This window comes from Schistocerca gregaria, chromosome 2 (genome assembly GCF_023897955.1).
Source record: "Schistocerca gregaria isolate iqSchGreg1 chromosome 2, iqSchGreg1.2, whole genome shotgun sequence".
Classification (NCBI taxonomy): domain Eukaryota; kingdom Metazoa; phylum Arthropoda; class Insecta; order Orthoptera; family Acrididae; genus Schistocerca; species Schistocerca gregaria.
The window spans coordinates 1,054,410,479-1,054,538,899 of record NC_064921.1 but is presented as its reverse complement, the minus strand read 5'-3'; the positions used below and the strand labels follow the sequence as shown (position 1 = coordinate 1,054,538,899).

At 43.2% G+C, this 128,421-nt stretch overlaps 1 protein-coding gene across 1 annotated transcript; it reads right to left on the bottom strand.

Moving 5' to 3' along the window:
* Nucleotides 1-49,357: 49,357 nt before the first annotated feature.
* Nucleotides 49,358-117,199, bottom strand: LOC126335583 (cytochrome P450 9e2-like). The gene is made up of 8 exons (XM_049999015.1): nt 117,126-117,199; nt 109,139-109,532; nt 103,093-103,230; nt 97,291-97,499; nt 97,024-97,216; nt 65,011-65,232; nt 59,558-59,821; nt 49,358-51,909 (listed from the first exon to the last, which is right to left on the bottom strand). The coding sequence occupies exons 2-8, from the start codon at nt 109,530-109,532 to the stop codon at nt 51,737-51,739; spliced, it is 1,593 nt and encodes a 530-aa protein (XP_049854972.1). The 5' UTR covers nt 117,126-117,199; the 3' UTR covers nt 49,358-51,736.
* Between the last annotated feature and the right edge of the window lie 11,222 nt (nt 117,200-128,421).

The window sequence follows — 128,421 nt, the reverse complement described above, 5'->3', positions numbered from 1 at the left end:
GCGGTCGGCAACGCCTATATACGACAAGTGCCCGGCGCAGTTGTTAGATCGGCTACTGCTGCTACAGTGATATGGGACCCCTGATACGTCCAGATACGACTCTGACAATTGATGCGTACGTAAGCATCCTGTATGGTCAGCTGCATCCATTCATGTCTACTGAGCATTCGACGGACTTGGGCAATTCCAGCAGGACAATGCGACATACCACACGTCCATAATTACCACAGAGTGGTTCCACGAACACTCTTCTGAGTTTAAACATTTCCGCTGGTCACTAAACGTAGCGTGCTATTCAGAAGAGATCTCTACCCCTGGTACTCTTATGGATTTACGGACAGCGGTGCTGTGTTTCATGGTGTCAATTATTCCCTCCAACACTACTTCAGACATTACTGAGTGCATGCGACTTGATGTGGTGGCACATCTGCTGCTCTGCACGATATAAGGCAGATGTACCAGTTTCTTTTGCTCTTCGGTGTAAAATTCTTCACCCATTGTCAACTGTAATCTGCGTCTGTACCACTGCGGTAACACATATAGAACTCCTGTTAGTGAAATAGTTTCACCTGTTAATTACTGGGTCATAAAAAAGTTGTTCCATGACGATTGTAGCACTGTTTGACTGCCAGCTGGACATTAATCCTAACTGGAATCGAAAAGTTACGTAATATTTGTCTTGTAACCAATATTTACAGTGCTGTCGCTCTTCTTCCGCTGCTCACAAACGACTCTTCGCAAGAGCACAAAACTAATTAATTCATATCTACAGTGCTCACATTATGAAGATTTCTTGGAGATAGTTCTAAGGTAAGATAAGCAACAGGTCACAAAATGCTTGAATACTTTCAGTAGTAATATGTTTTCACTTGACTGGAACTGCTACGTCGTTCAGAAAATATGGAATACTTTTCCTCGTGCATATTTACACTGATTACGTCATCCATTCTCGTCTACTAGTTCAACAAAGTTGACGTTAATCATAGGCTACACTGTTGGCCAAACAAGAAGCAGCAGCTGGAACATTAGTATGCAAATTACCTACATTTTCCACACGGTGCGCTACCGTAGGCGCAACAGACTCAGCCTGTTCATTATATACAGGGGGTGGACAAAAGTATGGAGAACACCACAAACACAACACATTATCTTGTCTAATAGGGAGTAGGGAAACCGTTGGCATTCAAAACAGGTTCCATTCGTCGCGGAATGGATACATACAGGCCCTGTATGGATTTAAAGGCAATCGTACACCACTCCTCGTGGAAAACAGTGCCACGTTGAGGTAACGATGGGCAGCGATCATGCGCGCTTCTCCCCAAAGCAGACAACAAAATCTCAGTAGTATTGACACCAGCCGACTGACGGCCAGGGGAAGTGCTGCAGCTCACTGAACCGCTCCTGGGCGATGCGAGCTGTGTGAGTATAGGGGCCTGTGCCAACACTGGGGAACAATTTGCCGTGTGATGGACCTGACGAGATAAATCTGTCACACAGTCCTTGGCAGTGTCGCGGCCTTGCATAGTATCCACAGAGCTCCTGGAATACGACGATATGGCTGCCTGACCCCCGCCACGTTTCGTTCTTGGGACGTTAACTCGGCCAGAAATTGCCCAGCTCCCCTGCAGCTCCTAGCTTCTGCAGGTGCCTTTATGTTGTTTTTGATACCGAAAGTGTTTTCTAGTGCGGCAGCTGCAACGGCTTTTGGAGGGTGAGGGTTTTTCACTTTTCTAGTATTCGGGAGAAAGAAAACTGGCGTTCTACGGATCGGAGCGTGGAATGTCAGATCCCTTAATCGGGCAGGTAGGTTAGAAAATTTAAAAAGGGAAATGGATAGGTTAAAGTTAGATATAGTGGGAATTAGTGAAGTTCGGTGGCAGGAGGAACAAGACTTCTGGTCAGGTGACTACAGGGTTATAAACACAAAATCAAATAGGGGTAATGCAGGAGTAGGTTTAATAATGAATAGGAAAATAGGAATGCGGGTAAGCTACTACAAACAGCATAGTGAACGCATTATTGTGGCCAAGATAGATACGAAGCCCACACCTACTACAGTAGTACAAGTTTATATGCCAACTAGCTCTGCAGAGGATGAAGAAATTGAAGAAATGTACGATGAAATAAAAGAAATCATTCAGATAGTGAAGGGAGACGAAAATTTAATAGTAATGGGTGACTGGAATTCGAGTGTAGGAAAAGGGAGAGAAGGAAACATAGTAGGTGAATATGGATTGGGGCTAAGAAATGAAAGAGGAAGCCGCCTAGTAGAATTTTGCACAGAGCACAACTTAATCATAGCTAACACTTGGTTTAAGAATCATGAAAGAAGGTTGTATACGTGGAAGAACCCTGGAGATACAAAAAGGTATCAGATAGATTATATAATGGTAAGACAGAGATTTAGGAACCAGGTTTTAAGTTGTAAGACATTTCCAGGGGCAGATGTGGACTCTGACCACAATCTATTGGTTATGACCTGTAGAGTAAAACTGAAGAAACTGCAAAAATGTGGGAAATTAAGGAGATGGGACCTGGATAAACTGAAAGAACCAGAGGTTGTACAGAGTTTCAGAGAGAGCATAAGGGAACAATTGACAGGAATAGGGGAAAGAAATACAGTAGAAGAAGAATGGGTAGCTCTGAGGGATGTAGTAGTGAAGGCAGCAGAGGATAAAGTAGGTACAAAGACGAGGGCTGCTAGAAATCCTTGGGTAACAGAAGAAATATTGAATTTAATTGATGAAAGGAGAAAATATAAAAATGCAGTTAATGAAGCAGGCAAAAAGGAATACAAACGTCTCAAAAATGAGATCGACAGGAAGTGCAAAATGGCTAAACAGGGATGGCTAGAGGACAAATGTAAGGATGTAGAAGCTTATCTCACTAGGGGTAAGATAGATACTGCCTACAGGAAAATTAAAGAGACCTTTGGAGAGAAGAGAACCACGTGTATGAATATCAAGAGCTCAGATGGCAGCCCAGTTCTAAGCAAAGAAGGGAAGGCAGAAAGGTGGAAGGAGTATATAGAAGGTTTATACAAGGGCGATGTACTTGAGGACAATATTATGGAAATAGAAGAAGATGTAGATGAAGACGAAATGGGAGATACGATACTGCGTGAAGAGTTTGACAGAGCACTGAAAGACCTGAGTCGAAACAAGGCCCCCGGAGTAGACAACATTCCATTAGAACTACTTACGGCCTTGGGAGAGCCAGTCATGACAAAACTCTACCAGCTGGTGAGCAAGATGTATGAGACAGGCGAAATACCCTCAGACTTCAAGAAGAATATAATAATTCCAATCCCAAAGAAAGCAGGTGCTGACAGATGTGAAAATTACCGAACTATCAGTTTAATAAGCCACGGCTGCAAAATACTAACGCGTATTCTTTACAGACGAATGGAAAAACTGGTAGATGCAGACCTCGGGGAGGATCAGTTTGGATTCCGTCGAAATGTTGGAACACGTGAGGCAATACTGACCTTACGACTTATCTTAGAAGAAAGATTAAGAAAAGGCAAACCTACGTTTCTGGCATTTGTAGACTTAGAGAAAGCTTTTGACAATGTTGACTGGAATACTCTTTTTCAAATTCTAAAGGTGGCAGGGGTAAAATACAGGGAGCGAAAGGCTATTTATAATTTGTACAGAAACCAGATGGCAGTAATAAGAGTCGAGGGGCATGAAAGGGAAGCAGTGGTTGGGAAAGGAGTGAGACAGGGTTGTAGCCTCTCCCCGATGTTATTCAATCTGTATATTGAGCAAGCAGTAAAGGAAACAAAAGAAAAATTTGGAGTAGGTATTAAAATTCATGGAGACGAAGTAAAAACTTTGAGGTTCGCCGATGACATTGTAATTCTGTCAGAGACGGCAAAGGACTTGGAAGAGCAGTTGAACGGAATGGACAGTGTCTTGAAAGGAGGATATAAGATGAACATTAACAAAAGCAAAACGAGGATAATGGAATGTAGTCAAATTAAATCGGGTGATGCTGAGGGAATTAGATTAGGAAATGAGACACTTAAAGTAGTAAAGGAGTTTTGCTATTTAGGAAGTAAAATAACTGATGATGGTCGAAGTAGAGAGGATATAAAATGTAGACTGGCAATGGCAAGGAAAGCGTTTCTGAAGAAGAGAAATTTGTTAACATCGAATATAGATTTATGTATCAGGAAGTCGTTTCTGAAAGTATTTGTTTGGAGTGTAGCCATGTATGGAAGTGAAACATGGACGATAAATAGTTTGGACAAGAAGAGAATAGAAGCTTTCGAAATGTGGTGCTACAGAACAATGCTGAAGATAAGGTGGATAGATCACGTAACTAATGAGGAGGTATTGAATAGGATTGGGGAGAAGAGAAGTTTGTGGCACAACTTGACTAGAAGAAGGGATCGGTTGGTAGGACATGTTTTGAGGCACCAAGGGATCACAAATTTAGCATTGGAGGGCAGCGTGGAGGGTAAAAATCGTAGAGGGAGACCGAGAGATGAGTACACTAAGCAGATTCAGAAGGATGTAGGTTGCAGTAGGTACTGGGAGATGAAGCAGCTTGCACAGGATAGAGTAGCATGGAGAGCTGCATCAAACCAGTCTCAGGACTGAAGACAACAACAACAACAACAGTATTCGGGATAAATCTTCGATACGGTACCTGTTGAAAACACTTTCGCTGCCTTGGCTACGGAAGCACCGACTACCTGCCCGCTTCCGGACGCAGTGGGCTCCGCCATAGTACACTGCCAACGAGTGGAGATGCCGTTCGTGGTCACGTACAGCACCGGAACCAGCACGCTCGCTCGTGCATCATTTTTCGCTGTGTTACCACATTTTTGTACATCGACTGTATATGGAACACGCCGAGTACGGCCCATGTATTTTCGTAAAAACCTCAAACGCAAAGATTATTTCTTTTACTAGCTCTGATTCAATGAAAGGTATCTTCCAATATGCTACTCCAGGTGGGTGTAACATGAATGTTCGCAACGGAAAAAGATGATTTGACCCTGTCTGACTATCCCCCTGAAGCAGGTCTTAGGATCTCTTAATGCCCTTTGTAACATGTAAATTACATTGTAAAAATAAATGAATGATGAAGGCAACTAATACTACTAAATGGTAAACGTTTTTGTTCAATGTACATTTATTATAAATTAAAATAACCCTTTAAGTGCAATTGTCTATATTTCCTAACCAAATTTATTAATCAGTTATCAAACTCTGCCCCTTATTATGACTGCACTAACTAATGTCAATAGCGCGAAATGACTGACATCATCTACGCGCTAAACACTACAAGACTACTTTCAAAGATGATTTACGGTGGTGTGGAACCTCAGTGGAAATAAACTAACGTGATCACAGCTGTTTTGCTTTATAGCCCTAGTAAGCCGAAGCAATGTGCGATATCACCGTATGATCTGCGTCCGGTGGGATCGAAGTGATGGTTCTCGTACTCGTCTGCGAAGAAGGAAGAACTCCAGCCACAAATAAACTCAAACACTAGGACGGCAGAAGCCGGTCCTCTGGCTAATATACTGTAATACTGTCTTCTGCTCTCTGTGTTCTGCCGGCCGCGGTGGTCTCGCGGTTCTAGGCGCGCAGTCCGGAACCGTGCGACTGCTACGGTCGCAGGTTCGAATCCTGCCTCGGGCATGGATGAGTGTGATGTCCTTAGGTTAGATAGGTTTAAGTAGTTCTAAGTTCTAGGGGACTGATGACCACAGCAGTTGGTCCCATAGTGCTCAGAGCCATTTGAACCATTTGAACCATCTCTTGTGTTCTACAGACGAGAAACGCGAAATCCCAGTCACAAGGACGGAGTTCAGGTAACGTCTCTACGTAAGTATATGACAAAGGAGTGCTCCCAATTACTGAACGCTACGTGCTGAACGACGACTTCCAGCACAGAAATGAAGTCCAGAATCGTATAGGTTCGCAGCAGTACAGTGCCTGACTCTTCTAACTATAAACTCTCTGTACAGGATGGGCGTATAGGCAGGCGGTGAGCGTTATGCAATGATTAGGGTAATTTTTAGATAAAGGCCATTTATTGGCCAAAGCATGTTGAAAGCGGCTACATAGGCCTAGGGAGGTGAGGGTGAGCCAGAGTGTAGAGTTTAGCGAGACGTTCGCGATCTAACGAAAGTGGTTGTCCGCGAAACCTAAGTCCACAGTGCCGCAGCACCGGGAGAAGCGGGAGATGTTCAATGCTACAGGGCGCGCCTCCGACTCGCGGGTGAGCAAGAATACGAGAGGGCGGGCCCGGCGACGGGCGGCCGGGTACATTTGACGCACAACGCGGCTTCCTCCCCCCTGATTGGTCGCGATCGAGAAAACCGTGCGGGCGGGATGGAATTTTCCAGAGCGTCGCCTGCTAAGCGACGCCTGGGGCGGCGTTAGCTCGTCAGCATGTGAGGGATGCGCGTGGCCGAGGTGCCCTTTCCCGGTGCTGACTTCCTGTTGCTAGACCGTGGGATGAAAGAATTTACAGGCAGCTAACACTGCCGGCCGTGGCTTGGCCGTAATGGATAAATGAAGTTACCGCTTGAAAGCTAATACACTCCTGGAAATTGAAATACGAACACCGTGAATTCATTGTTCCAGGAAGGGGAAACTTTATTGACACATTCCTGGGGACAGATACATCACATGATCACACTGACAGAACCACAGGCACGTAGACACAGGCAACAGAGCATGTACAATGTCGGCACTAGTACAGTGTATATCCACCTTGCGCAGCAATGCACGCTGCTATTCCCCCTGGAGACGATCGTAGAGATGCTGGATGCAGTCCTGTGGAACGGCTTGCCATGCCATTTCCACCTGGCGCCTCAGTTGGACCAGCGTTCGTGCTGGACGTGCAGACCACGTGAGACGACGCTTCATCCAGTCCCAAACATGCTCAATGGGGGACAGATCCGGAGATCTTGCTGGCCAGGGTAGTTGACTTACACCTTCTAGTGCACGTTGGGTGGCACGGGATACATGCGGACGTGCATTGTCCTGTTGGAACAGCAAGTTCCCTTGCCGGTCTAGGAATGGTAGAACGATGGGTTCGATGACGGTTTGAATGTACCGTGCACTATTCAGTGTCCCTTCGACGATCACCAGAGTTGTACGGCCAGTGTAGGAGATCGCTCCCCACACCATGATGCCGGGTGTTGGCCCTGTGTGCCTCGGTCGTATGCAGTCCTGATTGTGGCGCTCACCTGCACGGCGCCAAACACGCATACGACCATCATTGGCACCAAGGCACAAGCGACTCTCATCGCTGAAGACGACACGTCTCCATTCGTCCCTCCATTCACGCCTGTCGCGACACCACTGGAGGCGGGCTGCACGATGTTGGGGCGTGAGCGGAAGACGGCCTAACGGTGTGCGGGACCGTAGCCCAGCTTCATGGAGACGGTTGCGAATGGTCCTCGCCGATACCCCAGGAGCAACAGTGTCCCTAATTTGCTGGGAAGTGGCGGTGCGGTCCCCTACGGCACTGCGTAGGATCCTACGGTCTTGGCGTGCATCCGTGCGTCGCTGCAGTCCGATCCCAGGTCGACGGGCACGTGCACCTTCCGCCGACCACTGGCGACAACATCGATGTACTGTGGAGACCTCACGCCCCACGTGTTGAGCAATTCGGCGGTACGTCCACCCGGCCTCCCGCATGCCCACTATACGCCCTCGCTCAAAGTCCGTCAGCTGCGCATACGGTTCACGTCCACGTTGTTGCGGCATGCTACCAGTGTTAAAGACTGCGATGGAGCTCCGTATGCCACGGCAAACTTTCTGACACTGACGGCGGCGGTGCACAAATGCTGCGCAGCTAGCGCCATTCGACGGCCAACACCGCGGTTCCTGGTGTGTCCGCTGTGCCATGCGTGTGATCATTGCTTGTACAGCCCTCTCGCAGTGTCCGGAGCAAGTATGGTGGGTCTGACACACCGGTGTCAATGTGTTCTTTTTTCCATTTCCAGGAGTGTATAATAAAGTAAAATCTCTCCACAGAGCAAAGACAGCAAATCCGTCTGTACCAACAAAGCTGATACCGGGCGACCGTCACACACTGGCGCTCACAATAGAAGACCTCGTCTCTCCACCGCTGGCTTCCCAGCGAGGCTCGGCTCCCTACCCTCGTAATTCCGAAAACGAATCATATTTCCAAAACCACGGAATATTCTCCCCGTCTAAAGATTCTTCCGAAAGCCGTCCAATCATATTTTAGTCTTTTGTAAGGTTTGCGAGGAAAAACCTATACTCTCACCTGTGTCCAAGATTTTCAGCGTTCTGAAGTATTATCCGGTTATCCTTCCGGCCTCTACTACAATAGCGGCCAGCTGTCACCATATTATGCCCCAGAGCTCAGGTGTCTCAACGTCCGTCTTGCTACTTCCTGTGTTTAAGCAGGACCAACACACCTGTGTGTGCCTTCCACCCAGAGCTTCAGTTCTGCCTGCCGTTTCATCTCCACTAGCGTTCCAACCTCTACTAGTATAGGTAATCATTCATTACTCCGCTTTTATAAAAAAAAGGACACTCCGTCACCTTTCATGCAATAAGCGTTAACAATTATTTACAAGGCAATACGTGACAATGTCAGTGTCCTTTATGTATTCATATATACGATGTACAACCTATCACATGATACCTAATTATGTTTGTAGATCATGGCAAAGTATGTGGATGAGTTCTTGTAAGGTGCGAAATTATAGCCACCTTACAATACCCGCACCTAACGAACTATTTTGTACTAGGATGGGGTAATTCTTATAGTATAATCTCATCCAGTACAAAATCATAGAACCATCGATTGTATGTACAAGCGAGCTAGTAAGAATACGAGGACAGAGGAACACTTGAATCATGATATGTATGTTCTTCTACAGTCATTCTGCATTCATTCATGGGTTTACTGCCGTTAATTTACTTATTACATGTTTATTACAATCTTTCTACACCTTATGTTTGGAACATTGTTCTGAGACATGACAATTGGAATATACAGTATCAAAAAAAAAACTAACATTACAAAATTTTTAGTCTCTTTCAAAAGAATGTCAGTTTCCATCTTTCTTTCGACCTAAGACCCACGATCTCTGTCATTCATCCATCCCTAAGACTTAGGTTGAGACAAGAAATATTAAATAAAGTATCCGAATCTTTTGAAAGTGGTCGTCCAATAAATTACATGTATTTCATTTAGCCATTACTTCACAAAACAAGCAGTTACCTCAATTATTCAAGAGGTTATCTGTTGGTCATTATACAATTATATAAAATTCTGTGAAACATCGTATGTAATTTGACTTAGTTATATTTATGCTCTTGACGTTTACATTTTAAAAAAAACATCATTTCAGAGTTCAGATCGACCACCAATTTTATCTAATGTGTTTGTTCACAGTGTGTAAAATATAATACATAAAAAACATTAAAAACCCATAACGTCATTAACAAAGAAAATGAAAACAATAATTTTACATGAATACATACACAAATAAAATCCTGGGAATACACAAATATATAAAAACAGTGAAGGTCATCACATCATTATCAAAAATAATGTCAAACAATACTTTTACATGAGTACATACACAAATATTTTCTTAAGACTAACCTTAAAAATAAGTACAAAATGCTTACACAGTGATATAAATCACAAACTATTAGTTTTTGGGTGCAACTGTTGAGTGTGCACTACATTAAACACTCTTTTTTTTTATCAAGAGTCACACACTGATTCAGGTTGTACAACACACTTTCATCTTCATTTGTGATTTGTGTATGGGGATGGAAGCTACAGGTTTTCTTTTTCTTTAAGTTGAGGTCACGAAGATTGTTTGAGATTGGACATGTTGCCTTTACAAGTCCGTCTTTGGACCCTTAGCCCATCGTTGATCCTGTCAGCTTACCAGCCTCTCGCAGAGCGCAGAGTTGATGATGTGGAAGGCTCCTCAGAATATGTAGCCAGGTAAGTGGGTGAATGTTTTGAAACAGCTAAGTTTCTTGTCGAATTTGCACACAGTATGGGGGAGGTACAGTCAGGCAGGATCTTTATAGGTCACCTAGAATTGTTAAGCGTTAGCTAAGAGAAGTGTAACTGTATCTAGTCTTCAGTTCTTCGTGTTTATTCTTTTAGTATGTTTGTGTTCCTACTCTTCTGTTCTTCATGTCGCTTGTTATAACTATTGTTTTTAGATAAGAATATCGGTAATTGTGGACAGGTAGGTTGTCTGTTTGGTGACATTTGTTTGGTTACATTATACATGCAACTTGAGTCGTGTGTGAGTCAGATTCCTCAGAAGGTGACTGACCGCTTCAGATTTTGATTTTTATCAGCCTGAGTTTGGCGGAGGACCGCAAAAGAAAAACAAACATAGTTGACAGTTCCGTACAACTATTAGCAGTTGTTGTAGGCTTAATTGACTGTATTGTGTGTGCAGTTGGTTTATCTCATCTCCATCATGTAGTACAACAGCGGAGATAAGTCACTAGTGGCCGTTTAAGCCCCAGCTCTGCTGCGCTGGCCTCGTTACCTGGTACACCACTGCCTACCGCCCGGGGGTCTCCAGGTACCTCATGAACAGCCCCCCCCCCCCCCACATCCGCACGCTGCTCGACACTGTCCCTTGCTTCCGGTCCATTCCTCACGTTGTTGCTTCAAGTGTGTCTCACAAAGCTTTTGTTTGTAAATCCTGTGCCCACTAATGCCCACAATCAGTTTCCAATTTATAACAAATACTATAAAATACATAATACAATATTATCGATATCTCTCTGTTATGAAATACCATTTTTTTATGCGTTCACTAGTGAGGTCATTTATCTTTACATTTGTTATTGTTTCAGTTGTACCATCAGCCAAGATGCTCACGTATTTACTATTATTATTATGATCGAAATATCACGTATAAAAGAACATTACTCAACCTGTGTACTTTACTTATCAAACATCTGTTGGCACCTGTATACCTATGAAAAATACTTGTTCGTTAGATGTCCGTACCACAGTAATATTATAATCATCACCAGACCCGATGTTATTACTTGTAAACTACATGTTGAACTATTTGTTACTACTTGTTAACTACTGGCTAGTAGGATGTTTATATAAGTCTAACTACCACACTATTTAAAGAAACTACTCTGTCGTTGGGTATCACAACATCGCCCGATCCCATGGGTCTTGGTTCCGTCGTGGATGTTGTGATGAATATCTGCGAACAATAAAGTGCACGTCTGCACACACAAACGTACACAAATGAATGATTAGGTGGGCCTCTTCTTCATTTGATGCTTACGGCGTACTTCCTGTGGACAGTCATACTACATAGCAAGTTTGGTGGAATTACTGATAGATTCTTTAATCACACATTCACGTACCTTTTCTCATGATTTTACTCAGTAATACCTTCTCTGTCACTGTCTTTTCTCCTGCAGCTGTTGCTATTACCTTTCTCTGGTGTTCTTCCTATTTCGTTACTAAAGTTAATTTCTTTTGACTAGTGGTACCTGCAAATATAAAGTACATTATAGAAATCGCTCCTCATCAGCAGAACTGCCATGTCCTTATGTATTACCCTCTGTTTATGTGCTTTGAACGTACAGCTTCGCATTTTCCTTTATTACATTTTACGTGTCTATCCCCTCATTTCACTTCCATTTCATGTCGCCCTAACACTCAAATAATATATCGGTGCGCTCATATGGAATTCCGCAGAACTGGCCACCATGTACGCAATTTGAACAGCATAAATAACACATTCCCATACAATTAATGGTGCGCTCTCACGTAGACACGTGGAGCTGGCCACCTATCGAACTCACGTTTTTCTGAATGGAGACAAAACATACATGGACGGCACTCCTGCGTGTCACTGCAAATCCTATTAGCAAGTCACTCATTTATGATCCCATTGCTAACATATAAAATCGACAGTCATTTCTACAATTTTCACTATTGACGTTCTGTGTTATTACGTTCCACATCAGTCGGTTAACAATTATTTCTTATCTATTCACACAAATTTACAACATTTTTGCAGTAGCCCACGTTTCTTAATTTTACTTGATTCCTTCATGAACGGATAGCACATCTTGAAATCTAAACACCTTCTAAAATTGTACACTCAGCTTGCTGTGCACATAGTTCAAATGGTACAAATGGCTCTGAGCACTATGGGACTTAACATCTGTGGTCATTAGTCCCCTAGAACTTAGAACTACTTAAACCTAACTAACCTAAGGCTAACACATCCATGCCCGAGGCAAGATTCGAACTTGCACATAGTTAAAGCCTACACAAAGAAACATACCCTAGTTTTGTTACCCACGACATCCTGCCCTTTTATGTACTGCAGTACCTCTTTTAACATGATAATATTATAGAAATTTTGATGCATCTGCAGATCCCTTCAGAGTCATACTCAACTTAATTGCTAACTATATACAATACAATACGTTTGCCAAACAAGCTCCCTTCAATTTTCCCTACTTATTCTATAAATGGCATGAGGTGGCTCACATTGTGGACTCCCAAAGATTTTCCAGATTTCACAGACTCAATTTGAACCGCATTTGCGTTCGCTAGTCTTCTTATTCGTACAGGGCCACTGTATCTCTTGAAGAACTTTTGACATAGCTTCATGTTTGTTGGACAGCCTATGAGACTTAACTAAGACCTTCTGTCCAGCTACAAATTCTATTTCGTGCGCCTTGTGGTCTGTGCTCTCCTTGCTCTTCTCTGCAGCTACCCGAATATTGGGCAAAGCCTTCTCCACCATGACTTAATGTTGTCGGCGCGTCCTTTGTGGAAAATCGATCAGTCCTCGAATGTTATCTGGAGGGTCCCTATTCTTCAGAAGCATCATAGGTGGCATCAGTGTAGTAGCCTAATGTGGGGGAGCTAGTTTATCACATCCTGAAAATCTTTAAGAAATACATCTCAGCTAACATGATTCTTTATGTAAAACTACATAAATTACCCAAATCTTTCATCGTTCTCTCTGCGGGGTTTGAACTCAGGTGAAATCTACTTATATATATGTGCTTCATTTTACACCTTCTTAGTGATGTTTTCCATACCTCAGATTTATATTTAGGTTCATTATCTGAGATAATACATCCTACAGTTCCCACTTGGTCTATGAAGTCTGTACACAAGGCTCTATTTACAGTTGGACCAGTCGCCCTTTTTAGTGGTGTTTACGTCACAGACTTGAATGTCAGCTCCAGTACTATCAATATATACTGATGGCTCCTCGATATCTTGGGTAATCGTCCCATTAAATCCGTCGCTGTCATACGCTTTAGCTTCTCAGGAATAATTGGGTATAAAGGAGCCTGGGTTGCAACAGTTTTGGATTTCGCATTTTGGCGGTTTTTACAGATGGCTAGTACCTTCCGTATGCGTTTCTCCATGTTTTTAAAGTATCAGACACTCCTCATTTTCATAAAACATTTCTGTGGACAGACATGTTCGTAACTTAGGTGTGTACACCATATACGCTTATTTATTATCCGGCCGGAGTGGCAGAGCGGGTCTAGGCGCTACAGTCTGGAACTGACCGACCGCTACGGTTGCAGGTTCGAATCCTGCCACGGGCACGGATGTGTGTGATGTCTTTAGGTTACTTAGGTTTAAGTAGTTCTAAGTTCTAGGGAACTGATGACCTCAGCAGTTAAGTCCCATAGTGCTCAGAGCAATTTGAACCATTTGAGCTTATTTATTATCTCATTTGATATCCACACCACCCGCAGCGAATCATTAACGTTTGCTCTGTAAGACAGAATCCTTTTTCTCAAGAGGTAGTGCTGTCTTATGCAGGCCTGCGTCCGATCCATTTTTCCTTTATTTTCACTAAATCTGGATCCTTGTCCTGCTCATTCTGGATATTCAGCATCGTTCCAATAACGAAGTTTTCAAATGCCACGGCTCTGAGGCAGAACGACGAAAAGTGCTCTTGCTCTGATGCTTCAGCCGTCTCTTCTTTTATACTAATAGGTGAGCGAGACGGGGCGTCAGCGATGACGTTTGTCGGACCGAGGTACGTAGGCAGTTGAAAACTGGTATTCCTGGAGCACAGCCACCCATCTCGCTAGTCTTCCATCCGGAAGATGGGCGGTTAGGAGAAATTCTAGGGCCCTACGGTCGGTATAGACTTTTGTTTTTCTACCGATGGATAGTATGTGAACTTTTTAAATCCCCATACTTTTGAAAGGGCTTCAAGTCAGATAACAGAGTAATTTCTGTCACTTTTGAATAGTACCCTGCTACCAAAGGTGACTGTTCTGTGTAATAATTTGCCATCTTGTTCAAACTCCTGAAACACCATAACTCCAAGACCGGTCTTGGCGCTATCAGTGGCCATACCAAATTTCTGTGATAAGTCAGGATGTGATAAAACAGGAGCAATGACGAGTGGCGCCTTCAAATTATTGAATTCTCGGTCTGCACACGTGACGTCCCTTCTCTCCTCCTTCACTCACCGGGAGGAGACGCGACTCGTTGCGACGTTCTTCCCCGTCGGTATGACGCACCTGTAACTCTCGTAAGAACACAACTCCTCTCGTGGTTTAGAAATATTCTGTTATCTGTCCGCAACAGTCTTCTCAGCTTGTGCGAACAGGTAAACTGCAGTCGTTTTTTTATTTTTTTTTATTTTTATGCCCCGGTAGTTCCGTGATGAAATAAAATCTTGGTTCTTGATTTCATCATTGCGGTCGTTTTTCACATCATACAGAGCGAGGATGAAATTTTGCTTTCTACTATTCCATTGCTATGCCGTTGCTACGTTATTATTAACAACGGTCCGACGGAACTCGAGATAACTTATGTTGGAGTAAATGTTTTTTTTTAATATGCCGTAATACTGGTTGAAACTAATCACTTTTCACTGTCCATTATTCATGTACTCACTTAGTCACTTAAAATGTTTAAAGAGTCAATCAACTTGCAATAACACACATTGTATTGTCCGTTTAATGAGTTAGGCGACACGTAAGCTTTATCTGTTGACTCAGATTTTATTTTTCTTTCTGTAATTAATTGTTTGTCCCTACGACACACGCACACCGATATATCATTCAAGATTAACTTCTGTAATCGTAACGCTGACGACAACTTTTGACTAGTCGCGGCACTTGTCTTTCTTCGTGCCTTCGTCTCGTTGTGTCCTACTCAAGACTACGAACTGTCTTCCTGTCTTTTGTCCATTGCTCTCAAGGTTTGTAACTGTTCATAAGCACGAAGGCTAAGTCCGATAAACCAATACCACTCAACTGAAGTCTAACACTCGTGTTACTATACCGTCGCGTTGAGAACGGTAAAGATAACTTTCATCAGTCGAATGACTGAGCAGTACTTCAGTCTCTACCTCACGAATTATCAACTTCTAAAACTGAAACAGTCTAATAGCGTTTGCGTCCAGGCAATTATCGCAAAAGTACTCTAGAGCGACTCAAGAGCAACTAACTAACTGAACATTTCCATTGTAGTCACATTGAATTTTCTTTTCGATGCCGCTACAACTCTCTTCCATGGTAAATGTTATCTTTGACTGAATTACTTTCTTGGATTTAACCTTCGTTCATATGATTTTGAATGTATTCTATAGATGTTCGATAAAGAATCTGTGATAATCCTTTCCTTTTATCTTCCCTTTTTGTATGCTATTCTCAGTATTTTAATGATTTTAATGATATAGGTGTCAATCAAAATATTACCAGTGTAAATTTTATCGTCAATAGTTGTCGTCACTGTCAAGATGACTCACTTCTCCACTTTAAGTTTCCACAAAGTTTGTTAATTGCGTTTTTCTGTCCTTGGGGCATTACAACAGTCATCCCACACTCCGGGTGTTCCTTTTCCTGTTAATTGGCAGAGTCGAGGACTAAGTAATGTTTCCACGTAGATAAACTTCTTATAACAATCTATTAATCCCAGAAACCCTCTCAGTTGTTTTCTGGTTGTAGGAGCGTTAAATTTTGCAATTGGTACCAACCTTTCTGGGTCGGGGCTAATTCTTTCTCCTGTTACCACGTGTCCCATAAAGCTAACCCTACTGCTCCCAAAACAAGGCTTCTCAATGTTTGCGGTTACCCATTCCTTTTCAAACTGCTTAACACTTCCTCTGAAAGTTTTTTATGTCTCTCCAAGGTATTTTCTACTATGTATATTTCGTCTACATACCACGTGGGCTTCCCTTTTAACTCTTCACTCAGTATTTTGCTAACAGCCCTGATAAATACAGCTGAAGATATATTCAATCCAAAAGGGAGCCTTTTGAATTGGAACAACTTTTCGAAGGCAATAAAGGCCGTGCATTTTCGGCATTCAGGATCTAGCTCTATCTGCGAAAAGCTCGATCGCAAATCAAGTGGGGAAAACACCGAAACCCCGTGAAATCTTTGAAGCAGCTCTTCAAGCCTTTCAGGGCGATCCGTCTCTGGCACAATAATGGAATTTATTTGCCTTGAGTCTAACACTAGTCTAATTACACCGTCCTCTTTGCGTAGTACGTTATTGTACTCAGATATCGCCGCCTCAATTATACCTTCGTCCTCCATTCTTCGTAGTTCACTTAGAACCCTTTCCCGGTATGACCAAGGGATGGAATAAGGGGGTACCCGAAATGGTATATGTTTCTATACCTCACGTTTATATTGATACCCCTTAATGCATCCGGTTTTGAGTACAAACATCTCTCCGTTATTTTTGAGTGCAAGCATCAACCCTTTTCTATCCTTAATATCTACACTCCTGGAAATTGAAATAAGAACACCGTGAATTCATTGTCCCAGGAAGGGGAAACTTTATTGACACATTCCTGGGGTCAGATACATCACATGATCACACTGACAGAACCACAGGCACATAGACACAGGCAACAGAGCATGTACAATGTCGGCACTAGTACAGTGTATATCCACCTTTCGCAGCAATGCAGGCTGCTATTCTCCCATGGAGACGATCGTAGAGATGCTGGATGTAGTCCTGTGGAACGGCTTGCCATGCCATTTCCACCTGGCGCCTCAGTTGGACCAGCGTTCGTGCTGGACGTGCAGACCGCGTGAGACGACGCTTCATCCAGTCCCAAACATGCTCAATGGGGGACAGATCCGGAGATCTTGCTGGCCAGGGTAGTTGACTTACACCTTCTAGAGCACGTTGGGTGGCACGGGATACATGCGGACGTGCATTGTCCTGTTGGAACAGCAAGTTCCCTTGCCGGTCTAGGAATGGTAGAACGATGGGTTCGATGGCGGTTTGGATGTATCGTGCACTATTCAGTGTCCCCTCGACGATCACCAGAGGTGTACGGCCAGTGTAGGAGATCGCTCTCCACACCATGATGCCGGGTGTTGGCCCTGTGTGCCTCGGTCGTATGCAGTCCTGATTGTGGCGCTCACCTGCACGGCGCCAAACACGCATACGACCATCATTGGCACCTAGGCAGAAGCGACTCTCATCGCTGAAGACGACACGTCTCCATTCGTCCCTCCATTCACGCCTGTCGCTACACCACTGGAGGCGGGCTGCACGATGTTGGGGCGTGAGCGGAAGACGGCCTAACGGTGTGCGGGACTGTAGCCCAGCTTCATGGAGACGGTTGCGAATGGTCCTCGCCGATACCCCAGGAGCAACAGTGTCCCTAATTTGCTGGGAAGTGGCGGTGCAGTCTCCTATGGCACTGCGTAGGATCCTACGGTCTTGGCGTGCATCCGTGAGTCGCTGCGGTCCGGTCCCAGGTCGACGGGCACGTGCACCTTCCGCCGACCACTGGCGACAACATCGATGTACTGTGGAGACCTCACGCCCCACTTGTTGAGCAATTCGGCGGTACGCCCACCCGGCCTCCCGCATGCCCACTATACGCCCTCGCTCAAAGTCCATCAACTGCACATACGGTTCACGTCCACGCTGTCGCTGGATGCTACCAGTGTTAAAGACTGCGATGGAGCTTCGTATGCCACGCCAAACTGGCTGACACTGACGGCGGCGGTGCACAAATGCTGCGCAGCTAGCGCCATTCGACGGCCAACACCGCGGTTCCTGGTGTGTCTGCTGTGCCGTGCGTGTGATGATTGGTTGTACAGCCCTCTCGCAGTGTCCGGAGCAAGTATGGTGGGTCAGACACACCGGTGTCAATGTGTCCTTTTTTCCATTTCCAGGAGTGTATGTTATCCAGTTTCTCGAGTTCCGAATCAATTATACTGTTAATTTCATTAATATGTCCACGTTCTGACTTGACCTCTGATCTATTCTCATTATCTTTTTTACACTCTTCCCTCTGAAGTGAATGTTGGGCGGTGAATTGTAGTTTTAAACAGCTCGCCGGAATTTGAGTTTTCATTGCCTTCTCATCAAATCTGATTTTTATTTTATTCTCTTTCCCTAACGTTAACTCCCCTATTCCTAGATCGATGATAGCTTTCTAGGCTGAAAGAAAATCTACGCCGATTATTATATCAGCTGTCAGTTTCGGTATTGTGAACAGATTTGCAGTCATATGGTGTCCTTGGCAATCAAAGTCTAGACGTGTTTGTTGCAATATTTCCATATCCTTTCCAACTAACGCATCTCGTACCTTTGTTTTTTGTACTGTGAGCATAGGTAGATTAACTGAATCCTTGCATTTAGCGAACAGTCTATCTGAAATAGCTGAAAGTTCGCTTCCACTATCTATTACAGCAGTATCCATAATTCCTCCAATTTGTACTTTTACCATCGGATAGATCTCCTGTTTGGTTAACGTTTCCTTTTCATCAAGTAATATCTCCCTCATGTCCTCATATTCTATAATATTTACATTATTACTTCCGAGACGGTTTATGGACACATTTTCTCTAGTGCCCGTCGTCTGGCCTAGTCATTGTTCATTTTCTATGTTATTTTGGCGTACTTTCCCAGGGTTAGGTGGTCTAATTCCAATTGATTGTTCCCGATTCCTGTTGTTGTTCATTGCACCCCATCCTTGGTGCCAGACCGTTGACGAGTTTCTCTATTGTCTCCCCATGATGAGCCATCATTTTGTGGCTCCCATTTGCGTTCATTTTGTGGCCTATATTCTCTGCCACAGTTCCTCCGCTGTCCATTATTCCCACTACGATCTCTCTGGTCCATGTTTTGGTGAGGCGCACGATTTACATTGTTTTGCCAATTATGGCCTCTATTATTCCCTCCGTTGTTCTCCCTTCTTTCACCTTGCACGTCTCTCTTCCTGCGTTTTTCTCGCGCCTGCTGCTCGTTGAAAGCGAACTCCAACTCTCTTAGGATACCTTTGAACCCTTCTACAGCACTTCCACATGGGCCGACGAGCGTTTGCTGGTAGTAAATTGGCAACTTCATGTAACATAATCTTATGATCTCAGCCGGTGTGCATGGGTCGTCCAAATACTGACTTTTCTTGGTTAAGTTTTCGAAATACTTCACTGGACTACGGAACACTGAACTCTCCAAGTCTGTGCTCATCTTTATTTCCTGCTTGATCCTATTCTGTATCTCCTTGGACCAGTATTTGTCAAGAAACTCTTCGTATGACGTGCACGTCTAGGCAATGCTCCGCTTCATTCCTGCTCTCCGTATTTGCGATCCAGTTGTGCCCTGTGTAGACGCGGGGCCCATATCTCTAGCGATATTTCGTTGCTCTGCAGATACACTTTCAGTATGTAGGTGACGAGCAACTCTTACATTCGAGCACATTCTATTATCGTCTGGGCTTGGACATGATCGTGTAGAGTTTGAACTGGCTCTTTCGGTTTCTGTTGTTTCCAAATCGCCTACTATTTCTTTTCTGAGAGGTGATTTTTGCCTTGGTTGCGACCTGACTTCCTGAAATAATTGCTTAATTTCGCTTTCTATGTTCTGTTTAAATTGGGAGAACTCCGCGGTCAATGCCTTATTTGGTGCAATTTTTGTCTTTTGCAGCTGCGTTATTACTACTTGTTTCACACGCCTCTAGAACTTCGTTAATGCGACTCTACCTTTTTTTGTCGTGTTTTCTGTCTTCTCCAGTGTTTCAATAGAAGTACGGTTTGCACCCCTCGCTAGTAATCATGCCTCGTTCGCGGTTCTTCTGACCTCCGCAACCTCTCGTTCTAGTTTTGTATCTGCCGTTTCTATATTGTTACACCTTGTGCTCTGTTGTGCTACTAATCGCTCTTTCGTTCTAGTTAACATGGACTGATAACAACTCCCTCTTAAGGGAGTATAATCTACACTACCCACATTTATAATGTAATGGGCACATAACATAAAACATCTACAACAAAGAAGCTAAACTAATGGCAACATCGTGATCCCTTCATACCATGTAACTGTTTACAAGTTCCTCAGCAGTTGCACACTTTCAGAACAGTAGGAGGCAATTCTTCTTCGATTTGCTGTAGTACAATTCCTCCCCCACCCCCCTTCCCTCCTCCCTCCATAGTAAGAGAGCACATTGAGTGCCCTCTGCAGCTTCTTCCTGAGCCTGCTTTTGTGAGCAGAGAAATTATCACTTTTAGGCGTTATAAATATTTAATCGATGTAATTTTATATCTCTTTTTTTACAAAAATATTTATTTGTTTTCTTTGATTTATTTCTTATTTTTATATATTATTAATTCCAGTTTCAGGAATTACTCACTCTGTAATTCCATTCGATAGACCATAAAATATTATTTTAATCAACATATCCTTCTCTTCAAATAAAGTAACTAAAAATTTTTAATGCACTTCTTACTAAAAATTGTTTGTCAAGAAATTCATTACTGTTATTTTTAGGATTCTTTATTTGCTTGTATCTTAGATTAATACTTCCATCTTCATAGAACTGAATATCCCAGCAAGTGATTTACTTATAATATCTGTTTGGCAAAACAATTTTGAAATCTTAATTGAGCACCATACAAATTTTTTTCACCGTATCTAGTATTCGAATATTCACATCCAGTAATGCTATACAAAACACTTACCTATAGCTCCCTAATTGCTTTAAACAACTTGTACTTGCTTGCATTTTTAGTTCCTTAGATAGAGTATCTGCGAAGTTTTTATTAAGATTAAAGAAATGTTACAGATGGATAACAGAGATAGCAAAAACAATGTAATTCAAGCTATCGAATTATTTGAGCCGTAAATATATTTTTAAAAGTGAACAGAACTAGTTAAATGAAAAAGACAAATATTTTCAACAAGAGGTTTTTCAAAAAAAGAATTATGTTGGTGTAAAAACAGAAATAGAAAAAATTCTCGTATTCAGCTGAAAAGACACTTAAAAGCATTAATATAGAAATTTAACAATAACCAAACAAAGTCTTCATACAAATAGAAAAATTGATATGATCATTATAATTTTATTAAAAATATTAGATAAAGAAGAAAGGGAGAATTACTTACATTTAGTAAAGGATGATATCGAGAAAAAATATTTTTCAGATTTGTTATTTGCTGACCCTGATTTTGAGATTCCCAGAAGTATGATAATAAGAAGAAAGCTTGATATGAAATAGATTTACATAAAAGGAGAATAAGAATCAGTTATTGCATTTATATAATTGTTTTAAAGAAATTCTTTATACAAATTTGTTTTATTTTTAGTATCCATATGGCACTGTATCATAATATTCTAGAACTATTCTTTTATCATACTGAAGTGAGAATTCTTTCTTAATTACATTGTTGATAAAAATTATGAGTTAACATCTCTGCTTATCTGGCTGTACACAAATCATATTTTTTCTTTCACTTCATTCTCAATTAGTGTTATAATACATTTGTAATCCAGCTTTACAATGTTCTTATAGTTTAAAGTAAATCTCTTTATCTTCATCACAGTGTTTTGCCAGTTTTCTCAAATCAGTAACTTTTAGGTCTAGTTGATTAACAATTTTTTAATCCAGTTGTTTCCTAGCTCATCAGTCCATTCTCCCAGCATACAATCTGTTTCCACAATTTTTCTACTGTCATCAATATATCCTATCTGTATCTATATGTATATGTATGTAACTGATTCTCCACACCTACCATGCCACCCAAGTGTTGCCTTTTATGTAATGATTGCTGCTATAAAAACATTTGTAGATGTTTCACTTCCAACATAATAATCTTTGAAGCTGCATGTCATGTGAACCATATTCCCATCACAGAGTTGATATCAATATTATCTAATTGATCATCCTAATGTATATCATAAAATTGTAAATCTATAACATACTGCATTTAACTTATATTCTGATGTTTCCCCTATTTCCCCCTAATGAATTCAGACATATATTAGAAATAGCTCGTTTTCTTGCATTTTCTTTCATCTTATAATCCAATTGAGTACTCTTTTCTTCTTTCACTCTATTGATGTATAACATCTTGGATTCAAAATGATGAGGACTGTTTCTTAACTTTATTTTCATCTTTTACATAATTTTTAAACATGTGTCTTTTATTTCTAAAAGGCCACACTTCATAAATATCTAAAATTTTATATCCTTTCTCCACAGTTTTTTTACTTTATCTGTTGCCCAAATTCCAATGAAACTTCTTTTGTGATTGTTCTTACTACATCTGTTTATTTTTTTTCTTCTGCGTATTTGACATACAAAGGAAATAACAGTTTTTCATGTTTATCTATCTGTATACATACTGACAAAATGGTATCATACATTCCTTATGGTGCTGATACTTTACAAATCCATACTACTTCCTTATATAGATTCTTTGTCTGCATACTTTTGTTGGGTGCAAGCATAACAATCACAACATTGTATGGTAGGATGGAGACTACACACATCGGTGTATTTTATTTTTGCCTTAACACCATCTCCTTCAGCTCCTAATTTTGTAGTATTTGTGTGACTGCCACAAAGAAACGTCACTTAGATTCAATGGTTCAACAATGTACAATAACTGTCTTAATTTCCTAAATTTTTATATGCTGCTGACTTAACCCAGTCACATTCCCAAATCTCCACTAAATTATATCCAGAATTTCTAGTCTCAATACTTCTTGTTAGAGTCTTTTGATATACATCACCCACTGTTACATTTCCCATCATTATTTTTTACAACTATGCCAAATCAGCAATGGCATTGATCAAAACCACCTACTCTCTCCCTCCAGCTATATATGCTTCACCACTATTAAGAGCATTTTTAATACTATCTTGACAGAAATTTTCTTTTTGTTCTTTATCCAATACAGCAATTCTTCCACAAGGAAAATAATTAAACCTGTATGTATATGCAAAAAAGCTCCAGCAATTTTTCACTAACAGAATGAATGTGTATTAGCTATTTCTAGGAACTGTTTTCTAGTGTAAAACAACATCTTGTCAATATACCTTCAGAAGAATTACAGTATTCATTAATTATTTTCCTCATATTGAGTGCTTAATTTTCTTTAACTTCTTGACTGTGCCATTTGAGAAATATTTCTCTTTTCATAGAATCAACACAACAATGCTTGACATATGGTATAGGTCCTACATACTTTTCATCTTCTGTGTTATTGACAGATGTGGAAATCAAACTTTATTCAATTCTTTCAAATCAAATGCTTTTGGGAACGTGCTAATTGGGTCTTGTACAAAATTAGTGCCATCATTAATTTTTAGTTCAAATTGCTTTATCTCCAATAACACTTGTTTACTTCCTGTATAGATGCTACATGGTTTTATTGTATTTTCAAAACAATTTGTCACAATTCTGACGTTTATCAGGTACACTCACTGACATTTGTCTGAAATTTATAAACAATATTACCATAAAATTGTGAACTGTTATTGAATAGGGAATATGTATATGAGTTTCTTATTGAGCTATATAATCAAACCACACATATCTCTCAGTGTAACTGAAAATAATTCCCACTGGGATTCGCTTTGCACATTTGAATTGTTTATCTGTAACTATATTTTCTTTCATTTCCAGCTTTGGAAAACGCAATAATCTTGCTATTCTTCATTAATATAACAATTACCTTCACTACAATTTTGCCATTCTTTCATAGAAATTTCCTCATTAAACTTACTGTTGCACCCTTTTACATCCTGTATCGAATGTAACATTGATTATTTTTAATATGTACTATCACTGACAGTTTATACATTTTTCAGACCCACATTTATGTCTTTAAGATGTCAAACAAATCCGTTTATGTTATTCATATTCAACAGACCTCCTGGTAATTGTTTACAAATTCTTCATTGTAACAATGTTTAACGCAGTTTTTCAATATATTGTTTCTACAGTATTGTGTTCTTCCCTCTTGCATAATATACTGACTTTTCTTTGTACTTCACAATATGTTCGTTCTTGTTGTTATATGACTCATTACATTTGTCGAAACAAGGCCCCGGAGTAGACAACATTCCATTAGAACTACTGACAACCTTGGGAAAGCCAGTCCTGACAAAACTGTACCATCTGGTGAGGAAGATGTATGAGACAGGCGATATACCCTCAGACTTCAAGAAGAATATAATAATTCCAATTCCAAAGAAAGCAGGTGTTGACAGATATGAAATTTACCGAACTATAAGTTTAATAAGTCACAGCTGCAAAATACTAACACGAATTCTTTACAGACAAATGGAAAAATTGATAGAAGCCGACCTCGGGCAAGATCAGTTTGGATTACATAGAAATGTTCGAACACGTGAGGCAATACTGACCCTATGACTTACCTTATAAGAAAGATTAAGGAAAGACAAACCTACGTTTCTAGCATTTGTAGACTTAGACAAAGTTTTTGACGATGTTGATTGGAATACTCTCTTTCAAGTTCCGAAGGTGGCAGGGGTAAAATACAGAGAGCGAAAGGCTATTTACAATTTGTACAGAAACCAGATGGCAGTTATAAGAGTCGAGGGGTATGAAAGGGAAGCAGTGGTTGGGAAGGGGGTGAGATAGGATTGTAGCCTCTCCCTGATGTTATTCAATCTGTATATTGAGCAAGCAATAAAGGAAACAAAAGAAAAGTTCGGAGTAGGTATTAAAATCCATGGAGAGCAAATAAAAACTTTGAGGTTCACCAATGACATTGTAATTCTGTCAGAGACAGCAAAGGACTTGGAAGAACAGTTGAACGGAATGGACAGTGTCTTGAAAGGAGGGTATAAGATGAACATCAACAATAGCAAAACGAGGATAATTGAATGTAGTCGAATTAAGTCGGGTGATGCTGAGGGAATTAGATTAGCAAAAGGAAACACTTAAAGTAGTAAAAGAGTTTTGCTATTTGGGGAGCAAAATAACTGATGACGGTCGAAGTAGAGAGGATATAAAATGTAGACTGACAATGGCAAGGAAAGCGTTTCTTAAGAAGAGAAATTTGTTAACATCAACTATTGATTTAAGTGTCAGGAAGTCGTTTCTCAAAATATTTGTATGGAGTGTAGCAATGTATGGAAGTGAAACGTGGAAGATAAATAGTTCAGACAAGAAGAGAATAGAAGCTTTCGAAATGTGGTGCTACAGAAGAATGCTGAAGATTAGATGGGTTGATCACATAACTAATGAGGAGGTATTGAGTATTGGGGAGAAGAAGAGATTGTGGCACAACTTGACTAGAAGAAGGGATCGGTTGGTAGGACATGTTCTGAGACATTGAGGGATCACCAATTTAGTATTGGTGGGGAGTGTGGAAGGTAAAAATCGTAGAGGGAGACCAAGAGATGAATACACTAAGCAGATTCAGAAGGATGTAGGTTGCAGTAGGTACTGGGAGGTGAAGAAGCTTGCACAGGATAGAGTAGCATTGCGAGCTGCATCAAACCAATCTCAGGACTGAAGACCACAACAACAACAACAACATTTGTTGCAGAAATATGATGCCCCTAAGAAAATTGACATACTTTATTTATATCAAAACAGTTTTGATTATTATACAGATATATTTAATTGCTTCCCCAGATCCTCTATATATAACTGAATTGAAATTCTCAGCACATACAACATTTATTTGGATATCTAGCAGCTGTTCAACATATTTCATATCATGAAGACTAAATCTTCCATTATATTCTCCTAACTGTTTACATAAGATACTGATTAACTTTTTTTATAATTTGTGTATATCTCCTTCAGTAATTTCCTTAATCTAACCTGTAGTTAATCCTCTACCCAAGATATTATTTCTGTGATGTCAGAGTAACTATTATTGTTCTAGGACAGCACAGATTACTCGTATCATTATTATTAATTCTTGTGGGCAACGGCCTTGCCGCAGTGGATACAACGGTTCCTGTGAGATCACCGAAGTTAAGCACTGTTGGGCGTGTCCGGCACTTGGATGGGTGACCATCCAGCCACCATGCACTGTTGCCATTTTTCGGGGTGCACTCATCCACGTGATGCAAGTTGAGGAGCTACTCGTCCAAATAGTAGTAGCTGCAGTCAAGAATACCATCATATCGACCGGGAGAGCGGTGTGCTAACCCCATGCCCCTCCTATCCGCATGCTCCTCTGAGGATGACACGGCGGTCGGATAGTCCCGGTAGGCCACTCATGGAAGACGGAGTGCTTTTTGTTAATTCTTGTATTACACCTGTTGGTCTTTTTGTGATCACTTAACTTAGTTATTTTCTTTCTTCTACTGCCCCTAGGAGTTGCTAACATCTGAATATTAAATGTTGTATCTGGTATATAAATAGCAAATGTAACAAAAATTTATGTTTCGACTTTTATATTTAAATTGTATTTTTTCTGAAATTAATTCTGTTTCTAGCCAATTCTACCACAGAACTGAGTGCCTTCATTACATAACCTGTTTTTTCATTAATGGTATCAAGGTTACAAATATTAGTATCATTAAATAGAATTTAGCAGTCACCTTACCATGCCATAAATTTTTCATTAAATCTTGATCTTATTTCTTTAATTTCAAACACTTTTATGCTTTATCCTCTTTCTTTTGCTCAAATAGTTTGCTACTGAAGGGAGATATTTAATTTGTTACCATTATTTCTCTTATTTGTGGTTAAGCTTTCTCAAAAATATTGTCCTCATTTAGTCTTCTGGAATAGTTCAGTATGAAATGCAGTTGCCTGAAACGAAATGGACTATTTCTAGGTTTCTTAATTTGTGAAGCCTCTAATGGCAAGATTTTTAGGCATAGCATTGAGCTTAATTACTTTCATTTAATTGACATTTGAAGCATGGTTATTAGAGATAGATAAATTATGTAATATAATTAAATTGAACTATCTTTTCTTAAGCTGCTCTAGTCAAATTATTTCTCTCTCAAACATCATATAGTTACTGACAGTTCCACCCCTTGCCCTCCATTTAATAGAGAAATATTTTTATTGTGAAAAATTAAAAGTTAAAAGAATATAGGATTAATTGAAGAAACTATACACAATTAAAAAAATAGCAAATGTAGTGATTACTTAAATTTCATTTTCTGTTGATTTTAGACATCTGGCTGACAGTAAATGTTTTTGAGATCTTATTTAGTTGTTTCTTTCCCACATTTAGATACCACTTTGCAGATTTTTATATCTTTTCATTGACAAATCTTTGATCTACTTGAAAGCTTGCCCCTCGATGTAGGACTGAAGTAAAAACAACAAAATAGTTTAGTTATTGACATTTAATACATTTTAGCACATTATTTTATTGTCACCATCGTCACGTTTTATCGAAAATCATTTCTTAGAATGTTCACCACTTGGAATTCATTTTAAATGATTCTTATAATATATAGATGTAATACATATTCCAAATACACAAAGCATTTTATTATACTTCTTTTATGGTATTTGATAACATTCTTCACATACATATGAAAGCTTATTCTCAGTATATTTACGTGAGTCAATTACAGTTTTGTTGATATGGTCTTCAGTCCAGAGACTTGTTTGATGCAGCTCTTTATGCTACTCTATCCTGTGCAAGCTTCTTCATCTCTCAATTCCCACTGCAGACTACACCCTTCTGAATCTGCTTAGTGTATTCATCTCTTCGTCTCCCTCTACGATTTGTACCCTCCACCCTGCCCTCCTGTGCTAAATTGGTGATCCCTTGATGCCTCAGAACATGTCCTATAAACCGATCCCTTCTTCTAGTCAAGTTGCGCCACAAACTTCAATCCTATTCAACACCTCCTCATTAGTTATGTGATCTACCCATTTAATCTTCAACATTTCGAAAACTTCTATTCTCTTCTTGTCCAAACCATTTATCGTCCATGTTTCACTTCCATACATGGCTACACTCCAAACAAATACTTTCAGAAACGACTTCCTGACGTTTAAATTCAGAAGGATGTAGGTTGCAGTAAGTACTGGGAGATGAAGAAGCTTGCACAGGATAGAGTAGCATGGAGAGCTGCATCAAAGGAGTCTCAGGACTGAAGACCACAACAACAACAACAATAGTCCTTAGTTTTATTCATATCTTTTAAATGATTAACTTGAATTTCGTTCATTCTTCTAAATGATCTATTAGACCTTCTTAGAGTTTCTTTACATTATTATTTCTTTAATATTCACAATGTTTTTGAATTGAACACAAAATTTTGTATGTTATCAATCTCCTGAAAAGTCTAGCTTCATCTTCTTGTTATTTAGAAATTAAAGAATATAAGTCTGGTTAATGATTTTTCACTCCCCTTTATCCCAAGGAATACTTGGGGATTAAATTGTGAAATATTTTTTATCTCCTACATCAACATGTTTTCTTATTCTGTAGTCACTATCTTTATGTTTCAGAATTTCATGAAAATCTTTAGCTTCCAACCATTGATTAATCTTTTAATAATTTACCCTTTAGATTGTTTGTGATTATATGGAAGCTTATTGTTGACAAACCAGCTACTGAAGCTGGACACAGTCTGGAGAATACTACAACAGTCGTTACCTTTAGGCTGTGACAGATCCACCATTGAGTCCATTTAATATATAACACTTCTTACTGAGAATATTTGCTTAATTTCATTAAAATTTACATGTAATAAATGAACTGCTGTTGCAAATTATCAGTTAACTTCTCTACATTGCAATTTTATACATTTTGGACTAGAGCACTTCTTTTTAATACAGACAGTTTTTATTAGGTAAAAATAAACTACGTGGTACACACAATAGCATCACAAACTGTGTTAGAACTGTTTATGTAAAATGTGAAAAAGTGTGCTATTAAATCATTTTAAGTGATAATTTGGACAAACTCACAATGTAATTTTATTAATTATGTACCAAAACAACAACAAGCAATATTAAAACATTAAATGTGGGGGAAAATGAAATTAAAATTATCTTTGTTGTGGTAAAACAGTTTATGATTTTGTAATTAAATCAAAGTTGTGTAAATTAAGAGATTTACAAAATGGTCAACCTATAATTATTGAACCTTACAAATTATATATAAATAGAATTTATCAGTATGCAATAGCTTCAGATAATTTGAAGTCATTTAATTTTGTTAGCAATATACTACTTTCATTTGCCTTCATTTGTTCATTATAAAAGACTTCAGTAAAGATGTGGAACAGCATTAGTAATAACATAGACATCAACATTTAAAAACATTTATCAATGTATGAATCAAGAAAGTATGTGTATGGAGTGTAGCGATGTATGGAGGTGAAACATGGGCAATAAATAGTTTAGACAAAAACAGAATAGAAGGTTTCAAAAGGTGGTGCTACAGAAGAATGCTGAAGGTTAGATGGGTAGATCACATAATTAATTAGGAGGTATTGAATAGAATTGGGGAGAAGAGACATTTGTGGCACAACCTGACTAGAAGAAGGGATTAGTTGGTAGTTTAGTATTGAAGGGGAGCGTAGAGGGTAAAAATCGTAGAGGGAGACCAAGAAATGGAAATACCAAGCAGATGCAAAAGTATGTAGGTTACAGTACGTACTGGCAGATGAAGAAACTTGCACAGGATAGAGTAGCATGGAGAGCTACATCAAACCAGTCTCAGGACTGAAGACCACAACAACAACAACAGAATTAGATCGTGTTATTCGTTAGGTGCAGAGACTACTATCATGGTTTTAATTTTAATATCTGTGACCAATATGGCGGTGACCATTACATTTGTTCCTTTATATTAAGGATACCATGGACACCACTTCTTTTATCGTTCATTAAATATGCTTTGTCACATTTCCCTTCCGCTTACTCTTCCACCCACTGTCTCATGTCCATTGCTGCTATGGCTGCTAGTTTAAATTTTTGTGTCTTAACTTGTCTGTACTGTCCTACTTTTCATGGTCGATTATAAACTGTTTTCTCTGCATCATTAATATCATAAAATTGTTAAGTATTTGGTTGTATCTTGTAAGTAACTTATGACACGCTTGTAGACATGAATATAAGGCTAAACATGATGTAGAAAGCCAGGTCTGGTTTATGAGGAGGCCTTAAACTTAACAGGCTAAATAAATTAATCAGTAAATGAAATAAGCAAATTAATATTTGTATCGATTCGTTAGCAGCTGTCTTCCATTGCCACTTACCGTTTTTCTCATTTGCCTTGTTCCTAGTTACCTGTCATCGTAATGATTTAATAGCTTTCCCTCAGGTTTTGCCTTACAGGACTAATTTGTCTCTTGTCTTTGTCTCTGATTTGTGTACCTTAACCTGCACAAACGTAAAACTGTATAGGGTATCTCAAGCAGTCCGTCATCCTTTTCCAAACACAATTATAACAGCTTCACCAAGCCTTACCTGGATCTGTACCCAAAAATGAAAAAAAAAGTCAAAATTCCAATATAACTGTCAAGTTTTAAGGATAGTTATAAAAGAAAAATTTTGCACATAGTTATTATTATTTTTCCTAGCCATTGTTACCATAAAGAAATTTCTTGTGTTGTTACGATTTCTTGATGGAATTTACACACATATAAAATATCCCACTATCATAAGAAGCTTTATGTATTAGATCTGTTATGGCTTAAAATGTACAAAGAGCTAACGGACAACTCTACTGTATCTCGTATTTTACAATTGACCACTTACAAAAAATTCTTGACACTTTGATCTTAAGAGTACTGGTTAGCATGTGGAGGATGTTGTTTGTTGTGTTCTTCAGTTCTGAGACTGGCTTGATGCAGCTATCCATGCTACTGTATCCTGTGCGAGCTTCTTCATCTCCACGTAACTACTACAGCCTACATCCTTCTAAATCTGCTTATTCTATTAATCTCTTGGTTTCCCTCTACGAATTTCACCCTCCACACTGCCCTCCAATACTAACTGGTGACCCCTTGATGCCTTAGAACAAGTCCTACCAAATGATCCCTTCTTCTAGTCAAGTTGTGCCACAAACTTTTCTTCTCCCCAATTCCATTCAATGCCTCCTCATTAGTTATGTGATCTACCCATCTAATCTTCAGCATTCTTCTGTATCATCACATTTCGAAAGCTTCTATTCTCTTCTTGTCCAAACTATTTATCGTCTATGTTTCACTTCCATACATGGCTACACTCCATACGAATACTTTCAGAAACGACTTCCTGACACTTAGATCTATACTCGATGTTAACAAATTTCTCTTCTTCAGAAATGCTTTCCTTGCCATTGCCAGTCTACATTTTATATCTTCTCTACTTCGACCATCACCAGTTATTTTGCTCCCCAAATATCAAAATTCCTTTACTACTTTAAATGTCTCATTTCTTAATCTAATTCCCTCAGCATCACCTGACTTAATTCGACTACATTCCATTATCCTCGTTTTGCTTTTTTTCTTGTTCATCTTATATCCTCCTTTCAAGACACTGTCAATTCCGTTCAACTGCTCTTCCAAGTCCTTTGCTGTCTCTGACAGAATTACAATGTCATCCGCGAACTTCAAAGTTTTTAGTTCTCCTCCATTTTAATACCTACTCCGAATTTTTGTTTTGTTTCCTTTACTGCTTGCTCTATATATAGATTGAATAATATCGGTGATATGCTACAATCCTGTCTCACTCCCTTCCCAACCACTGCTTCCCTTTCATGTCCCTCGACTCTTATAAATGCCATCTGGTTTCTGTAGAAATTGTAAATAGCCTTTCGCTCCCTGTATTTTACCCCTGCCACCCTCAGAATTTGGAAGAGAGTATTCCAGTCAACATTGTCAAAAGCTTTCTCTACGTCTACAAATGCTAGAAACATAGTTTTGTCTTTCCGTAATCTATTTTATAAGATACGTCGCAGGGTCAGTACTGCCTCACGTGTTCCAACATGTATACAGAATCCAAACTGATCTTCTCCGAGGTGCGCTTATACCAGATTTACCATTCGTCTGTAAAGAATGCACGTTAGAATTTTGCAGGCATGACTTATTAAACTGATAGCTCGGTTATGTTCACACCTGTCAACACCTGCTTTCTTTGGGGAATGGAATTATTACATTCTTCTTGAAGCCTGAGGATTTTTCGCCTGTCTCATACATCTTGCTCACCAGATGGTAGAGTTCTGTCAGGACTGGCTGTCCCAAGGCTGTCAGTAGTTCTAATGGAATTTTGTCTACTCCCCGGGCCTTGTTCCGACTCAGGTGTTTCAGTGGTGGATAGTGTTACTAAATCCTTCGTTCATAGATTAATGAACAATAATCTTTCTTTTGAGAGGAATTTGGCACTTGGGACCACAACGTAATGTCAGTCCAACGGGTTTCTAACGTTCACTGAAATCCCAGTTTTAAGACCAACGTAGTTCTTTTATGAATGTTAGAAGCGAGCATTTAGCGTTGGGTGGGATTATTTGCGTCCACCACAATAGACGTCATGCTTGGAGACTTATTGGAGTGACTTTTGTAGTAAGATCTCACACTGTCACAGGACCTTTAAGAGGCTCTATTGCAGATTATGATGTTCGAAAGATCGGGAGATGAACCGCCGGCCGGCAGTCTGCAGTTGCACGTCACTATGCAATCCCCATTATGCTATAAAGCAAGCCATCATGTTTCACTTCCTCTCCTCTCTTCTGCATTTCTCACTAAGTTAAACGTATCCAAAGTGGATATTGTAGAACAAAGTGACTGCAGTAATCTAATGTAAAAAATTAATATTTATTTGTTTGTTAGTTGGTCTTCTGAGTATGTACAATTCACCCAGTTACAATAAAACTTGGATGAACTGTGTTGTGTGCTGCCGAAGCTTTCTGAACTAGTACAAGTGTACTCCTGTCGCCAGTCTTAAGGTGGGGTGGGTTCTGGACGAGAACCAATTACATGTAAAAATATTCGGTAACGGCCGATTTTACTGTTGAATCTGTAGTTTTCGGGGACGCTTGGATCATTGGTGACAACCCCGATAGTGTTCCACCGCAAGAGAGGCGGGAGATTGGGGAGGGGGGGATACCTCTGTGACGCATGAGGCCATTTCTACCAAACTTCGCACAGCCATCACTTGCTACATGGAACTAATTACTGTGACAGACACTCCTAGCAGCCCCATGGCTGAGGGCAGAAGCAAGAAAGTGTGACAGTAGGATAACTCAGGAATACCTAGAAGCATTTTCATTCACCTTTTGTGTATATCTCTGTGACGCATGAGGCCATTTCTACCAAACTTCGCACAGACATCACTTGCTACATGGAACTAATTACTGTGACAGACACTCCTAGCAGCCCCATGGCTGAGGGCAGAAGCAAGAAAGTGTGACAGTAGGATAACTCAGGAATACCTAGAAGCATTTTCATTCACCTTTTGTGTATATCTCTGTGACGCATGAGGCCATTTCTACCAAACTTCGCACAGACATCACTTGCTACATGGAACTAATTACTGTGACAGACACTCCTAGCAGCCCCATGGCTGAGGGCAGAAGCAAGAAAGTGTGACAGTAGGATAACTCAGGAATACCTAGAAGCATTTTCATTCACCTTTTGTGTATATCTCTGTGACGCATGAGGCCATTTCTACCAAACTTCGCACAGCCATCACTTGCTACATGGAACTAATTACTGTGACAGACACTCCTAGCAGCCCCATGGCTGAGGGCAGAAGCAAGAAAGTGTGACAGTAGGATAACTCAGGAATACCTAGAAGCATTTTCATTCACCTTTTGTGTATATCTCTGTGACGCATGAGGCCATTTCTACCAAACTTCGCACAGACATCACTTGCTACATGGAACTAATTACTGTGACAGACACTCCTAGCAGCCCCATGGCTGAGGGCAGAAGCAAGAAAGTGTGACAGTAGGATAACTCAGGAATACCTAGAAGCATTTTCATTCACCTTTTGTGTATATCTCTGTGACGCATGAGGCCATTTCTACCAAACTTCGCACAGCCATCACTTGCTACATGGAACTAATTACTGTGACAGACACTCCTAGCAGCCCCATGGCTGAGGGCAGAAGCAAGAAAGTGTGACAGTAGGATAACTCAGGAATACCTAGAAGCATTTTCATTCACCTTTTGTGTATATCTCTGTGACGCATGAGGCCATTTCTACCAAACTTCGCACAGCCATCACTTGCTACATGGAACTAATTACTGTGACAGACACTCCTAGCAGCCCCATGGCTGAGGGCAGAAGCAAGAAAGTGTGACAGTAGGATAACTCAGGAATACCTAGAAGCATTTTCATTCACCTTTTGTGTATATCTCTGTGACGCATGAGGCCATTTCTACCAAACTTCGCACAGACATCACTTGCTACATGGAACTAATTACTGTGACAGACACTCCTAGCAGCCCCATGGCTGAGGGCAGAAGCAAGAAAGTGTGACAGTAGGATAACTCAGGAATACCTAGAAGCATTTTCATTCACCTTTTGTGTATATCTCTGTGACGCATGAGGCCATTTCTACCAAACTTCGCACAGCCATCACTTGCTACATGGAACTAATTACTGTGACAGACACTCCTAGCAGCCCCATGGCTGAGGGCAGAAGCAAGAAAGTGTGACAGTAGGATAACTCAGGAATACCTAGAAGCATTTTCATTCACCTTTTGTGTATATCTCTGTGACGCATGAGGCCATTTCTACCAAACTTCGCACAGCCATCACTTGCTACATGGAACTAATTACTGTGACAGACACTCCTAGCAGCCCCATGGCTGAGGGCAGAAGCAAGAAAGTGTGACAGTAGGATAACTCAGGAATACCTAGAAGCATTTTCATTCACCTTTTGTGTATATCTCTGTGACGCATGAGGCCATTTCTACCAAACTTCGCACAGACATCACTTGCTACATGGAACTAATTACTGTGACAGACACTCCTAGCAGCCCCATGGCTGAGGGCAGAAGCAAGAAAGTGTGACAGTAGGATAACTCAGGAATACCTAGAAGCATTTTCATTCACCTTTTGTGTATATCTCTGTGACGCATGAGGCCATTTCTACCAAACTTCGCACAGACATCACTTGCTACATGGAACTAATTACTGTGACAGACACTCCTAGCAGCCCCATGGCTGAGGGCAGAAGCAAGAAAGTGTGACAGTAGGATAACTCAGGAATACCTAGAAGCATTTTCATTCACCTTTTGTGTATATCTCTGTGACGCATGAGGCCATTTCTACCAAACTTCGCACAGACATCACTTGCTACATGGAACTAATTACTGTGACAGACACTCCTAGCAGCCCCATGGCTGAGGGCAGAAGCAAGAAAGTGTGACAGTAGGATAACTCAGGAATACCTAGAAGCATTTTCATTCACCTTTTGTGTATATCTCTGTGACGCATGAGGCCATTTCTACCAAACTTCGCACAGACATCACTTGCTACATGGAACTAATTACTGTGACAGACACTCCTAGCAGCCCCATGGCTGAGGGCAGAAGCAAGAAAGTGTGACAGTAGGATAACTCAGGAATACCTAGAAGCATTTTCATTCACCTTTTGTGTATATCTCTGTGACGCATGAGGCCATTTCTACCAAACTTCGCACAGACATCACTTGCTACATGGAACTAATTACTGTGACAGACACTCCTAGCAGCCCCATGGCTGAGGGCAGAAGCAAGAAAGTGTGACAGTAGGATAACTCAGGAATACCTAGAAGCATTTTCATTCACCTTTTGTGTATATCTCTGTGACGCATGAGGCCATTTCTACCAAACTTCGCACAGACATCACTTGCTACATGGAACTAATTACTGTGACAGACACTCCTAGCAGCCCCATGGCTGAGGGCAGAAGCAAGAAAGTGTGACAGTAGGATAACTCAGGAATACCTAGAAGCATTTTCATTCACCTTTTGTGTATATCTCTGTGACGCATGAGGCCATTTCTACCAAACTTCGCACAGACATCACTTGCTACATGGAACTAATTACTGTGACAGACACTCCTAGCAGCCCCATGGCTGAGGGCAGAAGCAAGAAAGTGTGACAGTAGGATAACTCAGGAATACCTAGAAGCATTTTCATTCACCTTTTGTGTATATCTCTGTGACGCATGAGGCCATTTCTACCAAACTTCGCACAGACATCACTTGCTACATGGAACTAATTACTGTGACAGACACTCCTAGCAGCCCCATGGCTGAGGGCAGAAGCAAGAAAGTGTGACAGTAGGATAACTCAGGAATACCTAGAAGCATTTTCATTCACCTTTTGTGTATATCTCTGTGACGCATGAGGCCATTTCTACCAAACTTCGCACAGACATCACTTGCTACATGGAACTAATTACTGTGACAGACACTCCTAGCAGCCCCATGGCTGAGGGCAGAAGCAAGAAAGTGTGACAGTAGGATAACTCAGGAATACCTAGAAGCATTTTCATTCACCTTTTGTGTATATCTCTGTGACGCATGAGGCCATTTCTACCAAACTTCGCACAGACATCACTTGCTACATGGAACTAATTACTGTGACAGACACTCCTAGCAGCCCCATGGCTGAGGGCAGAAGCAAGAAAGTGTGACAGTAGGATAACTCAGGAATACCTAGAAGCATTTTCATTCACCTTTTGTGTATATCTCTGTGACGCATGAGGCCATTTCTACCAAACTTCGCACAGCCATCACTTGCTACATGGAACTAATTACTGTGACAGACGCTCCAAGCAGCCCATGGCTGAGGGCAGAAGCAAGAAAGTGTGACAGTAGGATAACTCAGGAATACCTAGAAGCATTTTCATTCACCTTTTGTGTATATATGACTCACTATTTGCATAAAAATACTGTGGAGCAGGGGACCTCTGCGCCCCACAGGGATGGAGGTGGGGATTAGACTAACTACATTGAAAATGTCTGACATCAATCTGTTGGTATGTCTTTCCTGTACTGATATGTTAAAATTCACCTCAGTTGTGCAATGGAACCTGGCTCGCTAACAAATACCGATCCAATCAAGGCCACGTTTCTGGATAGGTCGTCAAAAGGAGAGACAAGATGTGCTGATTTCGCACATTGCAGTAATTCCAATCGACATACAATTTTATTTCAGCCGAATGCAGTTTCCCGTTTGCATTGCATTCTCTGTAGTCATCAAAAGGCACAAATTAAACCGCTTCAAGTGTGTGGATTATATCTGGAAAATACATGACTTTCTCATGATCAGTTATATGTTGCATGCTCACGAGTGGAAGAGCAAAAAAATTTGTTTTGCAGAAGACTCTCATTAGGGGCACTCTCATTCCCTCTCACATCACCCTATGTGATTCACCAGTTAATACTTTAAAGCGAGTCTGTTCAAACATGTAATTCCCAATTATACATGATTGTGAATTATTGTGTCACATGGCGTTGGGCATACATCATTTGAGTATACATTAGATCAACCATCTGCCATCGTAGGTGTTATCTTTGGGTTTGGACTATGTGTAAGAAGCCTTAAACGATGAGTAAATATTAGTATTTGTCTAATAATAATAATAAGAGGAAGAAGAAGAAAGAGTAGTTTGCAGAAGAAGAAAAATGAGAGTCAGTTCACACATTAATTACATTGAATTTTGCCTATCGTTCTGCAAGCACTGGTCAATGGGAACAGGCAGCCCGTGGCCATAGTCACATCCATAGACTATCGTAAGACTTAAGCAAAATCGTACCACCTGCTCTTGATGAATACCATAGAAGTCATATGGAGTAAATTTCGCAAAAAACATTTTTTGTTGGTACTGCATTTCGGAACACAGACGTGTTAGTTACAACAAGAGATGAACGTAACAGTAAACGTCGGGAATCACTAATAGTAGTTAGCCCCAAAGCATCTGAACAGTATATGACTGTGGAGGTCATAAATGTGGTAAGTCTCTTCGATATGGCAGCAGCTGAACTGTGAAGTCTCTGATATTGCAAATTCATAAACTATTGAAGCTCTCTCTTCAACATCTGAACTGTTAAACAAAGTCTCATGGTATTTGTGTTTGAAGGAATAAAACATATTATAACTCGTAAAATAAGTATTTTATAGAATGAGATTATCACTCTGTAGCGGAATGTGCGGTGATATGGAACTTCCTGGCAGATTAAAACTGTGTGCTGGACCAAGACTCGAATCGGGGACCTTTGCCTTTCGTGGGCAAGTGCTCTATCATCGTTTCTTTTCCGTTGTTGGTCGTTGTGATTGGTCGTTGCGGACGTCACATGACATCCGGTCAAGTTCGTTTGTTGATCCTTCCACTCAGTTTTTTATTACAGAGGCCAACCAGCTCTCTGACCGAACACGCTGAGCTACGGTGCCTGCAATACTTTCCAAGTAACCGTTTTTTGTACACTTTAAATGAAGCACATATTTCACACAAATTGATTTGAACACTAAGACCTGGGAATGCCACGTGTAAACTCCTCTTGCTTGGAATATCGCTTTAGGGGAGTATTGTTGAGTGGTACTTACGTAAATAAATTAGTGAAATCAAAGTGAAGTAGAAATTAGAAAATAAATGAAAAACTTGGTTTAGTTAGAGAGTTACATACTGGCAAACAGCGGGCAGAACAGCAGAGCAGAAGAGACAATGACCGTGAAGTCAGCAAGTTCCACATAAGCGGGCGCTATCGATTCAGCCGTCAGGGCATCGCCCGACCGGCCCACGTGTTTCTCAGTTGTCGCATGTGAGCAAAGGCCCTCGCCTACATTCCAAGAGCCAATGACCGACGTTAAGCAGATTCTTCGAGAAGCTTTTCAACGTTGCAGAAGAGGGAATGACCGTGAAATCGTTCACCTCCAATAAACTGAAGTGAATAAATACGCGAGACGCAGTGGGCCCGACAGACGAGAGACGAAGGAAGAAGGGAAGAGTAGCAGTAGTTTTCAGTCAGTTTCGGCGCTGAAGACCGTCATGCAAGAAGAGACTACAGGATGCACACACGCACCAAGTCCGCCGCTGTAATGGAATAGCAGGACGGGAAGGAGACGGCCTCACATCAGCAGTCACCTGTGAGCTGGGATGAAGATGTGACAACCGAAGACTGGCAATCGGGAGTCCGTTGTTCGAGTCCGGGACACTGGTCTTCCCGCACCGCGCTGCTCCGCTGGCCGACGCACAACACACGCGGCCGCTTAGAGAAGAGAAACGCTGGGACGCCACATCCAAGGTAACACCGTCCGATGCTCGACTTCGCTCGTAATAATTAAACGGACAGCTCGCGCTGCGCGTCTCCAGTCAGCTGGGCGAGACGGCGACACGAGATACTCTCTGCCACGCGTAACCAGACGCCGCCGCAGCAGAAGGCTTCGCAAACGACACAGCTGCCGTTCTCCGAGCCAGAACATCGAGTAAGAAAACAGTTGTACGAAACTTGCAATAAAAGTTATCTTATGTGAAAATGCTGTTTCATTCTACCTCATACGCGAGCCAAGGAAGAACCCACCCTGCCCACATGTCGTTAAGAGAGAAAAATTAATTTATTTAGTATTTTCACCCTGACATAATGCTTTAGAATCAAATGCCCTTTGCAGTATGGCTCATCCTGACAATTGACTAGCATCAAAAGAGAAAACCCAGTTACATTTAGTACCAGAACTGTTACAGTATTGCTAGCAGACTTACGTATAGCACACATACACACGCCTATACACACACTTAACTCCTCCTCAGAAACTCCATGTTATGATAGAAAGATCATCGGAGGCTGGCTTAACATACCAATCTCTTCAGGGCGAGTCTTATTGCACTGTACAAGAGTAGCATGTTAGGGACACATGGACACAAAATATACACTCTTTGTTGGTTTCTGAGAGATTACCTTCATCAATCACCCTTAAACATGTTGCCAGTGCATGCACTGTTGGTGCAAAACATACTGCTGTATCAAGGGAATGGACTGTACACGGCCGTCATACAGTCCTCGACGTATTTCAGTTTTCTGGATAGTTAAACCTTATCCATGTCGCTGAAAAGCACCCTTGCACCCCGCCAGACATTCTTTATTTCTCCTGTAACTTCAGTCTACGTCAGTTGCTAAACGCTTCAATCCGCTAGCTACTGACTGAACCTCGATGCGTGGTGCAGCAGCTGGATATACCTGTGGATGGAGCACAAAGACTTCAAACAGTTCCGTGTCCGGCTCTGATGTATCAGGAGTTGCATCAGCGATAGCGGTATAGTGGCTAACTTGAAGCGTTCTTTAACGTTGTAAAGTATGGAAGTAGTCGATGGAAGAGTTAGACTTGCTGGAATGGTTTTCTGAACGTGGCATGTACTGTAAGGGAGGAAGGTAGTGTATCAATTCCAGAGCGCATGACCAAAGATATAGAACGGAATCAGAGATATCCTGCCAGGACCACAACAGTTATGTGTAGCTCAGCCGGAAGTGTAGCGGTAAGACGCAAAATTAATTCTCTTGGTTTTGTGGTTGACAGGAGAGCCAACACCGTGTTACTAGAGGAGGCCGAAAGGCACGCGATTTAGCTCACGCAGGCTGGAGTGAGGTCTGGAACAGGACAAGGAAATTAGAATTTAGAAAAATGGACGTAGCTGGTGGAGTACTTAACTTTAATCCATTAACGATGAACGTCGCTCTTGACGGTACACAGTTCACAATATCAATAGTAACTGATAATGGCGCCTTGCTAAGTCGTAGGAAATGACGTAGCTGAAGGCTGTGCTAAACTATCTTCTCGGCAAATGAGAACGTAAGTAGGCAGTGAACCATCGCTAGCAAAGTCGGCTGTACAACTGGGGCGAGTGCTAGGAAGTCTCTCTAGATCTGCCGTGTGGCGGCGCAAGGTCTGCAATCACTGATAGTGGCGACACGCGGGTCCGACTTATACTACCGGACTGCGACCGATTTAAAGGCTACCATCTAGCAAGTGTGGTGTCTGGCGGTGACACCACATTAGGTGCAGGTTCCATTGACTTCAGTACACAGCTAGCCAATTTCCCCGCACATTCAACAACTTTCTGTATGTAAGATGTCTGCACATTGATATCCTATGGAGACATCCCATGTTATGTGTGCAACTTAAGACACGGTGTGAGGTAGGATCCCTTAGTCAAATGCGAAATTCTGTTATGTGATTGCTGTTTTGTGGTTGGGTAACTTCATTTGATTCTCCAAAGTGTTTTTTCAGTGGTATGGAGATAGATTTGATATGGAAATTCTCTGATGTACTCAGATGAAAATATTTATTATTTTGATAGTAAATTTGATGATTTAAACGCAATATTCGGTTTTGATGGTACAATATTCATGATGCTTTTAACGTAAAAATCAGTGTTGATGGTTCAACATTCATTTTAAAAGCACAAAACGATACCTAGCGTTGGACTTGACATTTACTTAGCAAAAAACTTTTCGTTGAGTTCGGTACTGTACTCACCGTTTTGAACGCAGAGTTGAGTGTTGCAGGTACAATATGCGTAATATTCGTTGATTTCTGCATAAAACCGGAGTGAAAATTCAGTTATTTGTTGTTTAGTCTAATTTTCTTGTTAGAAAGTGTTGCATTGTGGTAGAAAAAGAAACTGTTGCCTGGTTCATTGCTTCACTTTCCGAGAACATTCATTGTAATAAACAATAACAAGCTATTATATCACTGCATTTTCTCAACTTTTATCAGCCCCCCTAGATACTATGCACTCAAAGATAATTGCAAAGAGGTGTAGGACGTCTGAGCATGTTAGTTGTCGATGCGGAGGATCCTGTATACGACCGAGCACACGTCCCGCCTCCGCATGGATGCATCTCTGCTGTGGTAGTGACGCATGGTATCTCCACGTGGTGTCCCGTTAGGCCTCTGGTTGCCCTCTCAAGGTGTAGCGTTCGTATTCCTCCAGGTAGTGCCTTGGAGTAGCACCGCCAGCCACCATGACGTCGTCCGTCGTAACGTTCCGCATGCACACAGCATACGGCGTGTGAGCAGATGGACTGAGGCTGTTCACACATATGATAAGTGTGTCGTAAGCATATTAGTTGAAATGTAGTGCCCCCACGCAAGGAAACGACGGACAAACGAAATCATCAAGGGCTGCCTACAGGGCACACTGTGTGGCCCAGTTTCACAATATGTGTGACACACCAGAGGCTCCAGATGATCTGCGAGTAACACTGGCTGTCAAGTTGAGAGAAAGTACTCAAAACGCTTAACGATAAGAGCACACATAACAGTTTATACGTTGCTAAAAGGAAAACGAGTAGCCCTGCAGCCTTAATAATCGGCCAGGCATCAAGTCAAAAGTTTACAGAATAAGCTTAGACGAGAATTTGAAATTTAATGAGCACATTTAATGAATCTTTTGCCAAAGATACGTTAGAACCATAAAAATACTCATCGTTTTTGTGTGTTGTGGGGTGGGAGTACGGCCTCACAGAACCAGAAAGCTAAAGGCTGCACATGCCCTTGGGCAGGCACCAAAGGGTACACTCGTGCACCTCAATGGCGTGAAACGAACTACGCTGACTGAAGTATTTGTGGTCAAATCAGACATACGACCTTTAGATCTAGCAGTGGGAGTGCGAGAAAATGTGGAACGTTATTAAGACATATTGGCAGAGTCACATCAAAGAAGAAAATGAGTATATCTATATAGAATGACATGAAATGTGAGAGCAGAAACAATGTAAAGGGAAGACCAGCAATGTCATACTTTTCACCTGCGAACGAAGTAATACGCTACCTGACGATACATGGGCCGTAACCCACTTACTAAGAGTACACAACTCGCCATATTAACCTGTGATTGTGAAGAACGCAGGACCACTCACTACGCCATCTGCGAGTGTTCCAGTAGACAAGTGTTAATGGGAAGGTGTAGACCGCATTTGATAATAATCTGCAGCACAACTGGGCATGAGAAGACACGGTGGTACAATCCAAACTCGATGATGGGCAGAATATCAGGCTACGAACAGCTGGCTGGTACTGCCGAGAGACAAATTGCAGAGAGCCCTACATCGTGACAATGAGACGCATCACGACGAACTTCAGCTTCATTCTGGTACGGGCGAAGAGATAAGCCTCAGTGAGAACAGGAAGAACTTCTGTTGCCCTGATACCTCTCCCCTGCTCTTAATCTCTGCAAGCTACGGAAGGAGAAAGGCGAATAGAAGTGCCACTGCAAAGCAATCGCTGTGATTCTTGAACTGTAGCCGAGCGTACCACGGCCAACAGTCCAGAACAAATGAGAAAAATAAAAAAGTAAACACATTCTAAAATTCTACAAAATACACTTTGAAGTCACCATCTGTCAGAAGCGTGAACAAACATCTGTTGCAGCACGGGCCGTTGCGAGATGTGCAGGGAGAGAGTTGCTGACGTTCTGGAAGTTCCAGACAGGTTTATGGAGCCATCATGACTCCAGTGCGATGGCCAGCTGAGCTAGGTTCCTGCGTCTAACATTACACGCTGAAGACCCAAAGAAACTCCAAATGCACAGACCCCACACCATTACAGAGCCTCCACCACCATGAACAGTCCCCTGGTGACATGCACGGTCCATGGATTCATGAGGTTGTCTCCATGCTCTTACACGTCCATCAGTTCGATACAAATTCAAACGAGACACGTCCGACCAGGACACATGTTTCCAGTCATCAACAGTCCAACGTCGGTGTTGACGGGCTCAGGCGAGGCGTAAAGCTTTGTGTTTTGCAGCCTTCGGCTCCGAAAGCCCATATCGATAATGTTACGTTGTATGGTTCTCACGCTGACACTTGATGATGGTTCAGCATTGAAATATGCAGAATTTTTTGCGGAAGTGTTTCACTTCTTCAACGAGTCTCTTGAGTCGTCGTCGTCCCGTTCTTGCAGGATCTTTTTCCGGCGACAGCGATGTCGGAGATTTGATGTTTTACCGTAATCCTGACTTTCAAGATACACTCGTGAAATGATCGTACGGGAAAATCCCCACTTCATCGGCACCTCGGAGATGCTACCTCAAATCGCTCGTGCGCCGACTATAAGACCACGTTCAAACTCACTTAACTCTTGATAACCTGCCATTGTAGCAGCAGTAACCGCGCCAGACACTTCTTGTCTTATAGGCGTTGCCGACCGCAGCGCCATATTCTGCCTCTTTACGAATCTCTGTATTTGAATACGCATGCCTACACCAGTTTCTTTGGCGCTTCAGTATACCAGTCTTGATGTATCTAAACTGGCATTAGGTCTGTTAACCAAGAGTACATTTGTTAAAATCCTCTTTGTACGCACATAATCGTATAGCCTTGCAAATCTATTTAGAAAATACGATGTAGACGTCGTGGCCTTTTCGTCGACAAAGTAGAGCATCAGTACATCCATAATGAAATATCTAATACTCTGAATCCGGTGTTTACAGAAAAGAGTGCGTCGAATATGAAGCTTCGCTCGTGGGGCTGACTGGTAGAAAATTTCGAACCAGTTTTAGTGAACATTCGCTTAACAAGTATGAGAAAATTAATCAGGATTCGGGATTTGCAGAACACGTAAAGTCTAGTGGGCACCGCTCACCGACGTTGAGCAGTTTATACGTACTCCATACGGCCAGCAAATGGAAAAGGCTAAATCTTGTAATCTTGTAGGGGATATTGTAAGGGATCCGTGATCCCACAAACATAGATGCTAGTGTCCGACGCCCAGGTCGATAGCAGACAGGAGTCGATTGTTGAGCACTGCAGGAGGCAGTGCGACGAGTGTTGACTGGAGTAGCGCTGGAGTGTGTCGAGTGACTAGTAGCCCCGGGAAAGACGGGCAAGAATGGTGGCCGAGTGAGTTGTGAACGTGAATGTTCACCGGAGCCTGACGAGTGAGCGCGTGCCCCTGATCGTCGAGGGGTGGACGCTCACTAATACCGATTCACGAGTGATGCGAAACAGAAAGTGGCAAGTGCCGGATTACGTGTTTCGCGTCAACCGCGTCGGCCTGCAACAACCGTGTATTGCAGTGAGGATCGTTGTGAATGTTAACCAGCAGCACTGCGTGTGATGAAGCACAGAAAATCAACAACCAATAAAAAGATATAACTGTGATTAGACGTGTAAGGCGAAGGTAGCAACTGCCTCAGCTTTTGTGTGTTAGTAGGAAATATATATATATATATATATATATATATATATATATATATATATATATATATATATATATATATATATATATATCAGTCTGTACATCGCAACCTTTGTGATCTTTAATACTCCACTATTCAATCTCAGAACAGCCGCACTCGGTTGAAATACCCCCAAAACCAGCAGAAAAAACCGATAGCCTTTCATCCATTAAGAACACGGTCATATAATCATAATAATTAACTGTTTGGCGTCTGCGATAAATTACACAAAACCCAATAAGGAAATTTAAACGGGGGAGTTTCAATATCAAAATTGTGAAACACTCTGGTACAGAGAAATATATTTTATGAAGGATCAACTGGTTAACAGAAACTAGTCTTATTATGATATTATCGCACCCGCTATTTCAGCCCAGCCTAGCTTTTATTGTGTGTGTGACGATACCTTATTTATTTCTTACCTTTTAACTGGTTTTAAGGGTCTGACTGATGTCTTAGCGTCATTTTAAGTTTTACTGCACGACAGGATTAAAAAAATTACCGTCACGTAATGTCATCAGATGATCAAAACTAATTGCAAAATGATTTAGAGAGGGTACACGTGTGGTGCGAAAATTGTCAAGTACCTCTAAATAATGAAAAGTGTGAAGTCATCCAAATGACCACTAAAACGAATAAGCCACATCTCAGCTACACGATAACTCACACAAATCTGGTAACACAGCTTAATAATTAGCGATTACAGCTACGAATAACTTTAGCTGGAATGATCACATAGACAGTGTCGTGGGGAAAGCAAACCACAAACTTCGATTTAGTGGCAGAACACTTAGAAAATCTGAGAGGTTTACTAAAGAAACTGCTTACACTACGCTTGTCCGCCCTCTTTTGGATTATTGCAGTGGGGTCCGCATTAGATAGAATTGATGAAAGACATCGACAAAGTTCGAAGAACATTAGCTCGTTTCGTATCATCGTGAAATAGTGGTGAACTGGCTGTAATTAGCCTAAAGCAATTTAATACGATGTTGAAGAGAGCAGCGTTCACAGCTGGAAACATACATAACTTTATATTTAAATAAAAGTCAACAACCGTATTAGGTCAGTAAAGTAGCTTCTTAAAACAAGTAAGAAATTTAACAGCTTGTCGAATGTTTACGAGGAAATGAGATCTCACTTGGTATCGGCAAAGGATCTTTCAAACAGTTAAGAAACTAAGCAATTTGTCCAACGTTAACAGGTATATGAAGTCAGCCAAACTGCATACATATACTCAATACATCAATATTTACAAAATTTTTCAGTTGGATTTTAAATATAATATCGAAAACAATTGCAGCATATTTGGTAACAATTAACAGTAGCGTCACAGGCGTACGTCACGTCTGTTGGTGACGTAAGTTTAGGACTAGGAGAGCTTATACAAACATACAAATACAAATATACAAATCAAATTCAGCTCCGCGCCAGGAGGGTAAACCGACGAGCAGGGTGGGCGGTGTGGTCTCGCCACCCGCAGGTGTTCCCGTGCAACGTGGACCCACAACAGACTGAGAACTAACCTTAGGAAACTGGTAACAGTGCACTGCCTTACACAGGGCAACATCTATTTCATTATATCACCCATTTAAGAGCCAATAATAATTAAATAAAAATCAAACGTCTACCAATCACCGAATATGGTGATAAGCAACACAGCACTTAACAACTGGGTAGCACTCTGATTACAGGAATGAGAAAACCAATATGATTTATGTGCCCCCAGAATTAATTGGTAGACCTTTACTTGCACTAATTTAAAGCACGAACAGTCATTAAACATCATTTTAAAATGGAACAAAATTCAAACCCGCTGACTTCCGACATGTTTTGCAGGAAGACACTAAACATTAATAACGTATGGGACAGTTCTTACTAATGTAAATTCCACTATTTCAAATAGCTAAGCAATGAAATCTGAGATGTCTAACCTGGTTTACTAGGCTGTCCGCAACAACTGAAGTGGAGAAGTACATTCTTATTTTAGGAGAATTTTCCACTGAAAATCTCATGGAGGGTCAACTAAAAACCTCACCAAAATATTTTACAAATACTTAACTAAAATGTTCACAGTGAAAAGACACTCTGATTAAATTAGACTTACCCCAATTCAACGTCTTACAAATGCTTAATTGAAATGATTACAATGAAAAGGCACTATGATTAAATTAGACTAACTCCACTGACATGTCTTGCAAACCCTTAACTAAAACGATTATAGTGAAAAGGTACTCTTATTAAGTGAAACTTCACGGTATTTAAAAGGAAGAACCACACACAGTTGAGCCCTCAACATGCTCGACGATAAGCCACTCGAAACATGACGAATTTAAACAGGCAGTTCAACTCCACTAGCTCTGTAACACAGACTACGCATCTTTCACGCACTTCACAAACAGCTGCGATTGAAGTCTGTAATGAAACACAGTAGTTGCTTCCATTAAGGTAAACTTCAGTTTTTTCAGGGCGAACATCCAGAAATAACAAACTAGCCGCAGCCCTACAACTTTAACAAAACAAGTCCCAGAAGCTACAGAAAGAGTCCCACCAAAATACTTGAATCGACAGCGAAGTGGCACTCAGTATCCCCATGCGCTCGGCACAGGCCAATTTCCAGAGTGCCATCGCCACCACAGCCAACCCGGAACACCGTCTTCGCAGGATGAGGTCTGTGCTCGGCAAAAGCCGTTTACTATCGCTTCTCCACAGCAGAGGTAAACAGGCCTTGCGCCCTGCAGGAACTCCTTCTAGATCGGAGCGCAAATTCCAGCTGTCAACTTTCATGCCGGTCAAAGCCACGGAACCACCAGAGATCGTGCTCGATTGATTAGTGCCAACCGATACAGCTCAAGTAGAGAGAGCCACGATATAAAACACGAATTGGTGTCGCAGTCATTACAACAAAGGCGTTTTCGCTGAGGCAGGACCTTCTTATAAAACTGCAATCGCCAACTTTCTCGCAAAAATGATAAAATATTTTGTTATGGGTGACCTCCATAGGCGGAAATGATCGTCATAATTAACCACGAGAAAGATTTAAGTGTTAGTTTACCTTTGCGCTTTTCGACAGTGGAACTGTACAGAAGTAACTTAAAGTTGGTTCAGTGAACCATCTGCCAGACACTCAGTTAGGAATTGCTAAGTAAACATGTAGGTGTAGATGTAGACAAAAGCTACTAAAGCTATCCCAATAAGCTCAAAATAGTCCTGGCACAGTTAAATAAAGGATTCTTATAGATTTACATTGATACGGTACTACAGCCAACTGAGCAGTAATTTATAATAGGCACGTGACTAACCCTCCGTTGAGGATCCAAAAAACCGATAACTAGTGTCACACGAAACAAAAAAAAGAAATTGCGGTATGTAATTAATATTTTCGGTTATAATTCTCCTTGGAAAATTATATTAATCGCACCAAAAACAATATTTACCATACAAGTTTTCAGAAAGAACGCAATCAGTCGCCATTTATGATGTTGCAGTTTTTGTTATACGCGCCACTTTTACACGACTCCCCGACCCCTCCTCCAACGCTACGAGTAACGAGAAAAAAGGTGCACCACCTGAAGACGAGTCGCTACACGATTCGAAACCGGTCACGTTGTAACAAAAACTGAACCATCACGGAACGTGACTAGTTGGAGATATTTCTAAAACGTTTATTCATCACAGTCACACTTTTCCACATCCATGACGAATTAAAGTTTTATAATTACCATACACAAAATTAGTTCTCTGTAAGTTGAAAAACACAGCTGACATTTTGAAACCGTTCCAGATACTTCCATGTCTAATTTAAAGCACTGAGTAAACGCATCAGGGGTCCACAGGCTAGGAAAGTAGGTGGCCACGTCCTTTATGATGCTTGATCATAGCTCATTGCATACACGACAAAAGCCGTAAACTATGCTCGTTAAGGAATCTTCCTTTGAGTTCTGTTTGAGCACAGGAACTCTGGAAGTGCTCATATTGTTGTGTTAAGATGCAGGGAGAGAAATAACCAGTCAGAGATGTGATGGGCATGGCATAAGCAGACACTTGTTTATTACGAACAAAATATACTTTATTGATAAACAGCAGAGCATATGTTATACAACGGAAAATACAAATGCTTAGCAATAGTTATTAGCATACGCGGAAATGCAATTGGCCTGTAAAAACTATTTCGAACTAAACTTTATCTCCTTTCTCATTCTGTATACGAAGATACTGCAGCAAGAAAGGCAGTCCTAAACCATTACGAATAGCACTTTTAATTTCTTTTTGTTATCTGCCTGATTTGATCTTGTTTACCACTACCACTTTATTTAAAAAATGTTAGAGGCAACACGTTGCGGGCGTTGTAAAGGACTTGCTTGGCTTATGTTGTTATATGTTGCAGCTAATGCTACTGATTGTTGTCGTTCTGGAACATTAATGAAGTCTGTATGTCAATTTTTTCCGTAGTTTTTCTTTTGTGTTTCAACGTTGCTTGCATTGGATTATAATGATTCTATATACACAAATGCAACGTAAACTATTATGTAGAATTAATATTGTTATTTATAATGTAATGTTGTTCCCATGTATTAATTAATTTCGTTGCAATTCGAGAAGCTCCGGCCCGCTTGAAATATTAATATCTTGGCGGGTGCTGCAAAGAGGCAGCTGAGGAGCGGTTGTGAGTGACAGTGTTTTACAACAGTACGTGTGAGATGGGCTGGCGTCATGTCAGGTGGTGGATTGTGTATTTATGTCAGCGACTCGGTCCCAAACAGTTCTGAAAAATAAACGTCCGGGCTGCACGTCAGGGCCAGCCGTCCACTATTATGTTCTTAATACCGAATTTACTCAGTCGGCCTGTCCCGTCCTGAAACACAAAAGTTGTCTATGGAGTATTTCGGCGGGACAGCGAAGAAGGAGACAACGTAGCATCGACGCCACAGATCCGACAGAAGTCGTCTCAGGCAGGAAGCAGCTGTATGCTCATCTCTGTAATCATACTGCCGATTGTCAACCGACATTACATTACTGCTAGTCGTCAGTATTAATTCTCATCAGTTAACATTATTGTACTGCATTAGTAAATTCAAGTCCGTTTCCAGTTTAGCGTTCAACAGTTCTTGTCCAATAGCACCTCAGATTCAACTTACCGGTACGTTCTCTGTTGTAAAAGGCAATTTCAAATGTCAGAATTTTACCTAGTTGGCTCATAAAGAAGTGTGTTAACATAACTGTTATGCCTAAGCGTTTACAATTACGACTATTCTGTAATGCTGACATTAGCTTTATTGCAATCTGGGATCATTTATTTGTTTGTTTGTTACTCTATCAGTAATTAAAATTTTTCACCAAGGATATTCCGAAATCTATCAGATCTAAATTGCCAGCATTAATAAGTCAATACCCATCAAATTATTTACTTTGATGAAAGGACATTTCGGTATAACAAACTGGCCTGCCTACATAGATTTTCAGAGTTGATTATTGTTACAGCAGCTCTTGCTAAATAGTAGTTTATCTGTTTTTGTGTGCCACTAACATGTATTTATATTGTATGAGATTGAAACGTGTATGTGTTCCATATCTGGTATCTCAGCCAATCACTCTTAGAGACAGTCCTAGACCTAACACACGATTAGAAATATTAGGCTAGTTCAGGACAGAAGCAGTTTGCTTAAGAGTTGGTTTACATGAACAGGTATGTGACGTTTTAAGCACAACATTTCACGAGGTGTTTTGGTGAACGTCTTAGTACAGAAACGTTACGTGTTATGTGCAAGAAGGCTCTTTGAAATCTTACACGTTAACTGACAAGGTGGGGGAAGGTATTAGCTGAGTATTTGCTTGTAGGACATTGTGGATATCGTTATAGAACACACAGCCGAGGGAGAGTGCGGGCAACTTTTCATAGACTGTGTTAACCGAAAAGCAGTACCAAGGAGAAGTTAGGACCGTTTTAGTGTGATGGACGATGTATTTGGGTACAGTCTGTCAATACTGAACGCCAGGAATAATGAATAGTAACTCTTTAAAATGTGTCTTAATAATGCAACATAATGCCTGTAACAGAGAGAAAGAATCCGAGAGTATTTGACTACAAGATTATTGGCGAACTTATTGTAGACGGTACATTGTTTAAATATTTGGGAGTAGTTCTAAGAAGCGATATGATGCGGAACAACGAAAACGTAAAATCTGTTATGCGTTAGGTGAGTGGAAGACTTAGATGTCTTTGCCTTGTTGCCTAACGGTCGGTTATCAAGTATATCGATCCCGAGCGGGTTTGGCGCGTTCTGCAGCTTGCTGCAGATGCAAGCGGATTACATTATCTTTCGACGTGATGGATTTGCCCAGTGACAGACTCAACAGAGGCGCCTACGACTCGGCAGAGCAGCTCTGTCTCCTACAGAGCCGCCCTGCGTCGCATGCCGAGCCAGGCGCCCCCCTGGATAGAGAGAGTGATGCTGCTGGGCTGGATCTTGACCGGCACCGGCGTCTTTTCGACCACCTGGAGGCTGAACCTGGACAGCAGGTGCACCAGCACCACCTTCGCTTCCATCAGCGCAAACCTCTGGCCTGAAACAAGAGAACTCTGAGATAAACACAACACATGATCATGTTAATGGCTTCTTCCTTCGTGCAAGGAAAGCTCCCCCCATCGCACCTCCCTCAGATTTAGTGGTAAGAGGTCCCAGCGGACAACCCGTCAGAAACTGAAGAAAGTGTACTGGACTCTGGAAAAAAAAAGCAAAATAGAAGCTGTGAACGATCGAAGAGCAAGAAGTGCAATATAGAGCAATCTGGTAGCGAAATAGCGTCGTTGTTAAGTGGCTGCGGTGTTGGACTGCAACGCGCTATAGCCGTGTTTAAACCTCCCTTGTGCCAATTTGCTTGTTCCCTTTATTCAAATTTGTGACCGTGACGTCAGTATGCAAGGGCGAGGTGTAAGGTAGCGACCTATAACGATAGTTGACTATGCCCAACTACACTATTAGCAGCCGAAAGGCTTTTGAACGGGAACCGCAAACGTTTGATTACAAGGCTGCAAGTCAACCGAGTCCTACACCGGAAAACACGTCTGCTGTGTCAAAAAACGAATGAAATGATCGGGTGGCCAAGAGATTCGGGTTCGGCGACAAAGTGCAGGTCTTACTTCGGTCGGCGCCACATTTGGCGACTTGCGTGCCGATGATAACACGTCACCCACTCCACGAGCGGAGAAAATCTCCAACCCGGCCGGGAATCGAATCCGGCCCAGCTCCGTGGAAAGCAAGCACGTAACGACTTTTTTTTAATTTTTCATTTTGTTCAATATAGTTCGTTGCGTTTGGTGTGTGTGGACGTCATATGGCGTCCGCTCACGTTGATCGTTATTTCCTTTGCTCAGTTTCTTTTATTACAGAGGAAAATCGGCCCTCTGACCGAACACGCTGAGCTAAGCAGGCTGACTGGTGTGTCACGTGCGACACTGGTGGCAGTACGTTTCTCACGTGACAGGAATCTCTTGCCGACGCACCTACTTTGTACGACTGGTACGTGAATGAGATACGCAACATAGGTGTTCGTATGAATGTGAATGTGACCCGTCCCAAGGAAATGACTCAAACATAATAGTTTGCCACATAAGTTGCAACAAATGAACGCTACAGTTTTACAATCGCACATTTTGTCTGTGCTCTGTCAAAACGTATTTATTCAACGTTTTTGAAGCTCCGTTCCGTTTTCAAAGTCTTGACTCTTGAGTTCCTTCATTCACATTTCACACCCGTTTATTTGTTGCTTTCACTTCTGTGAGACGTCTATGTGGTGTGCTCTCATTTTTCACAACATTTACTTGCAACGGTAACGTATTCTTACCATATGACTCACATTCTGTATAACCAGTGTATAGTATGACACGGCCGAGACGACAGCAAGAGAATAAACATTTCAACGAGCTGACGGACAGTTCACAATATTGTGAAAAAAAAGGCACTAGGCAGCTCTGGACACAGCTCGCCCGCACAGTAGTACAACATCATAAACATGATGATCACTTAGCCATGACACCATTGCTGATTCATGCTTCTATAGAACTTCTCGTTCTTGAACCGTTCATTGTTTCTATTTTGCTTTTTCTTCCACAGTTCAATGCACCTTCTTTCTGTTTTTATGCTTGATCTGTGTTCAGTATTTGACGGGCTGTCCACTGGAACATCTTACCACTAAGCCTGAGAGGGGAGCGATGGCGAGTGTCCCTTGGTAGTAGAACCATTTCATACTCCAGAATTAAAAGCAAACAACTTGCGTATTTTTACACTGATGTTTGAAGGTTACTAAAAGGTTTTCGATTTATTAGTTCATCACCGGGTAAGGATTTAAACTTTGCATTATATGGTAGTTAAGAACTGTTCGAAATATTTGATCATGACATGCATGAAACGTGGAATCAGTAAATCATCCATTGCGTGCCACACTTTTACAATAATTTGTAGCTTTATCTTACTATACTGAACATATGCATAGAGCAAGGGGGTGGGTGCTCATAAATTACAACGTGAATACAGACCATTATAGGAAACACAATTTTCAAGATAAATGTGAGATGGTCTTTACTTTCTAACGCAACTTACAAACCGTACAAAGTTAGAATTCTTTTTTCGCTAGGGAGACACAGGCTGAAACGTATTATACACGATGGTGGTAACCTAACGCCTGTACAATTTAAAGAATGAACGATGCCAAAATGGTATAAGATGAATATTTACTGAATCAAAGGACACTGCTTGTATGGAGATAGCATGCAGAAAGTCGAGACGTTATTGTAGAACGAAAGAGTACAAGATGAATCCATGTTCCAGTTCAAACGTTATACAAAAATTTACAGAATGTATGAAAACAAAATTCCAGTGATGGGGGTCTCAGCATTCCAGTAGGAGGAATAGTATAGTACTACCACAAAATTAAACTAAGAATGGTATGTGTGTGCGGCCAGATAGCTGGTTCACGTGAACGCTGTGAGAGAGGAAGTTCTCATCTGCAACTGCTCATTTAGAACCTGGTCAGACTTTTGCGACCAGTGTTCATCGACATCAAGTCTAAGTTTTCTTTCTTTGTTTGCTACACACAGTAAGGAAAATAGTTCCTTACTAGTTAACACTTAACAAACCATTATAAAAATGTTACTGGTGAAAGTGATATACAGCAGTATACACCGTGTTATAAGCGAATGAACACGCTCGGTAACAGTACAGACTTCAAACATCCTGCAGACTTCTACACATGTGTGCTAAGTTTGACAAAACTACAATCATCTGGCTAATGTTGCCTAAGTAGCCTACAAAAAAGACATCACCCATGGCAACTGTGGATTCTTTTATTGGTTATAAATGGACGCAAGGATAATGAGTTCGTCGCCAGCGTTGTAAATGTCTAATATACAGGGTGTTACAAAAAGCCACGGCCAAACTTTCAGGAAACATTCCTCACATACAAAGAAAGAAAATATGTTATGTGGACATGTGTCCGGAAACACTTACTTTCCATGTTAGAGCTCATTTTATTACTTCTCTTCAAATCACATTAATCATGGAATGGAAACACACAGCAACAGAAGGTACCAGAGTGACTTCAAACACTTTGTTACAGGAAGTGTTCAAAATGTCCTCCGTTAGCGAGGATACATGCATCCACCCTCCGTCGCATGGAATCCCTGATGTGCCGATGCAGCCCTGGAGAATGGCGTATTGTATCACAGCCGTTCACAATACGAGCACGAAGAGTCTCTACATTTGGTACCGGGGTTGCGTAGGCAAGAGTTTTCAAATGCCCCCATAAATGAAAGTCAAAGGGGTTGAGGTCAGGCGAGCGTGGAGGCCATGGAATTGGTCCGCCTCTACTAATCCATCGGTCACCGAATCTGTTGTTGAGGAGCGTACGAGCACTTCGACTGAAATGTGCAGGAGCGGCATCGTGCGTGAACCACATGTTGTGTCGTACTTGTAAAGGCACATGTTCTAGCAGCACAGGTAGAGTATCCCGTATGAAACCATGATAACGTGTTCCATAGAGCGTAGGTGGAAGAACATGGGGCCCAATCAAGACATCACCAAAAATGCCTGCCCAAACGTTCACAGAAAATCTGTGTTGATGACGTGATTGCACAATTGCGTGCGGATTCTCGTCAGCTCACACATGTTGATTGTGAAAATTTACAATTTGATCACGTTGGAATGAAGCCTCATCCGTAAAGAGAATTGACACAGTGTTGGATGAACCATTCGCGAAGTGTACCCGTGGAGGCCAATCAGTTGCTGATAGTGCCTGCACACGCTGTACATGGTGCGGAAACAACTGGTTCTCCCGTAGCACTCTCCATACATGACGTGGTCAACGTTACCTTGTACAGCAGCAACTTCTCTGACGCTGACATTAGGGTTATCGTCAACTGCACGAAGAATTGCCTCGTCCATTGCAGGTGTCCTCGTCGTTCTAGGTCTTCCCCAGTCGCGAGTCATAGGCTGGAATCTTCCGCGCTCCCTAAGTCGCCGATGAATTGCTTCGAACGTCTTCCTGTCGGGACACCTTCGTTCTAGAAATCTGCCTCGATACAAACGTACCGCGCCACGGCTATTGCCCCGTGCTAATCCATACATCAAATGGGCATCTGCCAACTCCGCATTTGTAAACATTGCACTGACTGCAAAACCACGTTGGTGATGAACACTAACCTGTTGATGCTACGTAATGATGTGGTTGATGCTAGTACTGTAGAGCAATGAGTCGCATGTCAACACAAGCACCGAAGTCAACATTACCTTCCTTCAATTGGGCCAACTGGCGGTGAATCGAGGAAGTACAGTACATACTGACGAAACTAAAATGAGCTCTAAAATGGAAATTAAGCGTTTCCGGAGACATGTCCATATAACGTCTTTTCTTTATTTGTGTGTGAGGAATGTTTCCTGAAAGTTTGGCCGTACCTTTTTGTAACACCCTGTTTATTCTATCTACATAAATTCCCTGAAAAATCAATGTCTATAAGTAAACCTAACAATAACCATGCATGAAGAAACACGTTCGTCAAACGTTAAACCGGTTGGCATACAATCTCTTCGTCACTGGGTGTGCTAAGATAGGAAGCGGTATTTAGATGGTAGGGTTAGCCGTTACGTCAAGTTTTAGCAATGTGTCAGTTGATATGAAGTATTATTTCTATGTTAGTTATTCAAATAAGAATCTAATTCCTATTTATATTTCTCTGTTTCATACGCATGATATACTCTTGAAGTCGAAGTCAAAATTACTGCGTAAATTACGCACAGAGGAAATTATATATTTATTTACAGCCACTGTACGAATGGAAATAGGGAAGCCACCAGCAATGGGGCTACGAAAACAAAAGTGTACTTTCGTTTGATAATTGTTCACCATGTAATTTATATATCTCTTATATTGTTAATATTTGCGGTAATCTTCCACAGTTACTTCATAAGTGCTGTTTATGTTGCAGATAGGAGTAACAATTACTTGGCATAAAATATTGCCGAAAATCGTGAGAGTTGTCGCGAATGTAAACTATCCTAAGCGACAGAATATCCTCCATCCTATGTAGTCTCTGTCCATTGGGGCTATAAACGCCGAAAAGATGTTTATAACGGTCAATGGCGATAGTAAATCATCTCTTGATCGAAAATCAGTGTTACAGAATGATATTAACATCTTTGCTCAAGTATACATCAGAAATGGGGATAGGTATTGCGGTGCGTTTTGGAGCATAATGTTGACACACACCTAAAGGTTTAGTGGCCTTATAACAGAGTCCAACATGAGAGCCATCTGTGGCACGGATGATACACTGTGTGATCACAAGTATCCGGACACCTGGCCGAAAATGACTTACAAGTTCGCGGCGCCCTCCATCGGTAATGCTGGAATTCAGTATGGTGTTGGTCCACCCTTAGCCTTGATGAGAGCTTCCGCTCTAGCAGGCAAACATTCCAATCAGGTGCTGAAAGCTTTCTTGGGGAATGGGAGCCCATTCTTTACTGAGTGTTACACTAAGGAGAGGCCTGGCACGAAGTAGGCGCTCCAAAACATCCAAAAGATGTTCTATAGGGTTCAAGTCAGGACTCTGTGCAGGTCAGTCCATTACAGGGATGTTATTGTTGTGCAACCACCCCACGACAGGCCGTGCATTATAAAGAGGTGCTCGATCGTGTTGAAAGATGCAATCGCCATCCTGGAATTGCTCTTCAACAGTGGGAAGCAAGTAGATACTTAAAACACCAATGCAGGCCCGTGCTGTGATAGTGCCACGCAAAACAACAATGGGGGCAAGACCCCTCCTTGAAAAACACGATCACACCATAGCACCACCGCCTCCGAAGTTTAGTGTTTGCACTACACACGCTGGCAGATGTCGTTCACCGGACATTCGCCGTACCCACACGCTGCCATCGGATCGCCACATTGTGTACCGTGATTCGACACTCCACACGTTTTTCCACTGCTCGCTCGTCCAATGTCTACGCTCGTTACACCAAGCGAGGTATTTACCGGTGTGATGTGTGGCTTATGAGCAGCCGCTCGACCATGAAATCCATGTTTCCTTACCTCACGCCTAACTGTCATGGTACCTGCAGGGGATGCTGATGCAGTTTCGAACTCCTGTGTGATGGTCTGGATAGATGTCTGCCTATTACACATTACGACCCTCTTCAACTGTCGGCGGACTCTGTCAGCCAACAGACGAGGTCGTCCTGTACACTTTCGTGCTGTACGTGTCTCTTCACGTTTACATTTCACTATCACAACGGAAACAGTGGATCTTGGGACGTTTAGTAGTGTGGAAATCTCGCGTACAGACGTATGACACAAATGACACGCAAACACCTGACAACGTCCGAAGTTCGTGAGTTCCGCGGAGAGCCAGATTTTGCTCTGTCACTATATCTAATGACTGCTGAGTTGGTTGGTATGAAGTACTTGGCAGTAGGTGGCAGCACAATGCACCTAATACGAAAAACGTATGTTTTTGGGAGTGTCCGGACACTTTCGATAACATTGTGTATCTAACCGATGCAAGTTTGCAGCTCCAGGAGGTGATGCTCTGCGATCTGGTAGACAGCATCCGTCACAAAACCATAAAGAAAAAAATCTAATGGCGTTGTGACTGAAGACCTCGGGAGCCAGGAGACGAGCCCTCCTCTGCCAAACCAGGGACATGGAAATGTGTCGTAAAGCCTTCCTAACGATCGAGGCCCAGCGAGAAGGGATACCATCCAGCTGCAGCACGGAATCAAGTTGCAGTTCTTTGACCTGTGAAAATTTAAACAGTTCGAACATGTTTAGTCGCGGTTACTGATGCCCCTGCAAAGAAAAACGGTCCCATCACACGACTGTGAAGCAGATCACACCACAGATTTACCTTTGGACTGTCACGCACTATTTTCACACAAAGTGTGATTTCAGAGTCCCATAACTTGAAATTGTGTCAGCTGACCATCGCAGACGCATGAAAGCAGGCTTCTTCCGAGAACATAACCTTTCTGAAATAATGTGGGTCATCATCGATGCGACTCTGACTCCCAGTTTCGAACCCTTCGCTCTTTGGCCTGCCATTATGTTGACGCGCAAACAGCAGCTGCAACTTGTAGGCATGAAGATTCAGTCTCTTGTGCAGCGCACCGTGGCTGGTGGTAGTTACAACTGTCGAGATGATTGACGGACTGGTGTGGATGGGCTCCGGATAAATGCCTGTTGCTCCCGCGACACATATGCTTGACTCGTCCTCGGCACGCCCAAAACTCATTCTGAGCATAACACTTCCGGCTTCCTTGAGCCTTGCGTGCCACTGTCTGATGGCCGGAAGCGATGCTACCGTGCTTCTATAACGTGTCCGGAAGTTCTGCTGAGCATGCGGGTTAGACTTAGTCTGTCAATTATTCCGCACACTCTACCATCTGACGGGGAGTGACCATTTTGGTCAATATCTATGCTGAAAAAATAAAAAACTAACAAAATTTTTGGTGCGTGTGAACATCGTGCCCCAAACCGCACCTTCAGGCCTCTACTTCTCCTTCCCTTGGCCAAATTCAGAGACGAAATCTTCAGCGTCGACATGATTTGCACCGGCTACTGCTGTCATGTTACATCGTCGCGGCAATGCGGCTTCGCCTTCGGCCATGACAGCGGGTAACACGATAAATATATTAAAAAAGTAAGTATACTGTAGATTCCTTACCAATACAGATACGAGGTCCAGACCCGAACGGAAAGTAAGTGAATGGCTTGATGAGATGCTTGTTCTCTGGACTGAACCTCTCCGGGTCGAAACGCTCAGGCTCCGGAAAGTACTTGGGGTCGCGGTGGATGGCGTGCACGGGCACCCAGACGACGTCGCCAGGGTGCAACCAGACGCCAGGAGCACCGTCTGCGGCTGGGAGCTGGTAGGAGCGCACGCACACGCGGTCCAGGGCTGTGCCGGGCACGTACATCCGCAGTGTTTCTGTGGACGTAAGATCAACTCTGTTAATTACATGACACAGAACTGAAAGTACGAAGGAAGCAAAGGTAAATTTCTTGGTAAATCAACGTAACGCAAAGAGATGGAAGGAATTTTTGGGTTAGACGTCTTGTCGATTTCATTGCTAATACACCGTCGGAAAGAAATAATTAGTACACCTGGAAAGACGATGACGATTTTCATCTGGTGACTCCCTATGCACCTAGAGGATAGGAGATATACTGATAATGGTTTAAATCTCGTACGCCAACAGATGCCGCAGTGGAATAGCTACCAGACCGCCATGTGTGACTATCCTTTAATAGGGAGTGCTCACAGTCAGAACCTCAGTGTTGGGGAAAATGTTTGAAGCAAGCCAGCCGTGACAGACGCACTCACCCTCCCTAGAGCCAAATGAACGAGTTTGAAAGGAGTAAAATAGAGACCTTCCGAGTGGCGAGATGGTCATTTCGGAAAATTGCCACACGAATTGTACTTGCTACGTCAGTTGTGCAACGATGTTGGTATCAGCAGTAACGTGAACATTGTCACACCCGTAGACGAGGTTCTAGATGCCCACGCAGTACAGACGCGCACCAGAATCGTATTATTGTAAGGGCAGCAGTGACAGATCGTACGGCCACCACAGCATAGTGAAGAGGAGTTGTGATCCGAGACGTGCCAACACAAGCTGTTGTGAACCGGTTATTAGCAGTGCAGCTACGGCCACGCACGTCTCTAGCCCGTCTCGCAGCAGTATCACAGCATCGACGGACACTGCTCGACTAGTGCCGTCAGCGGATCCCTTGGAAGGGCGCGACACGATCTTCAGCGATGGTAGGAGAATCCGCCTGCTCTTGAATGACGGTCGTTTGGCGAACGGTGTAGAACTGGTGAGCACTCTCTCGTGCAGCGCACTCTTCCAAGACATGCTGGTTTCTTCCCAGGCATTAAGGTCACGGTTGCGATAAGCTATAACTCTCGTTGACCTTGGGTGTTTCTGGAGCGGACGCTAACCTGCTCCCGGGATGTGCGGAATGTTGTTAGACTCGCTTTTTTGCTTTTCTTGTGACAGGAAGGTGATGAGTTGTTGCAAAAGTGTTCTGCCCGTCCACACACTGCCCGTGAAACTCGAAGTGCTCTGCAGGACGTGCAGCGACTTCCTTGGCCAGGACGGTCTCCGGACTTTTCTCTGCTCGAGCACGTGTGGGACATGAAGGGACGAGAAATGACTGGTACCACTCGGCAACCTGAAGCTCTTACAGAACTGCGTGAGCAGGCTGAGCAGGGGTGCCATAACGTGTTCCAGGGAAGCATTCGACTGGATGCCAGTCAGCTCCTGCATTGTCGCCTGTCAACCTGGGTCGATGCCCGGTACCGCAGAACTGCTTGTGCCATTCATCTGTAAACGTAATCATTTCATGTACTCCATACACACTGCTGCAACAATAAATTGTGAGAAAATGGAAAGCTCCAAAGGGTGTATAATTTTCTTCTAGCAGTGCAGAAGGACAGCAGCAACTTAGGCTGAGGTCAGGATAGGAGAAGACCCAAGTTGTGTAAGAATCGTCACCGAAAGGTGTTTCAGTGCTTCACGGAAAACACGGGTGCCTAAATGAGGACGGCGTCACTCTCACTAAAGTGGGATCGTGTCACTTAACATTATCGACACATATTTGTAACTGAAATGAATTTCCTAAATTGATCTGGTTTTCTCGATAAAGCTTTCTATATTGCTTACTATAGTTCTTTGTTCTCAAATACGTCTATGAAGCCCCGCTTACGAATAGCTTTTATTGCAATTGCTACTAAATTTTGTTTTATAAATTCTAAGTTTTCTTCTGATGATGACAGTAGCGGACCTTGGTTGTACATAGCTATGTATGTATGTTAGGCGAGCTGGATGACATTATTCACAATAGTTACTAGCCTACAATACATTCACGAAATACCCAATCTCTTGTGGTGTATGAGGAAATTTATCCACAGCGAGTAATCTTCTTTTGTTTTAAACCTTAGACAGAGCCCGTACTTGTTATACGGTTTTTTTGTTGTTATATTTGACTGAATGATGTTTGAAGGCATATTAAACGTACCTTGAAATGGACAAAGCGGGGTGGCGCACTGACTGAGACGCTGGACTTGTATTCGAGAGGAGAAGGGTTGAAATCCTTTCCCAGCCAGCCCCATGTAGCTGCCGCAAACATCGCCTATACGGTTTCGGGCGAAAGCTGGAGTTTAGATTTAAACTTTGTTTGCTCTGTTGCTCTGTGATTGCTCATGATACTTAAAATTAGGTGTTTAGTTCTGTTATATTTTTAAAAAAATGTTCAAGATTTTTTGTGTAGTCACTCATTTTTTGTGTAGTTAAAATGTAGAAAACTTTGACTAGGTGACTTCATTCAAAATTTAATTTGAAGTGTAGATTCACAAAACTGGTTTGTGATTACCGCATAGATAAACAGAAGATTGCGTAAGCTAATTACTAGACTTTCGTGTATCTTTGCTTGTTCTCTTAAGGTGTTCACGGAAGTTCCCAAATTGGTGTCCAGAATTATTTGTGGTCCGTTGGAGCCATTGGTGAACGTGAGAACTAAACTGACTCTAAACACTGCCCAACGGTACCGACCGGCCGCCATGTCATCTTCGTACCACGGGCGTCCCTGGATGTGGACGGGCACGTGGCCAGCACACCGCTCACACAGCCGTAGGCCAGTTTACGAGACCTCACAAGGGCCGAGTGCGGCCCGGGCGCCGACACCGCTCGGCAGAGCGGAAGGTCTCACGTCCCGGGCCTAGCCCAGCCCAGCCCGACAGCGCCTCACTTTGGTGATCTGCCGGCTGCCGGGGTCACCACTGCGGCGAGGCGAAGCGCAAGAAAGAACTGTACGGTCAAAGTGACTACCAACCAGACTGCGCTCGAAATCGGAAGACTTGCACCCATACAAGAATTACACTACTTTTTTCATCGCTTTAGTGTGCGTAAGTGGATAAGCTGAGTGAAACAAGTGCAACAAACTTTAGATGGCAGAAGAATCTCAACGTAGCTGTAGAAGCACTTAAATGAAATTTGCTGCATAAACAGCTCTGAGTATACGGAAGGCGGCAACAGTAACTGACTGGATAAGACGTATGCGGGGAAACCGGGAAAATAACAGTTTGAACGAATTAATAGTATTCAGTAAAGACCTGTTTTTTAGCTGCTGTTCAAGAGGAGGAGGAGGCGTGCAGCGGTGAGGAAGAAACTGAATCTGTCTACATATACCTAGGTCTTTTGCAAGTGAAGAGATTCAGTATGCACTGAAGAACACAAAGAACAGTAAAAGTCCTGACCTGGATAGAATAACATCTGGAATAATAAACATGGGTCATACTGCAGCATCTGACCACATTAAAGTACTATACAAGACACACAAGACAAAAATAATGCTCTTTCAGAAACTCCTCAAGCTGTTTTTAGGAAGGGCTTTTCGCTAATAGATCATTTGCAGATAGTGATACTTATAACAGAGAAATTTAACTAACTTCTCCGTCGGTGCTCGTCAGATCACGAAAATAACATTAAAAATGAAACGCTTTCCTGATTTCAAAATAACAGACACATCAACAATGTAGCATAACAGTATGTTTACACATTTTATTGATATTATAAAGGAATTCACTTGTCTGTACCATAAAAATGTACTTGAAGCCTCAACAGATGTACGTATACTTCATACACTGCGGTAACAAAGTCGTGGGATACGGCCTAATGTCGTGTCGGTCCACCTGTTGTCCGGCTTAGTGGAATAACTCGACGTGGCATAGACTCAACAAGCCGTTGGAACTACCGTTCCACGGGTCTGTGCCGCTTTTGAAGCCTACCATCAGCTGTTACAAACTCAAATTGGGACTCATATGACCAGCCCACACTTTTCCAGACGTCTAATGTCCAACCGATGTCGACAGGCGATGTCGTGCTCCAAGCAAAGGCACTCTCGTCGCTCGTCTGCTGCCACAGCACATTAACGACAAATTTTCCGCGCTGCCCTAGCGGATACGTTCATCCTACGCCCCACACTGATTTGTGCAGCTGTTTCACGCAGTGCTACTTGTCTGTTAGCACTGACAACTCCGCGCAAACCCCGCTGCTCTCGGTCGTTAGGTGAAGGCCGTCGGCCACTGTGTTGTCTGTGGTGAGAAGTGACGTCTCAAATTTGGTTTTCTGGGCACACTATGGATCTCGGAATATTGTATTCCCTTTACGACTTCCGAAATAGAATATATAATGCGGCCAGCTCCAACTAACATTCCGCGTTCAAGGTATGTTAATCACCCGTCATGCGGCCAGAATCACGTCGGAGATCTTTTCACATCAATCATCTGAGCACAAATGATACTCCCGCCAACCCAGTGCCGTTTTATAACTTGTCTACGCGATACTAACGCCATCTGCATATGTGGATGTTGCTATGCCGTCACTTACGTCTTTCCAGTGAATTGGTGTAACAAGTATATGTATTGCAGCGCCACAGCGCAGTTCGAATAGAACCAACTAGGCAAGAGAATTAACACTGAGAGAGGAGTCAAACGCAGCGTATGACTTCACTGAAGTTATTCATAACACTTTTGGAGCAGGTTAGTGCCACGCTTTAGAGGGCGTACTGAAGCTTGTGATTTTATATAAGACACGAACTGCATTTTTGTTGAAAGAAAAAGACTATTGTGACATATGGCACACAAACCTCGGGCTTAACACACAAACAGCAACAAATCAGAGTGACACACAATGGAACGCTAAAAAGGTAGATTCAGGACGTAAATTCATGCAAAATATAAAATCGGTATGAAAGATTCCTTGACCTGAACCAAACAGATAAAATGAAATGGAGAGGTCAATCAATCAGGATGACAAATGCAACAAATAACAACAGTATGGATTCCTATAGAAGGATAAGGGAGGAGGAGAGGAAAGAGAGGAAGATGGCCAGATGGGCTGAACACCTATGGGGACCCAATTTACCACACAGGAGAGACCAATGGTGGGGATTCGGAGAGGCTTTTTTGCAACAGTGGGCCGCTAATGATTACGAAGAGAAGTAATAACAATTAGATAGTATCGACGGATGTGAAATTCTTTGTTTTCTGGAAAGTGTTAAGCAGAGTACTTCTGGCAAAAGCTTGCATTTATCCAAGAACATGAGAGCACGCACCAGCGAGCACCATGTCGAGGTACTGGCAGCCCAGGACCTGCTCGTAGCTGGGCTGCCCTGCGCTCTTCTGCATCAGCTCGTCCACCTCCCTCTGCAGCCGCTTCTGCACGTCCTCGTGCGTGGCCAGCAGGTAGCTGCAGAACGTCAACAGAGTGGCTACTGACTCGAAGCCGGCGAAGAAGAAGAGTATCACCTGTGCGGCCACGTCCTCATCGCTGAGACCTGCGTCAGGGAAGAATGTTTTTTTATACCATTCAGAAATAAAGGCCAGCCCCTCAAAGCGTCGCTGCTCTCCGAGCCTCCGTAGCAATCTTATAAATACATTCAAAATTACGCACTCTGGCAAAAACACATTAAATATGGGACGAAGTGGTACTCAGTTCAATAGCAAACCATTGATGCTCCACAAACCTTTAACGCGGCAAATGCCTGAATTGGTCCCAAATTCATATTCATACAGGTTGTTGTTGTTGTTGTGGTCTACAGTCCTGAGTCTCGTTTGATGCAGCTCTCCATGCTACTCTACCCTGTGCAAGCTTCTTCATCTCCCAGAACCCACTGCAACCCACATCCTTCTGAATCTGCTTAGTGTAGTCATCTCTTGGTCTCCCTCTGCGATTTTTACCCTCTACGCTGCCCTCCAATGCTAAATTGGTGATCCCTTGATGCCTCAGAACATGTCCTACCTACCGATCCCTTCTTCTGGTTAAGTTGTGCCACAAACTTCTCTTCTCCCCAATCCTATTCAATACTTCCTCATTAATTATGTGATCTACCCATCTAATCTTCAGCATTCTTCTGTAGCACCACATTTCGAAAGCTTCTATTCTCTTCTTGTCCAAACTATTTATCGTCCATGTTTCACTTCCATACATGGCTACACTCCATACAAATACTTTAAGAAATGACCTCCTGACACTTAAAACTATACTCGATGTTAACAAATTTCTCTTCTTCCGAAACACTTTCCCTGACATTGCCAGTCTACGTTTTATATCCTCTCTACTTCGACCATCATCAGTTATTTTGCTCCCTAAATAGCAAAACTCCTTTACTACTTTAAGTGTCTCATTTCCTAATCTAATTCCCTCTGCATCGCCAGACTTAATTCGACTACATTCCATTATCCTCGTTTTGCTTTTGTTGATGTTCATCTTATATCTTCCTTTCAAGACATTACCCATTCCGTTCAACTACTCTTCCAGGTCCTTTGCTGTCTCTGACAGAATTACAATGACATCGGCGAACCTCAAAGTTTTTATCTCTTATCCATGGATTTTAATACCTACTCCAAATTTTTCTTTTGTTTCCTTTACGGCTTGCTCAATATACAGATTGAATATCATCGTGGAGAGGCTACAACCCTGTCTCACTCCCTTCCCAGCCACTGCTTCCCTTTCATGTCCCTCGACTCTTATAACTGCCATCTGGTTTCTATACAAATTCCAAATAGCCTTTCGCTCCCTGTATTTTACCCCTGCCACCTTCAGAATTTGAAAGAGACTATTCCAGTAACGTTGTCAAAAGCTTTCTCTAAGTCTACAAATGCTAGAAACGTAGGTTTGCCCTTCCTTAATCTAGCTTCTAAGATAAGTCGTTAGGTCAGTATTGCCTCACGTGTTCCAACATTTCTACGGAATCCAAACTGATCTTCCCCCAGGTCGGCTCCTACTAGCTTTTCCATTCGTCTGTAAAGAATTCGCTTAGTATTTTGCAGCTGTGGCTTATAAAACTGATAGTTCGGTAATTTTCACATCTGTCAACACCTGCTTTCTTTGGGATTGGAATTATTATATTCTTCTTGAAGTCTGAGGGTATTTCGCCTGTCTCATACATCTTGCTCACCAGATGGTAGAGTTTCGTCAGGACTGGCTCTCCCAAGGCCGTCAGTAGTTCCAATGGAATGTTGTCTACTCCGGGGGCCTTGTTTCGACGCATGTCTTACAGTGTTCTGTCAAACTCTACACGCAGTATCGTATCTCCCATTTCGTCTTCATCAACATCCTCTTCCATTTCCATAATATTTTCCTCAAGTACATCGCCCTTATATAGACCCTCTATATACTCCTTCCACCTTTCTGCTTTCCCTTCTTTGCTTAGAACTGGGTTTCCACCCGAGCTCTTCATGTTCATACAAGTGGTTCTCTTATCTCCAAAGGTCTCTTTAATTTTCCTGTAGGCAGTATCTATCTTACCCCTAGTGAGATAAGCCTCTACATCCTCACATTTGTCCTCTAGCCATCCCTGCTTAGCCATTTTGCACTTCCTGTCGATCTCATTTTTGAGACGTTTGTGTTCCTTTCTGCCAGCTTCATGTACTGCATTTTTATATTTTCTCCTTTCATCAATTAAATTCAATATTTCTTCTGTTACCCAAGGATTTCTACTAGTCCTCGTCTTTTTACCTACTTGATCCTCTGCTGCCTTCAACACTTCATCCCTCAAAGCTACCCTTTCTTCTTCAACTGTATTTCTTTCCCCCATTCATGTCAATTGTTCCCTTATGCTCTCCCTGAAACTCTGGACAACCACTGGTTCCTTCAGTTTATCCAGGCCCCATCTCCTTAAATTCCCACCTTTTTGTAGTTTCTTCAGTTTTAATCTACAGTTCATAACAAATAGATTGTGGTCAGAGTTCTCATCTGCCCCTGGAAATGTCTTACAATTTTAAACCTGGTTCCTAAATCTCTGTCATACCATTATATAATCTATCTGATACCTTTAGTATCTCCAGGCTTCTTCCATGTATAGAATCTTCTTTTATGATTCTTGAACCAGGTTTTAGCTATGATTAGGTTGTGCTCTGTGCAAAATTCTACCAGGCGGCTTCTTCTTTCGTTTCTTACCCCCAATCCATATTCACCCACTACGTTTCCTTCTCTCCCTTTTCCTACTACCGAATTCCAGTCACCCATGACTACTAAATTTTCATCGCCCTTCACTATCTGAATAGTTTATTTTATTTGATCATACATTTCTTCAATTTCTTCGTAATCTGCAGAGCTAGTTGGCATATAAACTTGTACTCCCGTAGTAGGTGTGGGCTTCGTATCTATCTTTGGCACAAAATGCGTTCACTATGCTGTTTGTAATAGCTTACGCGCATTCCTATTTTCTTATTCATTATTAAACCTACTCCTGCATTACCCCTATTTGATTTTGTGTTTATAACCCTGTAGTCACCTGACCAGAAGTCTTCTTCCTCCTGGCACCGAACTTCACTAATTCCCACTACATCTAACTTTAACCTATCCATTTCCCGTTTTAAATTTTCTAACCTACCTGCCCGATTGAGGGATCTGACATTCAACGCTCCGATCCGCAGAACGCCAGTTTTCTTTCTCCTGATAACGACATCCTCTTGAGTAGTCCCCCCTGGAGATCCGAATGGGGGACTGTTTTACCTCCGGAATATTTTACCCAAGAGGACGCCATCATCATTTAATCATACAGTAAAGCTGCATGCCCTCGGTTAAAATTACGGCCGTAGTTTCCCCTTGCTTTCAACCGTTCGCAGTACCAGCACAGCAAGGCTGTTTTGGTTATTGTTACAAGGCCAGATCAGTCAATCATCCAGACTGTTGCCCCTGCAACTACTGAAAAGGCTGCTGCCCCTCTTCAGGAACTACACGTTTGTCTAACCTGTCAACAGATACCCCTCCGTTGTGGTTGCACCTACGGTACGGCTATCTGTATCGGTGAGGCACGCAAGCCTCCCCACCAACGGCAAGGTCCATGGTTCATTGAGGGGGATTCTTACAGGTACCGACGGTAAATGCAAAATTGTGAACTTCGGTCGCCGATGGCTGAAAGTGTGTTGCAGCTGAGAAATTTCCCCGGCCAGCTGCCAATGACGGTAGGAAGGGATCCGAGACACCAGGATGTAAAGCCTCAGCGACCTTCATTCCGCCTAATCAGCTGGGCAGTAGTTGTGCCTCGGAGACAGGCGCGTGAACAGTGTAATGCGCATATGTCAGCGCTTGAGAGAGCACTTGAAACTGGCCTCATCAGCGGATCGATCGACAGACTAAAAGCCGAAATACTAAATGTCTTTTACCAGAGCTGTTCACAGAGGAAGACTGCACTGTACTTCCTTATCTAGATTCTCGCACAGATGACAAAATGGTAGATACCGAAAGAGATGACAGAGGGATAGAAAAACAATTAAAATCGCTAGAAAGAGGAAAGAGCGCTGGACCTGATGGGATACCAGTTGGATTTTACACAGAGTACGCGAAGGAACTTGCCCCCCTTCTTGTAGCGGTGTACCGTAGGTCTCTAGAAGAGCGTAGAATTCCAAAGGATTGGAAAACGGCACAGGTCATACCCGTTTTCAAGGAGGTACGTCGAACAGATGTGCAGCGCTATAGACCTGTATCTCTAACGTCCATAAGTTGTAGAATTTTGGAACACGTATTATGTTCGAGTATAATAACTTTTCTGGAGGCTAGAAATCTACTTTATAGGAATCAGCATGCTTTTGGAAAAAGACAATCGTGTGAAACCCAGCTCGTGCTATTCGTCCACGAGACTCAGACGGCCACAGACACAGGTAGATGCCGTGTTTCTTAACTTTCGCAAGGCGTTCGATACAGTTCCCCACAGCCGTTTAATGAACAAAGTAAGAGCATACGGACTATCAGACCAATTGTGTGATTGGATTGAAGAGTTCCTAAATGGCAGAACGCAGCATGTCATTCTCAATGGAGAGAAGTCTTCCGAAGTAAGAGTGATATCAAGTGTGCCGCAGGGAAGTGACGTAGGACCGTAGGTATTCACAATATGCATAAATGACCTTGTGGATTACATCGGAAGTTGACTGAGGCTTTTTACGGATGATGCTGTGGTATATCGAGAGGTTGTAACATTGGAAAATTGTACTGAAATGAAGGAGGATCTGCAACGAATTGACGCATGGTGCAGGGAATGATAAATTGAATCTCAATGTAGACAAGTGTAATGTGCTGCGAATACATAGAAAGAAAGATCGCTTATCATTTAGCTACAATATAGCAGGTGAGCAACTGGAAGCAGTTAATTCCATAAATTATCTGGGAGTACGCATTAGGAGTGATTTAAAATGGAATGATCATATAAACTTGATCGTCGGTAAAGCAGATGCCAGATTGAGATTCATTGGAAGAATCCTAAGGAAATGCAATCCGAAAACAAAGGAAGAAGGTTACAGTACGCTTGTTCGCCCACTGCTTGAATACTGCTCAGCAGTGTGGGATCCGTACACATAGGGTTGATAGAAGAGATAGAGAAGATCCAACTGAGAGCAGCGCCCTTCGTTACAGGATCATTTAGTAATCGCGAAAGCGTTATGGAGATGATAGATAAACTCCAGTGGAAGACTTTGCACGAGAGACGCTCAGTAGCTCGGTACGGGCTTTTGTTGAAGTTTTGAGAACATACCTTCACGGAGGAGTCAAACAGTATATTGCTCCCTCTTACGTATATCTCGCGAACAGACCATGAGGATAAAATCAGAGAGATTAGAGCCCACACAGAGGCATACCGACTATCTTTCTTTCCACGAACAATACGAGACTGGAATAGAAGGGAGAACTGACAGAAGTACTCAAAGTACCCTCCGCCAGACACCGTCGGGTGGCTTGCGGAGTATGGATGTAGATGTAGATGTAGATTTCAGTAAGAGCGATTCCGCTGGCTGGATACTGGCAGGAATGGGTGCACCGTTGCCGAACACGACGTCAAGAAGGAAGCGGTCGGCCTAGAGAGACGACAGGACGAGAGGACAGAGCAACGTCGAAGAAGCACTCAGAGCCCCGGACTCGTCACTATCCTAGATCCGACGTGCGACTGGTGCTTGGGTGACCGCGAGGACCTCCAGTGGGCGGCTCACAGGAGGGGGCTGACGCCACGGCGCCCCTTGCGCCGGCACCGTTGACCTCTGTACACCGGTGAGCCCCCTTTCCAGCGGTGTCACGCATCCGGCCTGTAGTTTCATTGACTGCCGGAGAATCGTCTTCAGTGCTGAGTCCCGGTCCGAACTGAGCCCCCAATGACCAGAGATGACGTGCCTGGACCAGCTCCGGGCATCAGCGGGAGACGGAGGTGACTGTCGCCCTGCAAATGTTCCGACAGCAGGGGGTGGTGGTCTGGGACCACACTTCTTTTCACTCCAGGACTGCTCTCGTCGTCAGTCGCGGCGCACTTGCGGCACTGCGATACGTCGACGGTACTGTACGCTCCGTTTTGTTGCCCCTCATGTCAAGCCATCGTGCATTTGCTTTTCAGGAAGACAACACCCATTCGCACACCGCGAGAGTTTCTGCTGTTTGTCTTCGTGCCCTGCTTTGGGCAGCAAGATTGGCGGATCTCTTCCCAATTCGGGATGCTTGGATCGTTACCGGCAGCGCCCTCCCGCCAGCTTACGATTTTGACGATCTAACTTGCTTATTGGACAGAATTTGACACGCTATCTCTCAGGAGGACATCCAACATCAGTCAAAGAATTCAAAGCCTAATAACTGCTTGGATAAGGGCCACAGGTGGAGCAACGCGTTCTTAACTTGATGAATTTTAAAGCTCTTTCTCCTACATAAATCATCTAATTTTTCCGAAATAGTTCTTATTTCTTTATCTGTACATGTGCATCATATCTACCGATTTGCGTCATTCGGATAAGTCCTTCGTGATGAGCCTTTTTTTGCCTTCCAAGTTATATAAAAAAATCTTAGATTCACCGCTTTTCAAAGATGAGCGACATTTATTGCTATACACAACCTTCATTATTTCTCTACTATGATATAAAAATTTTCGCACAATTGCTGAAAACTGTAAGCTGTACACGTTTGTATCTGCCGTATGGCACTGGAGATTACATAAGTAACTGGCTTACAACTAAAACCTCTCCAAAGTGGAAGATATCTGGATGTAATGAGGTATTTGTGAGATCCTAGACAGATTACGCTCTTCTAACAGTATTTTATCCAAGATCGCGATTGGTAAACGTGAGGTCATTTTCTTTTTCGAGAACGATCCTCGCTGAGATGCTCATAATTATAGGTGTATATCACTGATGTGTTGTTGTGAAATATACTGTGTGCTCGCGCACTGTAACCTTTCTAAAGATCGAAGGCCTCATCTACAAAAATCAACATGGGTTCCATACAGAGAGATATTGCGAAACACAGCTCTTTCTGCACTTCCCTGAAATTCAGAGAGCTGCATACAAACGCCTTCAGATTCATGCTGTCTCCCTTGACTTCCGGATAGCATTCGACACTGTTCAGCACTATCGATTAGTGAACAAAACACGAGCACATGCGTAATCGAAGAAGATTTTTGACCTAGCAAGTAGAACTCAAAACAGATGAAAATATTTACAAATTTGGTAATCTGATTCCATTCGACCTACTACTGACTATTCGATCGACTGGTAAAACATTAAGAATTGACAAAAAATGCATTAGCAAATTGTACATAACAAATAACGTGAGAAAAGTGTATGCGAACTTTTGTGGTAAATTCTCGCGATCGAACAAAAAGAAGCTCGTGAAAATGTTTGAACTGTCACTTTGAGTAGGTGAAATGTGCTCACAGTTGCCCAAACGAACAGCCATAGTATACACGAGGGAATGGCGACAGTGAAAATTTGTTCCGTATCGGGATTCGAACTCGGATTCCCCACTTTACGCGAGCGCTCGTATTATGCGCTTTGGACCCAATCTTCCACAGTTCCTCGATCTTGCTTCACTACCTGTACTCAAAACGTTATGTAATTTCCGTGCAGGGCAGTACATTTTAAATCGAAAGTAGCTGCCTGGTGTCGGCGGATAAATGCAATACTATAGTGCCTGTGTTGTTAAGGAGAACGATGCCACGTTACTTCTTACATGAATGCGTCCGAAGGAGCACAGCATCGTTCTTCTTAACAACACAGGCACTGCTATTCGTACTTTGAATACCACTGAAAATGACTCTAATTTATTGGAAAGATTAATAAGATGTGACGAATGTTGGTGTATCACTTGTGATGCAGTAACTAAGCGCCATTTCATGTACTGGGATCGTCCAGCTTCACCGAGAACAAAAAAACTCGAATTACCAAACCAAGATTCAATCATGGAATTGTGTATCATCACTTGGTTCCTGAAGGTCACAGTATTAATCAATATAACTATCTTGAGATTCCTTCTCAACTCCATGAGCAAATAAGAAAAAAAAGACCCAAACTGTTGAAGAACAACTCACATGTTCTGCATCAAGATGCGCACTGGCTCTAACAGGTCTCTAGTGGGGTAAAGCATTCCGGTGTTAACGGACCCACCTTATTCGCCTGACCAAGCAACACGTGGCTTTTATACAGGAGTAGTAGTAGCTTTACCTATCCGTACATCTATTTTTACAAGGCAATAGGACATGTCAAAGTATTAACGAGTTTAGACGAATTTAGAATTAGCTAATGCGTATACACATACATTTACAGATTTCTAGTTAGACGCAATCATTAGATTTACTCATAGTATACAATACTTTTTTACAAATAACTTATTAAATAATGTAATGCCACACTGTTCACTCATATCTCACTATCAGTCACTGCACGCACTATACACAGCTCGTTTCATAACACTTCACTCACTACACACACACACACACACACACACACACACACACACACACTGCTGATCTCTGGCCCATTTACGCTACCGCAACTTTCCATTTGCTATCCTGAAGAACTGAGTCAGCATTCGTCTATAATGAGTGAGATGTTGAGCTCAGAAAGAGGAAGAGGTGTTAGTATTTGCTTTGCATAGCTTGGGGGTAAGTTTTTCTAGAAAAGGTAAAGAAACTTAGTCTGAAGATTTTATATGGAATATTGGATGTTGTATAATCATTATTATTTATCTCTATAACATGTTTTTTCACCAAACCCCTGCCCTGTTTTATCTAAGTAATGCTTCAATGTATAAAATGTATTGCATAATAGATACTTTTTAGCTGCCTTTTTAAATAAGTGTATTTTTGCAATTTCTTTAATCTCTTTTGGTAATTTATTGTACAGTATTATTTATTGGTAGAAATGCTGTTTTGAGTGTCATGTTTATTTTTTAATGCTAAACGTAAGTTGAGTCTAGCTCTTGTTCCATGGTCATGGACAGAGCTGTTTGTGCAGTAATTATCGATGATATTTTTGATGCGTACAGCTGGCTGGTAAATGTATTCAGACGGAGCAGCAGTTAAAGTCTCCAGTGTTCTGGACAGACCCTTACAACGCACTCGACTACTATTCTCATGGCTCTTTTCTGGAGTTTGAAAACTGTGTCCACATTTTACGCATTAGTTCCCCAAAAAAGAATGCCGTAGCTAAGAACTGATTGTACATATGAATAGTGTGTAAATAAAAGACACTGCATGTTACACACTGATGATGGGGTTCTAAGGGCACAACATGCTGATCACATTCTGTTTGCATGTACCTTTGTGTGTTCACACCACTTCAACTGAGAATCGATATTCGTTCCTAGAAATTTTGCATTTCTTACACCGTCTATGGAGGTGCCATTTACATTTAATTTAACGTTGTCATTTTCCATCTTCAAACTGAAATTCATAGTATTAGTTTTCTTCATGTTCAATGTCACTTTATTGCTTATCGACCAATCGTCAACTTCCTTGAGAGCTTCATTTCCTCTCTCTGTAGGGATTTCTCTTGTTTCCTCAGTGACTATAATACTGCTGTCATCAGCGAAGAGAATATTATCACCATGAGTAACACAACTGGGAAAGTCATTGATGTATATCAGGAATAGTTTTGGTCCTAATATGCTATCTCGCGGAACCCCTATATTAATGAATGTTGCTTATGATAAGTGTTTTACTAAATGTTTAGATCTATTTGAAGTATGTGTTATCTCCAATATTTGTAGCCTATCTGCTACGTATGATCGAAACCAGTCATTAGTTACCCCTCTTATTTCTAATGCTTCTATTCATTTAATAGAATCTTGTGGTCGACTGTTTCAGAGACCTCAGAAAGATCCAAAAATATGTCTCTGACACACTCATCTTTGTTGGTTCAAATGGCTCTGAGCACTATGGGACTCAACTGCTGTGGTCATTAGTCCCCTAGAACTTAGAACTACTTAAACCTAACTAACCTAAAGACATCACACACATCCATGCCCGAGGCAGGATTCGAACCTGCGACCGTAGCAGTCGCGCGGTTCCGGACTGCGCGCCTAGAACCGCGAGACCACCGCGGCCGGCTCACTCATCTTTGTCTAGAGCATCAAGTACAGCTTTTGTGAATTCTACTACGGCTAACTCCGTATTTTTGCCACTTCGGAAACCAAACTCTGATTTGGTTAAAAGATTTAATTTATTTAGGTTATCCATTAATCTGTCTTTCTAGGCTTAACAATACTACACAGCAGATAAAGTATAAAAATATCACAGACATATTATACAAAATTAACGAACGAAAATGAAAAAACTTGTCAGTGGAGAGACTCGATTCCACATCAGTACAAAACTATAATATAAAGCTAATGCTATGCCCCTACCATCTTTCTTTCTTTTCTTTTTCTTTTTATTTATTTATTTATTTTTTAACGGCTTTATTCGTACAACGGTGGCGTTCTATGGGTAAAGAAAGTAACTAAACATAAAAAAAATTAAGATATAAACATAATGCAAAGACTGCACTTCGTGTGGAATCAGGGTTGGTGTAACAACAGAAGGGAAGCCGGCAGTCAGCATGCCGACTCGCTACCATATCCAGAGCGGCTACAGACACCTTCGGGTGCGCACAGAGAAGGCTGGTTCGTCGTGCACCAGTGCCGTTACAGGCAGAACATCATGCGCGCTCTGTTAGCTCTGTAGTCTTTCTCATACGACGTTAGAGGAACTATCCACCTAAAAAGTTTTATTTTTACTTTACCTACAACTTTACATGTCTGTTTCGTGGTGAAATGCCCATCGTCTCGCTAATGGTCATACTTATTATGATTATTGGGTTTAAGTATGACGCTTCGCTGAATTCGAAAACGTTTGCAATGAAAAATATGGGTCGCTATGATATGGCATTTGGTGCATATTGCACCGTATTGGTAAATAATGGCACACGATGAGGAGAGTATTTTTCCATATGGTTAAGATACGGAACTTCCCTATCTACATCTATATAGCCGAAGCTATAGTTTTTATTTTATTTTATTTTCAATCTAGTGCTGTAGTTTTTTTAAAAGGTCATTGACAGCTGGTGAAAACAGAATTTGCTGCTATGAAAATAAACGGACAAGATCTTCTTGCATGCTACAGCAAATGGCACAATGAGTTTTTCCGTAAGGTATTGACCTCTCTGATTGCCAATTGTTTATTTAACAAGACACTCCATTTCAAGATTATGCCACAGAAGCTATTACAAGGCACGACTGTCCATATGATTCTGTATTATGGCAAAAGAAGCAAAATTAAACCTTCCAATAAGAGAGAGGTAGCCGTTACTCGTAACTGATGATTCTTTTCAAATGAGAAAAGCTTAACAATGATGACAAAGACAACTTGTCAGTCCTGTTGCAATTCTGGCAATAGAAACTTACGAAAACGGATTTCTCCTCGTCCTTCATGTGAGAAATAGGGAAACAATTCGCAGCAAATAGAGTACCCCATCTTTTTTTTAAGTTCCTATCCCCATTCAGATTGAAGTGGTGATGTTCTTCACCTTAATAGTCTTTTGATGTGTTAGAGGTGGATTACATAAATTTGTAATCTATTTTAACCTTAAGGAATAGTCTCAACCGATTATTAAAGTAATGATTATCATATTTTTGTAACCTAGTTATCCACAGTTACAGAGGCACCAGATTTGTCATTTCTAATTGAACAATGCTGCATTTTTACTTGAGAGAAGAGCTGACCAAATAAAACTCTTTCGTCGCTCTGAAGCTGTGATCACATTGACGACTTGCAAAACCTAGTCAGTTATTCGTCAAGGTCAATCTCTCTCATGTAGTAAAAAAAATTCACTCCCTCACTCCGCACAGAGACAGGAATGGATAGATGGTACCCTGTTTGCTGTGCTTTTTCATATGTGAAATATAACTGAAGTGCAGAAAGAAAATCCTTTGGTAGGTTTCATTCCCAGCTGTTCGTTCTTAAATATAAACTGCGTTGCAAGATTTCCCTGAAACTGTAACAGAATTGGTGATTTGTTTTCATCTGAGTTCTTCAACTTTTTTATTCAGATACGTATCATCAGTGCCGAGTTTTAAGTAATGCATACATTTATCTTACAGCTACGTTAAATTTTGCTTTTTTGCCGAAAGGCAACATAAACTGCACAAACTAACCTTGTTATTGCGAAATTTTGCTAACCAAGTAATAGGCAACCAAGGAGTTCAATACCTTACGGAAAACTTCATTGCGTCTATTTGCTTCAACATAGGAGAAGAAATTGCGTTTATTTTCATAATAGCAAATTAACTTTTCACTGCCTATCAATGACTTTTTAAAAATTATCGTACTGAATTGAAAAAAAACTAAATAAAATCTGTTGCTTCGGCTATACCGGCGTATATAAGAATGTTCCGTAAGTTAACTATGACACAAAATACTCTTCTCGTTGTGTGCTATCAGTCACCAAAATCTAGTTTCGATATGTCGAACGGTTTCGAAGATGTAAGGGATGCTATCAACATTCCACCCACGCAAGCGTTCTGCGGAAGTGAACGTGCTACATAAATTGCGTTTTCTCGAGACTGGACACAAATACAGACCTTCTGCGACGTCTAAAGAAAAATTAAATGTCTTAGCTACATTTCAGTTGCAGCAACATATGGTGTAATATGCACCAAACGCAAAATCGTAGCTCCCTGTATTTTTCATTGCAAGCCTTCTGAATTTTGCGCAATGTCGTACTTAGGTGTGAATATCACTTTCATTATGACCATTATCCAATTTTGACATATAAAGCTATATTGTACAGTGAAAATCAATTTTTAACGATTATTTTCTGAAAAGCAATTGCGAAAGATTGCAGACCGTGCGCCTCGATTCTCTCATCAGAGGGTCGTCAGCCGTGACGCCAAAAGCAGGTAAGGAAGGTCTCGCTCATTGCGGCTCGCCGCCAGCCGGCTGCCACGGACTGCTGCCTCGGCAGGTAACAGGGCGGGTACTTTGGGCGCTGGATCATGCAGCCTCGCACTGGGCCCCCCTGAGCAGGGAACCCGCCTTCCTTCTGCGGGCACCCTTAGGCACGACACCAGCCGCTACCATCGGGCAATACGGCCGTAGACTCCTCCAACCCACCTTCGAGGTCGGGTACGTCTTCACAATGAAGGTGTCCAGATGGTTCTGTCACTTGTTCCGGTCCGTTTCCAAAAATGAACGTGCATGTAAAGTTAACTTCCCGTACCTGGCACATGTCAACTGTGTGGAGGACCCAAGAAGACACTATGCGGATAATTAGCAGAGTATCGGAGGTAGCGCAGGTGGTGTTAGAGACGAGTGAATCGTTCCCATAAGAAGCACCAAAAATGGATAAAGTGTTTGTCACCATCCTAGTGAAGATACCGTATGGTCAAATCCTTGATCCAAATCACTGCATTCTTCTTAGTACATGGATTAAATGCATATCTGGGATAAGAAGGGATGTCGTAGTCACTGATGTTACAGTCATTCACTGAATGAGGGCCAACATCAGATGTATCAACCTCCACCCACCACGTCAGACCCACATTCCAGACAGTGTTCATCCATGTAGCTAGATGGCCAGGGGACCAATGGAAAATCTGCCATACGTATGGAATGGAATCTGGCGATTCATATATTTGTCGTTGATCACCACATACTGGGCATCTCTGTCATGCATCGAGAAAAGCGCTGTGCACTGAACGCCAGGCCACCGACTGGTAACTAAGGGTAGATGGCTTTTGGTTGGATTTTGCGGATGGCCTCACATCATCCTGCAGTAAACATCGTGGACCGTCTCCAGCCGCTCACTTGGCAAGTCAGCTTCGACAAAACTGAATTCCACAAAAAACTCCTTACGGTGAGACAGTGTTGGGGAAATACGCGCCGCTGCAACTCGTGGTTCGTGAGAGCTGGGGGTCAGTTCTTCAATCAGAGTTCCCGAGAAGCTGCATTGCTGGCGAGTCTACATCTCCATCAACATGATGGCATCTAAAGCAGCTGCTCCAGCCCGCACATTGACCATTCTGAGACCTCCCTATGTGGTACGGAGAGTGAGTGTACCTTATTGCACTTTGATGATCATTCCCACACTGATGAAGTAACCAACGTGTGTGATGTTGTCTTCAGTATCGGTATCCGGCACCTGATAGACGTCTACTTAGGTCACGTGCTAGAGCACATTCAAAGATTGCAGCAAGTTGCTACGGACATCCATAGATATGATTTGTAAGAGACAAGTACGGTGTGCTGTCCGTCGACAGTCATGTGTAAAGACAATGCCCAAGCGTGTAATCATGTTCTGAAGTGGGTGTGGGGCCAAGCTCCCTTCTGGGAGGCCGCTGCCGATGGCCATTTCCCCAGACTGCTACATTTTCAAGTGGCTTCTGGCTGTGGCACGGTTCTGGCCAATCCAATGCAGTGATCTTTGGTCTTTGTCTGGTACATGCACTAAAAACACCACATCGTCCGCATATGCATGGCAGACAAAGGTAAGATCTCTCAACGAAAACACTAGCAGTCGGCATCACAGTCCCACTTGTTAGGTCGGTCACTGCTGCTACAATGGCAGGTTATCAAGATACAAGTGAGTTTGAACGTGGTGGTATAGTCGGCGCACGTGCGATGGGGCACAGCATCTCCGAGGTCGCGATGAAGTGGGATTTTCCCCTACGACCATTTCATGAGTGTGCTATGAATATCAAGAATCCGGTAAAACATCAAATCTCCGACATCGCTGCGGCCGGAAAAAGATCCTGCAAGAATGACTGAAGAGAATCGTTCAGTGTGACAGAAGTGCAAACCTTCCTCAAACTGCTGCAGATTTCAATGCTGGGCCATCAACAAGTGTCAGCGTGCGAATCATTCAACGAAACAACATCGATGTGGGCTTTCGGAGCCGAAGGCCCACTCGTGTACCCTTGATTACTGCATGACACAAAGCTTTACGCCTCGACTCGGCCCGTCAAGAGAGACATTGGACCATTGACGACTGGAAACATGTTGCCTGGTAGGAAGAGTCTCGTGTCAGATTGTATCGAGCGGATGGACGTGTACGGGTATGAAGACCACCCCCTGAATCCATGGGCCCTGCATGTCAGCAGCGGACTGCCCAAGGTGGAGGAGGCTCTGCAATGGTGTGGGGTGTGTGCAGTTGGAGTGATATGAGACCCCTGATGCCTCTAGATACGACTCTTACAGATGACTCGTACGTAAGCGTCCTGTCTGATTACCGGCATCCATTCACGTCCATTGTGTATTCCGTGGGACTTGGACAATTCCAGCAGGATAATGCGACATCCTACACGTCTAGAATTGCTACATAATGGCTCCAGGAATATTGTTTTGAGTTAAAACACTTCCGCTGGCCACCAGACTCCCCAGACATGAGCATTATTGAGCATATTTGAGTTGCCTTGCTACGTGCTATTCAGAAGAGATCTCCTTCCACTCGTACTCTTACATATTTACCGACAGCCCTGCAGGATTCATGGCGTCGGTTCCCTCCAACGCTACTTCAGACATTAGTCGAGTCCATCCCACGTCATGTTGCGGCACTTCTGCATCCCGGCGGGAGTCCTATACGATATGTGGCTTGTGTACCCGTTTCATAGGCTCTTCAGTGTATAATAACGTACCAATATGAGAAATCGAAAAAATGGCTACAGGTCAGCGTGGCAGAATACATCAGATTAAAGAGATATAAGACAAAAATACAACCAAAACTGTGTGATTCTTGAGTTTCTCCCGGCGTATTTAATAATCAAAATATCCACGGGTGTACTGCCGGTCTATAGTGTCCAACGGACACAATATTTCGGCGATCAAACATGTCGCCATCATCAAGTGAACTGACGGACTGAGCTCCTGTGAACGCGCCGGCACGGAGATCCGTACGCTATGGCTGCTCAGGGGGAACTGGGTTCGGTCGCGTCGGCGGCCGATTTAAATACCCTCCGCCCGCGGCGCGCTCCCTCCGCCGTCCGCGCCCCGCGCCACGGTAGCGCGGTGGAACAGATTGCGACGGCGTCTGAGATGACGTCGGTGTGATGGCTCTGTCCGCCGTGGTCGTCACAACTATGCGTTTGCTCGATTTACTCTTCATTAACCCAATCGCCAGCCTTGCTAAGATTGTAGCCACAGTCACGGTTTATGAGTTCGTCATTGGTGCGAATTTCGATGGCCTCTCTAACAACGCTGTCCCAGTATCTCGACGTCTGTACCAGAATCCTCGTGCGCTCATGTTCCATAGCGTGATTTTCCGACAAACAATGTTCAGCGACCGCCGACTTGCTCGGATACATCAGTCGAGTGTGCCTCTGGTGTTCACGGCATCGATCCTCGGAGGTACGCATCGTCTGACCAATACACGACTTGCCACATTGACACAGAATCTGGTATACGCCGGCCTTCCTCAAACCGAAGTCATTTTTCTCGCTCCCCACCAGTGCACGAGTTTTATTCGGAGGACGAAACACAGTTCCGACCCGGTGTTTCTTCAGAATGCGGGCGATTTTCCCCGAGAGTGCGCCTGTGTACGGAATAAATGCAGTGCCTACCTCCTCCCTCGTGACTTCATCCATCTCAACTGGTTGTGATGCAGTGGTTGGGCCACAACAAGACGAGGGTTCTTCTCAAGGACGCAGATTGACCGGAGGGTGACGCTAAGAAATTGTTACCCCAAGGTCCGGTACCGCCTAGACTACATGGACTCCCTCCCGAAGGTTCACATAGAGGGGGTACCTTTACGCTCCATTGTCAGTGACATCAGGGCACCTACATATTTGTTGGCCAAATACCTGACGGGAATATTAAGTCCTTATGTGGGTAAATGCCCTCATCACATCCGTAATTCCGTGGATTTTGTTAAACGCCTTGATAGCTTCAGGTTGGATGAGTCAGATATCATGGTGAGTTTTGACGTCGTTTCCTTGTTTACGAGGGTACCCCTGCGAGAGTCGCTAGAGTTGATTGGTCAGAGGTTTGACGAGAATACCACTGAACTTTTTAGGCATGTCTTGACTTCCACGTATTTTCTTTTTAATGGAGAATACAACGAACAAACGGAAGGAGTCGCCATGGGTGGCCCACTCTCACCGGTGGTAGCGAATTTGTACATGGAGAACTTCGAGGAGGAAGCCCTGTCGTCATCCGAATGGAAACCTACTTGCTTTTTCCGTTACGTGGACGACACGTTCGTCATCTGGTCACATGGTATGGATAAACTCCTTGACTTCCTTACACATCTAAACTCCATACACCCCAACATCAAATTCACTATGGAGACTGAAACGGTGGGTAAATTACCTTCCCTTGACGTCTTGGTCAGGAGAAGGGCTGACGGCACCCTAGGTCATGGGGTGTATCGAAAGAAAACACACACTGATCTGTATTTGCACGCAGGCAGCTGCCACCATCCTTCACAGAGGAATGGCCGCTATCGACAGGGGATCGCAAGTTGATTCCGTATTTCTAGATTTCCGGAAAGCTTTTGACACCGTTCCTCACAAGCGACTTCTAATCAAGCTGCGGAGCTATAGGGTATCGTCTCAGTTGTGCGACTGGATTCGTGATTTCCTGTCAGGAAGGTCGCAGTTCGTAGTAATAGACGGCAAATCATCGAGTAAAACTGAAGTGATATCAGGTGTCCCCCAGGGAAGCGTCCTGGGACCTCTACTGTTCCTGATATATATAAGTGACCTGGGTGACAATCTGAGCAGTTCTCTTAGACTGTTCGCAGATGATGCTGTAATTTACCGTCTAGTAAGGTCATCCGAAGACCAGTATCAGTTGCAAAGCGATTTAGAAAAGATTGCTGTATGGTGTGTCAGGTGGCAGTTGACGCTAAATAACGAAAAGTGTGAGATGATCCACATGAGTTCCAAAAGAAATCCGTTAGAATTCGATTAGTCGATAAATAGTACAATTCTCAAGGCTGTCAATTCAACTAAGTACCTGGGTGTTAAAATTACGAACAACTTCAGTTGGAAGGACCACATAGATAATATTGACGGGAAGGCGAGCCAAAGGTTGCGTTTCATTGGCAGGACACTAAGAAGATGCAACAAGTCGACTAAAGAGACAGCTCACACTACACTCGTTCGACCTCTGTTAGAATATTGCTGCGCGGTGTGGGATCCTTACCAGGTGGGACTGACGGAGGACATCGAAAGGGTGCAAAAAAGGGCAGCTCGTTTTGTATTATCGCGTTATAGGGGAGAGAGTGTGGCAGATATGATACACGAGTTGGGATGGAAGTCATTACAGCATAGACGTTTCTCGTCGCGGCGAGACCTTTTTACGAAATTTCAGTCACCAACATTCTCTTCCCAATGCGAAAATATTTTGTTGAGCCCAACCTACATAGGTAGGAATTATCATCAAAATAAAATAAGAGAAATCAGAGCTCGAAGAGAAAGGTTTAGGTGTTCGTTTTTCCCGCTCGCTGTTCGGGAGTGGAATAGTAGAGAGATAGTATGATTGTGGTTCGATGAACCCTCTGCCAAGCACTTAAATGTGAATTGCAGAGTAGTCATGTAGATGTAGATGTAAATGGGGTACTTAAAACTCTAGTACATAGGGCGCGCACTATCTCTGACACAGAGAGTCTACCCCAGGAATTGGAACATCTGAGAACTGTTGTTGTTGTGGTCTTCAGTCCTGAAACTGGTTTGATGCAGCTTTCCATGCTACTCTATCCTGTGCAAGCTTCTTCATCTCCCAGTACCTACTGCAACCTACATCCTTCTGAATCTGCTTAGTGTAGTCATCTCTTGGTCTCCCTCTGCGATTTTTACCCTCTACGCTGCCCTCCAATACTAAATTGGTGATCCCTTGATGCCTCAGAATATGTCCTACCAACCGATCCCTTCTTCTGGTCAAGTTCTGCCACAAACTTCTCTTCTCCCCAATCCGATTCAATACTTCCTCATTAGTTATGTGATCTATCCATCTAATCTTCAGCATTCTTCTGTAGCACCACATTTCGAAAGCTTCTATTCTCTTCTTGTCCAAACTATTTATCGTCCATGATTCACTTCCATACATGGCTACACTCCAAACAAATACTTTCAGAAATGACTTCCTGGCACTTAAATCTATACTCGATGTTAACAAAATTCTCTTCTTCAGAAACGCTTTTCTTGCCATTGCCAGTCTACATTTTATATCCTCTCTACTTCGACCATCATCAGTTATTTTGCTCCCCAAATAGCAAAACTCCTTTACTACTTTAAGTGTCTCACTTCCTAATCTAATTCCCTCAGCATCACCCGACTTAATTCGACTACATTCCATTATCCTCGTTTTGCTTTTGTTGATGGTCATCTTATATCCTCCTTTCAAGACACTATCCATTCCATTCAACTGCTCCTCCAAGTCCTTTGCTGTCTCTGACGGAATTACGATGTCATCGGCGAACCTCAAAATTTTTATTTCTTCTCCATGGACTTTAATACCTACTCCAAATTTTTCTTTTGTTTCCTTCACTGTTTGCTCAATATACAGATTGAATAACATCGGGGATAAACTACAGCCCTGTCTCACTCCCTTCCCCACCACTGCTACCCTTTCATGTCCCTCGACTCTTAAAACTGTCATCTGGTTTCTGTACAAATTGTAAATAGCCTTTTGCTCCCTGTATTTTACCCCTGCCACCTGCAGAATTTTAAAGAGAGTATTCCAGATGTATTTTCACATCTGTCAACACCTGCATCTTTGGGATTGGAATTATTATATTCTTCTGGAAGTCTGAGGGTATTTCGCCTGTCTCATACATCTTGCTCACCAGATGGTAGAGTTTTGTCAGGACTGGCTCTCCCAAGGCCGTCAGTAGTTCCAATGGAATGTTGTCTACTCCAGGGGCCTTGTTTCGACTCAGGTCTTTCAGTGCTCTGTCAAACTCTTCACGCAGTATCGTATCTCCCATTTCATCTTCATCTACCTCCTCTTCCATTTCCATAATATTGTCCTCAAGTACATCACCCTTGTATAGACCCTCTATATACTCCTTCCACCTTTCTGCTTTCCCTTCTTTGGTTAGAACTGGGTTTCCATCTGAGCTCTTAATATTCATACAAGTGGTCCTCTTTTCTCCAAAGGTCTCTTTAATTTTCCTGTAGGCAGTATCTATCTTACCCCTAGTGAGATAAGCCTCTACATCCTTACATTTGTTCTCTAGCCATCCCTGCTTAGCCATTTTGCACTTCCTGTCGATGTCATTTTTGAGACGTTTGTATTCCTGTTTGCCTGCTTCATTTGCTGCATTTTTATATTTTCTCCTTTCATCAGTTAAATTCAATATTTCTTCTGTTACCCAAGGATTTCTACTAGTCCAAGTCTTTTTACCTACTTGATCCTCTGCTGCCTTCACTACTTCATCCCTCAAAGTTACCCATTCTTCTTCTATTGTATTTCTTTCCCCCATTCCTGTCATTTGCTCCCTTATGCTCTCCTTGAAACTCCGTACAACCTCTGGTTCTTTTAGTTTATCCAGGTCCCATCTCCTTAAATTCCCACCTTTTTGCAGTTTCTTCAGTTTTAATCTATAGCTCATAACCAACAGATTGTGGTCAGAGTCCACATCTGCCCCTGGAAATGTCTTACAATTTAAAACCTGGTTCCTAAATCTCTGTCTTACCATTATATAATCTATCTGATACCTTTTAGTATCTCCAGGGTTCTTCCATGTATACAGCCTTCTTTTATGATTCTTGAACCAAGTGTTACCTATGATTAAGTTGTGCTCTGTGCAAAATTCTACCAGGCAGCTTCCTCTTTCATTTCTTTGCCCCAGTCCATATTCACCTACTACGTTTCCGTCTCTCCCTTTTCCTACTACCGAATTCCAGTCACCCATGACTATTAAATTTACGCCACCCTTCACTATCTGAATAATTTCTTTTATTTGATCATACATTTCTTCAATTTCTTCGTAATCTGCAGAGCTAGTTGGCATATAAACTTGTACTCCCGTAGTAGGTGTGGGCTTCGTATCTATCTTGGCCACAATAATGCGTTCACTATGTTGTTTGTAGTAGCTTACCCGCATTCCTATTTTCCTATTCATTATTAAACCTACTCCTGCATTACCCCTATTTGATTTTGTGTTTATAACCCTGTAGTCACCTGACCAGAAGTCTTGTTCCTCCTGCCACCGAACTTCACTAATTCCCACTGTATCTAACTTTAACCTATCCATTTCCCTTTTTAAATTTTCTATCCTACCTGCCCGATTAAGTGATCTGACATTCCACGCTCCGATCCGTAGAACGCCAGTTTTCTTTCTCCTGATAACGACATCCTCTTGAGTAGTCCCCGCCCGGAGATCCGAATGGGGGACTATTTTACCTCCGGAATATTTTACCCAAGAGGATGCCATCATCATTTAATCATACAGTAAAGCTTCATGCCCTCGGGAAAAATTACGGCTGTAGTTTCCCCTTGCTTTCAGCCGTTCGCAGTTCCAGCACAGCAAGGCTGTTTTGGTTATTGTTACAAGGCCAGATCAGTCAGTCATCCAGACTGTTGCCCCTGCAACTACTGAAAAGGCCGCTGCCCTTCTTCAGGAACCACACGTTTGTCTGGCCTCTCAACAGATACCCCTCCGTTGTGGTTGCACCTACGGTACGGCTATCTGTATCGCTGAGGCACGCAAGCCTCCCCACCAGCGGCAAGGTCCATGGTTCATGGGGGGGTGGGGGGAGGGGGGTACTCAGAGTGGCAGATCCAACGTGCTCTCCGCCCAACCACTGCATCACAACCAGTTGAGATGGATGAAGTCACGAGGGAGGAGGTAGGCACTGCATTTATTCCGTACACAGGCGCACTCTCGGGGAAAATCGCCCGCATTCTGAAGAAACACCGGGTCGGAACTGTGTTTCGTCCTCCGAATAAAACTCGTGCACTGGTGGGGAGCGAGAAAAATGACTTCGGTTTGAGGAAGGCCGGCGTATACCAGATTCTGTGTCAATGTGGCAAGTCGTGTATTGGTCAGACGATGCGTACCTCCGAGGATCGATGCCGTGAACACCAGAGGCACACTCGACTGATGTATCCGAGCAAGTCGGCGGTCGCTGAACATTGTTTGTCGGAAAATCACGCTATGGAACATGAGCGCACGAGGATTCTGGTACAGACGTCGAGATACTGGGACAGCGTTGTTAGAGAGGCCATCGAAATTCGCACCAATGACGAACTCATAAACCGTGACTGTGGCTACAATCTTAGCAAGGCTGGCGATTGGGTTAATGAAGAGTAAATCGAGCAAACGCATAGTTGTGACGACCACGGCGGACAGAGCCATCACACCGACGTCATCTCAGACGCCGTCGCAATCTGTTCCACCGCGCTACCGTGGCGCGGGGCGCGGACGGCGGAGGGAGCGCGCCGCGGGCGGAGGGTATTTAAATCGGCCGCCGACGCGACCGAACCCAGTTCCCCCTGAGCAGCCATAGCGTACGGATCTCCGTGCCGGCGCGTTCACAGGAGCTCAGTCCGTCAGTTCACCTTATGATGGCGACATGTTTGATCGCCGAAATATTGTGCCCGTTGGACACTATCGACCGGCAGTACACCCGTGGTTATTTTGATTAACTATAACTGTACTTACGGACGATTTATTACAATATATCTAAAAATTAAACACTAACACAACAAGAGGTGAGGCATGGCGCGAGAATGATGGCAACTGTTGGGAGCGGTACTCATGTATAGAGTCGTCTTAAAGAGCAAAAACATGTTAGTATAAGACGCTTAGTTAGGATTAAAGTGATAAACGCAACCGGAATAGTGATGTACAGGTATAAGATGGTTGTATGTTGTATGTTAACCGGGGACCCAGAAGCGACGGAGAGGCTCCGTCCCCGCCGCAGCCGCAGTGGTCCACAACCCCACGACGACTACCGCAGTCCACTTCACCCCTCCGCCGCCCCACAGCGAACCCAAGGTTATTATGCGATTAGGCCCGGCGGTGGACCCCCCAGGGAACGTCTCGCACCAGACGAGTGTAGCCCCTATGTTTGCGTGCTAGAGTAATGGTGGTGTACACGTGAGTGGAAACTATTTTGCGCAGCAATCGCCGGCATAGTGTAGCTCAGGCGGAATAAGGGGAACCAGCCTGCATTCGCCGAGGCAGATGGAAAACCGCCTAAAAACCATCCACAGACCGGCCGGCTCACCGGACCTCGACACAAGTCCGCCGGGCGGATTCGTGCCGGGGACCAGGCGCTCCTTCCCACTCCGGAAAGCCGTGCGTTAGACCGGTCGGCCAACTGGGCGGGCACGTATAAGATAGGACTCGGCATCCACACAGTACCGGACGTAATAAAAATTTGCGACAAGGTAAAACGAGCCACGAATTTGGACTAAGGAAAGCGAGTGAAGAAATTAAGCCCATGTGCAGTGTATGGGAGCCCTGTAGTTGGAGTACAATAGGATTAATGCGATGACTGAGTTGTTGAAACGAAATGAAGTGAACTGTTTTAGATACACGAGAGTGTTACCTTTTTATGTCACTGAATATAGTACTGCAAAAAAATTAGTTTTCTCAGCAAATGCGTAAAAGTCAACGTGACAGAAAGTATGACAGTAAAAAGATAAAAAATAAAAATGCAACGAAATCAGGGAGTACTGATAGGACGTTAAAAAATATCAAAAAATTGGGCGCTAAGACGACGACAGGTGAGGGTGGCAAGAAGAAGGAGGCCACCGATGCCTGGCCTCGTCTTCAGCAGTCAAAACAAGATCTTAGCATGAAAAGCTTAGTCAGAATAAAACTGTTATAGACAGCAGGAGTAGCAGGGTAGATGCACGAAACAGAACGATGCGACAACCGTTATAAGAGTAAGTAAGAAGTAAAAGTGGCTCTAAATTAAAACTAAGCTAAGTTGAGCTATAGTTTGCATAAAATCGCTGTGAGACAAAAGGGCCATTGGATGTATCTGAACACATTGAGGTGTATTGACCACAATTTTATTGTTCCAATACGCCTAACGCATTTCTACTCTAAGTGACAACATTAAATATTTTCGTTTGAGAATGGCGTAGTGTCGAAATGAGTCAGACGTATTGGAATAACAAAAGTACAGTCAGCCATTTCAAAATGTCCATACAGCTCAGTGTGTGATCTGCCCTAAAGAGTTTAGTACCTGCTATTATACTTGTGGTCTTCGTTCATACTGTACTACTGAACAAGTCCAGAGAGATTTGTTCTCGCTTTTGCGCTTGTGGTCTGTGTTTCTCGTACCACTATACTGTACGGTGGGAGTCATCCACTGCTGCACAGAATGCACGCTGTGGGTGCATTTCATTTTTAAAGTGTTGCTGTTGAGTGTAGTGGACTGAACGCTTGCGGAATACGCTGTCACGATGGTATTGTATGGCGAATCTCGGCGCAGCGGGACTGCACCTCGTCAGTTCTGTGTAGACCGTCTTCCCTAGCGCCACTCCCTGCTTGCTACAGTGTACGAGCGCGTTTCCGAGGGAATACACTCATCATCAATAGAGACGACTGTTCTCTTCGACGGCGGCGCCGCACTCCGAATTTGAAGAGTCTGTACTCCGTGCAGTGGAAGAGAACGCAGCGACAGCATGGCTGGCAGTCTAATGTGGTTCACAAAAGCGTCTGGCGCGTTGTGCATGAGTACCACCCCTTCCCCAACGCAGCCAAGAGATTTTGCGTCATAAAGTCGGTTCTTGCTCCATCGTGTGGACAGTTCCCACTTCCCACGGCGGATCCTTTTCAAAGATGAAACCAAGTTCACCGGTCAAGATCTTCTCGGCTCCTACAACATTCCTGTGTGGGTTGATGGAAAAGCGTATGCTGTGCGCCACCAGGGATTTCAGGAGCGATATGGCGTGAAGATTTGGACAGGGAGCCATACCTCCTTCCACCACATCTCAGGGGTGCCTCGTACTTACGATTGCTGTACGGCGTACTGCTTAGGCTCTTGGACAATGTTCCTCTGCATTGGAGTCAAAACATGTGGTTTCAGTACGATGGCACGCCATCTCATTTCTCACATGTGGCTCGAGATGTTCGAGATCACAACCTGTGGGGTCGCATGAGGTCCTGTATTTACGACAGCCCTGTGGCATCCGAGGAAGATGAACTGGCGCGGTTGTTGCTGCGGCAGATGATGGAGGACCAAGGATTGGCGATCGTGTGTGCCGGAACATGTTACAGAGGTACCGTATGTGTGCTGACGTTGGTGGCCGGCACATGTAACCCTACTTGTAGGTGAACCCAAACGAAATGCAGCAGGAGTCATCGATCAAAAGTGTGTTGTGGCATTTTGTGTTTCGTAACCTTCTTGGTCCCCACTGCAAGTCCTCGATGTAATGGGAGTTTAATTACAGCCTATGTGAAAATATCCCTTCCCTCCTGGTTTGTGTGACACATCTCTGCGGCAATGCAGCAAAAATTAACAAACCAGCTACTCTGCAGAAGCAACGAGGACGAATATCGGCATCTGCCTGACATGATTTAGAGAAGCAAGGAAAAACTCTTACAAATTTCAGTCACATTACTTTACTGGTGGGTCACTTCGCCTGGATCTTACAAGAAAACGCGAGCCAAAGGTGTCGAAGAGTGCGTTTCAGAATTCGTTGAACAGAAGTTCAAGTAGTATGGGAATCAGGCAGTAGCAGTAATCTGGAACATAGTGGATGGTTCAGCCCTCAGAATAATATGTACTCCTTATCTACTAAGACAGTCATAAAAGATAAAAATGTCACATATATATGCAGATTGAAGCGACGAATGAAAATTTGCACAAGACCCAGTATTCGAACCTGTTCCTTCCGCTCGCGAGGCAGATGCGCTACACGGACTAATCTAGCACGCCTCCCTCCTCACACTAAACTACCACTCGCCCCTCAGCCTGCTTGGTATCCCCGTAAACTCGAACAGCACTGCACTGGACTACAGAGTCTCTCCAACCGTATTGGAAAGGCACCTCAGCAACGAACGAAACGGGGGAGCCTGAGGCATGAATGGGACAAAGGCGTGCTGAGTTACCCCGTGTAAGTGTACACAGCCACTGTGCCAGACCGGCGTATTGGTTAGTGCTCCCGCCTAGTGAGCAGAGCAGGAGACGCAGGTTCGAAAACTGCCCTCGGTGTAAATTTTCATTTGTCCTTTCAGTCTGCTTATAAGCATCGTAGATGTTTGAGACTTGAAAAGGTGGTTAGAACCATATAATTTCATTTGAAAATATTGTATGGTTCCTCTAATGCTATTTTTGTTTTATATAAATTGTTCAAAGCTTTAGTCATTTGTATAGGGTGTAAACGGTATCAGCTGCCAAAAAAATTCTATTAGGAAAACACAAGTAACTATTGATTTAAAACGTCTGCTAACATGTTTGCACATTTCCTTTGGCTATCTCAGAAAAAAAAGCAGATTACCGGGGGACAATGTTTTTGGACCAGTAGACATTGGGCAGTGTGCGCGGATTAGACGTGACCTATGTAAAAATTATGCACAATAGACTGGGAGAAATCTTTAAATAAGATCTAAACAATATTGGGTGCCTGCCCCACCCCCTTCCCCCAACACAGGTGCAAATATGTAAGCAGTCGGTCCGTGTTATTTACCGCTGTGCGTACTGACTTTGGCCTGCGTGACTGAGTCATTGTAACACGCCAATCGGGGACTGTCTTCCGTTACCTGCGCAGACGTTACTGCAACTTTGTTAAACGTTAGAATGGGAGGGGAGTCTACTATCGCTGAACTACGCGATACTCATTTAATTTACGGGAAGGCAAACGGTGTTGATAGAGCAGCTGTACGAATTTTTCGAGAACGCTTCCCACAACGAAGACTTCCTGCACGAACGACATTTGTTCCTGTTCATCAAAGAATTATATCATAGTTCTCTACTTCTACTCGATTATTTTGCTGTTCATTGGTAATAAAATATAGTAGCTTTCTTTAACTTTTTACATTTAATTCTGTATGCGAAACATATTGTTTGTTCTGATATGTTTTCGTTTCATTATTAAATAAATCATGACAGAATACGACTTACGAATACGTATTTAATTTGCATAGGTTGAGAGGTGCTGTCTCTTTCCGAAGGCAGAGACCCACAACATCGAGAATGTACAATGGAAGCTGAGGAACAAATTCTGGTCCGCATCAACGAAACTCTCACTCAGAATACTAAAGGCGTCACCCGCCGCGTGGGTGTGTCGTTCATCACACTCTGAGGCAGAAGCCAGCGTCCGCGGTCCCACCACGTTCAACGCGTACAAACGTTGGAAGGGCAACATCTCACACCGCGACGAGAACTGTAAGGGTGGTTTTTGGTAAAAAGTGCGCAGCATGATTTTATAAGCAAAATACTCGTCACAGATGAAACGTGTTTCCAATCGCGAGAGAATAACTGACTTTCATAACATGCACACTTTGAGTCTACACAATCCGCGCCAAGTAGCACCAAAAAATTTTCAGCGCTCTTTTCCGTAGATGTGTGGGAGGGTGTATTGGATGATTACATTATTGGTCCTTACGTTTTACTTGCCCAGTTGACTGGTAACAGTTACCGAACCTCTCTAAAGGAAACACTGCTACCAATCTGATTAGAAGATGTTCCGTTAGCCGTGCGTAATAATACCTGGTTCCTCCAAAATAGTGCTACGAAGATTTTGTAATAGACGCTTTCCAGGACGATGAATAGAACGTTTTGATCCACGTCGATCGCAAGCGCGCCTTCCTGATTTCAATCCGCTGGATTTTTACTTTTGAGGCCATATAAAGGAACTTGTTTACCCTCAGCAGGTAATTTGGAAGAACTTACCCAAAAGTTTTTCGATGCTGCTAATACAAAAATGGCAAATGTGGACGTGTGTACGAGTGCGACGAAACTGGGTTCCACATAATGAAGCGTGCATCGAAGCGAATGTTGGGCATTTTGAACACTTATTGTAGTATGGGTGTAAGAGGAAACAAAGTAATGTGAGTTTGATTTTCGTTACGGTACTATTGTAATAAAGCACTCCGTCTTCACTCCACAAGTGGCCTACCGGGACCATCCGACCGCCGTGTCATCCTCAGTGAGGACGGTACTAATGTGCAAAAAGAAAATAATCTGAATTCAATTTTCGTTACGCTAATGTTGTAACAAGAGGGCACAGTTCGTTATATTTAATGCACTACGAATTACGTGGTAATTGGTTTATTTTGTTCCACGAGAAACACGTTTTATTCAATTTAGCCTTTTTTTTCTGCCACGACAACCCAAATGACTGTTTACATTGCTTGTTTCGGTAGCACTTGATCACCGCGACGCGGTGCTGTAAACGTCGAATCTTTGCGCTTTTGCGGATCGTCCGTTACCTTCCTCTGGCCTACGCATCGATCGCGGTAACACATAAGCAAGGTCGTGCATTGTCAGTTGACACCGTAAACAGAAATGCGTGTGCTGTCACTTCTACAAATACCTGTCTTTTACGAATACAACAATAGAGAACACTTGTAAGTAGGCTGTTCAGGTTTCATATTGGTAACGCCACGTAGCGCTCTGTATGAAAATCACTGGCTGTGTTCTGTGCATTCTGTGGCTGGTTTGCATTGTTGTGAGAATATTCGTCATTGTAGTGTTGGGCAGTTGGCTGTTAACAGCATGTAGCGTTGCGGAGTTGGAGGTGAGCCGTCAGCAGTGGTGGATGTGGAGAGAGAAATGGTGGAGTTTTGAGTGCGGATGATCTGGACGTGTGTCCATCAGAGACAGTACCTTTGTAAGACTGGATGTCATCAACTGCTATATATTATGAGTTTTGAACACTGTTAAGGTAAATACATTGTTTGTTCTCTATCAAAATCTTTCATTTGCTACCTTTGCCTATCAGTAGTTAGTGCCTTCAGTAGGTTCAATCTTTTACTTATCTGGCAGTAGTGGTGCTCGCTGTATTGCAGTAGTCCGAGTAACGAAGATTTTTGTGAGGTAACTGATTTTTGAAAGGTATAGTTTAATGTTAGTCAGGGCCATCCTTTTGTAAGGGTTATTGAAATTCAGATTGCGTTGCTCTAAAAATATTGTGTCTCAGTTTAGTGTTGATCAGAATAGCTAAAGAGCGAAATGTCTGAGTACGTTCAGTTCTGCTCAGCTGTTTGAAAATCAAATAATGTGAGAGGTTTATCAGCACAGTAATTCACAATTTTTTCTAAGGAGACGTTTCATACATTATACAACGTTATTGTATTACACCTTTTTTGTCAACCACACTGAGATATACCGTGTGTATAATCTTGACAGCCTTTACCGTTTACACCCTGTATATGGACGTAAAATGTCTACGAGATATGAATGGAAGCGATGTAGACTAAATATGTTCTTTTTTGTATGACACGTGTCATGACTAAAAAGTTTCAGAAAATAAATTCGTTTTAATGTCTTGGATATGTCATCAACGGAACACATTTAAAGCATTTATTTGGAATGGACAGAAAACATAAACAGTATTCTACATCACTCCTCCTTTGAATGTAGATACGTGTTACACTGACGAACATGAAAATCGCTACGTTCATCGAAAGCTCTCTCTAAAAATAATTGTACCGCAGATACTTTTCACTCCAGCGACAATAACGGGACCACAACGATGACCGTCCACACTGCTAGGAAGGCCGAAACAGATGGAGATGGAGAATGACATTTCTGCGTCTGAAGGCCGTTCGAAGCGTCAACAGGTGTGAGAGGTCGCATAGAGCTTCGTAAAGCCACTGCAGCCAGGACACTTAACGTGTATGTAGACAAAGGAGGCCGCAGTAACGTAAGTTGGAAGGTGGAGCAATCCGTTGGTTGTATGTCCTACTGGACGAGTATCGTTCACAGCAGTCGACAGAGTCTGGTGTTTCTTACGGTCACTGGGGCGGTTCTGAAGCCCACTGCTTGCTGCTGCCCACCAGCGCCGTGCACTGTGCAGCATTATAATGCACGCCTCCACACATGCAGGCGCATTTATGAGGCTCAACGGTGGATAGAGAGAATTCCTTAAGGGCGTTAAATGTCCAGAATTTATAAGTCGTTTGTTCCACTGTCAGTCGTGACTCGGGCTAGAACTATCCACTCACGTTTCTGCGTCAAGTGTACCTAAGGAGTGCAGTGTAAAACTGTGACATGGACTGTCTTATCGAATTGTGGCCAGCATCTCCGTTAACGGGCGGGGATGCTACAACTCACTGAATTTGTACATTGAGATCTGTGTTTACGTTACACAGTATTACAACTATCAAGTTCTTTCCATTAATTATATTTTCCTTCGGTGTGACACACGGTCATGACGGGTAGCGTAAGTATCTCCCAATGAATGTAACGTCTTCCACGCCCATTAGCGTGTTTGGTGAAAGGAAAACCTCATTAAAATGGTTACTAATAAGAAGACGGGAAATTAATAGACTACTGGCCATTCAAATTGCTACACCAGGAAGATGAAGTGCTTCAGACGCGAAATTTAACCGACAAGAAGAAGATGCTGTGATATGCAAATGATTAGCTTTTCAGAACATTCACACAAGGTTGGCGCCGGTGGCGACACCTACAACGTTCTGACATGAGGAAAGTTTCCAACAGATTTCTCGTACACAAAGAGCAGTTCACCGGCGTTGCCTGGTGAAACGCTGTTGTGATGCCTCGTGTAAGGAGGAGAAATGCGTACCATCACGTTTCCGACTTTGATAAAGGTCGGATTGTAGCCTATCGCGATTGCGGTTTATCGTATCGCGACATTGCTGCTCGCGTTGGTCGACATCCAATGACTGTTAGCAGAATGTGGAATCGATGGGTTCAGGAGGGTAGTATGGAACCCCGTGCTGGATCCAAACGGCCTCGTATCGCTAGCAATCGAGATGACAGGCATCTTATCCGCATGGCTGTAAAGGATCGTGCAGCGTCAACAGATGGGGACGTTTGCAAGACAACAACCACCTGCACGAACAGTTCGACGACGTTTGCAGCAGCATGGACTATCAGGTCCGAGACCATGGCTGCGGTTACCCTTGACGCTGCATCACAGACAGGAGCGCCTATGATGGTGTATTCAACGACGAACCTGGGTGCACGAATGGTAAAACGACATATTTTCGGATGAATCCAGGTTCTGTTTACAGCATCGTGACAGTCGCATCCGTGTTTGGCGACATCGCGGTGAACGCACATTGAAAGCGTGTATTCGTCAATGCCATACTGGTGTATCACGAGGTGTGATGGTATGGGATGCAATTGGTTCCACGTCTCGGTCACCTCTTGTTCGCATTGACGGCACTTTGAACAATGGACGTTACATTTCAGATGTGTTACGACCCGTGGCTCCCCTGCGAAACACTACATTTCAGCAGGATAATGCACGACCGCAAGTTGCAGGTCCTGAATGGGCCTTTCTGGATACAGAAATGTTCGACTGCTGCTCTGGCGAGCACATTCTCCAGATCTCTCGCCAATTGAGAACGTCTGGTCAATGGTAGCCGATCAATTGGCTCGCCACAATACGGCAGTCACTACTCTTGATGAACTGTGGTATCGTGTTGAAGCTGCATGGGCAGCTGTACCTGTACACGCCATCCAAGCTCTATTTGACTCAATGCCCAGGCTTATCAAGGCCGTTATTACGGCCAGAGGTGGTTGCTGTGTGTATTGATTTATCAGGATCTGTGCACCCAAATTGCGCGAAAATGTAATCACATGTCAGTTCTAGTGTAGTATATTTGTCCAATGAATACCTGTTTATCATCTGCATTTCTTCTTGGTGTAGCAATTTTAATGGGCAGCAGTGTAGAATTAAACTGCGGTCAGAATTTGTACACTGGCGTATGGATAAGAAAGGCAAAAATCTATGAACTGTATTTACATCTGTCTCTGGAGCCTGTGGTCCCGTCTTTCTTGCATTCCTCGGACACCAGCTCTCCACGGCTTGCCTGCATCAGTAGATGGATCACATCGGGGCGAACAATTCCGTGCTTCTCTCGCGTATGAATAGTCTCGTACACCATGGATTTGAAGAACTCCATCGCTTTCCGGTCGAAGAATGATATGCCCAGCAGCTGAAATACACACGGAAATTAGGACACGTTTCGAGAATTAAGGTAGCACATAACGATCAGGTAACAGCACTGACCTGCATCAGCTTAGGGGATGTCATGAAGCCGCCGGCGACGAGCGATCCGATGTTGGTGACGTCACGACCCATGCGGTAGAAGGTGTTGTCTGGTTCTGACAGCGAGTCCACCTTCACACCGAATGCCGTGGTCGCAATTACATCGTTGGTAACACGGGTGAAAAAGTCCTTCATCTCCAAAGTTAGCAGATCCCTGTCGCCAGAAGAAGCTTGAAGAAAATACACAATACTGATCAGCTTCTTGTTCTGTGCAAATTGACGGCCACATACCTCCTTCATTTCCATTCATTCTTGGAGAGGACGTTGTGCAATAAAATCCAGTGTTCTGCAACATTTACGGAAATTATAATATGCGATTTTCGATTTATAGTAGTCCTCTGCCTGTCGAACTTCCTTTATAACTTTAACCAACCTTTTGCCGTTGGAGTCTTCTTCATAAGTTGGCTTCCCTCTTTCGTAGCTCTACACCGAAAGAAAGAAGCCAACAAGTGAGGCTACAGTGACGGAAAGAATTAGTGTACGCGATGAAGAGTTTCTGTTACTTTAAACACGATGTTTCGATGTACACACTTCACTATCAGGGCTGTTCATATTATTGTAATCAAAAACAAACCTTAAACCTTGCATTCGCGAATTTTGAAACACGTATAAATTTGAAATTTCATTTCTGTACTCACGTCTCAAAATACTGTTCGTCGTTTTAACGTAAGACGAAGAAATAACGATCTTGTAAAAAGCAGCAAATCATTTTGTGAACAAATTTATTTAGATCACTGCATCGTGAATTGTTGACTGACAATGGATAGATGCAAACGACACGTAAAAATTGAAAAACTGACGTCGTAAGTTGTAAAACCGTTGCATAAAATGGTTCAAATGGCTCTGGGCACTATGGGACTTAACAGTTATGATCATTAGTCCCCTAGAACTTAGAACTACTTAAACCTAACTAACCTAAGGACATCACACAACACCCAGCCATCACGAGGCACAGAAAATCCCTGACCCCGCCGGGAATCGAACCAGGGAACCCGGGCGTGGAACGCGAGAACACTACCGCACGACCACGAGATGCGGGCAAAAACCGTTGCATAAAACTGGATAGTATTATATAACGTCTTCTCGAGGAATCAAAGAAGTTATGATAGAATTAATTTTGAACAAAAACAGTGATTCATGCAGAATTCAAAACATGATTACTGGTAGATTACGGTTGGTAAAAACGTTTGTTTTCACTCCGACCGTAAAAGTTCGTTATGCTATTGTACTCTTTCACTTATAATGTTGGTTTGTATTGAAAATATCACCAGCAGGAAGAGAATTTTAATCATAAAAATAAGCACAAAATCAGCTTTCGCACTTCCTCTAACGACATGTAATCGCTTTAATGCCACTCTCGTGGAAGCACGTGAGGAGGTCTTGTAATCCCTCTCATATTTACTCTGAGCGGCCGCCTGCAACGCGCGCTTAGTTTTCAGTGGTGCGTGTACATACATACGACTGTAACAGTCTATCGCTATTGTCGAGAAAAAAATTAAGACGCCAAATGCAGTGTTATCGTGTTAAATTGTCTCTTCTTGAAGTTTTATAGAGAAATACTTTTTTTTCAAAAATGTTCTGTATTAGAAGTAAAAAATATGTGCGTTATTAGATTACGATATCTTCAAAGTGTGTTATCTTACGGAACAAATACAATATACTTCTCTGGGCGGTGATGTTCTTTGATGTTGCACGGATTATCGGCCCGGCACACAGTTTTAATCTGCCAGGAAGTGTCATGTCACCGCACACTCCGCTGTAGAGTGAAAATCTCATTCTAGAAACACCCTCCAGGCTGTGGCTAAGCCATGTCTCCGCAATATCCTTTTTTCCAGGAGTGCTAGTTCTGCAAGATTCGCAGGAGAGCGTTTGTGAAGTTTGGAAGGTAGGAGACGAGGTACTGGCGAAAGTAAAGCTGTGAGGAAGAGGCGTGAGTCGTGCTTGGGTAGCTCAGTTGGTAGAGCACTTGCCCGCGAAAGGTAAACGTCTCGAGTTAGAGTCTCGGTCCGGCACACGGTTTTAATCTGCCAGGAAGTTCATTTAGCCGTGCTGTCTCTATAGCTGCAGTCCATAATTGCGAAAGTACTGCCAATGCAAGATTTTAAACGCGAACTGATCTCTCGATTATGTCCCATAAATGTTCGATGGAAATCATGTCGGGCTATCTATGTGGCCAAATAGATCACTCGAACTGTCCAGAATTTTCTTCAAGGCAGTCACGAATAATTGTGGCCCGATGCCATGGAGCATTGTCGTGGAAATATGAAGTCCATGAATGGCTTCAAATTTTCTCCATGTAGCAGATGATACACGTTTCGGACCCAGTCCATTCTATGTAAACACTGTCCACACCATTATGGAACCACCACCAGCTTGCTCAGCACCTTGTTGCAACTTGGGTCCATGCATTCGTGGGGTCTGAGTTACACTCGAGCCATACCATCAGCTCTTACCAAATGAAATCGAGGCTCATTTGACAAGGTCACGGTTTTCCGGTAGTCTAGGATCCAACCGATACGGTTACAAGCACAGGAGAGGCGCTGCAGACGACGCGGGTTCTGTTAGCAAAGGCACTCGCGTCCGTTGTCTGCTGCCACAGCCCTTTAACGGGACATTGCACCACACTGTCCTTACGGATACGTTCATCGTACGTCCCACATTTGTTCCTGCGGTTATGTCATTCATTGTTGTTTGCCTGTTAGCAGTGACAACTCTACACAGAAGTCGCTATTCTCGGTCATTGTGAGAGGTATGCGCGAAATTTGGTATTCTCGGCGCACTCTTGACATTGTAGGTCTCGGAATATTGAATTCCCTCACATTTCCGAAACAGAATGTCCACTGTGTCTTTCTCCACAACCATTCTGCATTCAGTCTGTTATTTCGGTCGTGCGACCATAATCACGTCGGAAACATCGTCACATTAATCCTTTGAGTGGTGGCCGACGTACTGCCGTTCACACCTTGTGTATGCGACACTGCCGCCCTCCGTACATATGCCAACCGCTGGCTCATGACGTACGTCACCTCAGCCTTGTTTCGAGATACAGCTTCTAAAACGTCAGAACCATGTTGTAGTTGACGCTTTGTTGCATCTACCGCAAGACTGACTGATCTTTCGGATTTAACAGGACAAATAACTGATTACAGAATTTTGTTTATGAAAGACACACCAGACATGTCTGGAACCGCGCGACTACTACTGCCGCAGGTTCTAATCCTGCCTCGGGCATGGATGTGTGTGATGTCCTTAGGTTAGTTAGGTTAAGTAGTTCTAAGTTCTAGGGGACTGATGACCTCAGAAGTTAAGTCCTATAGTGCTCGGAGCCACCAAAGACACACACTACAAACAATGCTATTTATATATGTGTAACAACATGGCTACATTACAAGATCCAGATCGGGGGTGGCACAAAATAAAGATTCTCCAGGCGCAAAAGCCACCTCAGAAAATTTACAGCACTAGAAAATTCAAAGAACAATTTTTTTTCTACAGGCGTAATCTTGTTAGTGACAACTGGTGTGTGTGCATTGCAGGTACTTGCAAAGAAATTTTAATTTGACGTACTCATTACGATGCTACAAAATGTTGTGGTTGTAGAGGAAGGAACAGAAGGCAGGATTAAGACAAAATATAGGCTCGGTATTAGCAATGGTTGAGGAGAAAGACTAATTGAGTTCTGCAAAATATTTCAGCTTTTAATTGCGAATACTGTGCTCAAGAATCACAAGGGGGACGAGCGTACTTGGGAAAGGCCGGGAGATGCAGGAAGGTTTCAGTTGGATTACACCATGGTCAGGCAGGGTTTCCCAAATCAGATACTGGACGGAAAGGCGAACTCAGGTGGAAATATGGACTCAGATCACAATTTTGTATTTACTATAATGGTGGAGGTTAGGCCGAAGTTCAAGAGACTAGTCAGGAGCGATCAATGCGCAAATAATTGGGATACGAAGAGATACCCTTGAAGTTCTCCGAAGCCGTAGATACTGCGATAAAGAATAGCTCAGCAGGCACCTCTGTCGAAAAGGCAACCGCAGGAGCTGGAAAGAAAATCTTGTTTGCCAGGAAGATAGCTGCGAAGAAACTGAGGTTATCAGAACCAATACTTCAACTGACTGTCGAAAGAAGGAAGTAGAGAAATACAAGTCACCTAGGAACGAAAGGAGTAGGAAGTGCAGGGACGTTAAAGCGAGATGGCTGCGTGAGGAATGTGAAGAAATCGAAGCAGACGCGCTTGTTAGGAGCACGGACGCCGTATACAGAAAAGTCAAAACGAACTTTGGTGAAGTTAAACGCAAGGGTGGTAACATCAATAACCCATTTGGAATTTCACTGTTAAATACAGAGGAGACACTGGATATGTGGAAAGAGCACACTGAAGACCTCTGTGGTACAAAGAGAATCAAGAGTCGAAAGAGAAGAGATGGGAGATTCAGTATTAGAATCAGAACTCAGAAGAGCTTTGAAGGACTGAAATTCAAATAATGCAGAAGGGACAGATAACATCCCAACGGAATTTTTAAAATCACTGGGAGAAGTGTCAACAAAACGACCACACACGTCGACTGCGGTTGCCTTTTCGACAGAGGTGCCTGCTGAGCTATTCTTTGTCGCAGTATCTACGGCTTCGGAGAAAAAGCATTCGACAATGTAAAATGGTCCAACGTGGTCGAAATCCTAAGAGTACAGGGATAAACTATAAGGAAAAATTGATAGTATACGGTATGTACAAGAACCAAGGTGGAACAATGAGACCAGAAGACAGAGAACCCAGCGCTCGCATTAAAAAGATGTAAGACAGCTACATAGTGTTACGCACCCACCGTTCAATCTATACCTCAAAGAAGCAATGACGGAAATAAGACAAGGGTTCAAGAGTAGTATCAAAGCTCACGGTGAAAGAAAATCAGCAATAAGTTTGGCTGTTGACATTGCTATCTTCAGCGAAACTGAAGAAGAATATTACTGCATTCGTTGAATGGACGAACATTGCAATGGGTAGAAATGTGAATTTAATGTAAACCGAAGAAAGACTAAACTAATGAGAAGTAGAAGAAATGAGAACAGCGAGAAACTTAGCATTAGAATTGGTGATCATGAAGTAGAGGAAGTTAAGGAATTTCGCAATCTGGGAAGCAAAATAACCCATGATGGATGGAGCAATGACATAAAAAGTAGACTATCGCTTGCTAAAAGGGCATTACTGGCCGAGAGTAGTCTGTCAGTATCAAACATAGGCTTCAGTTTCAGGTAGAACTTTCTGAGGAAGTACGGTTGGAGCACAGCAGCATTGTGTGGTAGTGAAACATGTCCTATGGGAAAACCGGAACAGAAGAGAATCGAAGCAGTCGCGATGTGGTACTAAGCAGGAATGTTGAAAATTAGGTGGAGTGACAAGGTAAGGAATGAAGATGTTCTCCGCAGAATTGGTGAGGAAACGCTGACAAGAAGAAGGAATAGGATGATTGGACATATGTTAAGACATCAGGGACTGACTTCCACGGTACTGGAGGGGGCTTCAGAAGGTAAAAATTGAGGACGTAGGTTGCAAGTGCTACTCTGAGATGAAGAGATTGGCACAGGAGAGAAATTCGTACCCGGCGGCATCAAACCAGTCAGAAGACTGATGACAGAAAAAAAATTCCATCAGCCCCATTAGCTACGTAACTACAAGTAAGACAGTAAATTGTATAACACGAGGAATATGTTTCAGTTTATAGTCGATGAACAACCGTCTGTCAGTGTGAAGTAAATACTCACCCTCGTAATCGGCAGCTTTCATAGCCAAATAGTCTGCTGCCTGATGACCGATCTCTGTCATCAAGGTGAACATGCTCTTCATCTTCATTGTAGTGAAAGCCGGGCTGAGTGTGGTCCGCATTCCGTGCCACTCCTTTCCTAAGGAGAGGGAGCAGGCCAAGTTTTGCGTAACTTACACACCGTTCAAAGAACTGTTTCAGCACCTGTGTTTCAGTCACTTTGCTACCAATAAATTTTTACTTTTCGAGGATGAAAACTATGACGTACTTTCCTTAATATTTGTGAGCAAAACATGGGAATCCAGGCGCAAATGGTTAATTCAGGAAATATTCAAACTATAAGATAACATTCGTAACTGGAGCACACTATAATTAGGGCAGAACGTACCGCTAAGCATTGAAAATTATTAGCGACAGGGCTTCTTAATTGCTGGAATGTTTTGATGCCTCATCAGTGACCTTTAAGATGAATAAAACTTACTGCACAAGTTAGATAGTTAATCACTAAGTTACTCGTTTTATAGATTGTAATACAATAAATAATATATGGAAAATACATACTAAATGCAGTAGTTTCGCATTTTAATTAAAGGAGTGCTCATACCACAATTTTAAATGAATTTTTTTCTGGATTTTTGGGATCATGGAATACACAGTTCATGAAGAAGTCACTACGCAATATATAGAGCGCTGACACAAAAAAGGATAGAAATTTAAAATGAGTAGAACACTAAAAATGGCAGTATTAAATACAAATAAGTAACATCAACCCAACTGGCTCTTAACTACTTTGAGGAACAGTATAAAAGGCGCACGTAAGGGTGCCTTACAGTTGAAACTCTGGACTTTATCATTCTAATTTCTCAGTTCTGCTACAATCCTGTTTAATCACTACGTGATAGTCATTGAAAAACTTATAAATATTTATGTGCAAAGTATAATTGCATCTATGAAGGGGGAGAGATTCCAGTTTTCATTTGAACTCTTTGGTTATGTAAAAAATTACTTTTGTAGGTAGGTTACCAAGACCTTTAGAGCTTTATACAACACGATTTTCTTCGAGAATGTTGGCTTCTCTAGGAAAAGACGCTGATTGTCTTTCCTTCAAGAGCTGTTCTTGTGAATATCGCCATTACCGTGAGACTGGTGTGCGTTCTTGACAGAAGAGTCACATGAGTCCGTACTGTGTAATTGCTGAAGCGCTTGAGCTAATATAATTTTGCCATTACTTTCCCTGAAGTTGTATTAATCCATTACTTTTTAAGCTTATTTTCGAGAACCATGTCTGAAGAAACAATGATGTCGTATGGGATTATTTTCCTTTCGTCTTTTTTTGGTATTTCCCAAGGGATAAGTTCATCCAGGTAAACTGCAAGATTGTTTGTCTTTGTAATTATTATCTCTTTCACTCCACGAAGTCTTTCATAATTGAAGTAACATGATTTTTGAGGATGATGCATGTAGAATTTAGTGTCATGTCCATGCAGTTGGTGACGATAGAAAGGAAAAGGTGAATAACTGTTTCAGATGGTAGCCTACTGTCCAGAAATAACCCAAGAGATGGGTCTTTGGTAGTATGCCCTTGCTCGGCAGTACGTCTTGGAGAGGTCCATTCTCCTTTTCCTGACAGCCAAACGACATTGGAGTTCACCTACTTATGTAGCATGTAAGCTGACAGGTTACCTGTGTAAACGAAAGGACCTGTGTGTTTAGCTTCAATGATGTTCTACGCTAAACATCTACATCTATATGGATACTCTGCAAATCACATTTAAGAGCCTCGTAATACCGTCCTGGGCTTTGAGGTAGAAAGTAAGTATTTTGAAACATACAAGCATGTGATGACAGGCAAAATGCTAAAAAATGGTTAATTTTCAGAAGTTCTGAAATCTTTAAAATGTGAAAAACTACATATAAAATTCTATATTTCTCCCAGTTGAAGAAGTAGCACTTTAGCACGCAAGGCTGTCGGGCGCATCTGAAATATAAATATGTAATACGTTGCATCTATACGCAGTTCTGTGTGGTAAATGATGAATTAAACAGATGCAGAGAAGAAAGTTATTATCGTCTGTTCAACTGACTTTCATTAAAATATTTTTCTGGGGGAAGAATGGTATTTGGAGCCTTTTAGAAGGAACATTTATCTCCGAGAAAATGTGTTTTCCCCGCAAGAATGCAACTTATGTTGATGCAGCAAGTAGTATGCTGCGCAGGTTCACGTAGTCAAGACCTCGGAACACATCAACAGTACAGTGGACTAGGTTACAACGTCTCATCAGTCAAACAGGCTAGATTGGACCTAATCGGACATCCATCTGTGTATTTCTCGAATACATGAATAAGTGATTGATGTAATGTTAAAACAACAGCTGATTCCTCAAACTGGGGGGGGGCTATCAAGTACGGGGTCCCACAGGGTTCGGTCTTAGGTCCTTTACTGTTCTTGATATACATTAATGACTTACCATTACACATTGATGAAGATGCAAAGTTAGTTCTTTTTGCTGATGATACAAGTATAGTAATAACATCCAAAACCAAGAACTAAGTGATGTAATTGTAAATGATGTCTTTCACAAAATTATTAAGTGGTTCTCAGCAAACGGACTCTCTTTAAATTTTGATAAAACACAGTATATACAGTTCTGTACAGTAAATGTCACAACTCCAGTAATAAATATGGACTTTGAACAGACGTCTGTAGCTAAGGTAGAATATTCAAAATTTTCAGGTGTAGCCATTGATGAGAGGTTAAACTGGAAGCAACCCATTGATGGTCTGCTGAAACGTCTTAGTTCAGCTACGTACGCTATTAGGGTTATTGGAAATTTTGGTGACAAGAATCTCAGTAAATTAGCTTACTATGCCTACTTTCATTCACTGCTTTCGTATGGTATCATATTCTGGGGTGATTCATCGTTGAGTAGAAAAGTATTCATTGCTCAAAAACGTGTAATCAGAATAATTGCTGGAGCCCACCCACGGTCATCTTGCAGACATCTATTTAAGGATCTAGGGATCCTCACAGTAACCTCACAGTATATATATTCATTATGAAATTTGTTGTTAATAATCCTAGCCAGTTCAAAAGTAATAGCAGTGTGCATAGCTATAACACCAGGAGAAAGGATGATCTTCACTATGCAGGGTTAAATCTGACTTTGGCACAGAAAGGGGTAAATTATGCTACCACAAAAGTCTTTGGTCACCTACCAAACAGCATCAAAAGCCTGACAGATAGTCAACCAACATTTAAAAATAAATTAAAAGAATTTCTAGATGACATTTGCTTCTACTCACTGGCTGAATTTTTAGATGTAAATTAAGGAAGGGGAAGAAAACTAGCTTAAACATTAGTGTCATGCAATATTTTGTGGAATGTAATATCTTGTACAAACATCTTTTATTAACCTGACACGTTCCACATCATTACAAAGTGTTGTATTCATGATCTATGGAACAAGTATTAATCTAATCTAGTAATTTCTTTGCAACTCAAAGCACTACTTGTCGCTGAAATTATGTACTGGGTGGTTGTAATTAAACTTTCCCTATATAAGACGTTATAACACGGAAACTTATTACCGTACGAGTGCCAGACTCGGTAGCACTAATGTCCAGAGTAGGGATGCACGATTTCCATGCGTCACAGCGCCGACGCCCAGTTCCAGCTACGGCCACCAGGTGCTGTGATTCACAGCCTGGCACACTTGACCAGTCGCAGTGCACTTGTTTACGTGCCAACATGAGCTTGGACAAAAGGAGCAGGGCATTGTTGGTGAAGTACTGCCATGAAAACAACAGTAACGCTGCAGCTGCACTTTGAGAATGTCGCCGGCTGAAAAGATTACGGACGGCTCCTCCTTCTCCACCTGCTGAGCTGCTTGACGAAGTCCGTATCAACTGGAGAACTGGGCGTCGTTCCAGGAAGAGGCCGGCGGCGTCTTGCAGCACAGGTGGCTCCTGATGAAATCGCTGTTGCTACGGCAGACAGTGCTGCGCGCATCTGCCAGTCGTCAGGCAGTGCTTTGTCACGAGAGGTGAACATCCCGTGGTCCATTGTACGGAACTTGCTTCGAACCATTCTCGAACGGTGTCCATACAAGATCCCTATCGTATTCCAGCTTGTACCACAGGGCGCACAACGGCGTGTTGACCTCGTTCTCATCTTTGGAGTTGATGAGGGCTGGCCCTGGACCATGCTATGGACAGACGAAGCTCATTCTTCTCTCACTGGAGAGGTGAATACACAGAATTGCCGAGTGTGGAGATATTCACCTCCAGACACTGTGCATTAAGTTCCTCTGTATGGTGAATGTGTCACAGTATGGTAGGGCTTCACGGCTACGTTCACCATTGGCCCGTTCATTTTTGAGCAGTTTGGCGCTCAAGAACCAAAGACGTGCAGAGCGACTGGCCAGCGTTACTGTGATATGCTTTGCCAGCATGTCACACAAGCACTACAGGAGAGAAACGCATTGAACTCAACAGTTTTCATGCAAGATGGGGCCCCAGTGCACATCGCTTGTGAAGTTCACCTGCTTCTCCGAAAAACATTTGGAAGCGAACTAATTACAAACCGATCGTTTCCAAATGCTTGGTCGGCACGGTCACCTTCTCTGACTACCTGTGATTTCTGGTTGCGGGGGTACCTGAAGGACAGGGTTCACCAGGGCAACATTCACACGTGTGCTGATCTAAAGCGCATCATGCCAAGAGATTTAACCAGCATACCCACGGACATGTTTTGTTCTGCTCTGTCATATTGACCCCTGATGAAGCAGTAATGGTACCGATTTATAATGGTGTTATGTACCATAGCAGCACATTAAAAGTGTTGCAATTGAAGTGAATTATTTCTCTTCCCCATTTCCTTGACATTAATGCTACCTAGTTTGGTACTCGTTCTGTTATTAGTTCCCATGTTATAACGTGTTAAATAGGGAAAGTTTAATTATATCCATCTGTTAAATTATTTTCTTTCACGTCGCACCCCAGTACCATTACTGCATTGACATAAACGTAAGCAAATCTTCATTCTTCGCAGTAAACGGAGGAGCCCAGATAGGTGATTCTTAGGGTTTAGTACCAGAATTGACGAAAACGGAATCGTTGTAGGATCACTTTTTTGTCGGCCTATCTGTCTGTCTACCTGTCCGACTATTAAAAACCCTTTTTCTCACGAAGGGGTGGCCATATTAGGCAGAAGTATGTCACATACTGACGCCTACTGTCTCTTGACGGTGAAAAACATCGAAGCTTATAAGTCAATGCAATCAAAAGGTATGAGCTTTTATCTCACATATTTTCATACTCGCAAATTCACTCAAAACTGTAGGATACTTACCGTTGACCTAGAATAATGAAACTTGGCAAGATGCTAAGTTTCACAGTATAAGTAAAGGAAGCAATCCGAAAATTGTTAGTGTGTAATTATTTCACATTTAAAAAATTTGTAATTTGTTATCCAATGTCACACTTGAAATTAAAACAGTCAGCCGTTGAGCATTCAGGCTGGTTGGGTCGGAATGGTAAATGTCAAATGTCAGACGAGGAATGACTTTGTTGCTCATATGAAGCGTTTCAGGATTTATCCATCATCAGATATCGCTCCTGGACATCTGATGATGGATAAATTCCGAAACGGCACATATAAGCAACAATGTCATTCCTTGTCTGACATTTGACATTTACCACTGAGACCGAATCAGACCGATTTGTTGCAGTAATGCTCGTCAGCCTTCTGCATGACTTCACTTGGGATTTATACCATTTAAATTAAAACTTTTCGAAAATCTTGTACTCCCTGGGACGATATCTCACCCGTATCAAAAGTGATCGAGGTTCTCGATTCCCAGGATGGATGAATTGCCTGTATACATAATTAAGTTTTTAAGGAACCCTCATGCGCGAGTGACACTCCCACCTGGTCAGTTTTTAGTGTTAAACTGAATCGTGCACGGCGACAGAGAAGTATTACGCCGTCACTGTGAGCATAAGCGGTAACGCTGACTGGTAGATAAAAATTTAAATAGACAACCTACCTTTCAAACCTGTAAGCATCCTTTGCGCCAGTGTGTTCGACTTATCAGCGTTGAAGAACTCCATGTGGTCGGTAAAGTGGTCAAAGTCCTTGACAGTGATGGCACGGATGATATCGGGATCTCTCACCATCACAAATGGTGTCGTGAAGTATACACCAGCGTACGGATGCGGCTCGAACTTCCGATAGAGTTCGGTGAGGGTGTCGGCCATGGACTTCCTCCTGAGCACCAGGTCCAGCATGTTGCCCACTAGGGGCAGCGGGTGGATGGAGGGCAGGCCGCGGCGGGCAAAGTGCGTGGAGCAGCGGCGCCACCAGAGGGCGAGGGCGGCGGCGGCGGCGGCGGCGGCGCCCACAGCCAGGGGCGCCAGCAGCGTGCACCAGTCTGCGGCCATCTGACGACACCGAGGGAGCAAAACAATGAAGCCACGCAACCAGTCAAATGTCGAGTTGAGAGCTTTAGGTGATGAATGTAGAGGTGGACTGTATAAAAGTACAGAGACTGTGACATGTCGAGTGGGGGTCGGTGAGCGGAGCGTGCACGGATAGCCGGAGCGACGAAGGCGATCGCTCGGAATTAGCAGGACATTAGGGTTCGACTCCCGGCCCAGCACACTTTGACGTGTCACCGTTCGGTGGTAGATCTATACCCGATGTAGCTGGAGTCAAGAAATAAGCATTCAGCATATTTATTTCAAAAATAATGTTCTTTATTTCTGCTTGTAAACACCTGCCTCATTATTATCCCAGGCGATGTCCGCAGCTCGTGGTCTCGCGGTAGCGTTCTCGCTTCCCCCGCACGTTGACCCGGGTTTGATTCTCGCCGGGGTCAGGGATTTTCTCTGCCTCGTGATGGCTGGGTGTTGTGTGTTCATCATTTCATCACCATTGACGCACGCAAGTCGCCGAAGTGGCGTCAACTACAAAGAACTTGCAATCCGGCGGCCGAACTTGGCCGCATGCGGCCTACCGGCCAACAATGCCATACGATCATATCATTTAATCCCAGGGGATGTGGTTAGCACGTAATGGAAAGATTCTTCTCCTTCACCTGATGTGAGCTTTACGTTTTAGATGCATCAGTTTAGTCTGTGTGACTGAGTGTGTGTGTGTGAAGTTCTAGTGACGTGCCTGCGCTGTTGTAGCAGTGAGAGAGACAAGGCTGCCAGCAAGAAGCTTTTGCCTGTGGAACTGCACCAACACGGCCACCGAATTTAACGCCGCCATCCGACCTACGAATCAGTGACATCAGTGTCAGATACACTCGCTGTTTGAGATATTGCAGAGAGGCTAGCAATTTAATTCAAAAGATTATTTCAAACTCTGAACATCAGAAACTTCACTACACCAGTTCTTCTTTACCAGCGGTATTTGAGCCGTTTACATTTGCAGAGCACCACCGCAAAAACGTGTATTACTGACGTCGGATACAAAAGTCTGCCTGGGAAGCTACTCAATCACAGTGCTTCTTTTCGTTATGAAACATACCAGTTCTTGACGCTTCGTAAATAAAACCTGATCTCTCACATCGAATACTCAGCTTCAAGATGAGTTCCGTAACTGTAATGAATAAATATACCGTCTGGGACATTTTGTATGTTTTAACCGGATTCCACCTTTGTTACAGGTTATCCTCAGATCCAGAGATCTAATAAAAGAATAGATAAAGTGCACTAATACAAATCTGATCGCAGTGTGACCTAAGAAATGAAACACGTGGCACTACAGAATCAAAAAATGAAACATCATCAAACAATTCATACCCAATTATTGCCAAGCGCAGGTCATCAGCAGGATGAAGATTCACTTAAAACTAAGGAAGTTGCGCAAATACACTATAAAGAAAGCTATATACATGAGTTACATGTGTAACTCCCCTTACACCTCCACTTGCAAAACGTAAGTTAAATGCATAAATTTTCCTTCAGCTCAATTTGTACAGCTTCCGTAGTTTTTAACTGCACATTTCTCATGAACTTAACTCAGTCTGATGGACTTCACCTCAGAGGTCACACTTCCAGAGAGACGTAAAGTCAGTCTCGCAACTGGCGCAAGTGGTACTAATTGAAGACAAACAGAAAGTCCAGGGACTGCTCGCCACATAAGGATACGTTCTGATGAACCAAGATAGTGTAATGGGTCCATGTCAGTTTCCATTATATCACTGTACGGTACAAATTGTTTTACAGAGTGACAGATATTTTGTATGTTTTTAGTTACCACTCTTTCCTTGTGTGTCTTCCCCTTTTCCTTCTTACCATGTGATAGATGTGATAGTCTCCTCGTTTGTACAGGTAGAATACACGATTATCTATTTTTTAAATTTCATTGTTTGCGCATCCGTACACGGTTACCCTTCGGCCTTTCCTTTTTAGCACCCCTTGCAGTTCTCCATACACATCCCTTTTCTTCACACTTCTCTGCCCAATTTTAATTTGGTGTCTTTGGATAGTGATTTAGTCATTTGCAGCAACCAACTTCTGATGTCACCCTGTAAAAATTTTCTCATATTTCGGTATTCAATCCGTTATAATTTTCCCCCTACTAGTCTGACAACTATTCTCTCTTTGTGCATGCACTTCTAATCAAACACGTGTTGTTGTTGTTGTCTTCAGTCCTGAGACTGGTTTGATGCAGCTCTCCATGCTACTCTATCCTGTGCAAGCTGCTTCATCTCCCAGTACCTACTGCAACCTACATCCTTCTGAATCTGCTTAGTGTACTCATCTCTCGGTCTCCCTCTACGATTTTTACCCTCCACGCTGCCCTCCAATGCTAAATTTGTGATCCCTTGGTGCCTCAAAACATGTCCTACCAACCGATCCCTTCTTCTAGTCAAGTTGTGCCACAAACTTCTCTTCTCCCCAATCCTATTCAATACCTCCTCATTAGTTACGTGATCTATCCACCTTATCTTCAGTATTCTTCTGTAGCACCACATTTCGAAAGCTTCTATTCTCTTCTTGTCCAAACTAGTTATCGTCCATGTTTCACTTCCATACATGGCTACACTCCAAACAAATACTTTCAGAAACGACTTCCTGATGCATAAATCTATATTCGATGTTAACAAATTTCTCTTCTTCAGAAACGCTTTCCTTGCCATTGCCAGTCTACATTTTATATCCTCTCTACTTCGACCATCATCAGTTATTTTACTTCCTAAATAGCAAAACTCCTTTACTACTTTAAGTGTCTCATTTCCTAATCTAATTCCCTCAGCATCACCCGATTTAATTTGACTACATTCCATTATCCTCGTTTTGCTTTTGTTAATGTTAATCTTATATCCTCCTTTCAAGACACTGTCCATTCCGTTCAACTGCTCTTCCAAGTCCTTTGCCGTCTCTGACAGAATTACAATGTCATCGGCGAACCTCAAAGTTTTTACTTCGTCTCCATGAATTTTAATACCTACTCCAAATTTTTCTTTTGTTTCCTTTACTGCTTGCTCAATATACAGATTGAATAACATCGGGGAGAGGCTACAACCCTGTCTCACTCCTTTCCCAACCACTGCTTCCCTTTCATGCCCCTCGACTCTTATTACTGCCATCTGGTTTCTGTACAAATTATAAATAGCCTTTCGCTCCCTGTATTTTACCCCTGCCACCTTTAGAATTTGAAAAAGAGTATTCCAGTCAACATTGTCAAAAGCTTTCTCTAAGTCTACAAATGCTAGAAACGTAGGTTTGCCTTTTCTTAATCTTTCTTCTAAGATAAGTCGTAAGGTCAGTATTGCCTCACGTGTTCCAACATTTCGACGGAATCCAAACTGATCCTCCCCGAGGTCTGCATCTACCAGTTTTTCCATTCGTCTGTAAAGAATTCGCGTTAGTATTTTGCAGCCGTGGCTTATTAAACTGATAGTTCGGTAATTTTCACATCTGTCAGCACCTGCTTTCTTTGGGATTGGAATTATTATATTCTTCTTGAAGTCTGAGGGTATTTCGCCTGTCTCATACATCTTGCTCACCAGCTGGTAGAGTTTTGTCATGACTGGCTCTCCCAAGGCCGTAAGTAGTTCTAATGGAATGTTGTCTACTCCGGGGGCCTTGTTTCGACTCAGGTCTTTCAGTGCTCTGTCAAACTCTTCACGCAGTATCGTATCTCCCATTTCGTCTTCATCTACATCCTCTTCTATTTCCATAATATTGTCCTCAAGTACATCGCCCTTGTATAAACCTTCTATATACTCCTTCCACCTTTCTGCCTTCCCTTCTTTGCTTAGAACTGGGCTGCCATCTGAGCTCTTGATATTCATACACGTGGTTCTCTTCTCTCCAAAGGTCTCTTTAATTTTCCTGTAGGCAGTATCTATCTTACCCCTAGTGAGATAAGCTTCTACATCCTTACATTTGTCCTCTAGCCATCCCTGTTTAGCCATTTTGCACTTCCTGTCGATCTCATTTTTGAGACGTTTGTATTCCTTTTTGCCTGCTTCATTTACTGCATATTTGTATTTTCTCCTTTCATCAATTAAATTCAATATTTCTTCTGTTACCCAAGGATTTCTAGCAGCCCTCGTCTTTGTACCTACTTTATCCTCTGCTGCCTTCACTACTACATCCCTCAGAGCTACCCATTCTTCTTCTACTGTATTTCTTTCCCCTATTCCTGTCAATTGTTCCCTTATGCTCTCTCTGAAACTCTGTACAACCTCTGGTTCTTTCAGTTTATCCAGGTCCCATCTCCTTAATTTCCCACATTTTTGCAGTTTCTTCAGTTTTACTCTACAGGTCATAACCAATAGATTGTGGTCAGAGTCCACATCTGCCCCTGGAAATGTCTTACAACTTAAAACCTGGTTCCTAAATCTCTGTCTTACCATTATATAATCTATCTGATACCTTTTAGTATCTCCAGGGTTCTTCCACGTATAGAATCTTCTTTTATGATTCTTAAACCAAGTGTTAGCTATGATTAAGTTGTGTTCTGTGCAAAATTCTACTAGGCGGCTTCCTCTTTCATTTCTTAGCCCCAATCCATATTCACCTACTATGTTTCCTTCTCTCCCTTTTCCTACACTCGAATTCCAGTCACCCATTACTATTAAATTTTCGTCTCCCTTCACTATCTGAATGATTTCTTTTATTTCATCGTACATTTCTTCAATTTCTTCATCCTCTGCAGAGCTAGTTGGCATATAAACTTGTACTACTGTAGTAGGTGTGGGCTTCGTATCTATCTTGGCCACAATAATGCGTTCACTATGCTGTTTGTAGTAGCTTACACGCATTCCTATTTTCCTATTCATTATTAAACCTACTCCTGCATTACCCCTATTTGATTTTGTGTTTATAACCCTGTAGTCACCTGACCAGAAGTCTTGTTCCTCCTGCCACCGAACTTCACTAATTCCCACTATATCTAACTTTAACCTATCCATTTCCCTTTTTAAATTTTCTAACCTACCTGCCCGATTAAGGGATCTGACATTCCACGCTCCGATCCGTAGAACGCCAGTTTTCTTTCTCCTGATAACGACATCCTCCTGAGTAGTCCCCGCCCGGAGATCCGAATGGGGGACTATTTTACCTCCGGAATATTTTACCCAAGAGGATGCCATCATCATTTAATCATACAGTAAAGCTGCATGTACTCGGGAAAAATTACGGCTGTAGTTTCCCCTTGCTTTCAGCCGTTCGCAGTACCAGCACAGCAAGGCCGTTTTGGTCAATGTTGCAAGGCCAGATCAGTCAATCATCCAGGCTGTTGCCCCTGCAACTACTGAAAAGGCTGCTGCCCCTCTTCAGGAACAAACACATACGCTGACTAAATTGCGTATTCCATTCACAACTATGTAAGACTTACTATAGAATGCCTTCATTGTCAGTTACACTGAGTATGATTGATACCCCTATTATCTGGTTGGACAGACAGCCTTGTTGTCCAGCTGTGTATGCCACTCTCCATCAGAAGACAATGTAATGACCATGTATCACAAATATGTATCTGATATGTTGGTCAGTTATTCTCTACTTAAGGAAAGCACCCTCCCTGCGTGAACTGTAATTTTTAGATAAGCATGAGGCATCGCCATATGCGACTTTCGACTTAGATACTCGTATGGGCGTGTACCGCATCCGGGCGAGATGTTTGCATCACCTGAGGGGCCAGCAGCGGTATTCTTGCGTTCCTGCTAATCTCTACGCCTTGTGCTACGAGGTGAGTGGGTGTGGAGCCGAGACTTCGGATTGAAGTGACTGATCAGATGTTGTTTGCAACGAGTTTGCAAGTGATTCGCTGCACTGACAACGAGAGTAGATGGCACTCAGATTTTTGTAATTTTTATGTTTTTGGTACGTGAAGCTCACAACTCAAATATCAGTCGACGAAACTGTTCATCGCAACTCTCAAAATTCCTCGAGGAAAAGGACTTTGAAGGTTTCCTAGCACCTTTGGTTCCCTAAAGGTAAAAGCTAGACGTTTTTTTGTTTTCTCAGTGGGTGATGCGGTTACGTTGTGGAATTTTCCGTGCTATATGAGAAGCCTCGGTTTGATTCATGGGTGATACAATTTTTTAAACAAAGCCACACGTTCTACGAACATTTCCGTGGAGCACAAAATACGTAAGAATGAAACAGGCGGTAGCCATCCTGAGTGCCAATCGCTAGAGCGAGTCTTTTGGCTCATAATATTTTTCGCTTTTTTCCTTTCAATTCGAATAACTACATCATTTGAACATAAAATTTAAGAAATAGATATCAATTAACAGAAATATGTGATCGTAATTTGCTATAAAAATGCGTATTATTATTTCTAATTACACACTGCACACCTCATTCCTCTTTTATTTGTATATTAAGTACTGATCTTTTATAAAATGTTGTTAGTAAAGATTTTTTAAATTAAAATAAAATTAATATCTTCCCGCTTTATGTATTTGGGAATTCATGCAAATGCCCGTAGAACATGCGACTTTCTTCAGAAGTTTGCGTCAGCCAGGAAAGGGAGCCGGTCCGGCCCCACGACAGGCGACCGATCTATTACAGGATCACGTGACTCATCGAAAAACCGAACTAGACTTAGCAAATTAAAGATTCTCGCCAAACTTCAAAGCCGATTTTATCCACAATCTTTGAGCATTTAATCGAACTGTTTTGGTAAATTGGCATTTGAGTTGTATTTCACCCATCGCAAACATAAAAAAGTATAAAAATCTTAGTGCCGAGTGGTCTTCTTGCGAAACACGCCTGTCTGCCCGAACTATCGTAGACTGTCGACGACGACCCCTGTCAACGACACTTCCTGCGGCTGATTCCTCCGGACTGAACTGCTTTCGAAAAGCCTTTGACGTGGCGGTGTGTGAAAAAACCGGTGCCTCAACGACCTCAGAATCGGAGTGTTCAGTGCAGCAATCAGTATGTTTCAGCACCCTGTGGCTTTGTGGTTAGCGCTGAAGAATATTGATCATGGAGGTCCGGTTTCGATTCCCTGCGTGGTTGGCGATTCTGCCCTTTCGGAACTGGCCGTGGGTGTTGTCATCATCATCGACGCATAAGTCGCCGAAGTGGCGTCAACTAAGACGACGTGACTTGCACCAGTTGGTCGAACTCCCCAGAAAGAGATTTTCAGGCAAAAATGTCAAAGGGCATACTGTGGTTGCGATCAAATTCACTAATACCCACCGTCTCGCTGAGCCCGCGGGCGCCATCCTGCTGATGTTCAGTGGAGGTTCTGATGACAACCTGATCACTTGATGTACCGAACTACCCTGTCGCAAAGGCGACGTAAATTCTTTACTTTTTCGCCAAGGATAACATGTTCTGCGTTCTTGTGCGTGGCCAGTGAAGCGCAGACAGCGCGCAGATAAGCCCCTTTAGACGATAACAGCTACAGACTACTGACAAGGACAACAGCGTGAGCATCTCCATGCGAAAACACAGTAAACATTTTCAGATCAAACGGCGAAAGGTAACAGTCGACGGAAAATTATAGTTCATTCATTCAGTAACAAGGATATGAGTAGCTTAGCGGTCACTCACCTGCGAACAGACTGCAAACCACCGGCCTGGCTCGGAACGGGCTTCTGTTGACGCGGCCCCCGCGCTGCCGCTGTCCGCGTGGAGGGGGAAGGGGCTGACGTCACATCGAGGCCGATCCAAGTTCTCTCAGGCATCAGTGCCGCTCTGCGCGCCACGGAACGGCACCAGCTCTCACACATTCCTGCTTCACATCCAACACAATCTTTACGAGTGATCTATAATTCTTTGCGCTTTACAACCTTCCATTACCCACCAGATCTTCCTACAGACTAATAGTTGATAAAATCCTTCGACGTACGTCGGAAAACACGCTTTCACGCTCAGTGCTCTCACGCATGACCTGCGGTCATAATGTTCACATAAAAAGAACTTAACTTCTTGGCGATAGAAAAATATTATAACAAATATTACAGCTACTCCAGGATAACTGGCCAGTGATTTCGCGAAGACACACGAAAGGCCTTGAGGTAGACTTAAGCTTTTGGGGAACTGGAATCAACACAGTTACCCATTGCTTGTAACCCACACATATGATCTATGTTTCAACTTTTGCTTTTGCAGTGACTGACAAAATTAATGGCTTTGGCAAACCGTTTAGGTTATCGTCTCCACAAGATAAGAGTTTCCAAGGGCAGTACTAATACATGTGCCAATGCAAATATGCCAGGTACAATTCTTTACCAGTACGAATATAAGTATCTAAGACCTCATATGTGCTGTGAACGTCGTTTTGCACAGGTGGGTAAATTACAGCAGAGTGATGTGCCACAGTGATTTTCGTATCTAGACTCGCCTTCGGAAGAACGTCGGTTTAAGTCCAGTTCCGATCATCCAGATCTGGTTTCGCTGTAGTTTATGTAAATCGCTAATAGCAAATAGCAGGATGGTTCATGTGAAATGTATACGCCCGACGTCATTTTGCACGCAGACTCCATTCCGAATATGTGTTGTGCGTCCAACGACATCATCATTGACCTACGCTTCCTTTTCTTTGTGGACTTAACGTATCTTAATACTATCTGACAAACCCGGCATTTCGTGGCTATTCATATCGCCAATTTTCTATTGAAAATAGAAACAAAAGATGAACTGTGTTTGTAGTGTGCAGTTTTCGTACGCCGAACGCACCTGCCTCGTGTATCTACAACGACAGTTTGTAAACGTCTGTATGTCAACGCCTCTATCTAACTGTATAGACGGCTACTATTTTTGCCTAAAGCCTTTGAGTTTGGGAGTTGAAAGCTGTCAAAAGCGCTGCCGAGTGTCAGGGTTTTCTTGAAGTTGACTTGACTGTAGGAGTGTCTCAGCAGTAAAGAATAAATGCATTAAGAATTCATGCATGATGCGCCATTTTTAAACGCGTCGCAGTGTTTAGGATGTCATACCTCCTGAAGTATGAGTCGTACAATGATATACTTTAGGTACATATAGTGACACATGACGGTATTGTCTACGAAATATGTTGCGAATAGAAATAGTAGCACACAGCTAATGAATTTATACGTCAGGCATGACGCGGTCGTTTTTCACACATCTCAGTGTTTACGACGTCGTTTCTCCTGAACTGTGACAAGTAGGTGGTCCTTAAGCGCACAGAGATTGTTCTGTAACAGCATAGGATAAGTGTACGAAGTTTGGTTGAAATCGGTCCAGTGGTTTAGGAGGCGATGTGGACAGTATGTACATACGCACATCCATTTTTATGGTATGTATGATTCCAGATCATTAACAACTTTCCCACCCCTCCCACCCTCTTCCTAAAACCCGATTCATCAAATAATCGATCTCCCATGTGTAAAACACTGTCAAACATCTGATTACAAATGAGTTTACGAATAAAACATGATTTTAATCAAGTAAAATCCTTATAGTTAAAAACGAAAATCCCTTGTTTTACCGCATATAAAATGTATATTAAGTGAGCGATAAACTGTGCTCCTTTCAATTTTTTCTGGGTCTGTAAGCAAGAGTAAGGTAAGAAAAGGTTTGAAATAATGTTTGAAGTTTGTTGTAAGTGACTAAGTACTCTCATTATCAAACACTGGGTGAGGATAATCTGGACACACTGTGCTCCATTAGAAAACAATAATAATAATAATAATAATAATAATAATCAATTAAACAATCAGAAGAAAACTAAATCTTAAGACTGCCACCAGAACAAGTACAAATAGAACACGAAGTGACAAACATGTTAGATATAGAAGAAAAAATTCAGCTGACATGTATAGAATACAAAGACACAAATACAGATATTAGACCATTCTTGCATAGACCGCCAAATAACACACAAGTCAAAACAACAATAAAAACTATCAACACAATCATACACAACAAAATAAATTAAAACACAACTATGGAAGAGTTACAACTACTGGTTTATATAGGAGCACTCACTACACTAAATATACACACTAGGCAGAGATCAGAACCAACCAACACACAGAAGAAACCCTCAAAACCAGCATGGCAACACAGGCTATGGATCAGAATAGAAAAACTGAGAAAAGACATTGGACAGCTAACACAATTTATAAGACATCAAATGTCAGAAAAAAACGAAAAAGGTTAGGTAAAATCTCACAAAAGAAGCGATAGAGCAATTAGATGAAAAGAAGCAGAAAGTACAAGCATTGGCCAAACGACTTATAAGATACAAAAAAAGTGAAAATCGAAGGAAACAAAACCAAACGTTCAACATAAACCAAAAGAAATTTTACCAGACAATAGATAACACACACATTAAAATAGACAATCCACCAAACATAACAGACATGGAACACTTCTGGAGCAACATATGGTCAAACCCAGTACAGCATAACAGGCATGCACAGTGGATACAAGCAGAAACAGACACATACAAGATGATACCACAAATGCCTGAAGTGATAATTTTGCAACATGAAGTCACCAAAGCAATTAATTCTACTCACAATTGGAAAGCCCCTGGAAAAGATAAAATAGCAAATTTCTAGCTGAAGAATTTCACCTCGACACATTCACATCTAACTAAATTATTTAACAGTTACGTTGCAGACCCATACACATTCCCTGATACAATTACAAATGGAATAACTTATATGAAACCTAAAGATCAAGCAGACACAGCAAACCCAGCTACTTACCGCCCCATAACATGCCTACCAACAATATACAAAATATTAACTTCGGTCATTACACAGAAATTAATGACACATACAACACACAACAAAGTTACAAATGAAGAACAAAAAGGCTGTTGCAAAGGAGCACGAGGATGTAAAGAGCAGCTGATAATAGATGCAGAGGTGACATGTCAAGCTAAAACTAAACAAAGGTCGCTACACTACGCATGCATTGATTACCAAAAAGCTTTTGATAGTGTACCCCACTCATGGTTAGTACAAATATTGGAAATATACAAAGTAGATCCTAAATTGATACAGTTCCTAGAAATAGTAATGATAAATTGGAAAACCACACTTAACATCCAAACAAATTCAAATAATATCACATCACAGCCAATACAGATTAAGTGTGGAATATATCAAGGAGACTCATTAAGTCCTTTCTGGTTCCGCTTTGCTCTGAACCCACTATCCAAAATGCAAAATAATACAAATTATGGATACAATATTACTGGAACATACCCACACAAAATCACACATTTGCTATACATGAATGATCTAAAACTACTGGCAGAACAAATCAACAACTCAACCAATTACTAAAGATAACAGAAGTATTCAGCAATGATATAAATATGGCTTTTGAAACAGACAAATGTAAGAAAAATAGCATAGTCAAGGGAAAACACACTAAACAAGAAGATTACATATTGGATAACCACAGCGACTGCATAGAAGTGATGGAAAAAACAGATGCCTATAAATATCTAGTATACAGACGAAAAATACGGTAGATAATACAAATATTAAAGAAGAACTGAAGGAAAAATATAGACAAAGATTAACAAAAATACTGAAAACAGAATTGACAGCAAGAAACAAAACAAAAGCTATAAATACTTATGCTCTACCAATACTGACCTACTCATTTGGAGTAATGAAATGGAGTAACACAGACCTAGAAGCACTCAGTACACTTACACGGTCACAATGCCACAAATATGGAATACATCACATTCATTCAGCAACAGAAAGATTCACATTAAGCAGAAAGGAAGGAGGAAGGGGATTTATCGACATAAAAAAACCTACATTATGGAGAGGTAGACAATTTAAGAAAATTCTTTCTAGAAAGAGCAGAAATTAGCAAAATACACAAAGCAATCATTCATATAAATACATTGGATACACCACTGCAATTTCATAACCACTTCTACAACCGTTTAAATCACATAACATCAACAGATTTGAAGAAAGTAAAGTGGAAAAAGAAAACACTACATTACAAGCACCCGTATCATCTAACACAGCCACACATCGATCAATATGCATCCAACACTTGGCTAAGAAAAGGCAATATACACAGTGAGATGGAAGGATTCATGATTGCAATACAGGATCAAACAATAAACACCAGATATTACAGCAAGCATATTATTAAAGATCCCAATAACACAACAGATAAATGCAGACTTTGCAAACAACAAATACTAACAGTAGATCAAATCACAAGTGGATGTACAATACTAGCAAATACAGAATACCCCAGAAAACATGACAATGTAGCAAAAATAATACATCAATAGCTTGCCTTACAATATAAACTTATAAAACAACACGTTCCCACATACAAGTATGCACCACAAAATGTACTGGAGAATGATGAATACAAATTATACTGGAACAGAACCATTATAACAGATAAAACAACACCACATAACAAACCTGACATCATACTCACCAATAAAAAGAAGAAATTAACACAACTAATCGAAATATCCATACCCAATACAACAAATATACAAAAGAAAACTGGAGAAAAAATTGAAAGATACATCCAACTGTTTGAGGAATAAAGTTGACATTATACCAATTATACTATCAACTACAGGAGTCATACCACACAATATCCACCAGTACATCAACGCAATACAGCTACATCAAACCTTATATATACAACTACAGAAATTTGTAATTATTGATATATGTCCAGTTACCCAAAAGTTCCTAAATGCAATGTAACACATACCGCACAGTTAAAAGGAAGTCATGCTTGATCAAGGTCCGCGTCACTTTCCATTTCTAACCAGACATAACGTCTGAGCAAGGAAAGAAATAATAATAAAAATTAAGCTACCTCATCACGCTTCCTGGAGATAAATCAAAACGCCGTGCCTGATCATGAAGTTCTATCGCATGAATAGTCAAAACGTACGGAGCGATATACTGTTTTTCCTTTCATTGTTTTGTGCGTTATGTAGCGTAGGAAAACTTTCGGAACTGTTTGAAATGACACATAAAGTTTCTTGGAATTCACTAATACTGGATGAATAGAGAGAAGATAATTTGCGCGCTGTGAGCTAAACTCCCTCAAGACATACTCACTGTCCGTAACATTATTACCTCACTTACTATATCAAACATTTTACATAAAATTGTGTCTCTTGAGCTGCAGATTATGACATGATTTTAAATTCTTGAATTCAGACAGTAATTATATAAAATTGCCGAAGTTGGTGTTACGTGAGCACAGACACTGCCTCAAAGAATCCACTGAGACTATGCTAATGACCAACCAAATCTTCTATTTTATCGTACTAGGTCACCAGAGATGATAAAATATGCCGATGAAGCACCTGGCCTACACGGGTATGCTGACTACTGCGCATAAAAAACTCTGAAATTAAATACCTGAAACTGTTAGGCGTCGTCAGAGTGAGGGCAGCCAGTATGTTGAGCAAATGAATGATAAATGAGGGAGTTAAGTCTGATAACCTTTCATTTTTACTCACGAATAAACTAAGTACATCATAAAACATCATGAGTAAATCAGAATGAAGAGAGCTGTTGAAACAAGGCTATCTTTAGCAAGATTTATATAGAATAATTCATGACCAAGGATCGTCACCAGCATTACACTGTACAAGTCGACTGGAATGGTGGTCAGAAAACAATTTACAGACACACAAGTAATAATTTGAACCATGGTAGAAGATGAACTGAGTACATGACATCAGAATACACAACCGAAATAGAATTTGGAATTAAACAGTTGAAAAATCATTAGACCTACAGCTGACCATACCATCAATTAACTGATTCATGAATGGTTAGCAACTGAAATTTCGCAGGAAAATAAAAATTGACTTGTAGAAAAGAAAGAAAAGAAAAAAACATGCACGACTTCACGTAACTCAAACAGTATCTAAGGCTAAATAATAGAGCTACAGCTCGATGCTGAGATTCTCTTTCTTCTCACTGCCTGATAACCTGAAATTGAAAGCGCCCTTCACAATGTGCAGTCTCGACCTGACTGCAGTACTCATAGTCGGAGGAGAAGTCGCAGACCACTTACGCGTGAGAGACGCTAACAGAGCATGTCGGTACTCGTAGCGGGTTGACTGCGTGGAGCCAAACTTCTCATCTTGTCGATACTGACGCGGTTGAATAAACTCCAAGTCGTGAAAAAGTTAAAGTCTAATTGTGGAATGTCTTGGCAGAAGGGGGAAGTCGAAAACATGTCCTCACTAGCATCGTTTCCAGATCTGAACAGCGTGCCAGTGGCCACGAGATTTTCCCCTCACCGCAGAACAGCACTTGCAGATATTTCATTAAGACCAATGAGCAAAAGGTCCTAAGTGAACTCCCAACCCCAGACATGGAAACTGGTACCCTGTCTCCCAACGTATAATTTCACGCATCAGGAATGAAAACCGTAATTTCACTAGGCGGTAGCTACTGGGCGACGAACCGCACGGCCGGTTCTAGGTGATGGGAAATTCTATAATTTTGCGAAGGCTATCGATGTTGTCCACGGGGAAGGTGCATTATGAATTTTTCGAAGTACAGGTGTGGCAATAATTCTGGCTTAGGAAGGCAGAGCCAAGGGAGCAAACACAGCAGGATGGCTGGGTCTCGACGCAAGCACTCGTGAGGTACCGATTGTTGTTAGCTTCGTTCGAGGTACGGTTACAAGCCTTGGAAGCACGCGAATACGGTCGACGCAGGCATTCTCCCGGTTCCTGTGGTTTTGTGACAGTCCGACGTTCGAGTGGCGGGCAACTACTTTCGACTGACCAGAGGAAATACTTCTGACTGACTCGAAACAGTTTAATAATTCTGCTCCAAAGATATCAGCTCGGTCATGCACATAGCTTGTAGTGTTGAGTCTCCTCGAATTCTCGTTGAAGAACATGAGAACTACATTCCTGCTAGCCTATAAAATGAACGGTACATCTCAACCTAGTGAAAAATTAATACATCCTACTGTAATTTTATTCCCTTGAGGGATTTTTCTAAAAGAAATGTGTTGCACATATAAAGCCTGGCGTATCAAAAGCATAAGGTTCTCAGTAACCTCTGTTAACTTCACTTTCAAAAAGAGTAAATTTTCTCTCTTCCACAAAAATGTGCCGACATGGAGTGGTCGCTCAGACATGAATCCCCGCGCCGCCACGCCGGCACTTGCTGTGGAACCGCCTGCTGTCAGCAGCAGCCGGGCCTCGCCGGTCACACCGACACCTCCCTCCCTCCCTCCTACCCTCTCTCTCGTGACGCACCCGTCCGTCCGCCAGGGTGGAGGAGGCGGCCCGCCCTCCCCACCCCTCCTGCTGTCAGCAGCAGCCGGGCCTCGCCGGTCACACAGACACCTCCCTCCCTCCCTCCTACCCTCTCTCTCGTGACGCAGCCGTCCGTCCGCCAGGGTGGAGGAGGCGGCCCGCCCTCCCCACCCCTCCTACTGTCAGCAGCAGCCGGGCCTCGCCGGTCACACCGACACCTCCCTCCCTCCTTCCTACCCTGTCTCTCGTGATGCAGCCGTCCGTCCGCCAGGGTGGAGGAGGCGGCACGCCCTCCCCACCCCTCCTGCTGTCATCAGCAGCCGGGCCTCATCGGTCACACCGACACCTCCCTCCCTCCCTATAACCCTCTCTCTCGTGACGCAGCCGCCCTTCCGCCAGGGTGGAGGAGGCGACACGCCCTCCCCACCCCTCCTGCTGTCAGCAGCAGCCGGGCCTCGCCGGTCACACCGACACCTCCCTCCCTCCTTCCTACCCTGTCTCTCGTGACGCAGCCGTCTGTCTGCCAGGGTGGAGGAGGCGGCCCGCCCTCCCCACCCCTCCTGCTGTCAGCAGCAGCCGGGCCTCGCCCGTCACACCGACACCTCCCTCCCTCCCTCCTGCCCTCTCTCTCGTGACGCAGCCGTCCGTCCGCCAGGGTGGAGGAGGCGGCCCGCCCTCCCCACCCCTCCTGCTGTCATCAGCAGCCGGGCCTCATCGGTCACACCGACACCTCCCTCCCTCCCTATAACCCTCTCTCTCATGACGCAGCCGTCCGTCCGCCAGGGTGGAGGAGGCGGCCCGCCCTCCCCACCCCTCCTGCTGTCATCAGCAGCCGGGCCTCGCCCGTCACACCGACACCTCCCTCCCTCCCTCCTACCCTCTCTCTCGTGACGCAGCCATCCGTCCGCCAGGATGGAGGAGGCGGCCCGCCCTCCCCACCCCTCCTGATATCAGCAACAGCCAGGCCTCGCCGGTCACACCGACACCTGCCTCCCTCCCTCCTACCCTCTCTCTCGTGACGCAGCCGTCCGTCCGCCAGGGTGGAGGAGGCGGCCCGCCCTCCCCACCCCTCCTGCTGTCAGCAGCAGCCGGGCCTCGCCGGTCACACCGACACCTGCCTCCCTCCCTCCTACCCTCTCTCTCGTGACGCAGCCGTCCGTCCGCCAGGGTGGAGGAGGCGGCCCGCCCTCCCCACCCCTCCTGCTGTCATCAGCAGCCGGGCCTCGCCGGTCACACCGACACCTCCTTCCCTCCCTCCTGCCCTCTCTCTCGTGATGCAGCCATCCGTCCGCCAGGGTGGAGGAGGCGGCCCGCCCTCCCCACCCCTCCTGCTGTCAGCAGCAGCCAGGCCTCGCCCGTCACACCGACACCTCCCTCCCTCCCTCCTACCCTCTCTCTCGTGACGCAGCCATCCGTCCGCCAGGATGGAGGAGGCGGCCCGCCCTCCCCACCCCTCCTGATATCAGCAACAGCCAGGCCTCGCCGGTCACACCGACACCTCCCTCCCTCCCTCCTACCCTCTCTCTCGTGATGCAGCCGTCCGTCCGCCAGGGTGGAGGAGGCGGCCCGCCCTCCCCACCCCTCCTGCTGTCAGCAGCAGCCGGGCCTCGCCGGTCACACCGACACCTCCCTCCCTCCCTCCCTCCTACCCTCTCTCTCGTGACGCAGCCGTCCGTCCGCCAGGGTGGAGGAGGCGGCCCGCCCTCCCCACCCCTCCTGCTGTCAGCAGCAGCCGGGCCTCGCCAGTCACACCGACACCTCCCTCCCTCCCTCCTACCCTCTCTCTCGTGACGCAGCCGTCCGTCCGCCAGGGTGGAGGAGGCGGCCCGCCCTCCCCACCTCTCCTGCTGTCAGCAGCAGCTGGGCCTCGCCCGTCACACCGACACCTCCCTCCCTCCCTCCTACCCTCTGTCTCGTGACGCAGCTGTCCGTCCGCCAGGGTGGAGGAGGCGGCCCGCCCTCCCCACCTCTCCTGCTGTCAGCAGCAGCCGGGCCTCGCCGGTCACACCGACACCTCCCTCCCTCCCTCCTACCCTCTCTCTCGTGACGCAGCCGTCCGTCCGCCAGGGTGGAGGAGGCGGCCCGCCCTCCCCACCCCTCCTGCTGTCAGCAGCAGCTGGGCCTCGCCCGTCACACCGACACCTCCCTCCCTCCCTCCTACCCTCTGTCTCGTGACGCAGCCGTCCGTCCGCCAGGGTGGAGGAGGCGGCCCGCCCTCCCCACCCCTCCTGCTGTCAGCAGCAGCCGGGCCTCGCCGGTCACACCGACACCTCCCTCCCTCCCTCCTACCCTCTCTCTCGTGACGCAGCTGTCCGTCCGCCAGGGTGGAGGAGGCGGCCCGCCCTCCCCACCCCTCCTGCTGTCAGCAGCAGCCGGGCCTCGCCGGTCACACCGACACCTCCCTCCCTCCTTCCTACCCTGTCTCTCGTGATGCAGCCGTCCGTCCGCCAGGGTGGAGGAGGCGGCACGCCCTCCCCACCCCTCCTGCTGTCATCAGCAGCCGGGCCTCATCGGTCACACCGACACCTCCCTCCCTCCCTATAACCCTCTCTCTCGTGACGCAGCCGCCCTTCCGCCAGGGTGGAGGAGGCGACACGCCCTCCCCACCCCTCCTGCTGTCAGCAGCAGCCGGGCCTCGCCGGTCACACCGACACCTCCCTCCCTCCTTCCTACCCTGTCTCTCGTGACGCAGCCGTCTGTCTGCCAGGGTGGAGGAGGCGGCCCGCCCTCCCCACCCCTCCTGCTGTCAGCAGCAGCCGGGCCTCGCCGGTCACACAGACACCTCCCTCCCTCCCTATAACCCTCTCTCTCGTGACGCAGCCGCCCTTCCGCCAGGGTGGAGGAGGCGACACGCCCTCCCCACCCCTCCTGCTGTCAGCAGCAGCCGGGCCTCGCCGGTCACACCGACACCTCCCTCCCTCCTTCCTACCCTGTCTCTCGTGACGCAGCCGTCTGTCTGCCAGGGTGGAGGAGGCGGCACGCCCTCCCCACCCCTCCTGCTGCGTGCCGCTCGCCCCCTCCGCCTTTAACTTTTGGACGGTACAAGTGTTAGTTCCGCTGCCACTGAACTTTGTTGTGTTTTTGCAAGTGGCTGAGAAAGGCTTCCTGCTGGTATTGGAACCTGTGGGGCGCTACTGAAACGCTTACACGATGTATTTTTGGCGGAATCTCGGTCTGGTTTTCGTACCGGTACTGATTCATGCAGTCAAACTTGTTGGTCTGGTAAACAGACGCGCTGGGTATTGAACTTTGGTGGCAGTCTTGTTTCTTAATATACCGTTAAATATTTCGTGATTTAAGGTGGTGCATTCTCAAAATCATTTATCTGTGTACTAGTTAGGGCGTTCTACAAGTTCAGGGTATATTAACAAACGATTAAGTAGCAGAAACTGCAGAAACTAAACTGACCACAGCTATTTATTACCATTTCATTTTTTGTTATATTCATAAATCTAAAATCTTTAAAATTTTGCCCCATCGGTATTCAGAAACTATTACCAACTATTCTTCTTGCTTAGAAAACATGGATTCAAAATAACTATCCTCTGAACGACACTTCAAACATTTAAGAGAAAGTTAAAGATTCCAATAATATTTAATACACAAATTTTTTACAATCAGTAAGAAGAT

What these genes read in the sequence shown, in the direction of transcription:
- LOC126335583 (XM_049999015.1), bottom strand. Translation starts at nt 109,532, where the DNA reads ATGGCCGCAGACTGGTGCACGCTGCTGGCGCCCCTGGCTGTGGGCGCC. An exon ending in GATGCTTACAGGTTTGAAAG is followed by an intron (nt 103,231 to 109,138) that starts GTAGGTTGTCTA and finishes CCCTCTCCTTAG; the next exon opens with GAAAGGAGTGGCACGGAATG. An exon ending in CCTCGACATGGTGCTCGCTG is followed by an intron (nt 59,822 to 65,010) that starts GTGCGTGCTCTC and finishes TTACGTCCACAG; the next exon opens with AAACACTGCGGATGTACGTG.